Here is a 144,179-nt window from a genome sequence, read left to right as displayed (position 1 = left end):
AATCGTCCTTGAGGAAGCTGAGCACACAGGAGGATGAGATATCAGAAGTTATGCATTAGGCTACTATCTGTATTCAGGACTGCAAGGCAAATAGGCGGGGGGATGGTAAAGGACTCTAAACCACTTCCAAACACTGGGGCCTTTTTGAAAGTGGGATGGAGATATAAACAAAAACAGAGATGATCCTTAACAACAATCCAACTTGAGAGTCAGAGTCCAACATACAGAGTGCAGGGGAAGAGGTTAAATAAGCTTCCTTCCGTGAGAATTTCACACTATCGTTCTAAAGTGAGGTAGTGCTTTTTAGCCTCAAAGGCAGCAATTTCCTCGAATGGAACATTGCAAGCACCAGGATCTAAAGCAGGCTTTAGTAGCATTGGAAGCAGTCAGTCTATTATAAACTATCAGGACCAACACAATGTGATCCATATTACTTCAATCTTGACACAAATTCTATTCAGGCACAGGCTCCGCCTATAAGGTAGTGAGGACATTCTGATGCTGTGAACGTCTTTTCAATGCCTAAAAGGAATGATTGCGATTTTTGCTTACCGTATAAATTGGTAAAATGATGCCGTATGCCGGAAGACTTTTTTTTTTTTTCTTCAGTCTCGGCACTGCAGAGAAACTCTGTTGTGAAACACTGCCACTGGTGGTCATTCAGTATAATCTGCAGATGGAAAAGTCCACTGTTAGCACATTTACTATAAGAAATACAAAAATCTGGTTTATTTTAGGGTAAATAGATCAATACTGTGGAGTCTGTAGAATTGTGAAAATCAACAGCTCATTAGAAAATCAAATCTCAATTTGTGTTATTAACCTCCTATACTTCTCGGAATCCTATGCCTCATGTGCTAACACTCTCTAAACAACTGTAGCACATACATAAGGACATAGATAAATAGATATTTTTCCAGCCAAGTGGCAGTGTGCCCTTCTCACTGCATTTGTTTTACGATAGGGTACACCAGTAGCAATTAAGCCAGCTGATCAGTTGAGAGAGGAAGGGTTATGCTACAGTTAATGGGAATAATAAAAACTATGAATAGCATAATTACCATCTTCATTTTAGCCAATTCCTACCAGTTCAGCAATAGTGATGTTGTAACTTTTTATGCTTAAAACTTACCATCATACACAATTAGAAAGCTCAAAAAATGCCCTAATGTCTTTCATCTTACATCTTAGTTTTCAGTTTGGCATCCTGTCTACCCTGCTACTCATTTCATTACCAAGATAAATGTATACTACTGCTTGCTAGGTAACAGAGTGGCCCTCATGTCAGACAACATCTTGCATTAGCTTTATGATGTCAGGTCGCTGCTGGACCAATCGTCCTTGAGGAAGCTGAGCACACAGGAGGATGAGATATCAGAAGTTATGCATTAGGCTACTATCTGTATTCAGGACTGCAAGGCAAATAGGCGGGGGGATGGTAAAGGACTCTAAACCACTTCCAAACACTGGGGCCTTTTTGAAAGTGGGATGGAGATATAAACAAAAACAGAGATGATCCTTAACAACAATCCAACTTGAGAGTCAGAGTCCAACATACAGAGTGCAGGGGAAGAGGTTAAATAAGCTTCCTTCCGTGAGAATTTCACACTATCGTTCTAAAGTGAGGTAGTGCTTTTTAGCCTCAAAGGCAGCAATTTCCTCGAATGGAACATTGCAAGCACCAGGATCTAAAGCAGGCTTTAGTAGCATTGGAAGCAGTCAGTCTATTATAAACTATCAGGACCAACACAATGTGATCCATATTACTTCAATCTTGACACAAATTCTATTCAGGCACAGGCTCCGCCTATAAGGTAGTGAGGACATTCTGATGCTGTGAACGTCTTTTCAATGCCTAAAAGGAATGATTGCGATTTTTGCTTACCGTATAAATTGGTAAAATGATGCCGTATGCCGGAAGACTTTTTTTTTTTCTTCAGTCTCGGCACTGCAGAGAAACTCTGTTGTGAAACACTGCCACTGGTGGTCATTCAGTATAATCTGCAGATGGAAAAGTCCACTGTTAGCACATTTACTATAAGAAATACAAAAATCTGGTTTATTTTAGGGTAAATAGATCAATACTGTGGAGTCTGTAGAATTGTGAAAATCAACAGCTCATTAGAAAATCAAATCTCAATTTGTGTTATTAACCTCCTATACTTCTCGGAATCCTATGCCTCATGTGCTAACACTCTCTAAACAACTGTAGCACATACATTAGGACATAGATAAATAGATATTTTTCCAGCCAAGTGGCAGTGTGCCCTTCTCACTGCATTTGTTTTACGATAGGGTACACCAGTAGCAATTAAGCCAGCTGATCAGTTGAGAGAGGAAGGGTTATGCTACAGTTAATGGGAATAATAAAAACTATGAATAGCATAATTACCATCTTCATTTTAGCCAATTCCTACCAGTTCAGCAATAGTGATGTTGTAACTTTTTATGCTTAAAACTTACCATCATACACAATTAGAAAGCTCAAAAAATGCCCTAATGTCTTTCATCTTACATCTTAGTTTTCAGTTTGGCATCCTGTCTACCCTGCTACTCATTTCATTACCAAGATAAATGTATACTACTGCTTGCTAGGTAACAGAGTGGCCCTCATGTCAGACAACATCTTGCTTTAGCTTTATGATGTCAGCTTGCTAGGCAACAGAGTGGCCCCCATGTCAGACAACATCGTGCTTTAGCTTTATGATGTCAGCTTGCTAGGCAACAGAGTAGCCCTCATGTCAGACAACATCTTGCATTAGCTTTATGATGTCAGGTCGCTGCTGGACCAATCGTCCTTGAGGAAGCTGAGCACACAGGAGGATGAGATATCAGAAGTTATGCATTAGGCTACTATCTGTATTCAGGACTGCAAGGCAAATAGGCGGGGGGATGGTAAAGGAATCTAAACCACTTCAAAGCACTGGGGCCTTTTTGAAAGTGGGATGGAGATATAAACAAAAACAGAGATGATCCTTAACAACAATCCAACTTGAGAGTCAGAGTCCAACATACAGAGTGCAGGGGAAGAGGTTAAATAAGCTTCCTTCCGTGAGAATTTCACACTATCGTTCTAAAGTGAGGTAGTGCTTTTTAGCCTCAAAGGCAGCAATTTCCTCGAATGGAACATTGCAAGCACCAGGATCTAAAGCAGGCTTTAGTAGCATTGGAAGCAGTCAGTCTATTATAAACTATCAGGACCAACACAATGTGATCCATATTACTTCAATCTTGACACAAATTCTATTCAGGCACAGGCTCCGCCTATAAGGTAGTGAGGACATTCTGATGCTGTGAACGTCTTTTCAATGCCTAAAAGGAATGATTGCGATTTTTGCTTACCGTATAAATTGGTAAAATGATGCCGTATGCCGGAAGACTTTTTTTTTTTTTTCTTCAGTCTCGGCACTGCAGAGAAACTCTGTTGTGAAACACTGCCACTGGTGGTCATTCAGTATAATCTGCAGATGGAAAAGTCCACTGTTAGCACATTTACTATAAGAAATACAAAAATCGGGTTTATTTTAGGGTAAATAGATCAATACTGTGGAGTCTGTAGAATTGTGAAAATCAACAGCTCATTAGAAAATCAAATCTCAATTTGTGTTATTAACCTCCTATACTTCTCGGAATCCTATGCCTCATGTGCTAACACTCTCTAAACAACTGTAGCACATACATTAGGACATAGATAAATAGATATTTTTCCAGCCAAGTGGCAGTGTGCCCTTCTCACTGCATTTGTTTTACGATAGGGTACACCAGTAGCAATTAAGCCAGCTGATCAGTTGAGAGAGGAAGGGTTATGCTACAGTTAATGGGAATAATAAAAACTATGAATAGCATAATTACCATCTTCATTTTAGCCAATTCCTACCAGTTCAGCAATAGTGATGTTGTGACTTTTTATGCTTAAAACTTACCATCATACACAATTGGAAAGCTCAAAAAATGCCCTAATGTCTTTCATCTTACATCTTAGTTTTCAGTTTGGCATCCTGTCTACCCTGCTACTCATTTCATTACCAAGATAAATGTATACTACTGCTTGCTAGGTAACAGAGTGGCCCTCATGTCAGACAACATCTTGCTTTAGCTTTATGATGTCAGCTTGCTAGGCAACAGAGTGGCCCTCATGTCAGACAACATCTTGCATTAGCTTTATGATGTCAGGTCGCTGCTGGACCAATCGTCCTTGAGGAAGCTGAGCACACAGGAGGATGAGATATCAGAAGTTATGCATTAGGCTACTATCTGTATTCAGGACTGCAAGGCAAATAGGTGGGGGGGATGGTAAAGGACTCTAAACCACTTCAAAGCACTGGGGCCTTTTTGAAAGTGGGATGGAGATATAAACAAAAACAGAGATGATCCTTAACAACAATCCAACTTGAGAGTCAGAGTCCAACATACAGAGTGCAGGGGAAGAGGTTAAATAAGCTTCCTTCCGTGAGAATTTCACACTATCGTTCTAAAGTGAGGTAGTGCTTTTTAGCCTCAAAGGCAGCAATTTCCTCGAATGGAACATTGCAAGCACCAGGATCTAAAGCAGGCTTTAGTAGCATTGGAAGCAGTCAGTCTATTATAAACTATCAGGACCAACACAATGTGATCCATATTACTTCAATCTTGACACAAATTCTATTCAGGCACAGGCTCCGCCTATAAGGTAGTGAGGACATTCTGATGCTGTGAACGTCTTTTCAATGCCTAAAAGGAATGATTGCAATTTTTGCTTACCGTATAAATTGGTAAAATGATGCCGTATGCCGGAAGACTTTTTTTTTTTTCTTCAGTCTCGGCACTGCAGAGAAACTCTGTTGTGAAACACTGCCACTGGTGGTCATTCAGTATAATCTGCAGATGGAAAAGTCCACTGTTAGCACATTTACTATAAGAAATACAAAAATCTGGTTTATTTTAGGGTAAATAGATCAATACTGTGGAGTCTGTAGAATTGTGAAAATCAACAGCTCATTAGAAAATCAAATCTCAATTTGTGTTATTAACCTCCTATACTTCTCGGAATCCTATGCCTCATGTGCTAACACTCTCTAAACAACTGTAGCACATACATTAGGACATAGATAAATAGATATTTTTCCAGCCAAGTGGCAGTGTGCCCTTCTCACTGCATTTGTTTTACGATAGGGTACACCAGTAGCAATTAAGCCAGCTGATCAGTTGAGAGAGGAAGGGTTATGCTACAGTTAATGGGAATAATAAAAACTATGAATAGCATAATTACCATCTTCATTTTAGCCAATTCCTACCAGTTCAGCAATAGTGATGTTGTAACTTTTTATGCTTAAAACTTACCATCATACACAATTAGAAAGCTCAAAAAATGCCCTAATGTCTTTCATCTTACATCTTAGTTTTCAGTTTGGCATCCTGTATACCCTGCTACTCATTTCATTACCAAGATAAATGTATACTACTGCTTGCTAGGTAACAGAGTGGCCCTCATGTCAGACAACATCTTGCTTTAGCTTTATGATGTCAGCTTGCTAGGCAACAGAGTGGCCCTCATGTCAGACAACATCTTGCATTAGCTTTATGATGTCAGGTCGCTGCTGGACCAATCGTCCTTGAGGAAGCTGAGCACACAGGAGGATGAGATATCAGAAGTTATGCATTAGGCTACTATCTGTATTCAGGACTGCAAGGCAAATAGGCGGGGGGATGGTAAAGGACTCTAAACCACTTCCAAACACTGGGGCCTTTTTGAAAGTGGGATGGAGATATAAACAAAAACAGAGATGATCCTTAACAACAATCCAACTTTAGAGTCAGAGTCCAACATACAGAGTGCAGGGGAAGAGGTTAAATAAGCTTCCTTCCGTGAGAATTTCACACTATCGTTCTAAAGTGAGGTAGTGCTTTTTAGCCTCAAAGGCAGCAATTTCCTCGAATGGAACATTGCAAGCACCAGGATCTAAAGCAGGCTTTAGTAGCATTGGAAGCAGTCAGTCTATTATAAACTATCAGGACCAACACAATGTGATCCATATTACTTCAATCTTGACACAAATTCTATTCAGGCACAGGCTCCGCCTATAAGGTAGTGAGGACATTCTGATGCTGTGAACGTCTTTTCAATGCCTAAAAGGAATGATTGCGATTTTTGCTTACCGTATAAATTGGTAAAATGATGCCGTATGCCGGAAGACTTTTTTTTTTTTTTCTTCAGTCTCGGCACTGCAGAGAAACTCTGTTGTGAAACACTGCCACTGGTGGTCATTCAGTATAATCTGCAGATGGAAAAGTCCACTGTTAGCACATTTACTATAAGAAATACAAAAATCTGGTTTATTTTAGGGTAAATAGATCAATACTGTGGAGTCTGTAGAATTGTGAAAATCAACAGCTCATTAGAAAATCAAATCTCAATTTGTGTTATTAACCTCCTATACTTCTCGGAATCCTATGCCTCATGTGCTAACACTCTCTAAACAACTGTAGCACATACATTAGGACATAGATAAATAGATATTTTTCCAGCCAAGTGGCAGTGTGCCCTTCTCACTGCATTTGTTTTACGATAGGGTACACCAGTAGCAATTAAGCCAGCTGATCAGTTGAGAGAGGAAGGGTTATGCTACAGTTAATGGGAATAATAAAAACTATGAATAGCATAATTACCATCTTCATTTTAGCCAATTCCTACCAGTTCAGCAATAGTGATGTTGTAACTTTTTATGCTTAAAACTTACCATCATACACAATTAGAAAGCTCAAAAAATGCCCTAATGTCTTTCATCTTACATCTTAGTTTTCAGTTTGGCATCCTGTCTACCCTGCTACTCATTTCATTACCAAGATAAATGTATACTACTGCTTGCTAGGTAACAGAGTGGCCCTCATGTCAGACAACATCTTGCATTAGCTTTATGATGTCAGGTCGCTGCTGGACCAATCGTCCTTGAGGAAGCTGAGCACACAGGAGGATGAGATATCAGAAGTTATGCATTAGGCTACTATCTGTATTCAGGACTGCAAGGCAAATAGGCGGGGGGATGGTAAAGGACTCTAAACCACTTCCAAACACTGGGGCCTTTTTGAAAGTGGGATGGAGATATAAACAAAAACAGAGATGATCCTTAACAACAATCCAACTTTAGAGTCAGAGTCCAACATACAGAGTGCAGGGGAAGAGGTTAAATAAGCTTCCTTCCGTGAGAATTTCACACTATCGTTCTAAAGTGAGGTAGTGCTTTTTAGCCTCAAAGGCAGCAATTTCCTCGAATGGAACATTGCAAGCACCAGGATCTAAAGCAGGCTTTAGTAGCATTGGAAGCAGTCAGTCTATTATAAACTATCAGGACCAACACAATGTGATCCATATTACTTCAATCTTGACACAAATTCTATTCAGGCACAGGCTCCGCCTATAAGGTAGTGAGGACATTCTGATGCTGTGAACGTCTTTTCAATGCCTAAAAGGAATGATTGCGATTTTTGCTTACCGTATAAATTGGTAAAATGATGCCGTATGCCGGAAGACTTTTTTTTTTTTTTCTTCAGTCTCGGCACTGCAGAGAAACTCTGTTGTGAAACACTGCCACTGGTGGTCATTCAGTATAATCTGCAGATGGAAAAGTCCACTGTTAGCACATTTACTATAAGAAATACAAAAATCTGGTTTATTTTAGGGTAAATAGATCAATACTGTGGAGTCTGTAGAATTGTGAAAATCAACAGCTCATTAGAAAATCAAATCTCAATTTGTGTTATTAACCTCCTATACTTCTCGGAATCCTATGCCTCATGTGCTAACACTCTCTAAACAACTGTAGCACATACATTAGGACATAGATAAATAGATATTTTTCCAGCCAAGTGGCAGTGTGCCCTTCTCACTGCATTTGTTTTACGATAGGGTACACCAGTAGCAATTAAGCCAGCTGATCAGTTGAGAGAGGAAGGGTTATGCTACAGTTAATGGGAATAATAAAAACTATGAATAGCATAATTACCATCTTCATTTTAGCCAATTCCTACCAGTTCAGCAATAGTGATGTTGTAACTTTTTATGCTTAAAACTTACCATCATACACAATTAGAAAGCTCAAAAAATGCCCTAATGTCTTTCATCTTACATCTTAGTTTTCAGTTTGGCATCCTGTCTACCCTGCTACTCATTTCATTACCAAGATAAATGTATACTACTGCTTGCTAGGTAACAGAGTGGCCCTCATGTCAGACAACATCTTGCTTTAGCTTTATGATGTCAGCTTGCTAGGCAACAGAGTGGCCCCCATGTCAGACAACATCTTGCATTAGCTTTATGATGTCAGGTCGCTGCTGGACCAATCGTCCTTGAGGAAGCTGAGCACACAGGAGGATGAGATATCAGAAGTTATGCATTAGGCTACTATCTGTATTCAGGACTGCAAGGCAAATAGGCGGGGGGATGGTAAAGGACTCTAAACCACTTCCAAACACTGGGGCCTTTTTGAAAGTGGGATGGAGATATAAACAAAAACAGAGATGATCCTTAACAACAATCCAACTTGAGAGTCAGAGTCCAACATACAGAGTGCAGGGGAAGAGGTTAAATAAGCTTCCTTCCGTGAGAATTTCACACTATCGTTCTAAAGTGAGGTAGTGCTTTTTAGCCTCAAAGGCAGCAATTTCCTCGAATGGAACATTGCAAGCACCAGGATCTAAAGCAGGCTTTAGTAGCATTGGAAGCAGTCAGTCTATTATAAACTATCAGGACCAACACAATGTGATCCATATTACTTCAATCTTGACACAAATTCTATTCAGGCACAGGCTCCGCCTATAAGGTAGTGAGGACATTCTGATGCTGTGAACGTCTTTTCAATGCCTAAAAGGAATGATTGCAATTTTTGCTTACCGTATAAATTGGTAAAATGATGCCGTATGCCGGAAGACTTTTTTTTTTTTCTTCAGTCTCGGCACTGCAGAGAAACTCTGTTGTGAAACACTGCCACTGGTGGTCATTCAGTATAATCTGCAGATGGAAAAGTCCACTGTTAGCACATTTACTATAAGAAATACAAAAATCTGGTTTATTTTAGGGTAAATAGATCAATACTGTGGAGTCTGTAGAATTGTGAAAATCAACAGCTCATTAGAAAATCACATCTCAATTTGTGTTATTAACCTCCTATACTTCTCGGAATCCTATGCCTCATGTGCTAACACTCTCTAAACAACTGTAGCACATACATTAGGACATAGATAAATAGATATTTTTCCAGCCAAGTGGCAGTGTGCCCTTCTCACTGCATTTGTTTTACGATAGGGTACACCAGTAGCAATTAAGCCAGCTGATCAGTTGAGAGAGGAAGGGTTATGCTACAGTTAATGGGAATAATAAAAACTATGAATAGCATAATTACCATCTTCATTTTAGCCAATTCCTACCAGTTCAGCAATAGTGATGTTGTAACTTTTTATGCTTAAAACTTACCATCATACACAATTAGAAAGCTCAAAAAATGCCCTAATGTCTTTCATCTTACATCTTAGTTTTCAGTTTGGCATCCTGTCTACCCTGCTACTCATTTCATTACCAAGATAAATGTATACTACTGCTTGCTAGGTAACAGAGTGGCCCTCATGTCAGACAACATCTTGCATTAGCTTTATGATGTCAGGTCGCTGCTGGACCAATCGTCCTTGAGGAAGCTGAGCACACAGGAGGATGAGATATCAGAAGTTATGCATTAGGCTACTATCTGTATTCAGGACTGCAAGGCAAATAGGCGGGGGGATGGTAAAGGACTCTAAACCACTTCCAAACACTGGGGCCTTTTTGAAAGTGGGATGGAGATATAAACAAAAACAGAGATGATCCTTAACAACAATCCAACTTGAGAGTCAGAGTCCAACATACAGAGTGCAGGGGAAGAGGTTAAATAAGCTTCCTTCCGTGAGAATTTCACACTATCGTTCTAAAGTGAGGTAGTGCTTTTTACCCTCAAAGGCAGCAATTTCCTCGAATGGAACATTGCAAGCACCTGGATCTAAAGCAGGCTTTAGTAGCATTGGAAGCAGTCAGTCTTTTATAAACTATCAGGACCAACACAATGTGATCCATATTACTTCAATCTTGACACAAATTCTATTCAGGCACAGGCTCCGCCTATAAGGTAGTGAGGACATTCTGATGCTGTGAACGTCTTTTCAATGCCTAAAAGGAATGATTGCGATTTTTGCTTACCGTATAAATTTGTAAAATGATGCCGTATGCCGGAAGACTTTTTTTTTTTTTTTCTTCAGTCTCGGCACTGCAGAGAAACTCTGTTGTGAAACACTGCCACTGGTGGTCATTCAGTATAATCTGCAGATGGAAAAGTCCACTGTTAGCACATTTACTATAAGAAATACAAAAATCGGGTTTATTTTAGGGTAAATAGATCAATACTGTGGAGTCTGTAGAATTGTGAAAATCAACAGCTCATTAGAAAATCAAATCTCAATTTGTGTTATTAACCTCCTATACTTCTCGGAATCCTATGCCTCATGTGCTAACACTCTCTAAACAACTGTAGCACATACATTAGGACATAGATAAATAGATATTTTTCCAGCCAAGTGGCAGTGTGCCCTTCTCACTGCATTTGTTTTACGATAGGGTACACCAGTAGCAATTAAGCCAGCTGATCAGTTGAGAGAGGAAGGGTTATGCTACAGTTAATGGGAATAATAAAAACTATGAATAGCATAATTACCATCTTCATTTTAGCCAATTCCTACCAGTTCAGCAATAGTGATGTTGTGACTTTTTATGCTTAAAACTTACCATCATACACAATTGGAAAGCTCAAAAAATGCCCTAATGTCTTTCATCTTACATCTTAGTTTTCAGTTTGGCATCCTGTCTACCCTGCTACTCATTTCATTACCAAGATAAATGTATACTACTGCTTGCTAGGTAACAGAGTGGCCCTCATGTCAGACAACATCTTGCTTTAGCTTTATGATGTCAGCTTGCTAGGCAACAGAGTGGCCCTCATGTCAGACAACATCTTGCATTAGCTTTATGATGTCAGGTCGCTGCTGGACCAATCGTCCTTGAGGAAGCTGAGCACACAGGAGGATGAGATATCAGAAGTTATGCATTAGGCTACTATCTGTATTCAGGACTGCAAGGCAAATAGGTGGGGGGGATGGTAAAGGACTCTAAACCACTTCAAAGCACTGGGGCCTTTTTGAAAGTGGGATGGAGATATAAACAAAAACAGAGATGATCCTTAACAACAATCCAACTTGAGAGTCAGAGTCCAACATACAGAGTGCAGGGGAAGAGGTTAAATAAGCTTCCTTCCGTGAGAATTTCACACTATCGTTCTAAAGTGAGGTAGTGCTTTTTAGCCTCAAAGGCAGCAATTTCCTCGAATGGAACATTGCAAGCACCAGGATCTAAAGCAGGCTTTAGTAGCATTGGAAGCAGTCAGTCTATTATAAACTATCAGGACCAACACAATGTGATCCATATTACTTCAATCTTGACACAAATTCTATTCAGGCACAGGCTCCGCCTATAAGGTAGTGAGGACATTCTGATGCTGTGAACGTCTTTTCAATGCCTAAAAGGAATGATTGCAATTTTTGCTTACCGTATAAATTGGTAAAATGATGCCGTATGCCGGAAGACTTTTTTTTTTTTCTTCAGTCTCGGCACTGCAGAGAAACTCTGTTGTGAAACACTGCCACTGGTGGTCATTCAGTATAATCTGCAGATGGAAAAGTCCACTGTTAGCACATTTACTATAAGAAATACAAAAATCTGGTTTATTTTAGGGTAAATAGATCAATACTGTGGAGTCTGTAGAATTGTGAAAATCAACAGCTCATTAGAAAATCAAATCTCAATTTGTGTTATTAACCTCCTATACTTCTCGGAATCCTATGCCTCATGTGCTAACACTCTCTAAACAACTGTAGCACATACATTAGGACATAGATAAATAGATATTTTTCCAGCCAAGTGGCAGTGTGCCCTTCTCACTGCATTTGTTTTACGATAGGGTACACCAGTAGCAATTAAGCCAGCTGATCAGTTGAGAGAGGAAGGGTTATGCTACAGTTAATGGGAATAATAAAAACTATGAATAGCATAATTACCATCTTCATTTTAGCCAATTCCTACCAGTTCAGCAATAGTGATGTTGTAACTTTTTATGCTTAAAACTTACCATCATACACAATTAGAAAGCTCAAAAAATGCCCTAATGTCTTTCATCTTACATCTTAGTTTTCAGTTTGGCATCCTGTCTACCCTGCTACTCATTTCATTACCAAGATAAATGTATACTACTGCTTGCTAGGTAACAGAGTGGCCCTCATGTCAGACAACATCTTGCTTTAGCTTTATGATGTCAGCTTGCTAGGCAACAGAGTGGCCCTCATGTCAGACAACATCTTGCATTAGCTTTATGATGTCAGGTCGCTGCTGGACCAATCGTCCTTGAGGAAGCTGAGCACACAGGAGGATGAGATATCAGAAGTTATGCATTAGGCTACTATCTGTATTCAGGACTGCAAGGCAAATAGGTGGGGGGGATGGTAAAGGACTCTAAACCACTTCAAAGCACTGGGGCCTTTTTGAAAGTGGGATGGAGATATAAACAAAAACAGAGATGATCCTTAACAACAATCCAACTTGAGAGTCAGAGTCCAACATACAGAGTGCAGGGGAAGAGGTTAAATAAGCTTCCTTCCGTGAGAATTTCACACTATCGTTCTAAAGTGAGGTAGTGCTTTTTAGCCTCAAAGGCAGCAATTTCCTCGAATGGAACATTGCAAGCACCAGGATCTAAAGCAGGCTTTAGTAGCATTGGAAGCAGTCAGTCTATTATAAACTATCAGGACCAACACAATGTGATCCATATTACTTCAATCTTGACACAAATTCTATTCAGGCACAGGCTCCGCCTATAAGGTAGTGAGGACATTCTGATGCTGTGAACGTCTTTTCAATGCCTAAAAGGAATGATTGCGATTTTTGCTTACCGTATAAATTGGTAAAATGATGCCGTATGCCGGAAGACTTTTTTTTTTTTCTTCAGTCTCGGCACTGCAGAGAAACTCTGTTGTGAAACACTGCCACTGGTGGTCATTCAGTATAATCTGCAGATGGAAAAGTCCACTGTTAGCACATTTACTATAAGAAATACAAAAATCTGGTTTATTTTAGGGTAAATAGATCAATACTGTGGAGTCTGTAGAATTGTGAAAATCAACAGCTCATTAGAAAATCAAATCTCAATTTGTGTTATTAACCTCCTATACTTCTCGGAATCCTATGCCTCATGTGCTAACACTCTCTAAACAACTGTAGCACATACATTAGGACATAGATAAATAGATATTTTTCCAGCCAAGTGGCAGTGTGCCCTTCTCACTGCATTTGTTTTACGATAGGGTACACCAGTAGCAATTAAGCCAGCTGATCAGTTGAGAGAGGAAGGGTTATGCTACAGTTAATGGGAATAATAAAAACTATGAATAGCATAATTACCATCTTCATTTTAGCCAATTCCTACCAGTTCAGCAATAGTGATGTTGTAACTTTTTATGCTTAAAACTTACCATCATACACAATTAGAAAGCTCAAAAAATGCCCTAATGTCTTTCATCTTACATCTTAGTTTTCAGTTTGGCATCCTGTCTACCCTGCTACTCATTTCATTACCAAGATAAATGTATACTACTGCTTGCTAGGTAACAGAGTGGCCCTCATGTCAGACAACATCTTGCATTAGCTTTATGATGTCAGGTCGCTGCTGGACCAATCGTCCTTGAGGAAGCTGAGCACACAGGAGGATGAGATATCAGAAGTTATGCATTAGGCTACTATCTGTATTCAGGACTGCAAGGCAAATAGGCGGGGGGATGGTAAAGGACTCTAAACCACTTCCAAACACTGGGGCCTTTTTGAAAGTGGGATGGAGATATAAACAAAAACAGAGATGATCCTTAACAACAATCCAACTTGAGAGTCAGAGTCCAACATACAGAGTGCAGGGGAAGAGGTTAAATAAGCTTCCTTCCGTGAGAATTTCACACTATCGTTCTAAAGTGAGGTAGTGCTTTTTAGCCTCAAAGGCAGCAATTTCCTCGAATGGAACATTGCAAGCACCAGGATCTAAAGCAGGCTTTAGTAGCATTGGAAGCAGTCAGTCTATTATAAACTATCAGGACCAACACAATGTGATCCATATTACTTCAATCTTGACACAAATTCTATTCAGGCACAGGCTCCGCCTATAAGGTAGTGAGGACATTCTGATGCTGTGAACGTCTTTTCAATGCCTAAAAGGAATGATTGCGATTTTTGCTTACCGTATAAATTGGTAAAATGATGCCGTATGCCGGAAGACTTTTTTTTTTTCTTCAGTCTCGGCACTGCAGAGAAACTCTGTTGTGAAACACTGCCACTGGTGGTCATTCAGTATAATCTGCAGATGGAAAAGTCCACTGTTAGCACATTTACTATAAGAAATACAAAAATCTGGTTTATTTTAGGGTAAATAGATCAATACTGTGGAGTCTGTAGAATTGTGAAAATCAGCAGCTCATTAGAAAATCAAATCTCAATTTGTGTTATTAACCTCCTATACTTCTCGGAATCCTATGCCTCATGTGCTAACACTCTCTAAACAACTGTAGCACATACATTAGGACATAGATAAATAGATATTTTTCCAGCCAAGTGGCAGTGTGCCCTTCTCACTGCATTTGTTTTACGATAGGGTACACCAGTAGCAATTAAGCCAGCTGATCAGTTGAGAGAGGAAGGGTTATGCTACAGTTAATGGGAATAATAAAAACTATGAATAGCATAATTACCATCTTCATTTTAGCCAATTCCTACCAGTTCAGCAATAGTGATGTTGTAACTTTTTATGCTTAAAACTTACCATCATACACAATTAGAAAGCTCAAAAAATGCCCTAATGTCTTTCATCTTACATCTTAGTTTTCAGTTTGGCATCCTGTCTACCCTGCTACTCATTTCATTACCAAGATAAATGTATACTACTGCTTGCTAGGTAACAGAGTGGCCCTCATGTCAGACAACATCTTGCTTTAGCTTTATGATGTCAGCTTGCTAGGCAACAGAGTGGCCCCCATGTCAGACAACATCGTGCTTTAGCTTTATGATGTCAGCTTGCTAGGCAACAGAGTAGCCCTCATGTCAGACAACATCTTGCATTAGCTTTATGATGTCAGGTCGCTGCTGGACCAATCGTCCTTGAGGAAGCTGAGCACACAGGAGGATGAGATATCAGAAGTTATGCATTAGGCTACTATCTGTATTCAGGACTGCAAGGCAAATAGGCGGGGGGATGGTAAAGGACTCTAAACCACTTCCAAACACTGGGGCCTTTTTGAAAGTGGGATGGAGATATAAACAAAAACAGAGATGATCCTTAACAACAATCCAACTTGAGAGTCAGAGTCCAACATACAGAGTGCAGGGGAAGAGGTTAAATAAGCTTCCTTCCGTGAGAATTTCACACTATCGTTCTAAAGTGAGGTAGTGCTTTTTAGCCTCAAAGGCAGCAATTTCCTCGAATGGAACATTGCAAGCACCAGGATCTAAAGCAGGCTTTAGTAGCATTGGAAGCAGTCAGTCTATTATAAACTATCAGGACCAACACAATGTGATCCATATTACTTCAATCTTGACACAAATTCTATTCAGGCACAGGCTCCGCCTATAAGGTAGTGAGGACATTCTGATGCTGTGAACGTCTTTTCAATGCCTAAAAGGAATGATTGCGATTTTTGCTTACCGTATAAATTGGTAAAATGATGCCGTATGCCGGAAGACTTTTTTTTTTTCTTCAGTCTCGGCACTGCAGAGAAACTCTGTTGTGAAACACTGCCACTGGTGGTCATTCAGTATAATCTGCAGATGGAAAAGTCCACTGTTAGCACATTTACTATAAGAAATACAAAAATCTGGTTTATTTTAGGGTAAATAGATCAATACTGTGGAGTCTGTAGAATTGTGAAAATCAGCAGCTCATTAGAAAATCAAATCTCAATTTGTGTTATTAACCTCCTATACTTCTCGGAATCCTATGCCTCATGTGCTAACACTCTCTAAACAACTGTAGCACATACATTAGGACATAGATAAATAGATATTTTTCCAGCCAAGTGGCAGTGTGCCCTTCTCACTGCATTTGTTTTACGATAGGGTACACCAGTAGCAATTAAGCCAGCTGATCAGTTGAGAGAGGAAGGGTTATGCTACAGTTAATGGGAATAATAAAAACTATGAATAGCATAATTACCATCTTCATTTTAGCCAATTCCTACCAGTTCAGCAATAGTGATGTTGTAACTTTTTATGCTTAAAACTTACCATCATACACAATTAGAAAGCTCAAAAAATGCCCTAATGTCTTTCATCTTACATCTTAGTTTTCAGTTTGGCATCCTGTCTACCCTGCTACTCATTTCATTACCAAGATAAATGTATACTACTGCTTGCTAGGTAACAGAGTGGCCCTCATGTCAGACAACATCTTGCTTTAGCTTTATGATGTCAGCTTGCTAGGCAACAGAGTGGCCCCCATGTCAGACAACATCGTGCTTTAGCTTTATGATGTCAGCTTGCTAGGCAACAGAGTAGCCCTCATGTCAGACAACATCTTGCATTAGCTTTATGATGTCAGGTCGCTGCTGGACCAATCGTCCTTGAGGAAGCTGAGCACACAGGAGGATGAGATATCAGAAGTTATGCATTAGGCTACTATCTGTATTCAGGACTGCAAGGCAAATAGGCGGGGGGATGGTAAAGGACTCTAAACCACTTCAAAGCACTGGGGCCTTTTTGAAAGTGGGATGGAGATATAAACAAAAACAGAGATGATCCTTAACAACAATCCAACTTGAGAGTCAGAGTCCAACATACAGAGTGCAGGGGAAGAGGTTAAATAAGCTTCCTTCCGTGAGAATTTCACACTATCGTTCTAAAGTGAGGTAGTGCTTTTTAGCCTCAAAGGCAGCAATTTCCTCGAATGGAACATTGCAAGCACCAGGATCTAAAGCAGGCTTTAGTAGCATTGGAAGCAGTCAGTCTATTATAAACTATCAGGACCAACACAATGTGATCCATATTACTTCAATCTTGACACAAATTCTATTCAGGCACAGGCTCCGCCTATAAGGTAGTGAGGACATTCTGATGCTGTGAACGTCTTTTCAATGCCTAAAAGGAATGATTGCGATTTTTGCTTACCGTATAAATTGGTAAAATGATGCCGTATGCCGGAAGACTTTTTTTTTTTTCTTCAGTCTCGGCACTGCAGAGAAACTCTGTTGTGAAACACTGCCACTGGTGGTCATTCAGTATAATCTGCAGATGGAAAAGTCCACTGTTAGCACATTTACTATAAGAAATACAAAAATCTGGTTTATTTTAGGGTAAATAGATCAATACTGTGGAGTCTGTAGAATTGTGAAAATCAACAGCTCATTAGAAAATCAAATCTCAATTTGTGTTATTAACCTCCTATACTTCTCGGAATCCTATGCCTCATGTGCTAACACTCTCTAAACAACTGTAGCACATACATTAGGACATAGATAAATAGATATTTTTCCAGCCAAGTGGCAGTGTGCCCTTCTCACTGCATTTGTTTTACGATAGGGTACACCAGTAGCAATTAAGCCAGCTGATCAGTTGAGAGAGGAAGGGTTATGCTACAGTTAATGGGAATAATAAAAACTATGAATAGCATAATTACCATCTTCATTTTAGCCAATTCCTACCAGTTCAGCAATAGTGATGTTGTAACTTTTTATGCTTAAAACTTACCATCATACACAATTAGAAAGCTCAAAAAATGCCCTAATGTCTTTCATCTTACATCTTAGTTTTCAGTTTGGCATCCTGTCTACCCTGCTACTCATTTCATTACCAAGATAAATGTATACTACTGCTTGCTAGGTAACAGAGTGGCCCTCATGTCAGACAACATCTTGCTTTAGCTTTATGATGTCAGCTTGCTAGGCAACAGAGTGGCCCTCATGTCAGACAACATCTTGCATTAGCTTTATGATGTCAGGTCGCTGCTGGACCAATCGTCCTTGAGGAAGCTGAGCACACAGGAGGATGAGATATCAGAAGTTATGCATTAGGCTACTATCTGTATTCAGGACTGCAAGGCAAATAGGCGGGGGGATGGTAAAGGACTCTAAACCACTTCCAAACACTGGGGCCTTTTTGAAAGTGGGATGGAGATATAAACAAAAACAGAGATGATCCTTAACAACAATCCAACTTTAGAGTCAGAGTCCAACATACAGAGTGCAGGGGAAGAGGTTAAATAAGCTTCCTTCCGTGAGAATTTCACACTATCGTTCTAAAGTGAGGTAGTGCTTTTTAGCCTCAAAGGCAGCAATTTCCTCGAATGGAACATTGCAAGCACCAGGATCTAAAGCAGGCTTTAGTAGCATTGGAAGCAGTCAGTCTATTATAAACTATCAGGACCAACACAATGTGATCCATATTACTTCAATCTTGACACAAATTCTATTCAGGCACAGGCTCCGCCTATAAGGTAGTGAGGACATTCTGATGCTGTGAACGTCTTTTCAATGCCTAAAAGGAATGATTGCGATTTTTGCTTACCGTATAAATTGGTAAAATGATGCCGTATGCCGGAAGACTTTTTTTTTTTTTTCTTCAGTCTCGGCACTGCAGAGAAACTCTGTTGTGAAACACTGCCACTGGTGGTCATTCAGTATAATCTGCAGATGGAAAAGTCCACTGTTAGCACATTTACTATAAGAAATACAAAAATCTGGTTTATTTTAGGGTAAATAGATCAATACTGTGGAGTCTGTAGAATTGTGAAAATCAACAGCTCATTAGAAAATCAAATCTCAATTTGTGTTATTAACCTCCTATACTTCTCGGAATCCTATGCCTCATGTGCTAACACTCTCTAAACAACTGTAGCACATACATTAGGACATAGATAAATAGATATTTTTCCAGCCAAGTGGCAGTGTGCCCTTCTCACTGCATTTGTTTTACGATAGGGTACACCAGTAGCAATTAAGCCAGCTGATCAGTTGAGAGAGGAAGGGTTATGCTACAGTTAATGGGAATAATAAAAACTATGAATAGCATAATTACCATCTTCATTTTAGCCAATTCCTACCAGTTCAGCAATAGTGATGTTGTAACTTTTTATGCTTAAAACTTACCATCATACACAATTAGAAAGCTCAAAAAATGCCCTAATGTCTTTCATCTTACATCTTAGTTTTCAGTTTGGCATCCTGTCTACCCTGCTACTCATTTCATTACCAAGATAAATGTATACTACTGCTTGCTAGGTAACAGAGTGGCCCTCATGTCAGACAACATCTTGCTTTAGCTTTATGATGTCAGCTTGCTAGGCAACAGAGTGGCCCCCATGTCAGACAACATCTTGCATTAGCTTTATGATGTCAGGTCGCTGCTGGACCAATCGTCCTTGAGGAAGCTGAGCACACAGGAGGATGAGATATCAGAAGTTATGCATTAGGCTACTATCTGTATTCAGGACTGCAAGGCAAATAGGCGGGGGGATGGTAAAGGACTCTAAACCACTTCCAAACACTGGGGCCTTTTTGAAAGTGGGATGGAGATATAAACAAAAACAGAGATGATCCTTAACAACAATCCAACTTGAGAGTCAGAGTCCAACATACAGAGTGCAGGGGAAGAGGTTAAATAAGCTTCCTTCCGTGAGAATTTCACACTATCGTTCTAAAGTGAGGTAGTGCTTTTTAGCCTCAAAGGCAGCAATTTCCTCGAATGGAACATTGCAAGCACCAGGATCTAAAGCAGGCTTTAGTAGCATTGGAAGCAGTCAGTCTATTATAAACTATCAGGACCAACACAATGTGATCCATATTACTTCAATCTTGACACAAATTCTATTCAGGCACAGGCTCCGCCTATAAGGTAGTGAGGACATTCTGATGCTGTGAACGTCTTTTCAATGCCTAAAAGGAATGATTGCGATTTTTGCTTACCGTATAAATTGGTAAAATGATGCCGTATGCCGGAAGACTTTTTTTTTTTTTCTTCAGTCTCGGCACTGCAGAGAAACTCTGTTGTGAAACACTGCCACTGGTGGTCATTCAGTATAATCTGCAGATGGAAAAGTCCACTGTTAGCACATTTACTATAAGAAATACAAAAATCTGGTTTATTTTAGGGTAAATAGATCAATACTGTGGAGTCTGTAGAATTGTGAAAATCAACAGCTCATTAGAAAATCAAATCTCAATTTGTGTTATTAACCTCCTATACTTCTCGGAATCCTATGCCTCATGTGCTAACACTCTCTAAACAACTGTAGCACATACATAAGGACATAGATAAATAGATATTTTTCCAGCCAAGTGGCAGTGTGCCCTTCTCACTGCATTTGTTTTACGATAGGGTACACCAGTAGCAATTAAGCCAGCTGATCAGTTGAGAGAGGAAGGGTTATGCTACAGTTAATGGGAATAATAAAAACTATGAATAGCATAATTACCATCTTCATTTTAGCCAATTCCTACCAGTTCAGCAATAGTGATGTTGTAACTTTTTATGCTTAAAACTTACCATCATACACAATTAGAAAGCTCAAAAAATGCCCTAATGTCTTTCATCTTACATCTTAGTTTTCAGTTTGGCATCCTGTCTACCCTGCTACTCATTTCATTACCAAGATAAATGTATACTACTGCTTGCTAGGTAACAGAGTGGCCCTCATGTCAGACAACATCTTGCATTAGCTTTATGATGTCAGGTCGCTGCTGGACCAATCGTCCTTGAGGAAGCTGAGCACACAGGAGGATGAGATATCAGAAGTTATGCATTAGGCTACTATCTGTATTCAGGACTGCAAGGCAAATAGGCGGGGGGATGGTAAAGGACTCTAAACCACTTCCAAACACTGGGGCCTTTTTGAAAGTGGGATGGAGATATAAACAAAAACAGAGATGATCCTTAACAACAATCCAACTTGAGAGTCAGAGTCCAACATACAGAGTGCAGGGGAAGAGGTTAAATAAGCTTCCTTCCGTGAGAATTTCACACTATCGTTCTAAAGTGAGGTAGTGCTTTTTAGCCTCAAAGGCAGCAATTTCCTCGAATGGAACATTGCAAGCACCAGGATCTAAAGCAGGCTTTAGTAGCATTGGAAGCAGTCAGTCTATTATAAACTATCAGGACCAACACAATGTGATCCATATTACTTCAATCTTGACACAAATTCTATTCAGGCACAGGCTCCGCCTATAAGGTAGTGAGGACATTCTGATGCTGTGAACGTCTTTTCAATGCCTAAAAGGAATGATTGCGATTTTTGCTTACCGTATAAATTGGTAAAATGATGCCGTATGCCGGAAGACTTTTTTTTTTTCTTCAGTCTCGGCACTGCAGAGAAACTCTGTTGTGAAACACTGCCACTGGTGGTCATTCAGTATAATCTGCAGATGGAAAAGTCCACTGTTAGCACATTTACTATAAGAAATACAAAAATCTGGTTTATTTTAGGGTAAATAGATCAATACTGTGGAGTCTGTAGAATTGTGAAAATCAACAGCTCATTAGAAAATCAAATCTCAATTTGTGTTATTAACCTCCTATACTTCTCGGAATCCTATGCCTCATGTGCTAACACTCTCTAAACAACTGTAGCACATACATTAGGACATAGATAAATAGATATTTTTCCAGCCAAGTGGCAGTGTGCCCTTCTCACTGCATTTGTTTTACGATAGGGTACACCAGTAGCAATTAAGCCAGCTGATCAGTTGAGAGAGGAAGGGTTATGCTACAGTTAATGGGAATAATAAAAACTATGAATAGCATAATTACCATCTTCATTTTAGCCAATTCCTACCAGTTCAGCAATAGTGATGTTGTAACTTTTTATGCTTAAAACTTACCATCATACACAATTAGAAAGCTCAAAAAATGCCCTAATGTCTTTCATCTTACATCTTAGTTTTCAGTTTGGCATCCTGTCTACCCTGCTACTCATTTCATTACCAAGATAAATGTATACTACTGCTTGCTAGGTAACAGAGTGGCCCTCATGTCAGACAACATCTTGCTTTAGCTTTATGATGTCAGCTTGCTAGGCAACAGAGTGGCCCCCATGTCAGACAACATCGTGCTTTAGCTTTATGATGTCAGCTTGCTAGGCAACAGAGTAGCCCTCATGTCAGACAACATCTTGCATTAGCTTTATGATGTCAGGTCGCTGCTGGACCAATCGTCCTTGAGGAAGCTGAGCACACAGGAGGATGAGATATCAGAAGTTATGCATTAGGCTACTATCTGTATTCAGGACTGCAAGGCAAATAGGCGGGGGGATGGTAAAGGAATCTAAACCACTTCAAAGCACTGGGGCCTTTTTGAAAGTGGGATGGAGATATAAACAAAAACAGAGATGATCCTTAACAACAATCCAACTTGAGAGTCAGAGTCCAACATACAGAGTGCAGGGGAAGAGGTTAAATAAGCTTCCTTCCGTGAGAATTTCACACTATCGTTCTAAAGTGAGGTAGTGCTTTTTAGCCTCAAAGGCAGCAATTTCCTCGAATGGAACATTGCAAGCACCAGGATCTAAAGCAGGCTTTAGTAGCATTGGAAGCAGTCAGTCTATTATAAACTATCAGGACCAACACAATGTGATCCATATTACTTCAATCTTGACACAAATTCTATTCAGGCACAGGCTCCGCCTATAAGGTAGTGAGGACATTCTGATGCTGTGAACGTCTTTTCAATGCCTAAAAGGAATGATTGCGATTTTTGCTTACCGTATAAATTGGTAAAATGATGCCGTATGCCGGAAGACTTTTTTTTTTTTTTCTTCAGTCTCGGCACTGCAGAGAAACTCTGTTGTGAAACACTGCCACTGGTGGTCATTCAGTATAATCTGCAGATGGAAAAGTCCACTGTTAGCACATTTACTATAAGAAATACAAAAATCGGGTTTATTTTAGGGTAAATAGATCAATACTGTGGAGTCTGTAGAATTGTGAAAATCAACAGCTCATTAGAAAATCAAATCTCAATTTGTGTTATTAACCTCCTATACTTCTCGGAATCCTATGCCTCATGTGCTAACACTCTCTAAACAACTGTAGCACATACATTAGGACATAGATAAATAGATATTTTTCCAGCCAAGTGGCAGTGTGCCCTTCTCACTGCATTTGTTTTACGATAGGGTACACCAGTAGCAATTAAGCCAGCTGATCAGTTGAGAGAGGAAGGGTTATGCTACAGTTAATGGGAATAATAAAAACTATGAATAGCATAATTACCATCTTCATTTTAGCCAATTCCTACCAGTTCAGCAATAGTGATGTTGTGACTTTTTATGCTTAAAACTTACCATCATACACAATTGGAAAGCTCAAAAAATGCCCTAATGTCTTTCATCTTACATCTTAGTTTTCAGTTTGGCATCCTGTCTACCCTGCTACTCATTTCATTACCAAGATAAATGTATACTACTGCTTGCTAGGTAACAGAGTGGCCCTCATGTCAGACAACATCTTGCTTTAGCTTTATGATGTCAGCTTGCTAGGCAACAGAGTGGCCCTCATGTCAGACAACATCTTGCATTAGCTTTATGATGTCAGGTCGCTGCTGGACCAATCGTCCTTGAGGAAGCTGAGCACACAGGAGGATGAGATATCAGAAGTTATGCATTAGGCTACTATCTGTATTCAGGACTGCAAGGCAAATAGGTGGGGGGGATGGTAAAGGACTCTAAACCACTTCAAAGCACTGGGGCCTTTTTGAAAGTGGGATGGAGATATAAACAAAAACAGAGATGATCCTTAACAACAATCCAACTTGAGAGTCAGAGTCCAACATACAGAGTGCAGGGGAAGAGGTTAAATAAGCTTCCTTCCGTGAGAATTTCACACTATCGTTCTAAAGTGAGGTAGTGCTTTTTAGCCTCAAAGGCAGCAATTTCCTCGAATGGAACATTGCAAGCACCAGGATCTAAAGCAGGCTTTAGTAGCATTGGAAGCAGTCAGTCTATTATAAACTATCAGGACCAACACAATGTGATCCATATTACTTCAATCTTGACACAAATTCTATTCAGGCACAGGCTCCGCCTATAAGGTAGTGAGGACATTCTGATGCTGTGAACGTCTTTTCAATGCCTAAAAGGAATGATTGCAATTTTTGCTTACCGTATAAATTGGTAAAATGATGCCGTATGCCGGAAGACTTTTTTTTTTTTCTTCAGTCTCGGCACTGCAGAGAAACTCTGTTGTGAAACACTGCCACTGGTGGTCATTCAGTATAATCTGCAGATGGAAAAGTCCACTGTTAGCACATTTACTATAAGAAATACAAAAATCTGGTTTATTTTAGGGTAAATAGATCAATACTGTGGAGTCTGTAGAATTGTGAAAATCAACAGCTCATTAGAAAATCAAATCTCAATTTGTGTTATTAACCTCCTATACTTCTCGGAATCCTATGCCTCATGTGCTAACACTCTCTAAACAACTGTAGCACATACATTAGGACATAGATAAATAGATATTTTTCCAGCCAAGTGGCAGTGTGCCCTTCTCACTGCATTTGTTTTACGATAGGGTACACCAGTAGCAATTAAGCCAGCTGATCAGTTGAGAGAGGAAGGGTTATGCTACAGTTAATGGGAATAATAAAAACTATGAATAGCATAATTACCATCTTCATTTTAGCCAATTCCTACCAGTTCAGCAATAGTGATGTTGTAACTTTTTATGCTTAAAACTTACCATCATACACAATTAGAAAGCTCAAAAAATGCCCTAATGTCTTTCATCTTACATCTTAGTTTTCAGTTTGGCATCCTGTATACCCTGCTACTCATTTCATTACCAAGATAAATGTATACTACTGCTTGCTAGGTAACAGAGTGGCCCTCATGTCAGACAACATCTTGCTTTAGCTTTATGATGTCAGCTTGCTAGGCAACAGAGTGGCCCTCATGTCAGACAACATCTTGCATTAGCTTTATGATGTCAGGTCGCTGCTGGACCAATCGTCCTTGAGGAAGCTGAGCACACAGGAGGATGAGATATCAGAAGTTATGCATTAGGCTACTATCTGTATTCAGGACTGCAAGGCAAATAGGCGGGGGGATGGTAAAGGACTCTAAACCACTTCCAAACACTGGGGCCTTTTTGAAAGTGGGATGGAGATATAAACAAAAACAGAGATGATCCTTAACAACAATCCAACTTTAGAGTCAGAGTCCAACATACAGAGTGCAGGGGAAGAGGTTAAATAAGCTTCCTTCCGTGAGAATTTCACACTATCGTTCTAAAGTGAGGTAGTGCTTTTTAGCCTCAAAGGCAGCAATTTCCTCGAATGGAACATTGCAAGCACCAGGATCTAAAGCAGGCTTTAGTAGCATTGGAAGCAGTCAGTCTATTATAAACTATCAGGACCAACACAATGTGATCCATATTACTTCAATCTTGACACAAATTCTATTCAGGCACAGGCTCCGCCTATAAGGTAGTGAGGACATTCTGATGCTGTGAACGTCTTTTCAATGCCTAAAAGGAATGATTGCGATTTTTGCTTACCGTATAAATTGGTAAAATGATGCCGTATGCCGGAAGACTTTTTTTTTTTTTTCTTCAGTCTCGGCACTGCAGAGAAACTCTGTTGTGAAACACTGCCACTGGTGGTCATTCAGTATAATCTGCAGATGGAAAAGTCCACTGTTAGCACATTTACTATAAGAAATACAAAAATCTGGTTTATTTTAGGGTAAATAGATCAATACTGTGGAGTCTGTAGAATTGTGAAAATCAACAGCTCATTAGAAAATCAAATCTCAATTTGTGTTATTAACCTCCTATACTTCTCGGAATCCTATGCCTCATGTGCTAACACTCTCTAAACAACTGTAGCACATACATTAGGACATAGATAAATAGATATTTTTCCAGCCAAGTGGCAGTGTGCCCTTCTCACTGCATTTGTTTTACGATAGGGTACACCAGTAGCAATTAAGCCAGCTGATCAGTTGAGAGAGGAAGGGTTATGCTACAGTTAATGGGAATAATAAAAACTATGAATAGCATAATTACCATCTTCATTTTAGCCAATTCCTACCAGTTCAGCAATAGTGATGTTGTAACTTTTTATGCTTAAAACTTACCATCATACACAATTAGAAAGCTCAAAAAATGCCCTAATGTCTTTCATCTTACATCTTAGTTTTCAGTTTGGCATCCTGTCTACCCTGCTACTCATTTCATTACCAAGATAAATGTATACTACTGCTTGCTAGGTAACAGAGTGGCCCTCATGTCAGACAACATCTTGCATTAGCTTTATGATGTCAGGTCGCTGCTGGACCAATCGTCCTTGAGGAAGCTGAGCACACAGGAGGATGAGATATCAGAAGTTATGCATTAGGCTACTATCTGTATTCAGGACTGCAAGGCAAATAGGCGGGGGGATGGTAAAGGACTCTAAACCACTTCCAAACACTGGGGCCTTTTTGAAAGTGGGATGGAGATATAAACAAAAACAGAGATGATCCTTAACAACAATCCAACTTTAGAGTCAGAGTCCAACATACAGAGTGCAGGGGAAGAGGTTAAATAAGCTTCCTTCCGTGAGAATTTCACACTATCGTTCTAAAGTGAGGTAGTGCTTTTTAGCCTCAAAGGCAGCAATTTCCTCGAATGGAACATTGCAAGCACCAGGATCTAAAGCAGGCTTTAGTAGCATTGGAAGCAGTCAGTCTATTATAAACTATCAGGACCAACACAATGTGATCCATATTACTTCAATCTTGACACAAATTCTATTCAGGCACAGGCTCCGCCTATAAGGTAGTGAGGACATTCTGATGCTGTGAACGTCTTTTCAATGCCTAAAAGGAATGATTGCGATTTTTGCTTACCGTATAAATTGGTAAAATGATGCCGTATGCCGGAAGACTTTTTTTTTTTTTTCTTCAGTCTCGGCACTGCAGAGAAACTCTGTTGTGAAACACTGCCACTGGTGGTCATTCAGTATAATCTGCAGATGGAAAAGTCCACTGTTAGCACATTTACTATAAGAAATACAAAAATCTGGTTTATTTTAGGGTAAATAGATCAATACTGTGGAGTCTGTAGAATTGTGAAAATCAACAGCTCATTAGAAAATCAAATCTCAATTTGTGTTATTAACCTCCTATACTTCTCGGAATCCTATGCCTCATGTGCTAACACTCTCTAAACAACTGTAGCACATACATTAGGACATAGATAAATAGATATTTTTCCAGCCAAGTGGCAGTGTGCCCTTCTCACTGCATTTGTTTTACGATAGGGTACACCAGTAGCAATTAAGCCAGCTGATCAGTTGAGAGAGGAAGGGTTATGCTACAGTTAATGGGAATAATAAAAACTATGAATAGCATAATTACCATCTTCATTTTAGCCAATTCCTACCAGTTCAGCAATAGTGATGTTGTAACTTTTTATGCTTAAAACTTACCATCATACACAATTAGAAAGCTCAAAAAATGCCCTAATGTCTTTCATCTTACATCTTAGTTTTCAGTTTGGCATCCTGTCTACCCTGCTACTCATTTCATTACCAAGATAAATGTATACTACTGCTTGCTAGGTAACAGAGTGGCCCTCATGTCAGACAACATCTTGCTTTAGCTTTATGATGTCAGCTTGCTAGGCAACAGAGTGGCCCCCATGTCAGACAACATCTTGCATTAGCTTTATGATGTCAGGTCGCTGCTGGACCAATCGTCCTTGAGGAAGCTGAGCACACAGGAGGATGAGATATCAGAAGTTATGCATTAGGCTACTATCTGTATTCAGGACTGCAAGGCAAATAGGCGGGGGGATGGTAAAGGACTCTAAACCACTTCCAAACACTGGGGCCTTTTTGAAAGTGGGATGGAGATATAAACAAAAACAGAGATGATCCTTAACAACAATCCAACTTGAGAGTCAGAGTCCAACATACAGAGTGCAGGGGAAGAGGTTAAATAAGCTTCCTTCCGTGAGAATTTCACACTATCGTTCTAAAGTGAGGTAGTGCTTTTTAGCCTCAAAGGCAGCAATTTCCTCGAATGGAACATTGCAAGCACCAGGATCTAAAGCAGGCTTTAGTAGCATTGGAAGCAGTCAGTCTATTATAAACTATCAGGACCAACACAATGTGATCCATATTACTTCAATCTTGACACAAATTCTATTCAGGCACAGGCTCCGCCTATAAGGTAGTGAGGACATTCTGATGCTGTGAACGTCTTTTCAATGCCTAAAAGGAATGATTGCAATTTTTGCTTACCGTATAAATTGGTAAAATGATGCCGTATGCCGGAAGACTTTTTTTTTTTTCTTCAGTCTCGGCACTGCAGAGAAACTCTGTTGTGAAACACTGCCACTGGTGGTCATTCAGTATAATCTGCAGATGGAAAAGTCCACTGTTAGCACATTTACTATAAGAAATACAAAAATCTGGTTTATTTTAGGGTAAATAGATCAATACTGTGGAGTCTGTAGAATTGTGAAAATCAACAGCTCATTAGAAAATCACATCTCAATTTGTGTTATTAACCTCCTATACTTCTCGGAATCCTATGCCTCATGTGCTAACACTCTCTAAACAACTGTAGCACATACATTAGGACATAGATAAATAGATATTTTTCCAGCCAAGTGGCAGTGTGCCCTTCTCACTGCATTTGTTTTACGATAGGGTACACCAGTAGCAATTAAGCCAGCTGATCAGTTGAGAGAGGAAGGGTTATGCTACAGTTAATGGGAATAATAAAAACTATGAATAGCATAATTACCATCTTCATTTTAGCCAATTCCTACCAGTTCAGCAATAGTGATGTTGTAACTTTTTATGCTTAAAACTTACCATCATACACAATTAGAAAGCTCAAAAAATGCCCTAATGTCTTTCATCTTACATCTTAGTTTTCAGTTTGGCATCCTGTCTACCCTGCTACTCATTTCATTACCAAGATAAATGTATACTACTGCTTGCTAGGTAACAGAGTGGCCCTCATGTCAGACAACATCTTGCATTAGCTTTATGATGTCAGGTCGCTGCTGGACCAATCGTCCTTGAGGAAGCTGAGCACACAGGAGGATGAGATATCAGAAGTTATGCATTAGGCTACTATCTGTATTCAGGACTGCAAGGCAAATAGGCGGGGGGATGGTAAAGGACTCTAAACCACTTCCAAACACTGGGGCCTTTTTGAAAGTGGGATGGAGATATAAACAAAAACAGAGATGATCCTTAACAACAATCCAACTTGAGAGTCAGAGTCCAACATACAGAGTGCAGGGGAAGAGGTTAAATAAGCTTCCTTCCGTGAGAATTTCACACTATCGTTCTAAAGTGAGGTAGTGCTTTTTACCCTCAAAGGCAGCAATTTCCTCGAATGGAACATTGCAAGCACCTGGATCTAAAGCAGGCTTTAGTAGCATTGGAAGCAGTCAGTCTTTTATAAACTATCAGGACCAACACAATGTGATCCATATTACTTCAATCTTGACACAAATTCTATTCAGGCACAGGCTCCGCCTATAAGGTAGTGAGGACATTCTGATGCTGTGAACGTCTTTTCAATGCCTAAAAGGAATGATTGCGATTTTTGCTTACCGTATAAATTTGTAAAATGATGCCGTATGCCGGAAGACTTTTTTTTTTTTTTTCTTCAGTCTCGGCACTGCAGAGAAACTCTGTTGTGAAACACTGCCACTGGTGGTCATTCAGTATAATCTGCAGATGGAAAAGTCCACTGTTAGCACATTTACTATAAGAAATACAAAAATCGGGTTTATTTTAGGGTAAATAGATCAATACTGTGGAGTCTGTAGAATTGTGAAAATCAACAGCTCATTAGAAAATCAAATCTCAATTTGTGTTATTAACCTCCTATACTTCTCGGAATCCTATGCCTCATGTGCTAACACTCTCTAAACAACTGTAGCACATACATTAGGACATAGATAAATAGATATTTTTCCAGCCAAGTGGCAGTGTGCCCTTCTCACTGCATTTGTTTTACGATAGGGTACACCAGTAGCAATTAAGCCAGCTGATCAGTTGAGAGAGGAAGGGTTATGCTACAGTTAATGGGAATAATAAAAACTATGAATAGCATAATTACCATCTTCATTTTAGCCAATTCCTACCAGTTCAGCAATAGTGATGTTGTGACTTTTTATGCTTAAAACTTACCATCATACACAATTGGAAAGCTCAAAAAATGCCCTAATGTCTTTCATCTTACATCTTAGTTTTCAGTTTGGCATCCTGTCTACCCTGCTACTCATTTCATTACCAAGATAAATGTATACTACTGCTTGCTAGGTAACAGAGTGGCCCTCATGTCAGACAACATCTTGCTTTAGCTTTATGATGTCAGCTTGCTAGGCAACAGAGTGGCCCTCATGTCAGACAACATCTTGCATTAGCTTTATGATGTCAGGTCGCTGCTGGACCAATCGTCCTTGAGGAAGCTGAGCACACAGGAGGATGAGATATCAGAAGTTATGCATTAGGCTACTATCTGTATTCAGGACTGCAAGGCAAATAGGTGGGGGGGATGGTAAAGGACTCTAAACCACTTCAAAGCACTGGGGCCTTTTTGAAAGTGGGATGGAGATATAAACAAAAACAGAGATGATCCTTAACAACAATCCAACTTGAGAGTCAGAGTCCAACATACAGAGTGCAGGGGAAGAGGTTAAATAAGCTTCCTTCCGTGAGAATTTCACACTATCGTTCTAAAGTGAGGTAGTGCTTTTTAGCCTCAAAGGCAGCAATTTCCTCGAATGGAACATTGCAAGCACCAGGATCTAAAGCAGGCTTTAGTAGCATTGGAAGCAGTCAGTCTATTATAAACTATCAGGACCAACACAATGTGATCCATATTACTTCAATCTTGACACAAATTCTATTCAGGCACAGGCTCCGCCTATAAGGTAGTGAGGACATTCTGATGCTGTGAACGTCTTTTCAATGCCTAAAAGGAATGATTGCAATTTTTGCTTACCGTATAAATTGGTAAAATGATGCCGTATGCCGGAAGACTTTTTTTTTTTTCTTCAGTCTCGGCACTGCAGAGAAACTCTGTTGTGAAACACTGCCACTGGTGGTCATTCAGTATAATCTGCAGATGGAAAAGTCCACTGTTAGCACATTTACTATAAGAAATACAAAAATCTGGTTTATTTTAGGGTAAATAGATCAATACTGTGGAGTCTGTAGAATTGTGAAAATCAACAGCTCATTAGAAAATCAAATCTCAATTTGTGTTATTAACCTCCTATACTTCTCGGAATCCTATGCCTCATGTGCTAACACTCTCTAAACAACTGTAGCACATACATTAGGACATAGATAAATAGATATTTTTCCAGCCAAGTGGCAGTGTGCCCTTCTCACTGCATTTGTTTTACGATAGGGTACACCAGTAGCAATTAAGCCAGCTGATCAGTTGAGAGAGGAAGGGTTATGCTACAGTTAATGGGAATAATAAAAACTATGAATAGCATAATTACCATCTTCATTTTAGCCAATTCCTACCAGTTCAGCAATAGTGATGTTGTAACTTTTTATGCTTAAAACTTACCATCATACACAATTAGAAAGCTCAAAAAATGCCCTAATGTCTTTCATCTTACATCTTAGTTTTCAGTTTGGCATCCTGTATACCCTGCTACTCATTTCATTACCAAGATAAATGTATACTACTGCTTGCTAGGTAACAGAGTGGCCCTCATGTCAGACAACATCTTGCTTTAGCTTTATGATGTCAGCTTGCTAGGCAACAGAGTGGCCCTCATGTCAGACAACATCTTGCATTAGCTTTATGATGTCAGGTCGCTGCTGGACCAATCGTCCTTGAGGAAGCTGAGCACACAGGAGGATGAGATATCAGAAGTTATGCATTAGGCTACTATCTGTATTCAGGACTGCAAGGCAAATAGGCGGGGGGATGGTAAAGGACTCTAAACCACTTCCAAACACTGGGGCCTTTTTGAAAGTGGGATGGAGATATAAACAAAAACAGAGATGATCCTTAACAACAATCCAACTTTAGAGTCAGAGTCCAACATACAGAGTGCAGGGGAAGAGGTTAAATAAGCTTCCTTCCGTGAGAATTTCACACTATCGTTCTAAAGTGAGGTAGTGCTTTTTAGCCTCAAAGGCAGCAATTTCCTCGAATGGAACATTGCAAGCACCAGGATCTAAAGCAGGCTTTAGTAGCATTGGAAGCAGTCAGTCTATTATAAACTATCAGGACCAACACAATGTGATCCATATTACTTCAATCTTGACACAAATTCTATTCAGGCACAGGCTCCGCCTATAAGGTAGTGAGGACATTCTGATGCTGTGAACGTCTTTTCAATGCCTAAAAGGAATGATTGCGATTTTTGCTTACCGTATAAATTGGTAAAATGATGCCGTATGCCGGAAGACTTTTTTTTTTTTTTCTTCAGTCTCGGCACTGCAGAGAAACTCTGTTGTGAAACACTGCCACTGGTGGTCATTCAGTATAATCTGCAGATGGAAAAGTCCACTGTTAGCACATTTACTATAAGAAATACAAAAATCTGGTTTATTTTAGGGTAAATAGATCAATACTGTGGAGTCTGTAGAATTGTGAAAATCAACAGCTCATTAGAAAATCAAATCTCAATTTGTGTTATTAACCTCCTATACTTCTCGGAATCCTATGCCTCATGTGCTAACACTCTCTAAACAACTGTAGCACATACATTAGGACATAGATAAATAGATATTTTTCCAGCCAAGTGGCAGTGTGCCCTTCTCACTGCATTTGTTTTACGATAGGGTACACCAGTAGCAATTAAGCCAGCTGATCAGTTGAGAGAGGAAGGGTTATGCTACAGTTAATGGGAATAATAAAAACTATGAATAGCATAATTACCATCTTCATTTTAGCCAATTCCTACCAGTTCAGCAATAGTGATGTTGTAACTTTTTATGCTTAAAACTTACCATCATACACAATTAGAAAGCTCAAAAAATGCCCTAATGTCTTTCATCTTACATCTTAGTTTTCAGTTTGGCATCCTGTCTACCCTGCTACTCATTTCATTACCAAGATAAATGTATACTACTGCTTGCTAGGTAACAGAGTGGCCCTCATGTCAGACAACATCTTGCTTTAGCTTTATGATGTCAGCTTGCTAGGCAACAGAGTGGCCCCCATGTCAGACAACATCTTGCATTAGCTTTATGATGTCAGGTCGCTGCTGGACCAATCGTCCTTGAGGAAGCTGAGCACACAGGAGGATGAGATATCAGAAGTTATGCATTAGGCTACTATCTGTATTCAGGACTGCAAGGCAAATAGGCGGGGGGATGGTAAAGGACTCTAAACCACTTCCAAACACTGGGGCCTTTTTGAAAGTGGGATGGAGATATAAACAAAAACAGAGATGATCCTTAACAACAATCCAACTTGAGAGTCAGAGTCCAACATACAGAGTGCAGGGGAAGAGGTTAAATAAGCTTCCTTCCGTGAGAATTTCACACTATCGTTCTAAAGTGAGGTAGTGCTTTTTAGCCTCAAAGGCAGCAATTTCCTCGAATGGAACATTGCAAGCACCAGGATCTAAAGCAGGCTTTAGTAGCATTGGAAGCAGTCAGTCTATTATAAACTATCAGGACCAACACAATGTGATCCATATTACTTCAATCTTGACACAAATTCTATTCAGGCACAGGCTCCGCCTATAAGGTAGTGAGGACATTCTGATGCTGTGAACGTCTTTTCAATGCCTAAAAGGAATGATTGCAATTTTTGCTTACCGTATAAATTGGTAAAATGATGCCGTATGCCGGAAGACTTTTTTTTTTTTCTTCAGTCTCGGCACTGCAGAGAAACTCTGTTGTGAAACACTGCCACTGGTGGTCATTCAGTATAATCTGCAGATGGAAAAGTCCACTGTTAGCACATTTACTATAAGAAATACAAAAATCGGGTTTATTTTAGGGTAAATAGATCAATACTGTGGAGTCTGTAGAATTGTGAAAATCAACAGCTCATTAGAAAATCAAATCTCAATTTGTGTTATTAACCTCCTATACTTCTCGGAATCCTATGCCTCATGTGCTAACACTCTCTAAACAACTGTAGCACATACATTAGGACATAGATAAATAGATATTTTTCCAGCCAAGTGGCAGTGTGCCCTTCTCACTGCATTTGTTTTACGATAGGGTACACCAGTAGCAATTAAGCCAGCTGATCAGTTGAGAGAGGAAGGGTTATGCTACAGTTAATGGGAATAATAAAAACTATGAATAGCATAATTACCATCTTCATTTTAGCCAATTCCTACCAGTTCAGCAATAGTGATGTTGTGACTTTTTATGCTTAAAACTTACCATCATACACAATTGGAAAGCTCAAAAAATGCCCTAATGTCTTTCATCTTACATCTTAGTTTTCAGTTTGGCATCCTGTCTACCCTGCTACTCATTTCATTACCAAGATAAATGTATACTACTGCTTGCTAGGTAACAGAGTGGCCCTCATGTCAGACAACATCTTGCTTTAGCTTTATGATGTCAGCTTGCTAGGCAACAGAGTGGCCCTCATGTCAGACAACATCTTGCATTAGCTTTATGATGTCAGGTCGCTGCTGGACCAATCGTCCTTGAGGAAGCTGAGCACACAGGAGGATGAGATATCAGAAGTTATGCATTAGGCTACTATCTGTATTCAGGACTGCAAGGCAAATAGGTGGGGGGGATGGTAAAGGACTCTAAACCACTTCAAAGCACTGGGGCCTTTTTGAAAGTGGGATGGAGATATAAACAAAAACAGAGATGATCCTTAACAACAATCCAACTTGAGAGTCAGAGTCCAACATACAGAGTGCAGGGGAAGAGGTTAAATAAGCTTCCTTCCGTGAGAATTTCACACTATCGTTCTAAAGTGAGGTAGTGCTTTTTAGCCTCAAAGGCAGCAATTTCCTCGAATGGAACATTGCAAGCACCAGGATCTAAAGCAGGCTTTAGTAGCATTGGAAGCAGTCAGTCTATTATAAACTATCAGGACCAACACAATGTGATCCATATTACTTCAATCTTGACACAAATTCTATTCAGGCACAGGCTCCGCCTATAAGGTAGTGAGGACATTCTGATGCTGTGAACGTCTTTTCAATGCCTAAAAGGAATGATTGCAATTTTTGCTTACCGTATAAATTGGTAAAATGATGCCGTATGCCGGAAGACTTTTTTTTTTTTCTTCAGTCTCGGCACTGCAGAGAAACTCTGTTGTGAAACACTGCCACTGGTGGTCATTCAGTATAATCTGCAGATGGAAAAGTCCACTGTTAGCACATTTACTATAAGAAATACAAAAATCTGGTTTATTTTAGGGTAAATAGATCAATACTGTGGAGTCTGTAGAATTGTGAAAATCAACAGCTCATTAGAAAATCAAATCTCAATTTGTGTTATTAACCTCCTATACTTCTCGGAATCCTATGCCTCATGTGCTAACACTCTCTAAACAACTGTAGCACATACATTAGGACATAGATAAATAGATATTTTTCCAGCCAAGTGGCAGTGTGCCCTTCTCACTGCATTTGTTTTACGATAGGGTACACCAGTAGCAATTAAGCCAGCTGATCAGTTGAGAGAGGAAGGGTTATGCTACAGTTAATGGGAATAATAAAAACTATGAATAGCATAATTACCATCTTCATTTTAGCCAATTCCTACCAGTTCAGCAATAGTGATGTTGTAACTTTTTATGCTTAAAACTTACCATCATACACAATTAGAAAGCTCAAAAAATGCCCTAATGTCTTTCATCTTACATCTTAGTTTTCAGTTTGGCATCCTGTATACCCTGCTACTCATTTCATTACCAAGATAAATGTATACTACTGCTTGCTAGGTAACAGAGTGGCCCTCATGTCAGACAACATCTTGCTTTAGCTTTATGATGTCAGCTTGCTAGGCAACAGAGTGGCCCTCATGTCAGACAACATCTTGCATTAGCTTTATGATGTCAGGTCGCTGCTGGACCAATCGTCCTTGAGGAAGCTGAGCACACAGGAGGATGAGATATCAGAAGTTATGCATTAGGCTACTATCTGTATTCAGGACTGCAAGGCAAATAGGCGGGGGGATGGTAAAGGACTCTAAACCACTTCCAAACACTGGGGCCTTTTTGAAAGTGGGATGGAGATATAAACAAAAACAGAGATGATCCTTAACAACAATCCAACTTTAGAGTCAGAGTCCAACATACAGAGTGCAGGGGAAGAGGTTAAATAAGCTTCCTTCCGTGAGAATTTCACACTATCGTTCTAAAGTGAGGTAGTGCTTTTTAGCCTCAAAGGCAGCAATTTCCTCGAATGGAACATTGCAAGCACCAGGATCTAAAGCAGGCTTTAGTAGCATTGGAAGCAGTCAGTCTATTATAAACTATCAGGACCAACACAATGTGATCCATATTACTTCAATCTTGACACAAATTCTATTCAGGCACAGGCTCCGCCTATAAGGTAGTGAGGACATTCTGATGCTGTGAACGTCTTTTCAATGCCTAAAAGGAATGATTGCGATTTTTGCTTACCGTATAAATTGGTAAAATGATGCCGTATGCCGGAAGACTTTTTTTTTTTTTTCTTCAGTCTCGGCACTGCAGAGAAACTCTGTTGTGAAACACTGCCACTGGTGGTCATTCAGTATAATCTGCAGATGGAAAAGTCCACTGTTAGCACATTTACTATAAGAAATACAAAAATCTGGTTTATTTTAGGGTAAATAGATCAATACTGTGGAGTCTGTAGAATTGTGAAAATCAACAGCTCATTAGAAAATCAAATCTCAATTTGTGTTATTAACCTCCTATACTTCTCGGAATCCTATGCCTCATGTGCTAACACTCTCTAAACAACTGTAGCACATACATTAGGACATAGATAAATAGATATTTTTCCAGCCAAGTGGCAGTGTGCCCTTCTCACTGCATTTGTTTTACGATAGGGTACACCAGTAGCAATTAAGCCAGCTGATCAGTTGAGAGAGGAAGGGTTATGCTACAGTTAATGGGAATAATAAAAACTATGAATAGCATAATTACCATCTTCATTTTAGCCAATTCCTACCAGTTCAGCAATAGTGATGTTGTAACTTTTTATGCTTAAAACTTACCATCATACACAATTAGAAAGCTCAAAAAATGCCCTAATGTCTTTCATCTTACATCTTAGTTTTCAGTTTGGCATCCTGTCTACCCTGCTACTCATTTCATTACCAAGATAAATGTATACTACTGCTTGCTAGGTAACAGAGTGGCCCTCATGTCAGACAACATCTTGCTTTAGCTTTATGATGTCAGCTTGCTAGGCAACAGAGTGGCCCCCATGTCAGACAACATCTTGCATTAGCTTTATGATGTCAGGTCGCTGCTGGACCAATCGTCCTTGAGGAAGCTGAGCACACAGGAGGATGAGATATCAGAAGTTATGCATTAGGCTACTATCTGTATTCAGGACTGCAAGGCAAATAGGCGGGGGGATGGTAAAGGACTCTAAACCACTTCCAAACACTGGGGCCTTTTTGAAAGTGGGATGGAGATATAAACAAAAACAGAGATGATCCTTAACAACAATCCAACTTGAGAGTCAGAGTCCAACATACAGAGTGCAGGGGAAGAGGTTAAATAAGCTTCCTTCCGTGAGAATTTCACACTATCGTTCTAAAGTGAGGTAGTGCTTTTTAGCCTCAAAGGCAGCAATTTCCTCGAATGGAACATTGCAAGCACCAGGATCTAAAGCAGGCTTTAGTAGCATTGGAAGCAGTCAGTCTATTATAAACTATCAGGACCAACACAATGTGATCCATATTACTTCAATCTTGACACAAATTCTATTCAGGCACAGGCTCCGCCTATAAGGTAGTGAGGACATTCTGATGCTGTGAACGTCTTTTCAATGCCTAAAAGGAATGATTGCAATTTTTGCTTACCGTATAAATTGGTAAAATGATGCCGTATGCCGGAAGACTTTTTTTTTTTTCTTCAGTCTCGGCACTGCAGAGAAACTCTGTTGTGAAACACTGCCACTGGTGGTCATTCAGTATAATCTGCAGATGGAAAAGTCCACTGTTAGCACATTTACTATAAGAAATACAAAAATCTGGTTTATTTTAGGGTAAATAGATCAATACTGTGGAGTCTGTAGAATTGTGAAAATCAACAGCTCATTAGAAAATCAAATCTCAATTTGTGTTATTAACCTCCTATACTTCTCGGAATCCTATGCCTCATGTGCTAACACTCTCTAAACAACTGTAGCACATACATTAGGACATAGATAAATAGATATTTTTCCAGCCAAGTGGCAGTGTGCCCTTCTCACTGCATTTGTTTTACGATAGGGTACACCAGTAGCAATTAAGCCAGCTGATCAGTTGAGAGAGGAAGGGTTATGCTACAGTTAATGGGAATAATAAAAACTATGAATAGCATAATTACCATCTTCATTTTAGCCAATTCCTACCAGTTCAGCAATAGTGATGTTGTAACTTTTTATGCTTAAAACTTACCATCATACACAATTAGAAAGCTCAAAAAATGCCCTAATGTCTTTCATCTTACATCTTAGTTTTCAGTTTGGCATCCTGTCTACCCTGCTACTCATTTCATTACCAAGATAAATGTATACTACTGCTTGCTAGGTAACAGAGTGGCCCTCATGTCAGACAACATCTTGCATTAGCTTTATGATGTCAGGTCGCTGCTGGACCAATCGTCCTTGAGGAAGCTGAGCACACAGGAGGATGAGATATCAGAAGTTATGCATTAGGCTACTATCTGTATTCAGGACTGCAAGGCAAATAGGCGGGGGGATGGTAAAGGACTCTAAACCACTTCCAAACACTGGGGCCTTTTTGAAAGTGGGATGGAGATATAAACAAAAACAGAGATGATCCTTAACAACAATCCAACTTTAGAGTCAGAGTCCAACATACAGAGTGCAGGGGAAGAGGTTAAATAAGCTTCCTTCCGTGAGAATTTCACACTATCGTTCTAAAGTGAGGTAGTGCTTTTTAGCCTCAAAGGCAGCAATTTCCTCGAATGGAACATTGCAAGCACCAGGATCTAAAGCAGGCTTTAGTAGCATTGGAAGCAGTCAGTCTATTATAAACTATCAGGACCAACACAATGTGATCCATATTACTTCAATCTTGACACAAATTCTATTCAGGCACAGGCTCCGCCTATAAGGTAGTGAGGACATTCTGATGCTGTGAACGTCTTTTCAATGCCTAAAAGGAATGATTGCGATTTTTGCTTACCGTATAAATTGGTAAAATGATGCCGTATGCCGGAAGACTTTTTTTTTTTTTTCTTCAGTCTCGGCACTGCAGAGAAACTCTGTTGTGAAACACTGCCACTGGTGGTCATTCAGTATAATCTGCAGATGGAAAAGTCCACTGTTAGCACATTTACTATAAGAAATACAAAAATCTGGTTTATTTTAGGGTAAATAGATCAATACTGTGGAGTCTGTAGAATTGTGAAAATCAACAGCTCATTAGAAAATCAAATCTCAATTTGTGTTATTAACCTCCTATACTTCTCGGAATCCTATGCCTCATGTGCTAACACTCTCTAAACAACTGTAGCACATACATTAGGACATAGATAAATAGATATTTTTCCAGCCAAGTGGCAGTGTGCCCTTCTCACTGCATTTGTTTTACGATAGGGTACACCAGTAGCAATTAAGCCAGCTGATCAGTTGAGAGAGGAAGGGTTATGCTACAGTTAATGGGAATAATAAAAACTATGAATAGCATAATTACCATCTTCATTTTAGCCAATTCCTACCAGTTCAGCAATAGTGATGTTGTAACTTTTTATGCTTAAAACTTACCATCATACACAATTAGAAAGCTCAAAAAATGCCCTAATGTCTTTCATCTTACATCTTAGTTTTCAGTTTGGCATCCTGTCTACCCTGCTACTCATTTCATTACCAAGATAAATGTATACTACTGCTTGCTAGGTAACAGAGTGGCCCTCATGTCAGACAACATCTTGCTTTAGCTTTATGATGTCAGCTTGCTAGGCAACAGAGTGGCCCCCATGTCAGACAACATCTTGCATTAGCTTTATGATGTCAGGTCGCTGCTGGACCAATCGTCCTTGAGGAAGCTGAGCACACAGGAGGATGAGATATCAGAAGTTATGCATTAGGCTACTATCTGTATTCAGGACTGCAAGGCAAATAGGCGGGGGGATGGTAAAGGACTCTAAACCACTTCCAAACACTGGGGCCTTTTTGAAAGTGGGATGGAGATATAAACAAAAACAGAGATGATCCTTAACAACAATCCAACTTGAGAGTCAGAGTCCAACATACAGAGTGCAGGGGAAGAGGTTAAATAAGCTTCCTTCCGTGAGAATTTCACACTATCGTTCTAAAGTGAGGTAGTGCTTTTTAGCCTCAAAGGCAGCAATTTCCTCGAATGGAACATTGCAAGCACCAGGATCTAAAGCAGGCTTTAGTAGCATTGGAAGCAGTCAGTCTATTATAAACTATCAGGACCAACACAATGTGATCCATATTACTTCAATCTTGACACAAATTCTATTCAGGCACAGGCTCCGCCTATAAGGTAGTGAGGACATTCTGATGCTGTGAACGTCTTTTCAATGCCTAAAAGGAATGATTGCAATTTTTGCTTACCGTATAAATTGGTAAAATGATGCCGTATGCCGGAAGACTTTTTTTTTTTTCTTCAGTCTCGGCACTGCAGAGAAACTCTGTTGTGAAACACTGCCACTGGTGGTCATTCAGTATAATCTGCAGATGGAAAAGTCCACTGTTAGCACATTTACTATAAGAAATACAAAAATCTGGTTTATTTTAGGGTAAATAGATCAATACTGTGGAGTCTGTAGAATTGTGAAAATCAACAGCTCATTAGAAAATCACATCTCAATTTGTGTTATTAACCTCCTATACTTCTCGGAATCCTATGCCTCATGTGCTAACACTCTCTAAACAACTGTAGCACATACATTAGGACATAGATAAATAGATATTTTTCCAGCCAAGTGGCAGTGTGCCCTTCTCACTGCATTTGTTTTACGATAGGGTACACCAGTAGCAATTAAGCCAGCTGATCAGTTGAGAGAGGAAGGGTTATGCTACAGTTAATGGGAATAATAAAAACTATGAATAGCATAATTACCATCTTCATTTTAGCCAATTCCTACCAGTTCAGCAATAGTGATGTTGTAACTTTTTATGCTTAAAACTTACCATCATACACAATTAGAAAGCTCAAAAAATGCCCTAATGTCTTTCATCTTACATCTTAGTTTTCAGTTTGGCATCCTGTCTACCCTGCTACTCATTTCATTACCAAGATAAATGTATACTACTGCTTGCTAGGTAACAGAGTGGCCCTCATGTCAGACAACATCTTGCATTAGCTTTATGATGTCAGGTCGCTGCTGGACCAATCGTCCTTGAGGAAGCTGAGCACACAGGAGGATGAGATATCAGAAGTTATGCATTAGGCTACTATCTGTATTCAGGACTGCAAGGCAAATAGGCGGGGGGATGGTAAAGGACTCTAAACCACTTCCAAACACTGGGGCCTTTTTGAAAGTGGGATGGAGATATAAACAAAAACAGAGATGATCCTTAACAACAATCCAACTTGAGAGTCAGAGTCCAACATACAGAGTGCAGGGGAAGAGGTTAAATAAGCTTCCTTCCGTGAGAATTTCACACTATCGTTCTAAAGTGAGGTAGTGCTTTTTAGCCTCAAAGGCAGCAATTTCCTCGAATGGAACATTGCAAGCACCAGGATCTAAAGCAGGCTTTAGTAGCATTGGAAGCAGTCAGTCTATTATAAACTATCAGGACCAACACAATGTGATCCATATTACTTCAATCTTGACACAAATTCTATTCAGGCACAGGCTCCGCCTATAAGGTAGTGAGGACATTCTGATGCTGTGAACGTCTTTTCAATGCCTAAAAGGAATGATTGCGATTTTTGCTTACCGTATAAATTGGTAAAATGATGCCGTATGCCGGAAGACTTTTTTTTTTTTTTCTTCAGTCTCGGCACTGCAGAGAAACTCTGTTGTGAAACACTGCCACTGGTGGTCATTCAGTATAATCTGCAGATGGAAAAGTCCACTGTTAGCACATTTACTATAAGAAATACAAAAATCTGGTTTATTTTAGGGTAAATAGATCAATACTGTGGAGTCTGTAGAATTGTGAAAATCAACAGCTCATTAGAAAATCAAATCTCAATTTGTGTTATTAACCTCCTATACTTCTCGGAATCCTATGCCTCATGTGCTAACACTCTCTAAACAACTGTAGCACATACATAAGGACATAGATAAATAGATATTTTTCCAGCCAAGTGGCAGTGTGCCCTTCTCACTGCATTTGTTTTACGATAGGGTACACCAGTAGCAATTAAGCCAGCTGATCAGTTGAGAGAGGAAGGGTTATGCTACAGTTAATGGGAATAATAAAAACTATGAATAGCATAATTACCATCTTCATTTTAGCCAATTCCTACCAGTTCAGCAATAGTGATGTTGTAACTTTTTATGCTTAAAACTTACCATCATACACAATTAGAAAGCTCAAAAAATGCCCTAATGTCTTTCATCTTACATCTTAGTTTTCAGTTTGGCATCCTGTCTACCCTGCTACTCATTTCATTACCAAGATAAATGTATACTACTGCTTGCTAGGTAACAGAGTGGCCCTCATGTCAGACAACATCTTGCATTAGCTTTATGATGTCAGGTCGCTGCTGGACCAATCGTCCTTGAGGAAGCTGAGCACACAGGAGGATGAGATATCAGAAGTTATGCATTAGGCTACTATCTGTATTCAGGACTGCAAGGCAAATAGGCGGGGGGATGGTAAAGGACTCTAAACCACTTCCAAACACTGGGGCCTTTTTGAAAGTGGGATGGAGATATAAACAAAAACAGAGATGATCCTTAACAACAATCCAACTTGAGAGTCAGAGTCCAACATACAGAGTGCAGGGGAAGAGGTTAAATAAGCTTCCTTCCGTGAGAATTTCACACTATCGTTCTAAAGTGAGGTAGTGCTTTTTAGCCTCAAAGGCAGCAATTTCCTCGAATGGAACATTGCAAGCACCAGGATCTAAAGCAGGCTTTAGTAGCATTGGAAGCAGTCAGTCTATTATAAACTATCAGGACCAACACAATGTGATCCATATTACTTCAATCTTGACACAAATTCTATTCAGGCACAGGCTCCGCCTATAAGGTAGTGAGGACATTCTGATGCTGTGAACGTCTTTTCAATGCCTAAAAGGAATGATTGCGATTTTTGCTTACCGTATAAATTGGTAAAATGATGCCGTATGCCGGAAGACTTTTTTTTTTTCTTCAGTCTCGGCACTGCAGAGAAACTCTGTTGTGAAACACTGCCACTGGTGGTCATTCAGTATAATCTGCAGATGGAAAAGTCCACTGTTAGCACATTTACTATAAGAAATACAAAAATCTGGTTTATTTTAGGGTAAATAGATCAATACTGTGGAGTCTGTAGAATTGTGAAAATCAACAGCTCATTAGAAAATCAAATCTCAATTTGTGTTATTAACCTCCTATACTTCTCGGAATCCTATGCCTCATGTGCTAACACTCTCTAAACAACTGTAGCACATACATTAGGACATAGATAAATAGATATTTTTCCAGCCAAGTGGCAGTGTGCCCTTCTCACTGCATTTGTTTTACGATAGGGTACACCAGTAGCAATTAAGCCAGCTGATCAGTTGAGAGAGGAAGGGTTATGCTACAGTTAATGGGAATAATAAAAACTATGAATAGTATAATTACCATCTTCATTTTAGCCAATTCCTACCAGTTCAGCAATAGTGATGTTGTAACTTTTTATGCTTAAAACTTACCATCATACACAATTAGAAAGCTCAAAAAATGCCCTAATGTCTTTCATCTTACATCTTAGTTTTCAGTTTGGCATCCTGTCTACCCTGCTACTCATTTCATTACCAAGATAAATGTATACTACTGCTTGCTAGGTAACAGAGTGGCCCTCATGTCAGACAACATCTTGCATTAGCTTTATGATGTCAGGTCGCTGCTGGACCAATCGTCCTTGAGGAAGCTGAGCACACAGGAGGATGAGATATCAGAAGTTATGCATTAGGCTACTATCTGTATTCAGGACTGCAAGGCAAATAGGCGGGGGGATGGTAAAGGACTCTAAACCACTTCCAAACACTGGGGCCTTTTTGAAAGTGGGATGGAGATATAAACAAAAACAGAGATGATCCTTAACAACAATCCAACTTGAGAGTCAGAGTCCAACATACAGAGTGCAGGGGAAGAGGTTAAATAAGCTTCCTTCCGTGAGAATTTCACACTATCGTTCTAAAGTGAGGTAGTGCTTTTTAGCCTCAAAGGCAGCAATTTCCTCGAATGGAACATTGCAAGCACCAGGATCTAAAGCAGGCTTTAGTAGCATTGGAAGCAGTCAGTCTATTATAAACTATCAGGACCAACACAATGTGATCCATATTACTTCAATCTTGACACAAATTCTATTCAGGCACAGGCTCCGCCTATAAGGTAGTGAGGACATTCTGATGCTGTGAACGTCTTTTCAATGCCTAAAAGGAATGATTGCGATTTTTGCTTACCGTATAAATTGGTAAAATGATGCCGTATGCCGGAAGACTTTTTTTTTTTTTCTTCAGTCTCGGCACTGCAGAGAAACTCTGTTGTGAAACACTGCCACTGGTGGTCATTCAGTATAATCTGCAGATGGAAAAGTCCACTGTTAGCACATTTACTATAAGAAATACAAAAATCTGGTTTATTTTAGGGTAAATAGATCAATACTGTGGAGTCTGTAGAATTGTGAAAATCAACAGCTCATTAGAAAATCAAATCTCAATTTGTGTTATTAACCTCCTATACTTCTCGGAATCCTATGCCTCATATGCTAACACTCTCTAAACAACTGTAGCACATACATTAGGACATAGATAAATAGATATTTTTCCAGCCAAGTGGCAGTGTGCCCTTCTCACTGCATTTGTTTTACGATAGAGTACACCAGTAGCAATTAAGCCAGCTGATCAGTTGAGAGAGGAAGGGTTATGCTACAGTTAATGGGAATAATAAAAACTATGAATAGCATAATTACCATCTTCATTTTAGCCAATTCCTACCAGTTCAGCAATAGTGATGTTGTAACTTTTTATGCTTAAAACTTACCATCATACACAATTAGAAAGCTCAAAAAATGCCCTAATGTCTTTCATCTTACATCTTAGTTTTCAGTTTGGCATCCTGTCTACCCTGCTACTCATTTCATTACCAAGATAAATGTATACTACTGCTTGCTAGGTAACAGAGTGGCCCTCATGTCAGACAACATCTTGCTTTAGCTTTATGATGTCAGCTTGCTAGGCAACAGAGTGGCCCTCATGTCAGACAACATCTTGCATTAGCTTTATGATGTCAGGTCGCTGCTGGACCAATCGTCCTTGAGGAAGCTGAGCACACAGGAGGATGAGATATCAGAAGTTATGCATTAGGCTACTATCTGTATTCAGGACTGCAAGGCAAATAGGCGGGGGGATGGTAAAGGACTCTAAACCACTTCCAAACACTGGGGCCTTTTTGAAAGTGGGATGGAGATATAAACAAAAACAGAGATGATCCTTAACAACAATCCAACTTGAGAGTCAGAGTCCAACATACAGAGTGCAGGGGAAGAGGTTAAATAAGCTTCCTTCCGTGAGAATTTCACACTATCGTTCTAAAGTGAGGTAGTGCTTTTTAGCCTCAAAGGCAGCAATTTCCTCGAATGGAACATTGCAAGCACCAGGATCTAAAGCAGGCTTTAGTAGCATTGGAAGCAGTCAGTCTATTATAAACTATCAGGACCAACACAATGTGATCCATATTACTTCAATCTTGACACAAATTCTATTCAGGCACAGGCTCCGCCTATAAGGTAGTGAGGACATTCTGATGCTGTGAACGTCTTTTCAATGCCTAAAAGGAATGATTGCGATTTTTGCTTACCGTATAAATTGGTAAAATGATGCCGTATGCCGGAAGACATTTTTTTTTTTTTCTTCAGTCTCGGCACTGCAGAGAAACTCTGTTGTGAAACACTGCCACTGGTGGTCATTCAGTATAATCTGCAGATGGAAAAGTCCACTGTTAGCACATTTACTATAAGAAATACAAAAATCTGGTTTATTTTAGGGTAAATAGATCAATACTGTGGAGTCTGTAGAATTGTGAAAATCAACAGCTCATTAGAAAATCAAATCTCAATTTGTGTTATTAACCTCCTATACTTCTCGGAATCCTATGCCTCATGTGCTAACACTCTCTAAACAACTGTAGCACATACATAAGGACATAGATAAATAGATATTTTTCCAGCCAAGTGGCAGTGTGCCCTTCTCACTGCATTTGTTTTACGATAGGGTACACCAGTAGCAATTAAGCCAGCTGATCAGTTGAGAGAGGAAGGGTTATGCTACAGTTAATGGGAATAATAAAAACTATGAATAGCATAATTACCATCTTCATTTTAGCCAATTCCTACCAGTTCAGCAATAGTGATGTTGTAACTTTTTATGCTTAAAACTTACCATCATACACAATTAGAAAGCTCAAAAAATGCCCTAATGTCTTTCATCTTACATCTTAGTTTTCAGTTTGGCATCCTGTCTACCCTGCTACTCATTTCATTACCAAGATAAATGTATACTACTGCTTGCTAGGTAACAGAGTGGCCCTCATGTCAGACAACATCTTGCATTAGCTTTATGATGTCAGGTCGCTGCTGGACCAATCGTCCTTGAGGAAGCTGAGCACACAGGAGGATGAGATATCAGAAGTTATGCATTAGGCTACTATCTGTATTCAGGACTGCAAGGCAAATAGGCGGGGGGATGGTAAAGGACTCTAAACCACTTCCAAACACTGGGGCCTTTTTGAAAGTGGGATGGAGATATAAACAAAAACAGAGATGATCCTTAACAACAATCCAACTTGAGAGTCAGAGTCCAACATACAGAGTGCAGGGGAAGAGGTTAAATAAGCTTCCTTCCGTGAGAATTTCACACTATCGTTCTAAAGTGAGGTAGTGCTTTTTAGCCTCAAAGGCAGCAATTTCCTCGAATGGAACATTGCAAGCACCAGGATCTAAAGCAGGCTTTAGTAGCATTGGAAGCAGTCAGTCTATTATAAACTATCAGGACCAACACAATGTGATCCATATTACTTCAATCTTGACACAAATTCTATTCAGGCACAGGCTCCGCCTATAAGGTAGTGAGGACATTCTGATGCTGTGAACGTCTTTTCAATGCCTAAAAGGAATGATTGCGATTTTTGCTTACCGTATAAATTGGTAAAATGATGCCGTATGCCGGAAGACTTTTTTTTTTTCTTCAGTCTCGGCACTGCAGAGAAACTCTGTTGTGAAACACTGCCACTGGTGGTCATTCAGTATAATCTGCAGATGGAAAAGTCCACTGTTAGCACATTTACTATAAGAAATACAAAAATCTGGTTTATTTTAGGGTAAATAGATCAATACTGTGGAGTCTGTAGAATTGTGAAAATCAACAGCTCATTAGAAAATCAAATCTCAATTTGTGTTATTAACCTCCTATACTTCTCGGAATCCTATGCCTCATGTGCTAACACTCTCTAAACAACTGTAGCACATACATTAGGACATAGATAAATAGATATTTTTCCAGCCAAGTGGCAGTGTGCCCTTCTCACTGCATTTGTTTTACGATAGGGTACACCAGTAGCAATTAAGCCAGCTGATCAGTTGAGAGAGGAAGGGTTATGCTACAGTTAATGGGAATAATAAAAACTATGAATAGCATAATTACCATCTTCATTTTAGCCAATTCCTACCAGTTCAGCAATAGTGATGTTGTAACTTTTTATGCTTAAAACTTACCATCATACACAATTAGAAAGCTCAAAAAATGCCCTAATGTCTTTCATCTTACATCTTAGTTTTCAGTTTGGCATCCTGTCTACCCTGCTACTCATTTCATTACCAAGATAAATGTATACTACTGCTTGCTAGGTAACAGAGTGGCCCTCATGTCAGACAACATCTTGCATTAGCTTTATGATGTCAGGTCGCTGCTGGACCAATCGTCCTTGAGGAAGCTGAGCACACAGGAGGATGAGATATCAGAAGTTATGCATTAGGCTACTATCTGTATTCAGGACTGCAAGGCAAATAGGCGGGGGGATGGTAAAGGACTCTAAACCACTTCCAAACACTGGGGCCTTTTTGAAAGTGGGATGGAGATATAAACAAAAACAGAGATGATCCTTAACAACAATCCAACTTGAGAGTCAGAGTCCAACATACAGAGTGCAGGGGAAGAGGTTAAATAAGCTTCCTTCCGTGAGAATTTCACACTATCGTTCTAAAGTGAGGTAGTGCTTTTTAGCCTCAAAGGCAGCAATTTCCTCGAATGGAACATTGCAAGCACCAGGATCTAAAGCAGGCTTTAGTAGCATTGGAAGCAGTCAGTCTATTATAAACTATCAGGACCAACACAATGTGATCCATATTACTTCAATCTTGACACAAATTCTATTCAGGCACAGGCTCCGCCTATAAGGTAGTGAGGACATTCTGATGCTGTGAACGTCTTTTCAATGCCTAAAAGGAATGATTGCGATTTTTGCTTACCGTATAAATTGGTAAAATGATGCCGTATGCCGGAAGACTTTTTTTTTTTTTCTTCAGTCTCGGCACTGCAGAGAAACTCTGTTGTGAAACACTGCCACTGGTGGTCATTCAGTATAATCTGCAGATGGAAAAGTCCACTGTTAGCACATTTACTATAAGAAATACAAAAATCTGGTTTATTTTAGGGTAAATAGATCAATACTGTGGAGTCTGTAGAATTGTGAAAATCAACAGCTCATTAGAAAATCAAATCTCAATTTGTGTTATTAACCTCCTATACTTCTCGGAATCCTATGCCTCATGTGCTAACACTCTCTAAACAACTGTAGCACATACATTAGGACATAGATAAATAGATATTTTTCCAGCCAAGTGGCAGTGTGCCCTTCTCACTGCATTTGTTTTACGATAGGGTACACCAGTAGCAATTAAGCCAGCTGATCAGTTGAGAGAGGAAGGGTTATGCTACAGTTAATGGGAATAATAAAAACTATGAATAGCATAATTACCATCTTCATTTTAGCCAATTCCTACCAGTTCAGCAATAGTGATGTTGTAACTTTTTATGCTTAAAACTTACCATCATACACAATTAGAAAGCTCAAAAAATGCCCTAATGTCTTTCATCTTACATCTTAGTTTTCAGTTTGGCATCCTGTCTACCCTGCTACTCATTTCATTACCAAGATAAATGTATACTACTGCTTGCTAGGTAACAGAGTGGCCCTCATGTCAGACAACATCTTGCTTTAGCTTTATGATGTCAGCTTGCTAGGCAACAGAGTGGCCCTCATGTCAGACAACATCTTGCATTAGCTTTATGATGTCAGGTCGCTGCTGGACCAATCGTCCTTGAGGAAGCTGAGCACACAGGAGGATGAGATATCAGAAGTTATGCATTAGGCTACTATCTGTATTCAGGACTGCAAGGCAAATAGGCGGGGGGATGGTAAAGGACTCTAAACCACTTCCAAACACTGGGGCCTTTTTGAAAGTGGGATGGAGATATAAACAAAAACAGAGATGATCCTTAACAACAATCCAACTTGAGAGTCAGAGTCCAACATACAGAGTGCAGGGGAAGAGGTTAAATAAGCTTCCTTCCGTGAGAATTTCACACTATCGTTCTAAAGTGAGGTAGTGCTTTTTAGCCTCAAAGGCAGCAATTTCCTCGAATGGAACATTGCAAGCACCAGGATCTAAAGCAGGCTTTAGTAGCATTGGAAGCAGTCAGTCTATTATAAACTATCAGGACCAACACAATGTGATCCATATTACTTCAATCTTGACACAAATTCTATTCAGGCACAGGCTCCGCCTATAAGGTAGTGAGGACATTCTGATGCTGTGAATGTCTTTTCAATGCCTAAAAGGAATGATTGCGATTTTTGCTTACCGTATAAATTGGTAAAATGATGCCGTATGCCGGAAGACTTTTTTTTTTTTCTTCAGTCTCGGCACTGCAGAGAAACTCTGTTGTGAAACACTGCCACTGGTGGTCATTCAGTATAATCTGCAGATGGAAAAGTCCACTGTTAGCACATTTACTATAAGAAATACAAAAATCTGGTTTATTTTAGGGTAAATAGATCAATACTGTGGAGTCTGTAGAATTGTGAAAATCAACAGCTCATTAGAAAATCAAATCTCAATTTGTGTTATTAACCTCCTATACTTCTCGGAATCCTATGCCTCATGTGCTAACACTCTCTAAACAACTGTAGCACATACATTAGGACATAGATAAATAGATATTTTTCCAGCCAAGTGGCAGTGTGCCCTTCTCACTGCATTTGTTTTACGATAGGGTACACCAGTAGCAATTAAGCCAGCTGATCAGTTGAGAGAGGAAGGGTTATGCTACAGTTAATGGGAATAATAAAAACTATGAATAGCATAATTACCATCTTCATTTTAGCCAATTCCTACCAGTTCAGCAATAGTGATGTTGTGACTTTTTATGCTTAAAACTTACCATCATACACAATTGGAAAGCTCAAAAAATGCCCTAATGTCTTTCATCTTACATCTTAGTTTTCAGTTTGGCATCCTGTCTACCCTGCTACTCATTTCATTACCAAGATAAATGTATACTACTGCTTGCTAGGTAACAGAGTGGCCCTCATGTCAGACAACATCTTGCTTTAGCTTTATGATGTCAGCTTGCTAGGCAACAGAGTGGCCCTCATGTCAGACAACATCTTGCATTAGCTTTATGATGTCAGGTCGCTGCTGGACCAATCGTCCTTGAGGAAGCTGAGCACACAGGAGGATGAGATATCAGAAGTTATGCATTAGGCTACTATCTGTATTCAGGACTGCAAGGCAAATAGGTGGGGGGGATGGTAAAGGACTCTAAACCACTTCAAAGCACTGGGGCCTTTTTGAAAGTGGGATGGAGATATAAACAAAAACAGAGATGATCCTTAACAACAATCCAACTTGAGAGTCAGAGTCCAACATACAGAGTGCAGGGGAAGAGGTTAAATAAGCTTCCTTCCGTGAGAATTTCACACTATCGTTCTAAAGTGAGGTAGTGCTTTTTAGCCTCAAAGGCAGCAATTTCCTCGAATGGAACATTGCAAGCACCAGGATCTAAAGCAGGCTTTAGTAGCATTGGAAGCAGTCAGTCTATTATAAACTATCAGGACCAACACAATGTGATCCATATTACTTCAATCTTGACACAAATTCTATTCAGGCACAGGCTCCGCCTATAAGGTAGTGAGGACATTCTGATGCTGTGAACGTCTTTTCAATGCCTAAAAGGAATGATTGCAATTTTTGCTTACCGTATAAATTGGTAAAATGATGCCGTATGCCGGAAGACTTTTTTTTTTTTCTTCAGTCTCGGCACTGCAGAGAAACTCTGTTGTGAAACACTGCCACTGGTGGTCATTCAGTATAATCTGCAGATGGAAAAGTCCACTGTTAGCACATTTACTATAAGAAATACAAAAATCTGGTTTATTTTAGGGTAAATAGATCAATACTGTGGAGTCTGTAGAATTGTGAAAATCAACAGCTCATTAGAAAATCAAATCTCAATTTGTGTTATTAACCTCCTATACTTCTCAGAATCCTATGCCTCATGTGCTAACACTCTCTAAACAACTGTAGCACATACATTAGGACATAGATAAATAGATATTTTTCCAGCCAAGTGGCAGTGTGCCCTTCTCACTGCATTTGTTTTACGATAGGGTACACCAGTAGCAATTAAGCCAGCTGATCAGTTGAGAGAGGAAGGGTTATGCTACAGTTAATGGGAATAATAAAAACTATGAATAGCATAATTACCATCTTCATTTTAGCCAATTCCTACCAGTTCAGCAATAGTGATGTTGTGACTTTTTATGCTTAAAACTTACCATCATACACAATTGGAAAGCTCAAAAAATGCCCTAATGTCTTTCATCTTACATCTTAGTTTTCAGTTTGGCATCCTGTCTACCCTGCTACTCATTTCATTACCAAGATAAATGTATACTACTGCTTGCTAGGTAACAGAGTGGCCCTCATGTCAGACAACATCTTGCTTTAGCTTTATGATGTCAGCTTGCTAGGCAACAGAGTGGCCCTCATGTCAGACAACATCTTGCATTAGCTTTATGATGTCAGGTCGCTGCTGGACCAATCGTCCTTGAGGAAGCTGAGCACACAGGAGGATGAGATATCAGAAGTTATGCATTAGGCTACTATCTGTATTCAGGACTGCAAGGCAAATAGGCGGGGGGATGGTAAAGGACTCTAAACCACTTCCAAACACTGGGGCCTTTTTGAAAGTGGGATGGAGATATAAACAAAAACAGAGATGATCCTTAACAACAATCCAACTTGAGAGTCAGAGTCCAACATACAGAGTGCAGGGGAAGAGGTTAAATAAGCTTCCTTCCGTGAGAATTTCACACTATCGTTCTAAAGTGAGGTAGTGCTTTTTAGCCTCAAAGGCAGCAATTTCCTCGAATGGAACATTGCAAGCACCAGGATCTAAAGCAGGCTTTAGTAGCATTGGAAGCAGTCAGTCTATTATAAACTATCAGGACCAACACAATGTGATCCATATTACTTCAATCTTGACACAAATTCTATTCAGGCACAGGCTCCGCCTATAAGGTAGTGAGGACATTCTGATGCTGTGAACGTCTTTTCAATGCCTAAAAGGAATGATTGCGATTTTTGCTTACCGTATAAATTGGTAAAATGATGCCGTATGCCGGAAGACTTTTTTTTTTTTTCTTCAGTCTCGGCACTGCAGAGAAACTCTGTTGTGAAACACTGCCACTGGTGGTCATTCAGTATAATCTGCAGATGGAAAAGTCCACTGTTAGCACATTTACTATAAGAAATACAAAAATCTGGTTTATTTTAGGGTAAATAGATCAATACTGTGGAGTCTGTAGAATTGTGAAAATCAACAGCTCATTAGAAAATCAAATCTCAATTTGTGTTATTAACCTCCTATACTTCTCGGAATCCTATGCCTCATGTGCTAACACTCTCTAAACAACTGTAGCACATACATTAGGACATAGATAAATAGATATTTTTCCAGCCAAGTGGCAGTGTGCCCTTCTCACTGCATTTGTTTTACGATAGGGTACACCAGTAGCAATTAAGCCAGCTGATCAGTTGAGAGAGGAAGGGTTATGCTACAGTTAATGGGAATAATAAAAACTATGAATAGCATAATTACCATCTTCATTTTAGCCAATTCCTACCAGTTCAGCAATAGTGATGTTGTAACTTTTTATGCTTAAAACTTACCATCATACACAATTAGAAAGCTCAAAAAATGCCCTAATGTCTTTCATCTTACATCTTAGTTTTCAGTTTGGCATCCTGTCTACCCTGCTACTCATTTCATTACCAAGATAAATGTATACTACTGCTTGCTAGGTAACAGAGTGGCCCTCATGTCAGACAACATCTTGCTTTAGCTTTATGATGTCAGCTTGCTAGGCAACAGAGTGGCCCTCATGTCAGACAACATCTTGCATTAGCTTTATGATGTCAGGTCGCTGCTGGACCAATCGTCCTTGAGGAAGCTGAGCACACAGGAGGATGAGATATCAGAAGTTATGCATTAGGCTACTATCTGTATTCAGGACTGCAAGGCAAATAGGCGGGGGGATGGTAAAGGACTCTAAACCACTTCCAAACACTGGGGCCTTTTTGAAAGTGGGATGGAGATATAAACAAAAACAGAGATGATCCTTAACAACAATCCAACTTGAGAGTCAGAGTCCAACATACAGAGTGCAGGGGAAGAGGTTAAATAAGCTTCCTTCCGTGAGAATTTCACACTATCGTTCTAAAGTGAGGTAGTGCTTTTTAGCCTCAAAGGCAGCAATTTCCTCGAATGGAACATTGCAAGCACCAGGATCTAAAGCAGGCTTTAGTAGCATTGGAAGCAGTCAGTCTATTATAAACTATCAGGACCAACACAATGTGATCCATATTACTTCAATCTTGACACAAATTCTATTCAGGCACAGGCTCCGCCTATAAGGTAGTGAGGACATTCTGATGCTGTGAACGTCTTTTCAATGCCTAAAAGGAATGATTGCGATTTTTGCTTACCGTATAAATTGGTAAAATGATGCCGTATGCCGGAAGACTTTTTTTTTTTTTTTCTTCAGTCTCGGCACTGCAGAGAAACTCTGTTGTGAAACACTGCCACTGGTGGTCATTCAGTATAATCTGCAGATGGAAAAGTCCACTGTTAGCACATTTACTATAAGAAATACAAAAATCTGGTTTATTTTAGGGTAAATAGATCAATACTGTGGAGTCTGTAGAATTGTGAAAATCAACAGCTCATTAGAAAATCAAATCTCAATTTGTGTTATTAACCTCCTATACTTCTCGGAATCCTATGCCTCATGTGCTAACACTCTCTAAACAACTGTAGCACATACATTAGGACATAGATAAATAGATATTTTTCCAGCCAAGTGGCAGTGTGCCCTTCTCACTGCATTTGTTTTACGATAGGGTACACCAGTAGCAATTAAGCCAGCTGATCAGTTGAGAGAGGAAGGGTTATGCTACAGTTAATGGGAATAATAAAAACTATGAATAGCATAATTACCATCTTCATTTTAGCCAATTCCTACCAGTTCAGCAATAGTGATGTTGTAACTTTTTATGCTTAAAACTTACCATCATACACAATTAGAAAGCTCAAAAAATGCCCTAATGTCTTTCATCTTACATCTTAGTTTTCAGTTTGGCATCCTGTCTACCCTGCTACTCATTTCATTACCAAGATAAATGTATACTACTGCTTGCTAGGTAACAGAGTGGCCCTCATGTCAGACAACATCTTGCTTTAGCTTTATGATGTCAGCTTGCTAGGCAACAGAGTGGCCCTCATGTCAGACAACATCTTGCATTAGCTTTATGATGTCAGGTCGCTGCTGGACCAATCGTCCTTGAGGAAGCTGAGCACACAGGAGGATGAGATATCAGAAGTTATGCATTAGGCTACTATCTGTATTCAGGACTGCAAGGCAAATAGGCGGGGGGATGGTAAAGGACTCTAAACCACTTCCAAACACTGGGGCCTTTTTGAAAGTGGGATGGAGATATAAACAAAAACAGAGATGATCCTTAACAACAATCCAACTTGAGAGTCAGAGTCCAACATACAGAGTGCAGGGGAAGAGGTTAAATAAGCTTCCTTCCGTGAGAATTTCACACTATCGTTCTAAAGTGAGGTAGTGCTTTTTAGCCTCAAAGGCAGCAATTTCCTCGAATGGAACATTGCAAGCACCAGGATCTAAAGCAGGCTTTAGTAGCATTGGAAGCAGTCAGTCTATTATAAACTATCAGGACCAACACAATGTGATCCATATTACTTCAATCTTGACACAAATTCTATTCAGGCACAGGCTCCGCCTATAAGGTAGTGAGGACATTCTGATGCTGTGAATGTCTTTTCAATGCCTAAAAGGAATGATTGCGATTTTTGCTTACCGTATAAATTGGTAAAATGATGCCGTATGCCGGAAGACTTTTTTTTTTTTCTTCAGTCTCGGCACTGCAGAGAAACTCTGTTGTGAAACACTGCCACTGGTGGTCATTCAGTATAATCTGCAGATGGAAAAGTCCACTGTTAGCACATTTACTATAAGAAATACAAAAATCTGGTTTATTTTAGGGTAAATAGATCAATACTGTGGAGTCTGTAGAATTGTGAAAATCAACAGCTCATTAGAAAATCAAATCTCAATTTGTGTTATTAACCTCCTATACTTCTCGGAATCCTATGCCTCATGTGCTAACACTCTCTAAACAACTGTAGCACATACATTAGGACATAGATAAATAGATATTTTTCCAGCCAAGTGGCAGTGTGCCCTTCTCACTGCATTTGTTTTACGATAGGGTACACCAGTAGCAATTAAGCCAGCTGATCAGTTGAGAGAGGAAGGGTTATGCTACAGTTAATGGGAATAATAAAAACTATGAATAGCATAATTACCATCTTCATTTTAGCCAATTCCTACCAGTTCAGCAATAGTGATGTTGTGACTTTTTATGCTTAAAACTTACCATCATACACAATTGGAAAGCTCAAAAAATGCCCTAATGTCTTTCATCTTACATCTTAGTTTTCAGTTTGGCATCCTGTCTACCCTGCTACTCATTTCATTACCAAGATAAATGTATACTACTGCTTGCTAGGTAACAGAGTGGCCCTCATGTCAGACAACATCTTGCTTTAGCTTTATGATGTCAGCTTGCTAGGCAACAGAGTGGCCCTCATGTCAGACAACATCTTGCATTAGCTTTATGATGTCAGGTCGCTGCTGGACCAATCGTCCTTGAGGAAGCTGAGCACACAGGAGGATGAGATATCAGAAGTTATGCATTAGGCTACTATCTGTATTCAGGACTGCAAGGCAAATAGGTGGGGGGGATGGTAAAGGACTCTAAACCACTTCAAAGCACTGGGGCCTTTTTGAAAGTGGGATGGAGATATAAACAAAAACAGAGATGATCCTTAACAACAATCCAACTTGAGAGTCAGAGTCCAACATACAGAGTGCAGGGGAAGAGGTTAAATAAGCTTCCTTCCGTGAGAATTTCACACTATCGTTCTAAAGTGAGGTAGTGCTTTTTAGCCTCAAAGGCAGCAATTTCCTCGAATGGAACATTGCAAGCACCAGGATCTAAAGCAGGCTTTAGTAGCATTGGAAGCAGTCAGTCTATTATAAACTATCAGGACCAACACAATGTGATCCATATTACTTCAATCTTGACACAAATTCTATTCAGGCACAGGCTCCGCCTATAAGGTAGTGAGGACATTCTGATGCTGTGAACGTCTTTTCAATGCCTAAAAGGAATGATTGCAATTTTTGCTTACCGTATAAATTGGTAAAATGATGCCGTATGCCGGAAGACTTTTTTTTTTTTCTTCAGTCTCGGCACTGCAGAGAAACTCTGTTGTGAAACACTGCCACTGGTGGTCATTCAGTATAATCTGCAGATGGAAAAGTCCACTGTTAGCACATTTACTATAAGAAATACAAAAATCTGGTTTATTTTAGGCTAAATAGATCAATACTGTGGAGTCTGTAGAATTGTGAAAATCAACAGCTCATTAGAAAATCAAATCTCAATTTGTGTTATTAACCTCCTATACTTCTCGGAATCCTATGCCTCATGTGCTAACACTCTCTAAACAACTGTAGCACATACATTAGGACATAGATAAATAGATATTTTTCCAGCCAAGTGGCAGTGTGCCCTTCTCACTGCATTTGTTTTACGATAGGGTACACCAGTAGCAATTAAGCCAGCTGATCAGTTGAGAGAGGAAGGGTTATGCTACAGTTAATGGGAATAATAAAAACTATGAATAGCATAATTACCATCTTCATTTTAGCCAATTCCTACCAGTTCAGCAATAGTGATGTTGTAACTTTTTATGCTTAAAACTTACCATCATACACAATTAGAAAGCTCAAAAAATGCCCTAATGTCTTTCATCTTACATCTTAGTTTTCAGTTTGGCATCCTGTATACCCTGCTACTCATTTCATTACCAAGATAAATGTATACTACTGCTTGCTAGGTAACAGAGTGGCCCTCATGTCAGACAACATCTTGCTTTAGCTTTATGATGTCAGCTTGCTAGGCAACAGAGTGGCCCTCATGTCAGACAACATCTTGCATTAGCTTTATGATGTCAGGTCGCTGCTGGACCAATCGTCCTTGAGGAAGCTGAGCACACAGGAGGATGAGATATCAGAAGTTATGCATTAGGCTACTATCTGTATTCAGGACTGCAAGGCAAATAGGCGGGGGGATGGTAAAGGACTCTAAACCACTTCCAAACACTGGGGCCTTTTTGAAAGTGGGATGGAGATATAAACAAAAACAGAGATGATCCTTAACAACAATCCAACTTTAGAGTCAGAGTCCAACATACAGAGTGCAGGGGAAGAGGTTAAATAAGCTTCCTTCCGTGAGAATTTCACACTATCGTTCTAAAGTGAGGTAGTGCTTTTTAGCCTCAAAGGCAGCAATTTCCTCGAATGGAACATTGCAAGCACCAGGATCTAAAGCAGGCTTTAGTAGCATTGGAAGCAGTCAGTCTATTATAAACTATCAGGACCAACACAATGTGATCCATATTACTTCAATCTTGACACAAATTCTATTCAGGCACAGGCTCCGCCTATAAGGTAGTGAGGACATTCTGATGCTGTGAACGTCTTTTCAATGCCTAAAAGGAATGATTGCGATTTTTGCTTACCGTATAAATTGGTAAAATGATGCCGTATGCCGGAAGACTTTTTTTTTTTCTTCAGTCTCGGCACTGCAGAGAAACTCTGTTGTGAAACACTGCCACTGGTGGTCATTCAGTATAATCTGCAGATGGAAAAGTCCACTGTTAGCACATTTACTATAAGAAATACAAAAATCTGGTTTATTTTAGGGTAAATAGATCAATACTGTGGAGTCTGTAGAATTGTGAAAATCAACAGCTCATTAGAAAATCAAATCTCAATTTGTGTTATTAACCTCCTATACTTCTCGGAATCCTATGCCTCATGTGCTAACACTCTCTAAACAACTGTAGCACATACATTAGGACATAGATAAATAGATATTTTTCCAGCCAAGTGGCAGTGTGCCCTTCTCACTGCATTTGTTTTACGATAGGGTACACCAGTAGCAATTAAGCCAGCTGATCAGTTGAGAGAGGAAGGGTTATGCTACAGTTAATGGGAATAATAAAAACTATGAATAGCATAATTACCATCTTCATTTTAGCCAATTCCTACCAGTTCAGCAATAGTGATGTTGTAACTTTTTATGCTTAAAACTTACCATCATACACAATTAGAAAGCTCAAAAAATGCCCTAATGTCTTTCATCTTACATCTTAGTTTTCAGTTTGGCATCCTGTCTACCCTGCTACTCATTTCATTACCAAGATAAATGTATACTACTGCTTGCTAGGTAACAGAGTGGCCCTCATGTCAGACAACATCTTGCTTTAGCTTTATGATGTCAGCTTGCTAGGCAACAGAGTGGCCCCCATGTCAGACAACATCTTGCATTAGCTTTATGATGTCAGGTCGCTGCTGGACCAATCGTCCTTGAGGAAGCTGAGCACACAGGAGGATGAGATATCAGAAGTTATGCATTAGGCTACTATCTGTATTCAGGACTGCAAGGCAAATAGGCGGGGGGATGGTAAAGGACTCTAAACCACTTCCAAACACTGGGGCCTTTTTGAAAGTGGGATGGAGATATAAACAAAAACAGAGATGATCCTTAACAACAATCCAACTTGAGAGTCAGAGTCCAACATACAGAGTGCAGGGGAAGAGGTTAAATAAGCTTCCTTCCGTGAGAATTTCACACTATCGTTCTAAAGTGAGGTAGTGCTTTTTAGCCTCAAAGGCAGCAATTTCCTCGAATGGAACATTGCAAGCACCAGGATCTAAAGCAGGCTTTAGTAGCATTGGAAGCAGTCAGTCTATTATAAACTATCAGGACCAACACAATGTGATCCATATTACTTCAATCTTGACACAAATTCTATTCAGGCACAGGCTCCGCCTATAAGGTAGTGAGGACATTCTGATGCTGTGAACGTCTTTTCAATGCCTAAAAGGAATGATTGCGATTTTTGCTTACCGTATAAATTGGTAAAATGATGCCGTATGCCGGAAGACTTTTTTTTTTTTTCTTCAGTCTCGGCACTGCAGAGAAACTCTGTTGTGAAACACTGCCACTGGTGGTCATTCAGTATAATCTGCAGATGGAAAAGTCCACTGTTAGCACATTTACTATAAGAAATACAAAAATCTGGTTTATTTTAGGGTAAATAGATCAATACTGTGGAGTCTGTAGAATTGTGAAAATCAACAGCTCATTAGAAAATCAAATCTCAATTTGTGTTATTAACCTCCTATACTTCTCGGAATCCTATGCCTCATGTGCTAACACTCTCTAAACAACTGTAGCACATACATTAGGACATAGATAAATAGATATTTTTCCAGCCAAGTGGCAGTGTGCCCTTCTCACTGCATTTGTTTTACGATAGGGTACACCAGTAGCAATTAAGCCAGCTGATCAGTTGAGAGAGGAAGGGTTATGCTACAGTTAATGGGAATAATAAAAACTATGAATAGCATAATTACCATCTTCATTTTAGCCAATTCCTACCAGTTCAGCAATAGTGATGTTGTAACTTTTTATGCTTAAAACTTACCATCATACACAATTAGAAAGCTCAAAAAATGCCCTAATGTCTTTCATCTTACATCTTAGTTTTCAGTTTGGCATCCTGTCTACCCTGCTACTCATTTCATTACCAAGATAAATGTATACTACTGCTTGCTAGGTAACAGAGTGGCCCTCATGTCAGACAACATCTTGCTTTAGCTTTATGATGTCAGCTTGCTAGGCAACAGAGTGGCCCTCATGTCAGACAACATCTTGCATTAGCTTTATGATGTCAGGTCGCTGCTGGACCAATCGTCCTTGAGGAAGCTGAGCACACAGGAGGATGAGATATCAGAAGTTATGCATTAGGCTACTATCTGTATTCAGGACTGCAAGGCAAATAGGCGGGGGGATGGTAAAGGACTCTAAACCACTTCCAAACACTGGGGCCTTTTTGAAAGTGGGATGGAGATATAAACAAAAACAGAGATGATCCTTAACAACAATCCAACTTGAGAGTCAGAGTCCAACATACAGAGTGCAGGGGAAGAGGTTAAATAAGCTTCCTTCCGTGAGAATTTCACACTATCGTTCTAAAGTGAGGTAGTGCTTTTTAGCCTCAAAGGCAGCAATTTCCTCGAATGGAACATTGCAAGCACCAGGATCTAAAGCAGGCTTTAGTAGCATTGGAAGCAGTCAGTCTATTATAAACTATCAGGACCAACACAATGTGATCCATATTACTTCAATCTTGACACAAATTCTATTCAGGCACAGGCTCCGCCTATAAGGTAGTGAGGACATTCTGATGCTGTGAACGTCTTTTCAATGCCTAAAAGGAATGATTGCGATTTTTGCTTACCGTATAAATTGGTAAAATGATGCCGTATGCCGGAAGACTTTTTTTTTTTTTTTCTTCAGTCTCGGCACTGCAGAGAAACTCTGTTGTGAAACACTGCCACTGGTGGTCATTCAGTATAATCTGCAGATGGAAAAGTCCACTGTTAGCACATTTACTATAAGAAATACAAAAATCTGGTTTATTTTAGGGTAAATAGATCAATACTGTGGAGTCTGTAGAATTGTGAAAATCAACAGCTCATTAGAAAATCAAATCTCAATTTGTGTTATTAACCTCCTATACTTCTCGGAATCCTATGCCTCATGTGCTAACACTCTCTAAACAACTGTAGCACATACATTAGGACATAGATAAATAGATATTTTTCCAGCCAAGTGGCAGTGTGCCCTTCTCACTGCATTTGTTTTACGATAGGGTACACCAGTAGCAATTAAGCCAGCTGATCAGTTGAGAGAGGAAGGGTTATGCTACAGTTAATGGGAATAATAAAAACTATGAATAGCATAATTACCATCTTCATTTTAGCCAATTCCTACCAGTTCAGCAATAGTGATGTTGTAACTTTTTATGCTTAAAACTTACCATCATACACAATTAGAAAGCTCAAAAAATGCCCTAATGTCTTTCATCTTACATCTTAGTTTTCAGTTTGGCATCCTGTCTACCCTGCTACTCATTTCATTACCAAGATAAATGTATACTACTGCTTGCTAGGTAACAGAGTGGCCCTCATGTCAGACAACATCTTGCTTTAGCTTTATGATGTCAGCTTGCTAGGCAACAGAGTGGCCCTCATGTCAGACAACATCTTGCATTAGCTTTATGATGTCAGGTCGCTGCTGGACCAATCGTCCTTGAGGAAGCTGAGCACACAGGAGGATGAGATATCAGAAGTTATGCATTAGGCTACTATCTGTATTCAGGACTGCAAGGCAAATAGGCGGGGGGATGGTAAAGGACTCTAAACCACTTCCAAACACTGGGGCCTTTTTGAAAGTGGGATGGAGATATAAACAAAAACAGAGATGATCCTTAACAACAATCCAACTTGAGAGTCAGAGTCCAACATACAGAGTGCAGGGGAAGAGGTTAAATAAGCTTCCTTCCGTGAGAATTTCACACTATCGTTCTAAAGTGAGGTAGTGCTTTTTAGCCTCAAAGGCAGCAATTTCCTCGAATGGAACATTGCAAGCACCAGGATCTAAAGCAGGCTTTAGTAGCATTGGAAGCAGTCAGTCTATTATAAACTATCAGGACCAACACAATGTGATCCATATTACTTCAATCTTGACACAAATTCTATTCAGGCACAGGCTCCGCCTATAAGGTAGTGAGGACATTCTGATGCTGTGAATGTCTTTTCAATGCCTAAAAGGAATGATTGCGATTTTTGCTTACCGTATAAATTGGTAAAATGATGCCGTATGCCGGAAGACTTTTTTTTTTTTCTTCAGTCTCGGCACTGCAGAGAAACTCTGTTGTGAAACACTGCCACTGGTGGTCATTCAGTATAATCTGCAGATGGAAAAGTCCACTGTTAGCACATTTACTATAAGAAATACAAAAATCTGGTTTATTTTAGGGTAAATAGATCAATACTGTGGAGTCTGTAGAATTGTGAAAATCAACAGCTCATTAGAAAATCAAATCTCAATTTGTGTTATTAACCTCCTATACTTCTCGGAATCCTATGCCTCATGTGCTAACACTCTCTAAACAACTGTAGCACATACATTAGGACATAGATAAATAGATATTTTTCCAGCCAAGTGGCAGTGTGCCCTTCTCACTGCATTTGTTTTACGATAGGGTACACCAGTAGCAATTAAGCCAGCTGATCAGTTGAGAGAGGAAGGGTTATGCTACAGTTAATGGGAATAATAAAAACTATGAATAGCATAATTACCATCTTCATTTTAGCCAATTCCTACCAGTTCAGCAATAGTGATGTTGTAACTTTTTATGCTTAAAACTTACCATCATACACAATTAGAAAGCTCAAAAAATGCCCTAATGTCTTTCATCTTACATCTTAGTTTTCAGTTTGGCATCCTGTCTACCCTGCTACTCATTTCATTACCAAGATAAATGTATACTACTGCTTGCTAGGTAACAGAGTGGCCCTCATGTCAGACAACATCTTGCTTTAGCTTTATGATGTCAGCTTGCTAGGCAACAGAGTGGCCCTCATGTCAGACAACATCTTGCATTAGCTTTATGATGTCAGGTCGCTGCTGGACCAATCGTCCTTGAGGAAGCTGAGCACACAGGAGGATGAGATATCAGAAGTTATGCATTAGGCTACTATCTGTATTCAGGACTGCAAGGCAAATAGGCGGGGGGATGGTAAAGGACTCTAAACCACTTCCAAACACTGGGGCCTTTTTGAAAGTGGGATGGAGATATAAACAAAAACAGAGATGATCCTTAACAACAATCCAACTTGAGAGTCAGAGTCCAACATACAGAGTGCAGGGGAAGAGGTTAAATAAGCTTCCTTCCGTGAGAATTTCACACTATCGTTCTAAAGTGAGGTAGTGCTTTTTAGCCTCAAAGGCAGCAATTTCCTCGAATGGAACATTGCAAGCACCAGGATCTAAAGCAGGCTTTAGTAGCATTGGAAGCAGTCAGTCTATTATAAACTATCAGGACCAACACAATGTGATCCATATTACTTCAATCTTGACACAAATTCTATTCAGGCACAGGCTCCGCCTATAAGGTAGTGAGGACATTCTGATGCTGTGAACGTCTTTTCAATGCCTAAAAGGAATGATTGCGATTTTTGCTTACCGTATAAATTGGTAAAATGATGCCGTATGCCGGAAGACTTTTTTTTTTTTTTTCTTCAGTCTCGGCACTGCAGAGAAACTCTGTTGTGAAACACTGCCACTGGTGGTCATTCAGTATAATCTGCAGATGGAAAAGTCCACTGTTAGCACATTTACTATAAGAAATACAAAAATCTGGTTTATTTTAGGGTAAATAGATCAATACTGTGGAGTCTGTAGAATTGTGAAAATCAACAGCTCATTAGAAAATCAAATCTCAATTTGTGTTATTAACCTCCTATACTTCTCGGAATCCTATGCCTCATGTGCTAACACTCTCTAAACAACTGTAGCACATACATTAGGACATAGATAAATAGATATTTTTCCAGCCAAGTGGCAGTGTGCCCTTCTCACTGCATTTGTTTTACGATAGGGTACACCAGTAGCAATTAAGCCAGCTGATCAGTTGAGAGAGGAAGGGTTATGCTACAGTTAATGGGAATAATAAAAACTATGAATAGCATAATTACCATCTTCATTTTAGCCAATTCCTACCAGTTCAGCAATAGTGATGTTGTAACTTTTTATGCTTAAAACTTACCATCATACACAATTAGAAAGCTCAAAAAATGCCCTAATGTCTTTCATCTTACATCTTAGTTTTCAGTTTGGCATCCTGTCTACCCTGCTACTCATTTCATTACCAAGATAAATGTATACTACTGCTTGCTAGGTAACAGAGTGGCCCTCATGTCAGACAACATCTTGCTTTAGCTTTATGATGTCAGCTTGCTAGGCAACAGAGTGGCCCTCATGTCAGACAACATCTTGCATTAGCTTTATGATGTCAGGTCGCTGCTGGACCAATCGTCCTTGAGGAAGCTGAGCACACAGGAGGATGAGATATCAGAAGTTATGCATTAGGCTACTATCTGTATTCAGGACTGCAAGGCAAATAGGCGGGGGGATGGTAAAGGACTCTAAACCACTTCCAAACACTGGGGCCTTTTTGAAAGTGGGATGGAGATATAAACAAAAACAGAGATGATCCTTAACAACAATCCAACTTGAGAGTCAGAGTCCAACATACAGAGTGCAGGGGAAGAGGTTAAATAAGCTTCCTTCCGTGAGAATTTCACACTATCGTTCTAAAGTGAGGTAGTGCTTTTTAGCCTCAAAGGCAGCAATTTCCTCGAATGGAACATTGCAAGCACCAGGATCTAAAGCAGGCTTTAGTAGCATTGGAAGCAGTCAGTCTATTATAAACTATCAGGACCAACACAATGTGATCCATATTACTTCAATCTTGACACAAATTCTATTCAGGCACAGGCTCCGCCTATAAGGTAGTGAGGACATTCTGATGCTGTGAACGTCTTTTCAATGCCTAAAAGGAATGATTGCGATTTTTGCTTACCGTATAAATTGGTAAAATGATGCCGTATGCCGGAAGACTTTTTTTTTTTTTTTCTTCAGTCTCGGCACTGCAGAGAAACTCTGTTGTGAAACACTGCCACTGGTGGTCATTCAGTATAATCTGCAGATGGAAAAGTCCACTGTTAGCACATTTACTATAAGAAATACAAAAATCTGGTTTATTTTAGGGTAAATAGATCAATACTGTGGAGTCTGTAGAATTGTGAAAATCAACAGCTCATTAGAAAATCAAATCTCAATTTGTGTTATTAACCTCCTATACTTCTCGGAATCCTATGCCTCATGTGCTAACACTCTCTAAACAACTGTAGCACATACATTAGGACATAGATAAATAGATATTTTTCCAGCCAAGTGGCAGTGTGCCCTTCTCACTGCATTTGTTTTACGATAGGGTACACCAGTAGCAATTAAGCCAGCTGATCAGTTGAGAGAGGAAGGGTTATGCTACAGTTAATGGGAATAATAAAAACTATGAATAGCATAATTACCATCTTCATTTTAGCCAATTCCTACCAGTTCAGCAATAGTGATGTTGTAACTTTTTATGCTTAAAACTTACCATCATACACAATTAGAAAGCTCAAAAAATGCCCTAATGTCTTTCATCTTACATCTTAGTTTTCAGTTTGGCATCCTGTCTACCCTGCTACTCATTTCATTACCAAGATAAATGTATACTACTGCTTGCTAGGTAACAGAGTGGCCCTCATGTCAGACAACATCTTGCTTTAGCTTTATGATGTCAGCTTGCTAGGCAACAGAGTGGCCCTCATGTCAGACAACATCTTGCATTAGCTTTATGATGTCAGGTCGCTGCTGGACCAATCGTCCTTGAGGAAGCTGAGCACACAGGAGGATGAGATATCAGAAGTTATGCATTAGGCTACTATCTGTATTCAGGACTGCAAGGCAAATAGGCGGGGGGATGGTAAAGGACTCTAAACCACTTCCAAACACTGGGGCCTTTTTGAAAGTGGGATGGAGATATAAACAAAAACAGAGATGATCCTTAACAACAATCCAACTTGAGAGTCAGAGTCCAACATACAGAGTGCAGGGGAAGAGGTTAAATAAGCTTCCTTCCGTGAGAATTTCACACTATCGTTCTAAAGTGAGGTAGTGCTTTTTAGCCTCAAAGGCAGCAATTTCCTCGAATGGAACATTGCAAGCACCAGGATCTAAAGCAGGCTTTAGTAGCATTGGAAGCAGTCAGTCTATTATAAACTATCAGGACCAACACAATGTGATCCATATTACTTCAATCTTGACACAAATTCTATTCAGGCACAGGCTCCGCCTATAAGGTAGTGAGGACATTCTGATGCTGTGAACGTCTTTTCAATGCCTAAAAGGAATGATTGTGATTTTTGCTTACCGTATAAATTTGTAAAATGATGCCATATGCCGGAAGACTTTTTTTTTTTTTTCTTCAGTCTCGGCACTGCAGAGAAACTCTGTTGTGAAACACTGCCACTGGTGGTCATTCAGTATAATCTGCAGATGGAAAAGTCCACTGTTAGCACATTTACTATAAGAAATACAAAAATCTGGTTTATTTTAGGGTAAATAGATCAATACTGTGGAGTCTGTAGAATTGTGAAAATCAACAGCTCATTAGAAAATCAAATCTCAATTTGTGTTATTAACCTCCTATACTTCTCGGAATCCTATGCCTCATGTGCTAACACTCTCTAAACAACTGTAGCACATACATTAGGACATAGATAAATAGATATTTTTCCAGCCAAGTGGCAGTGTGCCCTTCTCACTGCATTTGTTTTACGATAGGGTACACCAGTAGCAATTAAGCCAGCTGATCAGTTGAGAGAGGAAGGGTTATGCTACAGTTAATGGGAATAATAAAAACTATGAATAGCATAATTACCATCTTCATTTTAGCCAATTCCTACCAGTTCAGCAATAGTGATGTTGTAACTTTTTATGCTTAAAACTTACCATCATACACAATTAGAAAGCTCAAAAAATGCCCTAATGTCTTTCATCTTACATCTTAGTTTTCAGTTTGGCATCCTGTCTACCCTGCTACTCATTTCATTACCAAGATAAATGTATACTACTGCTTGCTAGGTAACAGAGTGGCCCTCATGTCAGACAACATCTTGCTTTAGCTTTATGATGTCAGCTTGCTAGGCAACAGAGTGGCCCCCATGTCAGACAACATCTTGCATTAGCTTTATGATGTCAGGTCGCTGCTGGACCAATCGTCCTTGAGGAAGCTGAGCACACAGGAGGATGAGATATCAGAAGTTATGCATTAGGCTACTATCTGTATTCAGGACTGCAAGGCAAATAGGCGGGGGGATGGTAAAGGACTCTAAACCACTTCCAAACACTGGGGCCTTTTTGAAAGTGGGATGGAGATATAAACAAAAACAGAGATGATCCTTAACAACAATCCAACTTGAGAGTCAGAGTCCAACATACAGAGTGCAGGGGAAGAGGTTAAATAAGCTTCCTTCCGTGAGAATTTCACACTATCGTTCTAAAGTGAGGTAGTGCTTTTTAGCCTCAAAGGCAGCAATTTCCTCGAATGGAACATTGCAAGCACCAGGATCTAAAGCAGGCTTTAGTAGCATTGGAAGCAGTCAGTCTATTATAAACTATCAGGACCAACACAATGTGATCCATATTACTTCAATCTTGACACAAATTCTATTCAGGCACAGGCTCCGCCTATAAGGTAGTGAGGACATTCTGATGCTGTGAACGTCTTTTCAATGCCTAAAAGGAATGATTGCAATTTTTGCTTACCGTATAAATTGGTAAAATGATGCCGTATGCCGGAAGACTTTTTTTTTTTTCTTCAGTCTCGGCACTGCAGAGAAACTCTGTTGTGAAACACTGCCACTGGTGGTCATTCAGTATAATCTGCAGATGGAAAAGTCCACTGTTAGCACATTTACTATAAGAAATACAAAAATCTGGTTTATTTTAGGGTAAATAGATCAATACTGTGGAGTCTGTAGAATTGTGAAAATCAACAGCTCATTAGAAAATCAAATCTCAATTTGTGTTATTAACCTCCTATACTTCTCAGAATCCTATGCCTCATGTGCTAACACTCTCTAAACAACTGTAGCACATACATTAGGACATAGATAAATAGATATTTTTCCAGCCAAGTGGCAGTGTGCCCTTCTCACTGCATTTGTTTTACGATAGGGTACACCAGTAGCAATTAAGCCAGCTGATCAGTTGAGAGAGGAAGGGTTATGCTACAGTTAATGGGAATAATAAAAACTATGAATAGCATAATTACCATCTTCATTTTAGCCAATTCCTACCAGTTCAGCAATAGTGATGTTGTGACTTTTTATGCTTAAAACTTACCATCATACACAATTGGAAAGCTCAAAAAATGCCCTAATGTCTTTCATCTTACATCTTAGTTTTCAGTTTGGCATCCTGTCTACCCTGCTACTCATTTCATTACCAAGATAAATGTATACTACTGCTTGCTAGGTAACAGAGTGGCCCTCATGTCAGACAACATCTTGCTTTAGCTTTATGATGTCAGCTTGCTAGGCAACAGAGTGGCCCTCATGTCAGACAACATCTTGCATTAGCTTTATGATGTCAGGTCGCTGCTGGACCAATCGTCCTTGAGGAAGCTGAGCACACAGGAGGATGAGATATCAGAAGTTATGCATTAGGCTACTATCTGTATTCAGGACTGCAAGGCAAATAGGCGGGGGGATGGTAAAGGACTCTAAACCACTTCCAAACACTGGGGCCTTTTTGAAAGTGGGATGGAGATATAAACAAAAACAGAGATGATCCTTAACAACAATCCAACTTGAGAGTCAGAGTCCAACATACAGAGTGCAGGGGAAGAGGTTAAATAAGCTTCCTTCCGTGAGAATTTCACACTATCGTTCTAAAGTGAGGTAGTGCTTTTTAGCCTCAAAGGCAGCAATTTCCTCGAATGGAACATTGCAAGCACCAGGATCTAAAGCAGGCTTTAGTAGCATTGGAAGCAGTCAGTCTATTATAAACTATCAGGACCAACACAATGTGATCCATATTACTTCAATCTTGACACAAATTCTATTCAGGCACAGGCTCCGCCTATAAGGTAGTGAGGACATTCTGATGCTGTGAACGTCTTTTCAATGCCTAAAAGGAATGATTGCGATTTTTGCTTACCGTATAAATTGGTAAAATGATGCCGTATGCCGGAAGACTTTTTTTTTTTTTCTTCAGTCTCGGCACTGCAGAGAAACTCTGTTGTGAAACACTGCCACTGGTGGTCATTCAGTATAATCTGCAGATGGAAAAGTCCACTGTTAGCACATTTACTATAAGAAATACAAAAATCTGGTTTATTTTAGGGTAAATAGATCAATACTGTGGAGTCTGTAGAATTGTGAAAATCAACAGCTCATTAGAAAATCAAATCTCAATTTGTGTTATTAACCTCCTATACTTCTCGGAATCCTATGCCTCATGTGCTAACACTCTCTAAACAACTGTAGCACATACATTAGGACATAGATAAATAGATATTTTTCCAGCCAAGTGGCAGTGTGCCCTTCTCACTGCATTTGTTTTACGATAGGGTACACCAGTAGCAATTAAGCCAGCTGATCAGTTGAGAGAGGAAGGGTTATGCTACAGTTAATGGGAATAATAAAAACTATGAATAGCATAATTACCATCTTCATTTTAGCCAATTCCTACCAGTTCAGCAATAGTGATGTTGTAACTTTTTATGCTTAAAACTTACCATCATACACAATTAGAAAGCTCAAAAAATGCCCTAATGTCTTTCATCTTACATCTTAGTTTTCAGTTTGGCATCCTGTCTACCCTGCTACTCATTTCATTACCAAGATAAATGTATACTACTGCTTGCTAGGTAACAGAGTGGCCCTCATGTCAGACAACATCTTGCTTTAGCTTTATGATGTCAGCTTGCTAGGCAACAGAGTGGCCCTCATGTCAGACAACATCTTGCATTAGCTTTATGATGTCAGGTCGCTGCTGGACCAATCGTCCTTGAGGAAGCTGAGCACACAGGAGGATGAGATATCAGAAGTTATGCATTAGGCTACTATCTGTATTCAGGACTGCAAGGCAAATAGGCGGGGGGATGGTAAAGGACTCTAAACCACTTCCAAACACTGGGGCCTTTTTGAAAGTGGGATGGAGATATAAACAAAAACAGAGATGATCCTTAACAACAATCCAACTTGAGAGTCAGAGTCCAACATACAGAGTGCAGGGGAAGAGGTTAAATAAGCTTCCTTCCGTGAGAATTTCACACTATCGTTCTAAAGTGAGGTAGTGCTTTTTAGCCTCAAAGGCAGCAATTTCCTCGAATGGAACATTGCAAGCACCAGGATCTAAAGCAGGCTTTAGTAGCATTGGAAGCAGTCAGTCTATTATAAACTATCAGGACCAACACAATGTGATCCATATTACTTCAATCTTGACACAAATTCTATTCAGGCACAGGCTCCGCCTATAAGGTAGTGAGGACATTCTGATGCTGTGAACGTCTTTTCAATGCCTAAAAGGAATGATTGCGATTTTTGCTTACCGTATAAATTGGTAAAATGATGCCGTATGCCGGAAGACTTTTTTTTTTTTTTTCTTCAGTCTCGGCACTGCAGAGAAACTCTGTTGTGAAACACTGCCACTGGTGGTCATTCAGTATAATCTGCAGATGGAAAAGTCCACTGTTAGCACATTTACTATAAGAAATACAAAAATCTGGTTTATTTTAGGGTAAATAGATCAATACTGTGGAGTCTGTAGAATTGTGAAAATCAACAGCTCATTAGAAAATCAAATCTCAATTTGTGTTATTAACCTCCTATACTTCTCGGAATCCTATGCCTCATGTGCTAACACTCTCTAAACAACTGTAGCACATACATTAGGACATAGATAAATAGATATTTTTCCAGCCAAGTGGCAGTGTGCCCTTCTCACTGCATTTGTTTTACGATAGGGTACACCAGTAGCAATTAAGCCAGCTGATCAGTTGAGAGAGGAAGGGTTATGCTACAGTTAATGGGAATAATAAAAACTATGAATAGCATAATTACCATCTTCATTTTAGCCAATTCCTACCAGTTCAGCAATAGTGATGTTGTAACTTTTTATGCTTAAAACTTACCATCATACACAATTAGAAAGCTCAAAAAATGCCCTAATGTCTTTCATCTTACATCTTAGTTTTCAGTTTGGCATCCTGTCTACCCTGCTACTCATTTCATTACCAAGATAAATGTATACTACTGCTTGCTAGGTAACAGAGTGGCCCTCATGTCAGACAACATCTTGCTTTAGCTTTATGATGTCAGCTTGCTAGGCAACAGAGTGGCCCTCATGTCAGACAACATCTTGCATTAGCTTTATGATGTCAGGTCGCTGCTGGACCAATCGTCCTTGAGGAAGCTGAGCACACAGGAGGATGAGATATCAGAAGTTATGCATTAGGCTACTATCTGTATTCAGGACTGCAAGGCAAATAGGCGGGGGGATGGTAAAGGACTCTAAACCACTTCCAAACACTGGGGCCTTTTTGAAAGTGGGATGGAGATATAAACAAAAACAGAGATGATCCTTAACAACAATCCAACTTGAGAGTCAGAGTCCAACATACAGAGTGCAGGGGAAGAGGTTAAATAAGCTTCCTTCCGTGAGAATTTCACACTATCGTTCTAAAGTGAGGTAGTGCTTTTTAGCCTCAAAGGCAGCAATTTCCTCGAATGGAACATTGCAAGCACCAGGATCTAAAGCAGGCTTTAGTAGCATTGGAAGCAGTCAGTCTATTATAAACTATCAGGACCAACACAATGTGATCCATATTACTTCAATCTTGACACAAATTCTATTCAGGCACAGGCTCCGCCTATAAGGTAGTGAGGACATTCTGATGCTGTGAATGTCTTTTCAATGCCTAAAAGGAATGATTGCGATTTTTGCTTACCGTATAAATTGGTAAAATGATGCCGTATGCCGGAAGACTTTTTTTTTTTTCTTCAGTCTCGGCACTGCAGAGAAACTCTGTTGTGAAACACTGCCACTGGTGGTCATTCAGTATAATCTGCAGATGGAAAAGTCCACTGTTAGCACATTTACTATAAGAAATACAAAAATCTGGTTTATTTTAGGGTAAATAGATCAATACTGTGGAGTCTGTAGAATTGTGAAAATCAACAGCTCATTAGAAAATCAAATCTCAATTTGTGTTATTAACCTCCTATACTTCTCGGAATCCTATGCCTCATGTGCTAACACTCTCTAAACAACTGTAGCACATACATTAGGACATAGATAAATAGATATTTTTCCAGCCAAGTGGCAGTGTGCCCTTCTCACTGCATTTGTTTTACGATAGGGTACACCAGTAGCAATTAAGCCAGCTGATCAGTTGAGAGAGGAAGGGTTATGCTACAGTTAATGGGAATAATAAAAACTATGAATAGCATAATTACCATCTTCATTTTAGCCAATTCCTACCAGTTCAGCAATAGTGATGTTGTAACTTTTTATGCTTAAAACTTACCATCATACACAATTAGAAAGCTCAAAAAATGCCCTAATGTCTTTCATCTTACATCTTAGTTTTCAGTTTGGCATCCTGTCTACCCTGCTACTCATTTCATTACCAAGATAAATGTATACTACTGCTTGCTAGGTAACAGAGTGGCCCTCATGTCAGACAACATCTTGCTTTAGCTTTATGATGTCAGCTTGCTAGGCAACAGAGTGGCCCTCATGTCAGACAACATCTTGCATTAGCTTTATGATGTCAGGTCGCTGCTGGACCAATCGTCCTTGAGGAAGCTGAGCACACAGGAGGATGAGATATCAGAAGTTATGCATTAGGCTACTATCTGTATTCAGGACTGCAAGGCAAATAGGCGGGGGGATGGTAAAGGACTCTAAACCACTTCCAAACACTGGGGCCTTTTTGAAAGTGGGATGGAGATATAAACAAAAACAGAGATGATCCTTAACAACAATCCAACTTGAGAGTCAGAGTCCAACATACAGAGTGCAGGGGAAGAGGTTAAATAAGCTTCCTTCCGTGAGAATTTCACACTATCGTTCTAAAGTGAGGTAGTGCTTTTTAGCCTCAAAGGCAGCAATTTCCTCGAATGGAACATTGCAAGCACCAGGATCTAAAGCAGGCTTTAGTAGCATTGGAAGCAGTCAGTCTATTATAAACTATCAGGACCAACACAATGTGATCCATATTACTTCAATCTTGACACAAATTCTATTCAGGCACAGGCTCCGCCTATAAGGTAGTGAGGACATTCTGATGCTGTGAACGTCTTTTCAATGCCTAAAAGGAATGATTGCGATTTTTGCTTACCGTATAAATTGGTAAAATGATGCCGTATGCCGGAAGACTTTTTTTTTTTTTTTCTTCAGTCTCGGCACTGCAGAGAAACTCTGTTGTGAAACACTGCCACTGGTGGTCATTCAGTATAATCTGCAGATGGAAAAGTCCACTGTTAGCACATTTACTATAAGAAATACAAAAATCTGGTTTATTTTAGGGTAAATAGATCAATACTGTGGAGTCTGTAGAATTGTGAAAATCAACAGCTCATTAGAAAATCAAATCTCAATTTGTGTTATTAACCTCCTATACTTCTCGGAATCCTATGCCTCATGTGCTAACACTCTCTAAACAACTGTAGCACATACATTAGGACATAGATAAATAGATATTTTTCCAGCCAAGTGGCAGTGTGCCCTTCTCACTGCATTTGTTTTACGATAGGGTACACCAGTAGCAATTAAGCCAGCTGATCAGTTGAGAGAGGAAGGGTTATGCTACAGTTAATGGGAATAATAAAAACTATGAATAGCATAATTACCATCTTCATTTTAGCCAATTCCTACCAGTTCAGCAATAGTGATGTTGTAACTTTTTATGCTTAAAACTTACCATCATACACAATTAGAAAGCTCAAAAAATGCCCTAATGTCTTTCATCTTACATCTTAGTTTTCAGTTTGGCATCCTGTCTACCCTGCTACTCATTTCATTACCAAGATAAATGTATACTACTGCTTGCTAGGTAACAGAGTGGCCCTCATGTCAGACAACATCTTGCTTTAGCTTTATGATGTCAGCTTGCTAGGCAACAGAGTGGCCCCCATGTCAGACAACATCTTGCATTAGCTTTATGATGTCAGGTCGCTGCTGGACCAATCGTCCTTGAGGAAGCTGAGCACACAGGAGGATGAGATATCAGAAGTTATGCATTAGGCTACTATCTGTATTCAGGACTGCAAGGCAAATAGGCGGGGGGATGGTAAAGGACTCTAAACCACTTCCAAACACTGGGGCCTTTTTGAAAGTGGGATGGAGATATAAACAAAAACAGAGATGATCCTTAACAACAATCCAACTTGAGAGTCAGAGTCCAACATACAGAGTGCAGGGGAAGAGGTTAAATAAGCTTCCTTCCGTGAGAATTTCACACTATCGTTCTAAAGTGAGGTAGTGCTTTTTAGCCTCAAAGGCAGCAATTTCCTCGAATGGAACATTGCAAGCACCAGGATCTAAAGCAGGCTTTAGTAGCATTGGAAGCAGTCAGTCTATTATAAACTATCAGGACCAACACAATGTGATCCATATTACTTCAATCTTGACACAAATTCTATTCAGGCACAGGCTCCGCCTATAAGGTAGTGAGGACATTCTGATGCTGTGAACGTCTTTTCAATGCCTAAAAGGAATGATTGCAATTTTTGCTTACCGTATAAATTGGTAAAATGATGCCGTATGCCGGAAGACTTTTTTTTTTTTCTTCAGTCTCGGCACTGCAGAGAAACTCTGTTGTGAAACACTGCCACTGGTGGTCATTCAGTATAATCTGCAGATGGAAAAGTCCACTGTTAGCACATTTACTATAAGAAATACAAAAATCTGGTTTATTTTAGGGTAAATAGATCAATACTGTGGAGTCTGTAGAATTGTGAAAATCAACAGCTCATTAGAAAATCAAATCTCAATTTGTGTTATTAACCTCCTATACTTCTCAGAATCCTATGCCTCATGTGCTAACACTCTCTAAACAACTGTAGCACATACATTAGGACATAGATAAATAGATATTTTTCCAGCCAAGTGGCAGTGTGCCCTTCTCACTGCATTTGTTTTACGATAGGGTACACCAGTAGCAATTAAGCCAGCTGATCAGTTGAGAGAGGAAGGGTTATGCTACAGTTAATGGGAATAATAAAAACTATGAATAGCATAATTACCATCTTCATTTTAGCCAATTCCTACCAGTTCAGCAATAGTGATGTTGTGACTTTTTATGCTTAAAACTTACCATCATACACAATTGGAAAGCTCAAAAAATGCCCTAATGTCTTTCATCTTACATCTTAGTTTTCAGTTTGGCATCCTGTCTACCCTGCTACTCATTTCATTACCAAGATAAATGTATACTACTGCTTGCTAGGTAACAGAGTGGCCCTCATGTCAGACAACATCTTGCTTTAGCTTTATGATGTCAGCTTGCTAGGCAACAGAGTGGCCCTCATGTCAGACAACATCTTGCATTAGCTTTATGATGTCAGGTCGCTGCTGGACCAATCGTCCTTGAGGAAGCTGAGCACACAGGAGGATGAGATATCAGAAGTTATGCATTAGGCTACTATCTGTATTCAGGACTGCAATTCAAATAGGCGGGGGGATGGTAAAGGACTCTAAACCACTTCCAAACACTGGGGCCTTTTTGAAAGTGGGATGGAGATATAAACAAAAACAGAGATGATCCTTAACAACAATCCAACTTGAGAGTCAGAGTCCAACATACAGAGTGCAGGGGAAGAGGTTAAATAAGCTTCCTTCCGTGAGAATTTCACACTATCGTTCTAAAGTGAGGTAGTGCTTTTTAGCCTCAAAGGCAGCAATTTCCTCGAATGGAACATTGCAAGCACCAGGATCTAAAGCAGGCTTTAGTAGCATTGGAAGCAGTCAGTCTATTATAAACTATCAGGACCAACACAATGTGATCCATATTACTTCAATCTTGACACAAATTCTATTCAGGCACAGGCTCCGCCTATAAGGTAGTGAGGACATTCTGATGCTGTGAACGTCTTTTCAATGCCTAAAAGGAATGATTGCGATTTTTGCTTACCGTATAAATTGGTAAAATGATGCCGTATGCCGGAAGACTTTTTTTTTTTTTCTTCAGTCTCGGCACTGCAGAGAAACTCTGTTGTGAAACACTGCCACTGGTGGTCATTCAGTATAATCTGCAGATGGAAAAGTCCACTGTTAGCACATTTACTATAAGAAATACAAAAATCTGGTTTATTTTAGGGTAAATAGATCAATACTGTGGAGTCTGTAGAATTGTGAAAATCAACAGCTCATTAGAAAATCAAATCTCAATTTGTGTTATTAACCTCCTATACTTCTCGGAATCCTATGCCTCATGTGCTAACACTCTCTAAACAACTGTAGCACATACATTAGGACATAGATAAATAGATATTTTTCCAGCCAAGTGGCAGTGTGCCCTTCTCACTGCATTTGTTTTACGATAGGGTACACCAGTAGCAATTAAGCCAGCTGATCAGTTGAGAGAGGAAGGGTTATGCTACAGTTAATGGGAATAATAAAAACTATGAATAGCATAATTACCATCTTCATTTTAGCCAATTCCTACCAGTTCAGCAATAGTGATGTTGTAACTTTTTATGCTTAAAACTTACCATCATACACAATTAGAAAGCTCAAAAAATGCCCTAATGTCTTTCATCTTACATCTTAGTTTTCAGTTTGGCATCCTGTCTACCCTGCTACTCATTTCATTACCAAGATAAATGTATACTACTGCTTGCTAGGTAACAGAGTGGCCCTCATGTCAGACAACATCTTGCTTTAGCTTTATGATGTCAGCTTGCTAGGCAACAGAGTGGCCCTCATGTCAGACAACATCTTGCATTAGCTTTATGATGTCAGGTCGCTGCTGGACCAATCGTCCTTGAGGAAGCTGAGCACACAGGAGGATGAGATATCAGAAGTTATGCATTAGGCTACTATCTGTATTCAGGACTGCAAGGCAAATAGGCGGGGGGATGGTAAAGGACTCTAAACCACTTCCAAACACTGGGGCCTTTTTGAAAGTGGGATGGAGATATAAACAAAAACAGAGATGATCCTTAACAACAATCCAACTTGAGAGTCAGAGTCCAACATACAGAGTGCAGGGGAAGAGGTTAAATAAGCTTCCTTCCGTGAGAATTTCACACTATCGTTCTAAAGTGAGGTAGTGCTTTTTAGCCTCAAAGGCAGCAATTTCCTCGAATGGAACATTGCAAGCACCAGGATCTAAAGCAGGCTTTAGTAGCATTGGAAGCAGTCAGTCTATTATAAACTATCAGGACCAACACAATGTGATCCATATTACTTCAATCTTGACACAAATTCTATTCAGGCACAGGCTCCGCCTATAAGGTAGTGAGGACATTCTGATGCTGTGAACGTCTTTTCAATGCCTAAAAGGAATGATTGCGATTTTTGCTTACCGTATAAATTGGTAAAATGATGCCGTATGCCGGAAGACTTTTTTTTTTTTTTTCTTCAGTCTCGGCACTGCAGAGAAACTCTGTTGTGAAACACTGCCACTGGTGGTCATTCAGTATAATCTGCAGATGGAAAAGTCCACTGTTAGCACATTTACTATAAGAAATACAAAAATCTGGTTTATTTTAGGGTAAATAGATCAATACTGTGGAGTCTGTAGAATTGTGAAAATCAACAGCTCATTAGAAAATCAAATCTCAATTTGTGTTATTAACCTCCTATACTTCTCGGAATCCTATGCCTCATGTGCTAACACTCTCTAAACAACTGTAGCACATACATTAGGACATAGATAAATAGATATTTTTCCAGCCAAGTGGCAGTGTGCCCTTCTCACTGCATTTGTTTTACGATAGGGTACACCAGTAGCAATTAAGCCAGCTGATCAGTTGAGAGAGGAAGGGTTATGCTACAGTTAATGGGAATAATAAAAACTATGAATAGCATAATTACCATCTTCATTTTAGCCAATTCCTACCAGTTCAGCAATAGTGATGTTGTAACTTTTTATGCTTAAAACTTACCATCATACACAATTAGAAAGCTCAAAAAATGCCCTAATGTCTTTCATCTTACATCTTAGTTTTCAGTTTGGCATCCTGTCTACCCTGCTACTCATTTCATTACCAAGATAAATGTATACTACTGCTTGCTAGGTAACAGAGTGGCCCTCATGTCAGACAACATCTTGCTTTAGCTTTATGATGTCAGCTTGCTAGGCAACAGAGTGGCCCTCATGTCAGACAACATCTTGCATTAGCTTTATGATGTCAGGTCGCTGCTGGACCAATCGTCCTTGAGGAAGCTGAGCACACAGGAGGATGAGATATCAGAAGTTATGCATTAGGCTACTATCTGTATTCAGGACTGCAAGGCAAATAGGCGGGGGGATGGTAAAGGACTCTAAACCACTTCCAAACACTGGGGCCTTTTTGAAAGTGGGATGGAGATATAAACAAAAACAGAGATGATCCTTAACAACAATCCAACTTGAGAGTCAGAGTCCAACATACAGAGTGCAGGGGAAGAGGTTAAATAAGCTTCCTTCCGTGAGAATTTCACACTATCGTTCTAAAGTGAGGTAGTGCTTTTTAGCCTCAAAGGCAGCAATTTCCTCGAATGGAACATTGCAAGCACCAGGATCTAAAGCAGGCTTTAGTAGCATTGGAAGCAGTCAGTCTATTATAAACTATCAGGACCAACACAATGTGATCCATATTACTTCAATCTTGACACAAATTCTATTCAGGCACAGGCTCCGCCTATAAGGTAGTGAGGACATTCTGATGCTGTGAATGTCTTTTCAATGCCTAAAAGGAATGATTGCGATTTTTGCTTACCGTATAAATTGGTAAAATGATGCCGTATGCCGGAAGACTTTTTTTTTTTTCTTCAGTCTCGGCACTGCAGAGAAACTCTGTTGTGAAACACTGCCACTGGTGGTCATTCAGTATAATCTGCAGATGGAAAAGTCCACTGTTAGCACATTTACTATAAGAAATACAAAAATCTGGTTTATTTTAGGGTAAATAGATCAATACTGTGGAGTCTGTAGAATTGTGAAAATCAACAGCTCATTAGAAAATCAAATCTCAATTTGTGTTATTAACCTCCTATACTTCTCGGAATCCTATGCCTCATGTGCTAACACTCTCTAAACAACTGTAGCACATACATTAGGACATAGATAAATAGATATTTTTCCAGCCAAGTGGCAGTGTGCCCTTCTCACTGCATTTGTTTTACGATAGGGTACACCAGTAGCAATTAAGCCAGCTGATCAGTTGAGAGAGGAAGGGTTATGCTACAGTTAATGGGAATAATAAAAACTATGAATAGCATAATTACCATCTTCATTTTAGCCAATTCCTACCAGTTCAGCAATAGTGATGTTGTAACTTTTTATGCTTAAAACTTACCATCATACACAATTAGAAAGCTCAAAAAATGCCCTAATGTCTTTCATCTTACATCTTAGTTTTCAGTTTGGCATCCTGTCTACCCTGCTACTCATTTCATTACCAAGATAAATGTATACTACTGCTTGCTAGGTAACAGAGTGGCCCTCATGTCAGACAACATCTTGCTTTAGCTTTATGATGTCAGCTTGCTAGGCAACAGAGTGGCCCTCATGTCAGACAACATCTTGCATTAGCTTTATGATGTCAGGTCGCTGCTGGACCAATCGTCCTTGAGGAAGCTGAGCACACAGGAGGATGAGATATCAGAAGTTATGCATTAGGCTACTATCTGTATTCAGGACTGCAAGGCAAATAGGCGGGGGGATGGTAAAGGACTCTAAACCACTTCCAAACACTGGGGCCTTTTTGAAAGTGGGATGGAGATATAAACAAAAACAGAGATGATCCTTAACAACAATCCAACTTGAGAGTCAGAGTCCAACATACAGAGTGCAGGGGAAGAGGTTAAATAAGCTTCCTTCCGTGAGAATTTCACACTATCGTTCTAAAGTGAGGTAGTGCTTTTTAGCCTCAAAGGCAGCAATTTCCTCGAATGGAACATTGCAAGCACCAGGATCTAAAGCAGGCTTTAGTAGCATTGGAAGCAGTCAGTCTATTATAAACTATCAGGACCAACACAATGTGATCCATATTACTTCAATCTTGACACAAATTCTATTCAGGCACAGGCTCCGCCTATAAGGTAGTGAGGACATTCTGATGCTGTGAACGTCTTTTCAATGCCTAAAAGGAATGATTGCGATTTTTGCTTACCGTATAAATTGGTAAAATGATGCCGTATGCCGGAAGACTTTTTTTTTTTTTTTCTTCAGTCTCGGCACTGCAGAGAAACTCTGTTGTGAAACACTGCCACTGGTGGTCATTCAGTATAATCTGCAGATGGAAAAGTCCACTGTTAGCACATTTACTATAAGAAATACAAAAATCTGGTTTATTTTAGGGTAAATAGATCAATACTGTGGAGTCTGTAGAATTGTGAAAATCAACAGCTCATTAGAAAATCAAATCTCAATTTGTGTTATTAACCTCCTATACTTCTCGGAATCCTATGCCTCATGTGCTAACACTCTCTAAACAACTGTAGCACATACATTAGGACATAGATAAATAGATATTTTTCCAGCCAAGTGGCAGTGTGCCCTTCTCACTGCATTTGTTTTACGATAGGGTACACCAGTAGCAATTAAGCCAGCTGATCAGTTGAGAGAGGAAGGGTTATGCTACAGTTAATGGGAATAATAAAAACTATGAATAGCATAATTACCATCTTCATTTTAGCCAATTCCTACCAGTTCAGCAATAGTGATGTTGTAACTTTTTATGCTTAAAACTTACCATCATACACAATTAGAAAGCTCAAAAAATGCCCTAATGTCTTTCATCTTACATCTTAGTTTTCAGTTTGGCATCCTGTCTACCCTGCTACTCATTTCATTACCAAGATAAATGTATACTACTGCTTGCTAGGTAACAGAGTGGCCCTCATGTCAGACAACATCTTGCTTTAGCTTTATGATGTCAGCTTGCTAGGCAACAGAGTGGCCCTCATGTCAGACAACATCTTGCATTAGCTTTATGATGTCAGGTCGCTGCTGGACCAATCGTCCTTGAGGAAGCTGAGCACACAGGAGGATGAGATATCAGAAGTTATGCATTAGGCTACTATCTGTATTCAGGACTGCAAGGCAAATAGGCGGGGGGATGGTAAAGGACTCTAAACCACTTCCAAACACTGGGGCCTTTTTGAAAGTGGGATGGAGATATAAACAAAAACAGAGATGATCCTTAACAACAATCCAACTTGAGAGTCAGAGTCCAACATACAGAGTGCAGGGGAAGAGGTTAAATAAGCTTCCTTCCGTGAGAATTTCACACTATCGTTCTAAAGTGAGGTAGTGCTTTTTAGCCTCAAAGGCAGCAATTTCCTCGAATGGAACATTGCAAGCACCAGGATCTAAAGCAGGCTTTAGTAGCATTGGAAGCAGTCAGTCTATTATAAACTATCAGGACCAACACAATGTGATCCATATTACTTCAATCTTGACACAAATTCTATTCAGGCACAGGCTCCGCCTATAAGGTAGTGAGGACATTCTGATGCTGTGAATGTCTTTTCAATGCCTAAAAGGAATGATTGCGATTTTTGCTTACCGTATAAATTGGTAAAATGATGCCGTATGCCGGAAGACTTTTTTTTTTTTCTTCAGTCTCGGCACTGCAGAGAAACTCTGTTGTGAAACACTGCCACTGGTGGTCATTCAGTATAATCTGCAGATGGAAAAGTCCACTGTTAGCACATTTACTATAAGAAATACAAAAATCTGGTTTATTTTAGGGTAAATAGATCAATACTGTGGAGTCTGTAGAATTGTGAAAATCAACAGCTCATTAGAAAATCAAATCTCAATTTGTGTTATTAACCTCCTATACTTCTCGGAATCCTATGCCTCATGTGCTAACACTCTCTAAACAACTGTAGCACATACATTAGGACATAGATAAATAGATATTTTTCCAGCCAAGTGGCAGTGTGCCCTTCTCACTGCATTTGTTTTACGATAGGGTACACCAGTAGCAATTAAGCCAGCTGATCAGTTGAGAGAGGAAGGGTTATGCTACAGTTAATGGGAATAATAAAAACTATGAATAGCATAATTACCATCTTCATTTTAGCCAATTCCTACCAGTTCAGCAATAGTGATGTTGTGACTTTTTATGCTTAAAACTTACCATCATACACAATTGGAAAGCTCAAAAAATGCCCTAATGTCTTTCATCTTACATCTTAGTTTTCAGTTTGGCATCCTGTCTACCCTGCTACTCATTTCATTACCAAGATAAATGTATACTACTGCTTGCTAGGTAACAGAGTGGCCCTCATGTCAGACAACATCTTGCTTTAGCTTTATGATGTCAGCTTGCTAGGCAACAGAGTGGCCCTCATGTCAGACAACATCTTGCATTAGCTTTATGATGTCAGGTCGCTGCTGGACCAATCGTCCTTGAGGAAGCTGAGCACACAGGAGGATGAGATATCAGAAGTTATGCATTAGGCTACTATCTGTATTCAGGACTGCAAGGCAAATAGGTGGGGGGGATGGTAAAGGACTCTAAACCACTTCAAAGCACTGGGGCCTTTTTGAAAGTGGGATGGAGATATAAACAAAAACAGAGATGATCCTTAACAACAATCCAACTTGAGAGTCAGAGTCCAACATACAGAGTGCAGGGGAAGAGGTTAAATAAGCTTCCTTCCGTGAGAATTTCACACTATCGTTCTAAAGTGAGGTAGTGCTTTTTAGCCTCAAAGGCAGCAATTTCCTCGAATGGAACATTGCAAGCACCAGGATCTAAAGCAGGCTTTAGTAGCATTGGAAGCAGTCAGTCTATTATAAACTATCAGGACCAACACAATGTTATCCATATTACTTCAATCTTGACACAAATTCTATTCAGGCACAGGCTCCGCCTATAAGGTAGTGAGGACATTCTGATGCTGTGAACGTCTTTTCAATGCCTAAAAGGAATGATTGCAATTTTTGCTTACCGTATAAATTGGTAAAATGATGCCGTATGCCGGAAGACTTTTTTTTTTTTCTTCAGTCTCGGCACTGCAGAGAAACTCTGTTGTGAAACACTGCCACTGGTGGTCATTCAGTATAATCTGCAGATGGAAAAGTCCACTGTTAGCACATTTACTATAAGAAATACAAAAATCTGGTTTATTTTAGGGTAAATAATTCAATACTGTGGAGTCTGTAGAATTGTGAAAATCAACAGCTCATTAGAAAATCAAATCTCAATTTGTGTTATTAACCTCCTATACTTCTCGGAATCCTATGCCTCATGTGCTAACACGCTCTAAACAACTGTAGCACATACATTAGGACATAGATAAATAGATATTTTTCCAGCCAAGTGGCAGTGTGCCCTTCTCACTGCATTTGTTTTACGATAGGGTACACCAGTAGCAATTAAGCCAGCTGATCAGTTGAGAGAGGAAGGGTTATGCTACAGTTAATGGGAATAATAAAAACTATGAATAGCATAATTACCATCTTCATTTTAGCCAATTCCTACCAGTTCAGCAATAGTGATGTTGTAACTTTTTATGCTTAAAACTTACCATCATACACAATTAGAAAGCTCAAAAAATGCCCTAATGTCTTTCATCTTACATCTTAGTTTTCAGTTTGGCATCCTGTCTACCCTGCTACTCATTTCATTACCAAGATAAATGTATACTACTGCTTGCTAGGTAACAGAGTGGCCCTCATGTCAGACAACATCTTGCTTTAGCTTTATGATGTCAGCTTGCTAGGCAACAGAGTGGCCCCCATGTCAGACAACATCTTGCATTAGCTTTATGATGTCAGGTCGCTGCTGGACCAATCGTCCTTGAGGAAGCTGAGCACACAGGAGGATGAGATATCAGAAGTTATGCATTAGGCTACTATCTGTATTCAGGACTGCAAGGCAAATAGGCGGGGGGATGGTAAAGGACTCTAAACCACTTCCAAACACTGGGGCCTTTTTGAAAGTGGGATGGAGATATAAACAAAAACAGAGATGATCCTTAACAACAATCCAACTTGAGAGTCAGAGTCCAACATACAGAGTGCAGGGGAAGAGGTTAAATAAGCTTCCTTCCGTGAGAATTTCACACTATCGTTCTAAAGTGAGGTAGTGCTTTTTAGCCTCAAAGGCAGCAATTTCCTCGAATGGAACATTGCAAGCACCAGGATCTAAAGCAGGCTTTAGTAGCATTGGAAGCAGTCAGTCTATTATAAACTATCAGGACCAACACAATGTGATCCATATTACTTCAATCTTGACACAAATTCTATTCAGGCACAGGCTCCGCCTATAAGGTAGTGAGGACATTCTGATGCTGTGAACGTCTTTTCAATGCCTAAAAGGAATGATTGCAATTTTTGCTTACCGTATAAATTGGTAAAATGATGCCGTATGCCGGAAGACTTTTTTTTTTTTCTTCAGTCTCGGCACTGCAGAGAAACTCTGTTGTGAAACACTGCCACTGGTGGTCATTCAGTATAATCTGCAGATGGAAAAGTCCACTGTTAGCACATTTACTATAAGAAATACAAAAATCTGGTTTATTTTAGGGTAAATAGATCAATACTGTGGAGTCTGTAGAATTGTGAAAATCAACAGCTCATTAGAAAATCAAATCTCAATTTGTGTTATTAACCTCCTATACTTCTCGGAATCCTATGCCTCATGTGCTAACACTCTCTAAACAACTGTAGCACATACATTAGGACATAGATAAATAGATATTTTTCCAGCCAAGTGGCAGTGTGCCCTTCTCACTGCATTTGTTTTACGATAGGGTACACCAGTAGCAATTAAGCCAGCTGATCAGTTGAGAGAGGAAGGGTTATGCTACAGTTAATGGGAATAATAAAAACTATGAATAGCATAATTACCATCTTCATTTTAGCCAATTCCTACCAGTTCAGCAATAGTGATGTTGTAACTTTTTATGCTTAAAACTTACCATCATACACAATTAGAAAGCTCAAAAAATGCCCTAATGTCTTTCATCTTACATCTTAGTTTTCAGTTTGGCATCCTGTCTACCCTGCTACTCATTTCATTACCAAGATAAATGTATACTACTGCTTGCTAGGTAACAGAGTGGCCCTCATGTCAGACAACATCTTGCATTAGCTTTATGATGTCAGGTCGCTGCTGGACCAATCGTCCTTGAGGAAGCTGAGCACACAGGAGGATGAGATATCAGAAGTTATGCATTAGGCTACTATCTGTATTCAGGACTGCAAGGCAAATAGGCGGGGGGATGGTAAAGGACTCTAAACCACTTCCAAACACTGGGGCCTTTTTGAAAGTGGGATGGAGATATAAACAAAAACAGAGATGATCCTTAACAACAATCCAACTTTAGAGTCAGAGTCCAACATACAGAGTGCAGGGGAAGAGGTTAAATAAGCTTCCTTCCGTGAGAATTTCACACTATCGTTCTAAAGTGAGGTAGTGCTTTTTAGCCTCAAAGGCAGCAATTTCCTCGAATGGAACATTGCAAGCACCAGGATCTAAAGCAGGCTTTAGTAGCATTGGAAGCAGTCAGTCTATTATAAACTATCAGGACCAACACAATGTGATCCATATTACTTCAATCTTGACACAAATTCTATTCAGGCACAGGCTCCGCCTATAAGGTAGTGAGGACATTCTGATGCTGTGAACGTCTTTTCAATGCCTAAAAGGAATGATTGCGATTTTTGCTTACCGTATAAATTGGTAAAATGATGCCGTATGCCGGAAGACTTTTTTTTTTTTTTCTTCAGTCTCGGCACTGCAGAGAAACTCTGTTGTGAAACACTGCCACTGGTGGTCATTCAGTATAATCTGCAGATGGAAAAGTCCACTGTTAGCACATTTACTATAAGAAATACAAAAATCTGGTTTATTTTAGGGTAAATAGATCAATACTGTGGAGTCTGTAGAATTGTGAAAATCAACAGCTCATTAGAAAATCAAATCTCAATTTGTGTTATTAACCTCCTATACTTCTCGGAATCCTATGCCTCATGTGCTAACACTCTCTAAACAACTGTAGCACATACATTAGGACATAGATAAATAGATATTTTTCCAGCCAAGTGGCAGTGTGCCCTTCTCACTGCATTTGTTTTACGATAGGGTACACCAGTAGCAATTAAGCCAGCTGATCAGTTGAGAGAGGAAGGGTTATGCTACAGTTAATGGGAATAATAAAAACTATGAATAGCATAATTACCATCTTCATTTTAGCCAATTCCTACCAGTTCAGCAATAGTGATGTTGTAACTTTTTATGCTTAAAACTTACCATCATACACAATTAGAAAGCTCAAAAAATGCCCTGATGTCTTTCATCTTACATCTTAGTTTTCAGTTTGGCATCCTGTCTACCCTGCTACTCATTTCATTACCAAGATAAATGTATACTACTGCTTGCTAGGTAACAGAGTGGCCCTCATGTCAGACAACATCTTGCTTTAGCTTTATGATGTCAGCTTGCTAGGCAACAGAGTGGCCCCCATGTCAGACAACATCTTGCATTAGCTTTATGATGTCAGGTCGCTGCTGGACCAATCGTCCTTGAGGAAGCTGAGCACACAGGAGGATGAGATATCAGAAGTTATGCATTAGGCTACTATCTGTATTCAGGACTGCAAGGCAAATAGGCGGGGGGATGGTAAAGGACTCTAAACCACTTCCAAACACTGGGGCCTTTTTGAAAGTGGGATGGAGATATAAACAAAAACAGAGATGATCCTTAACAACAATCCAACTTGAGAGTCAGAGTCCAACATACAGAGTGCAGGGGAAGAGGTTAAATAAGCTTCCTTCCGTGAGAATTTCACACTATCGTTCTAAAGTGAGGTAGTGCTTTTTAGCCTCAAAGGCAGCAATTTCCTCGAATGGAACATTGCAAGCACCAGGATCTAAAGCAGGCTTTAGTAGCATTGGAAGCAGTCAGTCTATTATAAACTATCAGGACCAACACAATGTGATCCATATTACTTCAATCTTGACACAAATTCTATTCAGGCACAGGCTCCGCCTATAAGGTAGTGAGGACATTCTGATGCTGTGAACGTCTTTTCAATGCCTAAAAGGAATGATTGCAATTTTTGCTTACCGTATAAATTGGTAAAATGATGCCGTATGCCGGAAGACTTTTTTTTTTTTCTTCAGTCTCGGCACTGCAGAGAAACTCTGTTGTGAAACACTGCCACTGGTGGTCATTCAGTATAATCTGCAGATGGAAAAGTCCACTGTTAGCACATTTACTATAAGAAATACAAAAATCTGGTTTATTTTAGGGTAAATAGATCAATACTGTGGAGTCTGTAGAATTGTGAAAATCAACAGCTCATTAGAAAATCACATCTCAATTTGTGTTATTAACCTCCTATACTTCTCGGAATCCTATGCCTCATGTGCTAACACTCTCTAAACAACTGTAGCACATACATTAGGACATAGATAAATAGATATTTTTCCAGCCAAGTGGCAGTGTGCCCTTCTCACTGCATTTGTTTTACGATAGGGTACACCAGTAGCAATTAAGCCAGCTGATCAGTTGAGAGAGGAAGGGTTATGCTACAGTTAATGGGAATAATAAAAACTATGAATAGCATAATTACCATCTTCATTTTAGCCAATTCCTACCAGTTCAGCAATAGTGATGTTGTAACTTTTTATGCTTAAAACTTACCATCATACACAATTAGAAAGCTCAAAAAATGCCCTAATGTCTTTCATCTTACATCTTAGTTTTCAGTTTGGCATCCTGTCTACCCTGCTACTCATTTCATTACCAAGATAAATGTATACTACTGCTTGCTAGGTAACAGAGTGGCCCTCATGTCAGACAACATCTTGCATTAGCTTTATGATGTCAGGTCGCTGCTGGACCAATCGTCCTTGAGGAAGCTGAGCACACAGGAGGATGAGATATCAGAAGTTATGCATTAGGCTACTATCTGTATTCAGGACTGCAAGGCAAATAGGCGGGGGGATGGTAAAGGACTCTAAACCACTTCCAAACACTGGGGCCTTTTTGAAAGTGGGATGGAGATATAAACAAAAACAGAGATGATCCTTAACAACAATCCAACTTGAGAGTCAGAGTCCAACATACAGAGTGCAGGGGAAGAGGTTAAATAAGCTTCCTTCCGTGAGAATTTCACACTATCGTTCTAAAGTGAGGTAGTGCTTTTTAGCCTCAAAGGCAGCAATTTCCTCGAATGGAACATTGCAAGCACCAGGATCTAAAGCAGGCTTTAGTAGCATTGGAAGCAGTCAGTCTATTATAAACTATCAGGACCAACACAATGTGATCCATATTACTTCAATCTTGACACAAATTCTATTCAGGCACAGGCTCCGCCTATAAGGTAGTGAGGACATTCTGATGCTGTGAACGTCTTTTCAATGCCTAAAAGGAATGATTGCGATTTTTGCTTACCGTATAAATTGGTAAAATGATGCCGTATGCCGGAAGACTTTTTTTTTTTTTCTTCAGTCTCGGCACTGCAGAGAAACTCTGTTGTGAAACACTGCCACTGGTGGTCATTCAGTATAATCTGCAGATGGAAAAGTCCACTGTTAGCACATTTACTATAAGAAATACAAAAATCTGGTTTATTTTAGGGTAAATAGATCAATACTGTGGAGTCTGTAGAATTGTGAAAATCAACAGCTCATTAGAAAATCAAATCTCAATTTGTGTTATTAACCTCCTATACTTCTCGGAATCCTATGCCTCATGTGCTAACACTCTCTAAACAACTGTAGCACATACATAAGGACATAGATAAATAGATATTTTTCCAGCCAAGTGGCAGTGTGCCCTTCTCACTGCATTTGTTTTACGATAGGGTACACCAGTAGCAATTAAGCCAGCTGATCAGTTGAGAGAGGAAGGGTTATGCTACAGTTAATGGGAATAATAAAAACTATGAATAGCATAATTACCATCTTCATTTTAGCCAATTCCTACCAGTTCAGCAATAGTGATGTTGTAACTTTTTATGCTTAAAACTTACCATCATACACAATTAGAAAGCTCAAAAAATGCCCTGATGTCTTTCATCTTACATCTTAGTTTTCAGTTTGGCATCCTGTCTACCCTGCTACTCATTTCATTACCAAGATAAATGTGTACTACTGCTTGCTAGGTAACAGAGTGGCCCTCATGTCAGACAACATCTTGCATTAGCTTTATGATGTCAGGTCGCTGCTGGACCAATCGTCCTTGAGGAAGCTGAGCACACAGGAGGATGAGATATCAGAAGTTATGCATTAGGCTACTATCTGTATTCAGGACTGCAAGGCAAATAGGCGGGGGGATGGTAAAGGACTCTAAACCACTTCCAAACACTGGGGCCTTTTTGAAAGTGGGATGGAGATATAAACAAAAACAGAGATGATCCTTAACAACAATCCAACTTGAGAGTCAGAGTCCAACATACAGAGTGCAGGGGAAGAGGTTAAATAAGCTTCCTTCCGTGAGAATTTCACACTATCGTTCTAAAGTGAGGTAGTGCTTTTTAGCCTCAAAGGCAGCAATTTCCTCGAATGGAACATTGCAAGCACCAGGATCTAAAGCAGGCTTTAGTAGCATTGGAAGCAGTCAGTCTATTATAAACTATCAGGACCAACACAATGTGATCCATATTACTTCAATCTTGACACAAATTCTATTCAGGCACAGGCTCCGCCTATAAGGTAGTGAGGACATTCTGATGCTGTGAACGTCTTTTCAATGCCTAAAAGGAATGATTGCGATTTTTGCTTACCGTATAAATTGGTAAAATGATGCCGTATGCCGGAAGACTTTTTTTTTTTCTTCAGTCTCGGCACTGCAGAGAAACTCTGTTGTGAAACACTGCCACTGGTGGTCATTCAGTATAATCTGCAGATGGAAAAGTCCACTGTTAGCACATTTACTATAAGAAATACAAAAATCTGGTTTATTTTAGGGTAAATAGATCAATACTGTGGAGTCTGTAGAATTGTGAAAATCAACAGCTCATTAGAAAATCAAATCTCAATTTGTGTTATTAACCTCCTATACTTCTCGGAATCCTATGCCTCATGTGCTAACACTCTCTAAACAACTGTAGCACATACATTAGGACATAGATAAATAGATATTTTTCCAGCCAAGTGGCAGTGTGCCCTTCTCACTGCATTTGTTTTACGATAGGGTACACCAGTAGCAATTAAGCCAGCTGATCAGTTGAGAGAGGAAGGGTTATGCTACAGTTAATGGGAATAATAAAAACTATGAATAGCATAATTACCATCTTCATTTTAGCCAATTCCTACCAGTTCAGCAATAGTGATGTTGTAACTTTTTATGCTTAAAACTTACCATCATACACAATTAGAAAGCTCAAAAAATGCCCTAATGTCTTTCATCTTACATCTTAGTTTTCAGTTTGGCATCCTGTCTACCCTGCTACTCATTTCATTACCAAGATAAATGTATACTACTGCTTGCTAGGTAACAGAGTGGCCCTCATGTCAGACAACATCTTGCATTAGCTTTATGATGTCAGGTCGCTGCTGGACCAATCGTCCTTGAGGAAGCTGAGCACACAGGAGGATGAGATATCAGAAGTTATGCATTAGGCTACTATCTGTATTCAGGACTGCAAGGCAAATAGGCGGGGGGATGGTAAAGGACTCTAAACCACTTCCAAACACTGGGGCCTTTTTGAAAGTGGGATGGAGATATAAACAAAAACAGAGATGATCCTTAACAACAATCCAACTTGAGAGTCAGAGTCCAACATACAGAGTGCAGGGGAAGAGGTTAAATAAGCTTCCTTCCGTGAGAATTTCACACTATCGTTCTAAAGTGAGGTAGTGCTTTTTAGCCTCAAAGGCAGCAATTTCCTCGAATGGAACATTGCAAGCACCAGGATCTAAAGCAGGCTTTAGTAGCATTGGAAGCAGTCAGTCTATTATAAACTATCAGGACCAACACAATGTGATCCATATTACTTCAATCTTGACACAAATTCTATTCAGGCACAGGCTCCGCCTATAAGGTAGTGAGGACATTCTGATGCTGTGAACGTCTTTTCAATGCCTAAAAGGAATGATTGCGATTTTTGCTTACCGTATAAATTGGTAAAATGATGCCGTATGCCGGAAGACATTTTTTTTTTTTTCTTCAGTCTCGGCACTGCAGAGAAACTCTGTTGTGAAACACTGCCACTGGTGGTCATTCAGTATAATCTGCAGATGGAAAAGTCCACTGTTAGCACATTTACTATAAGAAATACAAAAATCTGGTTTATTTTAGGGTAAATAGATCAATACTGTGGAGTCTGTAGAATTGTGAAAATCAACAGCTCATTAGAAAATCAAATCTCAATTTGTGTTATTAACCTCCTATACTTCTCAGAATCCTATGCCTCATGTGCTAACACTCTCTAAACAACTGTAGCACATACATTAGGACATAGATAAATAGATATTTTTCCAGCCAAGTGGCAGTGTGCCCTTCTCACTGCATTTGTTTTACGATAGGGTACACCAGTAGCAATTAAGCCAGCTGATCAGTTGAGAGAGGAAGGGTTATGCTACAGTTAATGGGAATAATAAAAACTATGAATAGCATAATTACCATCTTCATTTTAGCCAATTCCTACCAGTTCAGCAATAGTGATGTTGTGACTTTTTATGCTTAAAACTTACCATCATACACAATTGGAAAGCTCAAAAAATGCCCTAATGTCTTTCATCTTACATCTTAGTTTTCAGTTTGGCATCCTGTCTACCCTGCTACTCATTTCATTACCAAGATAAATGTATACTACTGCTTGCTAGGTAACAGAGTGGCCCTCATGTCAGACAACATCTTGCTTTAGCTTTATGATGTCAGCTTGCTAGGCAACAGAGTGGCCCTCATGTCAGACAACATCTTGCATTAGCTTTATGATGTCAGGTCGCTGCTGGACCAATCGTCCTTGAGGAAGCTGAGCACACAGGAGGATGAGATATCAGAAGTTATGCATTAGGCTACTATCTGTATTCAGGACTGCAAGGCAAATAGGCGGGGGGATGGTAAAGGACTCTAAACCACTTCCAAACACTGGGGCCTTTTTGAAAGTGGGATGGAGATATAAACAAAAACAGAGATGATCCTTAACAACAATCCAACTTGAGAGTCAGAGTCCAACATACAGAGTGCAGGGGAAGAGGTTAAATAAGCTTCCTTCCGTGAGAATTTCACACTATCGTTCTAAAGTGAGGTAGTGCTTTTTAGCCTCAAAGGCAGCAATTTCCTCGAATGGAACATTGCAAGCACCAGGATCTAAAGCAGGCTTTAGTAGCATTGGAAGCAGTCAGTCTATTATAAACTATCAGGACCAACACAATGTGATCCATATTACTTCAATCTTGACACAAATTCTATTCAGGCACAGGCTCCGCCTATAAGGTAGTGAGGACATTCTGATGCTGTGAACGTCTTTTCAATGCCTAAAAGGAATGATTGCGATTTTTGCTTACCGTATAAATTGGTAAAATGATGCCGTATGCCGGAAGACTTTTTTTTTTTTTCTTCAGTCTCGGCACTGCAGAGAAACTCTGTTGTGAAACACTGCCACTGGTGGTCATTCAGTATAATCTGCAGATGGAAAAGTCCACTGTTAGCACATTTACTATAAGAAATACAAAAATCTGGTTTATTTTAGGGTAAATAGATCAATACTGTGGAGTCTGTAGAATTGTGAAAATCAACAGCTCATTAGAAAATCAAATCTCAATTTGTGTTATTAACCTCCTATACTTCTCGGAATCCTATGCCTCATGTGCTAACACTCTCTAAACAACTGTAGCACATACATTAGGACATAGATAAATAGATATTTTTCCAGCCAAGTGGCAGTGTGCCCTTCTCACTGCATTTGTTTTACGATAGGGTACACCAGTAGCAATTAAGCCAGCTGATCAGTTGAGAGAGGAAGGGTTATGCTACAGTTAATGGGAATAATAAAAACTATGAATAGCATAATTACCATCTTCATTTTAGCCAATTCCTACCAGTTCAGCAATAGTGATGTTGTAACTTTTTATGCTTAAAACTTACCATCATACACAATTAGAAAGCTCAAAAAATGCCCTAATGTCTTTCATCTTACATCTTAGTTTTCAGTTTGGCATCCTGTCTACCCTGCTACTCATTTCATTACCAAGATAAATGTATACTACTGCTTGCTAGGTAACAGAGTGGCCCTCATGTCAGACAACATCTTGCTTTAGCTTTATGATGTCAGCTTGCTAGGCAACAGAGTGGCCCTCATGTCAGACAACATCTTGCATTAGCTTTATGATGTCAGGTCGCTGCTGGACCAATCGTCCTTGAGGAAGCTGAGCACACAGGAGGATGAGATATCAGAAGTTATGCATTAGGCTACTATCTGTATTCAGGACTGCAAGGCAAATAGGCGGGGGGATGGTAAAGGACTCTAAACCACTTCCAAACACTGGGGCCTTTTTGAAAGTGGGATGGAGATATAAACAAAAACAGAGATGATCCTTAACAACAATCCAACTTGAGAGTCAGAGTCCAACATACAGAGTGCAGGGGAAGAGGTTAAATAAGCTTCCTTCCGTGAGAATTTCACACTATCGTTCTAAAGTGAGGTAGTGCTTTTTAGCCTCAAAGGCAGCAATTTCCTCGAATGGAACATTGCAAGCACCAGGATCTAAAGCAGGCTTTAGTAGCATTGGAAGCAGTCAGTCTATTATAAACTATCAGGACCAACACAATGTGATCCATATTACTTCAATCTTGACACAAATTCTATTCAGGCACAGGCTCCGCCTATAAGGTAGTGAGGACATTCTGATGCTGTGAACGTCTTTTCAATGCCTAAAAGGAATGATTGCGATTTTTGCTTACCGTATAAATTGGTAAAATGATGCCGTATGCCGGAAGACTTTTTTTTTTTTTTTCTTCAGTCTCGGCACTGCAGAGAAACTCTGTTGTGAAACACTGCCACTGGTGGTCATTCAGTATAATCTGCAGATGGAAAAGTCCACTGTTAGCACATTTACTATAAGAAATACAAAAATCTGGTTTATTTTAGGGTAAATAGATCAATACTGTGGAGTCTGTAGAATTGTGAAAATCAACAGCTCATTAGAAAATCAAATCTCAATTTGTGTTATTAACCTCCTATACTTCTCGGAATCCTATGCCTCATGTGCTAACACTCTCTAAACAACTGTAGCACATACATTAGGACATAGATAAATAGATATTTTTCCAGCCAAGTGGCAGTGTGCCCTTCTCACTGCATTTGTTTTACGATAGGGTACACCAGTAGCAATTAAGCCAGCTGATCAGTTGAGAGAGGAAGGGTTATGCTACAGTTAATGGGAATAATAAAAACTATGAATAGCATAATTACCATCTTCATTTTAGCCAATTCCTACCAGTTCAGCAATAGTGATGTTGTAACTTTTTATGCTTAAAACTTACCATCATACACAATTAGAAAGCTCAAAAAATGCCCTAATGTCTTTCATCTTACATCTTAGTTTTCAGTTTGGCATCCTGTCTACCCTGCTACTCATTTCATTACCAAGATAAATGTATACTACTGCTTGCTAGGTAACAGAGTGGCCCTCATGTCAGACAACATCTTGCTTTAGCTTTATGATGTCAGCTTGCTAGGCAACAGAGTGGCCCTCATGTCAGACAACATCTTGCATTAGCTTTATGATGTCAGGTCGCTGCTGGACCAATCGTCCTTGAGGAAGCTGAGCACACAGGAGGATGAGATATCAGAAGTTATGCATTAGGCTACTATCTGTATTCAGGACTGCAAGGCAAATAGGCGGGGGGATGGTAAAGGACTCTAAACCACTTCCAAACACTGGGGCCTTTTTGAAAGTGGGATGGAGATATAAACAAAAACAGAGATGATCCTTAACAACAATCCAACTTGAGAGTCAGAGTCCAACATACAGAGTGCAGGGGAAGAGGTTAAATAAGCTTCCTTCCGTGAGAATTTCACACTATCGTTCTAAAGTGAGGTAGTGCTTTTTAGCCTCAAAGGCAGCAATTTCCTCGAATGGAACATTGCAAGCACCAGGATCTAAAGCAGGCTTTAGTAGCATTGGAAGCAGTCAGTCTATTATAAACTATCAGGACCAACACAATGTGATCCATATTACTTCAATCTTGACACAAATTCTATTCAGGCACAGGCTCCGCCTATAAGGTAGTGAGGACATTCTGATGCTGTGAATGTCTTTTCAATGCCTAAAAGGAATGATTGCGATTTTTGCTTACCGTATAAATTGGTAAAATGATGCCGTATGCCGGAAGACTTTTTTTTTTTTCTTCAGTCTCGGCACTGCAGAGAAACTCTGTTGTGAAACACTGCCACTGGTGGTCATTCAGTATAATCTGCAGATGGAAAAGTCCACTGTTAGCACATTTACTATAAGAAATACAAAAATCTGGTTTATTTTAGGGTAAATAGATCAATACTGTGGAGTCTGTAGAATTGTGAAAATCAACAGCTCATTAGAAAATCAAATCTCAATTTGTGTTATTAACCTCCTATACTTCTCGGAATCCTATGCCTCATGTGCTAACACTCTCTAAACAACTGTAGCACATACATTAGGACATAGATAAATAGATATTTTTCCAGCCAAGTGGCAGTGTGCCCTTCTCACTGCATTTGTTTTACGATAGGGTACACCAGTAGCAATTAAGCCAGCTGATCAGTTGAGAGAGGAAGGGTTATGCTACAGTTAATGGGAATAATAAAAACTATGAATAGCATAATTACCATCTTCATTTTAGCCAATTCCTACCAGTTCAGCAATAGTGATGTTGTGACTTTTTATGCTTAAAACTTACCATCATACACAATTGGAAAGCTCAAAAAATGCCCTAATGTCTTTCATCTTACATCTTAGTTTTCAGTTTGGCATCCTGTCTACCCTGCTACTCATTTCATTACCAAGATAAATGTATACTACTGCTTGCTAGGTAACAGAGTGGCCCTCATGTCAGACAACATCTTGCTTTAGCTTTATGATGTCAGCTTGCTAGGCAACAGAGTGGCCCTCATGTCAGACAACATCTTGCATTAGCTTTATGATGTCAGGTCGCTGCTGGACCAATCGTCCTTGAGGAAGCTGAGCACACAGGAGGATGAGATATCAGAAGTTATGCATTAGGCTACTATCTGTATTCAGGACTGCAAGGCAAATAGGCGGGGGGATGGCGGGGGGATGGTAAAGGACTCTAAACCACTTCAAAACACTGGGGCCTTTTTGAAAGTGGGATGGAGATATAAACAAAAACAGAGATGATCCTTAACAACAATCCAACTTGAGAGTCAGAGTCCAACATACAGAGTGCAGGGGAAGAGGTTAAATAAGCTTCCTTCCGTGAGAATTTCACACTATCGTTCTAAAGTGAGGTAGTGCTTTTTAGCCTCAAAGGCAGCAATTTCCTCGAATGGAACATTGCAAGCACCAGGATCTAAAGCAGGCTTTAGTAGCATTGGAAGCAGTCAGTCTATTATAAACTATCAGGACCAACACAATGTGATCCATATTACTTCAATCTTGACACAAATTCTATTCAGGCACAGGCTCCGCCTATAAGGTAGTGAGGACATTCTGATGCTGTGAACGTCTTTTCAATGCCTAAAAGGAATGATTGCGATTTTTGCTTACCGTATAAATTGGTAAAATGATGCCGTATGCCGGAAGACTTTTTTTTTTTTTCTTCAGTCTCGGCACTGCAGAGAAACTCTGTTGTGAAACACTGCCACTGGTGGTCATTCAGTATAATCTGCAGATGGAAAAGTCCACTGTTAGCACATTTACTATAAGAAATACAAAAATCTGGTTTATTTTAGGGTAAATAGATCAATACTGTGGAGTCTGTAGAATTGTGAAAATCAACAGCTCATTAGAAAATCAAATCTCAATTTGTGTTATTAACCTCCTATACTTCTCGGAATCCTATGCCTCATGTGCTAACACTCTCTAAACAACTGTAGCACATACATTAGGACATAGATAAATAGATATTTTTCCAGCCAAGTGGCAGTGTGCCCTTCTCACTGCATTTGTTTTACGATAGGGTACACCAGTAGCAATTAAGCCAGCTGATCAGTTGAGAGAGGAAGGGTTATGCTACAGTTAATGGGAATAATAAAAACTATGAATAGCATAATTACCATCTTCATTTTAGCCAATTCCTACCAGTTCAGCAATAGTGATGTTGTAACTTTTTATGCTTAAAACTTACCATCATACACAATTAGAAAGCTCAAAAAATGCCCTAATGTCTTTCATCTTACATCTTAGTTTTCAGTTTGGCATCCTGTCTACCCTGCTACTCATTTCATTACCAAGATAAATGTATACTACTGCTTGCTAGGTAACAGAGTGGCCCTCATGTCAGACAACATCTTGCTTTAGCTTTATGATGTCAGCTTGCTAGGCAACAGAGTGGCCCTCATGTCAGACAACATCTTGCATTAGCTTTATGATGTCAGGTCGCTGCTGGACCAATCGTCCTTGAGGAAGCTGAGCACACAGGAGGATGAGATATCAGAAGTTATGCATTAGGCTACTATCTGTATTCAGGACTGCAAGGCAAATAGGCGGGGGGATGGTAAAGGACTCTAAACCACTTCCAAACACTGGGGCCTTTTTGAAAGTGGGATGGAGATATAAACAAAAACAGAGATGATCCTTAACAACAATCCAACTTGAGAGTCAGAGTCCAACATACAGAGTGCAGGGGAAGAGGTTAAATAAGCTTCCTTCCGTGAGAATTTCACACTATCGTTCTAAAGTGAGGTAGTGCTTTTTAGCCTCAAAGGCAGCAATTTCCTCGAATGGAACATTGCAAGCACCAGGATCTAAAGCAGGCTTTAGTAGCATTGGAAGCAGTCAGTCTATTATAAACTATCAGGACCAACACAATGTGATCCATATTACTTCAATCTTGACACAAATTCTATTCAGGCACAGGCTCCGCCTATAAGGTAGTGAGGACATTCTGATGCTGTGAATGTCTTTTCAATGCCTAAAAGGAATGATTGCGATTTTTGCTTACCGTATAAATTGGTAAAATGATGCCGTATGCCGGAAGACTTTCTTTTTTTTTCTTCAGTCTCGGCACTGCAGAGAAACTCTGTTGTGAAACACTGCCACTGGTGGTCATTCAGTATAATCTGCAGATGGAAAAGTCCACTGTTAGCACATTTACTATAAGAAATACAAAAATCTGGTTTATTTTAGGGTAAATAGATCAATACTGTGGAGTCTGTAGAATTGTGAAAATCAACAGCTCATTAGAAAATCAAATCTCAATTTGTGTTATTAACCTCCTATACTTCTCGGAATCCTATGCCTCATGTGCTAACACTCTCTAAACAACTGTAGCACATACATTAGGACATAGATAAATAGATATTTTTCCAGCCAAGTGGCAGTGTGCCCTTCTCACTGCATTTGTTTTACGATAGGGTACACCAGTAGCAATTAAGCCAGCTGATCAGTTGAGAGAGGAAGGGTTATGCTACAGTTAATGGGAATAATAAAAACTATGAATAGCATAATTACCATCTTCATTTTAGCCAATTCCTACCAGTTCAGCAATAGTGATGTTGTGACTTTTTATGCTTAAAACTTACCATCATACACAATTGGAAAGCTCAAAAAATGCCCTAATGTCTTTCATCTTACATCTTAGTTTTCAGTTTGGCATCCTGTCTACCCTGCTACTCATTTCATTACCAAGATAAATGTATACTACTGCTTGCTAGGTAACAGAGTGGCCCTCATGTCAGACAACATCTTGCTTTAGCTTTATGATGTCAGCTTGCTAGGCAACAGAGTGGCCCTCATGTCAGACAACATCTTGCATTAGCTTTATGATGTCAGGTCGCTGCTGGACCAATCGTCCTTGAGGAAGCTGAGCACACAGGAGGATGAGATATCAGAAGTTATGCATTAGGCTACTATCTGTATTCAGGACTGCAAGGCAAATAGGCGGGGGGATGGTAAAGGACTCTAAACCACTTCCAAACACTGGGGCCTTTTTGAAAGTGGGATGGAGATATAAACAAAAACAGAGATGATCCTTAACAACAATCCAACTTGAGAGTCAGAGTCCAACATACAGAGTGCAGGGGAAGAGGTTAAATAAGCTTCCTTCCGTGAGAATTTCACACTATCGTTCTAAAGTGAGGTAGTGCTTTTTAGCCTCAAAGGCAGCAATTTCCTCGAATGGAACATTGCAAGCACCAGGATCTAAAGCAGGCTTTAGTAGCATTGGAAGCAGTCAGTCTATTATAAACTATCAGGACCAACACAATGTGATCCATATTACTTCAATCTTGACACAAATTCTATTCAGGCACAGGCTCCGCCTATAAGGTAGTGAGGACATTCTGATGCTGTGAACGTCTTTTCAATGCCTAAAAGGAATGATTGCGATTTTTGCTTACCGTATAAATTGGTAAAATGATGCCGTATGCCGGAAGACTTTTTTTTTTTTTTTCTTCAGTCTCGGCACTGCAGAGAAACTCTGTTGTGAAACACTGCCACTGGTGGTCATTCAGTATAATCTGCAGATGGAAAAGTCCACTGTTAGCACATTTACTATAAGAAATACAAAAATCTGGTTTATTTTAGGGTAAATAGATCAATACTGTGGAGTCTGTAGAATTGTGAAAATCAACAGCTCATTAGAAAATCAAATCTCAATTTCTGTTATTAACCTCCTATACTTCTCGGAATCCTATGCCTCATGTGCTAACACTCTCTAAACAACTGTAGCACATACATTAGGACATAGATAAATAGATATTTTTCCAGCCAAGTGGCAGTGTGCCCTTCTCACTGCATTTGTTTTACGATAGGGTACACCAGTAGCAATTAAGCCAGCTGATCAGTTGAGAGAGGAAGGGTTATGCTACAGTTAATGGGAATAATAAAAACTATGAATAGCATAATTACCATCTTCATTTTAGCCAATTCCTACCAGTTCAGCAATAGTGATGTTGTAACTTTTTATGCTTAAAACTTACCATCATACACAATTAGAAAGCTCAAAAAATGCCCTAATGTCTTTCATCTTACATCTTAGTTTTCAGTTTGGCATCCTGTCTACCCTGCTACTCATTTCATTACCAAGATAAATGTATACTACTGCTTGCTAGGTAACAGAGTGGCCCTCATGTCAGACAACATCTTGCTTTAGCTTTATGATGTCAGCTTGCTAGGCAACAGAGTGGCCCTCATGTCAGACAACATCTTGCATTAGCTTTATGATGTCAGGTCGCTGCTGGACCAATCGTCCTTGAGGAAGCTGAGCACACAGGAGGATGAGATATCAGAAGTTATGCATTAGGCTACTATCTGTATTCAGGACTGCAAGGCAAATAGGCGGGGGGATGGTAAAGGACTCTAAACCACTTCCAAACACTGGGGCCTTTTTGAAAGTGGGATGGAGATATAAACAAAAACAGCGATGATCCTTAACAACAATCCAACTTGAGAGTCAGAGTCCAACATACAGAGTGCAGGGGAAGAGGTTAAATAAGCTTCCTTCCGTGAGAATTTCACACTATCGTTCTAAAGTGAGGTAGTGCTTTTTAGCCTCAAAGGCAGCAATTTCCTCGAATGGAACATTGCAAGCACCAGGATCTAAAGCAGGCTTTAGTAGCATTGGAAGCAGTCAGTCTATTATAAACTATCAGGACCAACACAATGTGATCCATATTACTTCAATCTTGACACAAATTCTATTCAGGCACAGGCTCCGCCTATAAGGTAGTGAGGACATTCTGATGCTGTGAACGTCTTTTCAATGCCTAAAAGGAATGATTGCGATTTTTGCTTACCGTATAAATTGGTAAAATGATGCCGTATGCCGGAAGACTTTTTTTTTTTTTTTCTTCAGTCTCGGCACTGCAGAGAAACTCTGTTGTGAAACACTGCCACTGGTGGTCATTCAGTATAATCTGCAGATGGAAAAGTCCACTGTTAGCACATTTACTATAAGAAATACAAAAATCTGGTTTATTTTAGGGTAAATAGATCAATACTGTGGAGTCTGTAGAATTGTGAAAATCAACAGCTCATTAGAAAATCAAATCTCAATTTGTGTTATTAACCTCCTATACTTCTCGGAATCCTATGCCTCATGTGCTAACACTCTCTAAACAACTGTAGCACATACATTAGGACATAGATAAATAGATATTTTTCCAGCCAAGTGGCAGTGTGCCCTTCTCACTGCATTTGTTTTACGATAGGGTACACCAGTAGCAATTAAGCCAGCTGATCAGTTGAGAGAGGAAGGGTTATGCTACAGTTAATGGGAATAATAAAAACTATGAATAGCATAATTACCATCTTCATTTTAGCCAATTCCTACCAGTTCAGCAATAGTGATGTTGTAACTTTTTATGCTTAAAACTTACCATCATACACAATTAGAAAGCTCAAAAAATGCCCTAATGTCTTTCATCTTACATCTTAGTTTTCAGTTTGGCATCCTGTCTACCCTGCTACTCATTTCATTACCAAGATAAATGTATACTACTGCTTGCTAGGTAACAGAGTGGCCCTCATGTCAGACAACATCTTGCTTTAGCTTTATGATGTCAGCTTGCTAGGCAACAGAGTGGCCCTCATGTCAGACAACATCTTGCATTAGCTTTATGATGTCAGGTCGCTGCTGGACCAATCGTCCTTGAGGAAGCTGAGCACACAGGAGGATGAGATATCAGAAGTTATGCATTAGGCTACTATCTGTATTCAGGACTGCAAGGCAAATAGGCGGGGGGATGGTAAAGGACTCTAAACCACTTCCAAACACTGGGGCCTTTTTGAAAGTGGGATGGAGATATAAACAAAAACAGAGATGATCCTTAACAACAATCCAACTTGAGAGTCAGAGTCCAACATACAGAGTGCAGGGGAAGAGGTTAAATAAGCTTCCTTCCGTGAGAATTTCACACTATCGTTCTAAAGTGAGGTAGTGCTTTTTAGCCTCAAAGGCAGCAATTTCCTCGAATGGAACATTGCAAGCACCAGGATCTAAAGCAGGCTTTAGTAGCATTGGAAGCAGTCAGTCTATTATAAACTATCAGGACCAACACAATGTGATCCATATTACTTCAATCTTGACACAAATTCTATTCAGGCACAGGCTCCGCCTATAAGGTAGTGAGGACATTCTGATGCTGTGAACGTCTTTTCAATGCCTAAAAGGAATGATTGCGATTTTTGCTTACCGTATAAATTGGTAAAATGATGCCGTATGCCGGAAGACTTTTTTTTTTTTTTTCTTCAGTCTCGGCACTGCAGAGAAACTCTGTTGTGAAACACTGCCACTGGTGGTCATTCAGTATAATCTGCAGATGGAAAAGTCCACTGTTAGCACATTTACTATAAGAAATACAAAAATCTGGTTTATTTTAGGGTAAATAGATCAATACTGTGGAGTCTGTAGAATTGTGAAAATCAACAGCTCATTAGAAAATCAAATCTCAATTTCTGTTATTAACCTCCTATACTTCTCGGAATCCTATGCCTCATGTGCTAACACTCTCTAAACAACTGTAGCACATACATTAGGACATAGATAAATAGATATTTTTCCAGCCAAGTGGCAGTGTGCCCTTCTCACTGCATTTGTTTTACGATAGGGTACACCAGTAGCAATTAAGCCAGCTGATCAGTTGAGAGAGGAAGGGTTATGCTACAGTTAATGGGAATAATAAAAACTATGAATAGCATAATTACCATCTTCATTTTAGCCAATTCCTACCAGTTCAGCAATAGTGATGTTGTAACTTTTTATGCTTAAAACTTACCATCATACACAATTAGAAAGCTCAAAAAATGCCCTAATGTCTTTCATCTTACATCTTAGTTTTCAGTTTGGCATCCTGTCTACCCTGCTACTCATTTCATTACCAAGATAAATGTATACTACTGCTTGCTAGGTAACAGAGTGGCCCTCATGTCAGACAACATCTTGCTTTAGCTTTATGATGTCAGCTTGCTAGGCAACAGAGTGGCCCTCATGTCAGACAACATCTTGCATTAGCTTTATGATGTCAGGTCGCTGCTGGACCAATCGTCCTTGAGGAAGCTGAGCACACAGGAGGATGAGATATCAGAAGTTATGCATTAGGCTACTATCTGTATTCAGGACTGCAAGGCAAATAGGCGGGGGGATGGTAAAGGACTCTAAACCACTTCAAAGCACTGGGGCCTTTTTGAAAGTGGGATGGAGATATAAACAAAAACAGAGATGATCCTTAACAACAATCCAACTTGAGAGTCAGAGTCCAACATACAGAGTGCAGGGGAAGAGGTTAAATAAGCTTCCTTCCGTGAGAATTTCACACTATCGTTCTAAAGTGAGGTAGTGCTTTTTAGCCTCAAAGGCAGCAATTTCCTCGAATGGAACATTGCAAGCACCAGGATCTAAAGCAGGCTTTAGTAGCATTGGAAGCAGTCAGTCTATTATAAACTATCAGGACCAACACAATGTGATCCATATTACTTCAATCTTGACACAAATTCTATTCAGGCACAGGCTCCGCCTATAAGGTAGTGAGGACATTCTGATGCTGTGAACGTCTTTTCAATGCCTAAAAGGAATGATTGCGATTTTTGCTTACCGTATAAATTGGTAAAATGATGCCGTATGCCGGAAGACTTTTTTTTTTTTTTTCTTCAGTCTCGGCACTGCAGAGAAACTCTGTTGTGAAACACTGCCACTGGTGGTCATTCAGTATAATCTGCAGATGGAAAAGTCCACTGTTAGCACATTTACTATAAGAAATACAAAAATCTGGTTTATTTTAGGGTAAATAGATCAATACTGTGGAGTCTGTAGAATTGTGAAAATCAACAGCTCATTAGAAAATCAAATCTCAATTTGTGTTATTAACCTCCTATACTTCTCGGAATCCTATGCCTCATGTGCTAACACTCTCTAAACAACTGTAGCACATACATTAGGACATAGATAAATAGATATTTTTCCAGCCAAGTGGCAGTGTGCCCTTCTCACTGCATTTGTTTTACGATAGGGTACACCAGTAGCAATTAAGCCAGCTGATCAGTTGAGAGAGGAAGGGTTATGCTACAGTTAATGGGAATAATAAAAACTATGAATAGCATAATTACCATCTTCATTTTAGCCAATTCCTACCAGTTCAGCAATAGTGATGTTGTAACTTTTTATGCTTAAAACTTACCATCATACACAATTAGAAAGCTCAAAAAATGCCCTAATGTCTTTCATCTTACATCTTAGTTTTCAGTTTGGCATCCTGTCTACCCTGCTACTCATTTCATTACCAAGATAAATGTATACTACTGCTTGCTAGGTAACAGAGTGGCCCTCATGTCAGACAACATCTTGCTTTAGCTTTATGATGTCAGCTTGCTAGGCAACAGAGTGGCCCTCATGTCAGACAACATCTTGCATTAGCTTTATGATGTCAGGTCGCTGCTGGACCAATCGTCCTTGAGGAAGCTGAGCACACAGGAGGATGAGATATCAGAAGTTATGCATTAGGCTACTATCTGTATTCAGGACTGCAAGGCAAATAGGCGGGGGGATGGTAAAGGACTCTAAACCACTTCCAAACACTGGGGCCTTTTTGAAAGTGGGATGGAGATATAAACAAAAACAGAGATGATCCTTAACAACAATCCAACTTGAGAGTCAGAGTCCAACATACAGAGTGCAGGGGAAGAGGTTAAATAAGCTTCCTTCCGTGAGAATTTCACACTATCGTTCTAAAGTGAGGTAGTGCTTTTTAGCCTCAAAGGCAGCAATTTCCTCGAATGGAACATTGCAAGCACCAGGATCTAAAGCAGGCTTTAGTAGCATTGGAAGCAGTCAGTCTATTATAAACTATCAGGACCAACACAATGTGATCCATATTACTTCAATCTTGACACAAATTCTATTCAGGCACAGGCTCCGCCTATAAGGTAGTGAGGACATTCTGATGCTGTGAACGTCTTTTCAATGCCTAAAAGGAATGATTGCGATTTTTGCTTACCGTATAAATTGGTAAAATGATGCCGTATGCCGGAAGACTTTTTTTTTTTTTTTCTTCAGTCTCGGCACTGCAGAGAAACTCTGTTGTGAAACACTGCCACTGGTGGTCATTCAGTATAATCTGCAGATGGAAAAGTCCACTGTTAGCACATTTACTATAAGAAATACAAAAATCTGGTTTATTTTAGGGTAAATAGATCAATACTGTGGAGTCTGTAGAATTGTGAAAATCAACAGCTCATTAGAAAATCAAATCTCAATTTCTGTTATTAACCTCCTATACTTCTCGGAATCCTATGCCTCATGTGCTAACACTCTCTAAACAACTGTAGCACATACATTAGGACATAGATAAATAGATATTTTTCCAGCCAAGTGGCAGTGTGCCCTTCTCACTGCATTTGTTTTACGATAGGGTACACCAGTAGCAATTAAGCCAGCTGATCAGTTGAGAGAGGAAGGGTTATGCTACAGTTAATGGGAATAATAAAAACTATGAATAGCATAATTACCATCTTCATTTTAGCCAATTCCTACCAGTTCAGCAATAGTGATGTTGTAACTTTTTATGCTTAAAACTTACCATCATACACAATTAGAAAGCTCAAAAAATGCCCTAATGTCTTTCATCTTACATCTTAGTTTTCAGTTTGGCATCCTGTCTACCCTGCTACTCATTTCATTACCAAGATAAATGTATACTACTGCTTGCTAGGTAACAGAGTGGCCCTCATGTCAGACAACATCTTGCTTTAGCTTTATGATGTCAGCTTGCTAGGCAACAGAGTGGCCCTCATGTCAGACAACATCTTGCATTAGCTTTATGATGTCAGGTCGCTGCTGGACCAATCGTCCTTGAGGAAGCTGAGCACACAGGAGGATGAGATATCAGAAGTTATGCATTAGGCTACTATCTGTATTCAGGACTGCAAGGCAAATAGGCGGGGGGATGGTAAAGGACTCTAAACCACTTCAAAGCACTGGGGCCTTTTTGAAAGTGGGATGGAGATATAAACAAAAACAGAGATGATCCTTAACAACAATCCAACTTGAGAGTCAGAGTCCAACATACAGAGTGCAGGGGAAGAGGTTAAATAAGCTTCCTTCCGTGAGAATTTCACACTATCGTTCTAAAGTGAGGTAGTGCTTTTTAGCCTCAAAGGCAGCAATTTCCTCGAATGGAACATTGCAAGCACCAGGATCTAAAGCAGGCTTTAGTAGCATTGGAAGCAGTCAGTCTATTATAAACTATCAGGACCAACACAATGTGATCCATATTACTTCAATCTTGACACAAATTCTATTCAGGCACAGGCTCCGCCTATAAGGTAGTGAGGACATTCTGATGCTGTGAACGTCTTTTCAATGCCTAAAAGGAATGATTGCGATTTTTGCTTACCGTATAAATTGGTAAAATGATGCCGTATGCCGGAAGACTTTTTTTTTTTTCTTCAGTCTCGGCACTGCAGAGAAACTCTGTTGTGAAACACTGCCACTGGTGGTCATTCAGTATAATCTGCAGATGGAAAAGTCCACTGTTAGCACATTTACTATAAGAAATACAAAAATCTGGTTTATTTTAGGGTAAATAGATCAATACTGTGGAGTCTGTAGAATTGTGAAAATCAACAGCTCATTAGAAAATCAAATCTCAATTTGTGTTATTAACCTCCTATACTTCTCGGAATCCTATGCCTCATGTGCTAACACTCTCTAAACAACTGTAGCACATACATTAGGACATAGATAAATAGATATTTTTCCAGCCAAGTGGCAGTGTGCCCTTCTCACTGCATTTGTTTTACGATAGGGTACACCAGTAGCAATTAAGCCAGCTGATCAGTTGAGAGAGGAAGGGTTATGCTACAGTTAATGGGAATAATAAAAACTATGAATAGCATAATTACCATCTTCATTTTAGCCAATTCCTACCAGTTCAGCAATAGTGATGTTGTAACTTTTTATGCTTAAAACTTACCATCATACACAATTAGAAAGCTCAAAAAATGCCCTAATGTCTTTCATCTTACATCTTAGTTTTCAGTTTGGCATCCTGTCTACCCTGCTACTCATTTCATTACCAAGATAAATGTATACTACTGCTTGCTAGGTAACAGAGTGGCCCTCATGTCAGACAACATCTTGCTTTAGCTTTATGATGTCAGCTTGCTAGGCAACAGAGTGGCCCTCATGTCAGACAACATCTTGCATTAGCTTTATGATGTCAGGTCGCTGCTGGACCAATCGTCCTTGAGGAAGCTGAGCACACAGGAGGATGAGATATCAGAAGTTATGCATTAGGCTACTATCTGTATTCAGGACTGCAAGGCAAATAGGCGGGGGGATGGTAAAGGACTCTAAACCACTTCCAAACACTGGGGCCTTTTTGAAAGTGGGATGGAGATATAAACAAAAACAGCGATGATCCTTAACAACAATCCAACTTGAGAGTCAGAGTCCAACATACAGAGTGCAGGGGAAGAGGTTAAATAAGCTTCCTTCCGTGAGAATTTCACACTATCGTTCTAAAGTGAGGTAGTGCTTTTTAGCCTCAAAGGCAGCAATTTCCTCGAATGGAACATTGCAAGCACCAGGATCTAAAGCAGGCTTTAGTAGCATTGGAAGCAGTCAGTCTATTATAAACTATCAGGACCAACACAATGTGATCCATATTACTTCAATCTTGACACAAATTCTATTCAGGCACAGGCTCCGCCTATAAGGTAGTGAGGACATTCTGATGCTGTGAACGTCTTTTCAATGCCTAAAAGGAATGATTGCGATTTTTGCTTACCGTATAAATTGGTAAAATGATGCCGTATGCCGGAAGACTTTTTTTTTTTTTTTCTTCAGTCTCGGCACTGCAGAGAAACTCTGTTGTGAAACACTGCCACTGGTGGTCATTCAGTATAATCTGCAGATGGAAAAGTCCACTGTTAGCACATTTACTATAAGAAATACAAAAATCTGGTTTATTTTAGGGTAAATAGATCAATACTGTGGAGTCTGTAGAATTGTGAAAATCAACAGCTCATTAGAAAATCAAATCTCAATTTGTGTTATTAACCTCCTATACTTCTCGGAATCCTATGCCTCATGTGCTAACACTCTCTAAACAACTGTAGCACATACATTAGGACATAGATAAATAGATATTTTTCCAGCCAAGTGGCAGTGTGCCCTTCTCACTGCATTTGTTTTACGATAGGGTACACCAGTAGCAATTAAGCCAGCTGATCAGTTGAGAGAGGAAGGGTTATGCTACAGTTAATGGGAATAATAAAAACTATGAATAGCATAATTACCATCTTCATTTTAGCCAATTCCTACCAGTTCAGCAATAGTGATGTTGTAACTTTTTATGCTTAAAACTTACCATCATACACAATTAGAAAGCTCAAAAAATGCCCTAATGTCTTTCATCTTACATCTTAGTTTTCAGTTTGGCATCCTGTCTACCCTGCTACTCATTTCATTACCAAGATAAATGTATACTACTGCTTGCTAGGTAACAGAGTGGCCCTCATGTCAGACAACATCTTGCTTTAGCTTTATGATGTCAGCTTGCTAGGCAACAGAGTGGCCCTCATGTCAGACAACATCTTGCATTAGCTTTATGATGTCAGGTCGCTGCTGGACCAATCGTCCTTGAGGAAGCTGAGCACACAGGAGGATGAGATATCAGAAGTTATGCATTAGGCTACTATCTGTATTCAGGACTGCAAGGCAAATAGGCGGGGGGATGGTAAAGGACTCTAAACCACTTCCAAACACTGGGGCCTTTTTGAAAGTGGGATGGAGATATAAACAAAAACAGAGATGATCCTTAACAACAATCCAACTTGAGAGTCAGAGTCCAACATACAGAGTGCAGGGGAAGAGGTTAAATAAGCTTCCTTCCGTGAGAATTTCACACTATCGTTCTAAAGTGAGGTAGTGCTTTTTAGCCTCAAAGGCAGCAATTTCCTCGAATGGAACATTGCAAGCACCAGGATCTAAAGCAGGCTTTAGTAGCATTGGAAGCAGTCAGTCTATTATAAACTATCAGGACCAACACAATGTGATCCATATTACTTCAATCTTGACACAAATTCTATTCAGGCACAGGCTCCGCCTATAAGGTAGTGAGGACATTCTGATGCTGTGAACGTCTTTTCAATGCCTAAAAGGAATGATTGCGATTTTTGCTTACCGTATAAATTGGTAAAATGATGCCGTATGCCGGAAGACTTTTTTTTTTTTTTTCTTCAGTCTCGGCACTGCAGAGAAACTCTGTTGTGAAACACTGCCACTGGTGGTCATTCAGTATAATCTGCAGATGGAAAAGTCCACTGTTAGCACATTTACTATAAGAAATACAAAAATCTGGTTTATTTTAGGGTAAATAGATCAATACTGTGGAGTCTGTAGAATTGTGAAAATCAACAGCTCATTAGAAAATCAAATCTCAATTTCTGTTATTAACCTCCTATACTTCTCGGAATCCTATGCCTCATGTGCTAACACTCTCTAAACAACTGTAGCACATACATTAGGACATAGATAAATAGATATTTTTCCAGCCAAGTGGCAGTGTGCCCTTCTCACTGCATTTGTTTTACGATAGGGTACACCAGTAGCAATTAAGCCAGCTGATCAGTTGAGAGAGGAAGGGTTATGCTACAGTTAATGGGAATAATAAAAACTATGAATAGCATAATTACCATCTTCATTTTAGCCAATTCCTACCAGTTCAGCAATAGTGATGTTGTAACTTTTTATGCTTAAAACTTACCATCATACACAATTAGAAAGCTCAAAAAATGCCCTAATGTCTTTCATCTTACATCTTAGTTTTCAGTTTGGCATCCTGTCTACCCTGCTACTCATTTCATTACCAAGATAAATGTATACTACTGCTTGCTAGGTAACAGAGTGGCCCTCATGTCAGACAACATCTTGCTTTAGCTTTATGATGTCAGCTTGCTAGGCAACAGAGTGGCCCTCATGTCAGACAACATCTTGCATTAGCTTTATGATGTCAGGTCGCTGCTGGACCAATCGTCCTTGAGGAAGCTGAGCACACAGGAGGATGAGATATCAGAAGTTATGCATTAGGCTACTATCTGTATTCAGGACTGCAAGGCAAATAGGCGGGGGGATGGTAAAGGACTCTAAACCACTTCCAAACACTGGGGCCTTTTTGAAAGTGGGATGGAGATATAAACAAAAACAGCGATGATCCTTAACAACAATCCAACTTGAGAGTCAGAGTCCAACATACAGAGTGCAGGGGAAGAGGTTAAATAAGCTTCCTTCCGTGAGAATTTCACACTATCGTTCTAAAGTGAGGTAGTGCTTTTTAGCCTCAAAGGCAGCAATTTCCTCGAATGGAACATTGCAAGCACCAGGATCTAAAGCAGGCTTTAGTAGCATTGGAAGCAGTCAGTCTATTATAAACTATCAGGACCAACACAATGTGATCCATATTACTTCAATCTTGACACAAATTCTATTCAGGCACAGGCTCCGCCTATAAGGTAGTGAGGACATTCTGATGCTGTGAACGTCTTTTCAATGCCTAAAAGGAATGATTGCGATTTTTGCTTACCGTATAAATTGGTAAAATGATGCCGTATGCCGGAAGACTTTTTTTTTTTTTTCTTCAGTCTCGGCACTGCAGAGAAACTCTGTTGTGAAACACTGCCACTGGTGGTCATTCAGTATAATCTGCAGATGGAAAAGTCCACTGTTAGCACATTTACTATAAGAAATACAAAAATCTGGTTTATTTTAGGGTAAATAGATCAATACTGTGGAGTCTGTAGAATTGTGAAAATCAACAGCTCATTAGAAAATCAAATCTCAATTTGTGTTATTAACCTCCTATACTTCTCGGAATCCTATGCCTCATGTGCTAACACTCTCTAAACAACTGTAGCACATACATTAGGACATAGATAAATAGATATTTTTCCAGCCAAGTGGCAGTGTGCCCTTCTCACTGCATTTGTTTTACGATAGGGTACACCAGTAGCAATTAAGCCAGCTGATCAGTTGAGAGAGGAAGGGTTATGCTACAGTTAATGGGAATAATAAAAACTATGAATAGCATAATTACCATCTTCATTTTAGCCAATTCCTACCAGTTCAGCAATAGTGATGTTGTAACTTTTTATGCTTAAAACTTACCATCATACACAATTAGAAAGCTCAAAAAATGCCCTAATGTCTTTCATCTTACATCTTAGTTTTCAGTTTGGCATCCTGTCTACCCTGCTACTCATTTCATTACCAAGATAAATGTATACTACTGCTTGCTAGGTAACAGAGTGGCCCTCATGTCAGACAACATCTTGCTTTAGCTTTATGATGTCAGCTTGCTAGGCAACAGAGTGGCCCTCATGTCAGACAACATCTTGCATTAGCTTTATGATGTCAGGTCGCTGCTGGACCAATCGTCCTTGAGGAAGCTGAGCACACAGGAGGATGAGATATCAGAAGTTATGCATTAGGCTACTATCTGTATTCAGGACTGCAAGGCAAATAGGCGGGGGGATGGTAAAGGACTCTAAACCACTTCCAAACACTGGGGCCTTTTTGAAAGTGGGATGGAGATATAAACAAAAACAGAGATGATCCTTAACAACAATCCAACTTGAGAGTCAGAGTCCAACATACAGAGTGCAGGGGAAGAGGTTAAATAAGCTTCCTTCCGTGAGAATTTCACACTATCGTTCTAAAGTGAGGTAGTGCTTTTTAGCCTCAAAGGCAGCAATTTCCTCGAATGGAACATTGCAAGCACCAGGATCTAAAGCAGGCTTTAGTAGCATTGGAAGCAGTCAGTCTATTATAAACTATCAGGACCAACACAATGTGATCCATATTACTTCAATCTTGACACAAATTCTATTCAGGCACAGGCTCCGCCTATAAGGTAGTGAGGACATTCTGATGCTGTGAACGTCTTTTCAATGCCTAAAAGGAATGATTGCGATTTTTGCTTACCGTATAAATTGGTAAAATGATGCCGTATGCCGGAAGACTTTTTTTTTTTTTTTCTTCAGTCTCGGCACTGCAGAGAAACTCTGTTGTGAAACACTGCCACTGGTGGTCATTCAGTATAATCTGCAGATGGAAAAGTCCACTGTTAGCACATTTACTATAAGAAATACAAAAATCTGGTTTATTTTAGGGTAAATAGATCAATACTGTGGAGTCTGTAGAATTGTGAAAATCAACAGCTCATTAGAAAATCAAATCTCAATTTGTGTTATTAACCTCCTATACTTCTCGGAATCCTATGCCTCATGTGCTAACACTCTCTAAACAACTGTAGCACATACATTAGGACATAGATAAATAGATATTTTTCCAGCCAAGTGGCAGTGTGCCCTTCTCACTGCATTTGTTTTACGATAGGGTACACCAGTAGCAATTAAGCCAGCTGATCAGTTGAGAGAGGAAGGGTTATGCTACAGTTAATGGGAATAATAAAAACTATGAATAGCATAATTACCATCTTCATTTTAGCCAATTCCTACCAGTTCAGCAATAGTGATGTTGTAACTTTTTATGCTTAAAACTTACCATCATACACAATTAGAAAGCTCAAAAAATGCCCTAATGTCTTTCATCTTACATCTTAGTTTTCAGTTTGGCATCCTGTCTACCCTGCTACTCATTTCATTACCAAGATAAATGTATACTACTGCTTGCTAGGTAACAGAGTGGCCCTCATGTCAGACAACATCTTGCTTTAGCTTTATGATGTCAGCTTGCTAGGCAACAGAGTGGCCCTCATGTCAGACAACATCTTGCATTAGCTTTATGATGTCAGGTCGCTGCTGGACCAATCGTCCTTGAGGAAGCTGAGCACACAGGAGGATGAGATATCAGAAGTTATGCATTAGGCTACTATCTGTATTCAGGACTGCAAGGCAAATAGGCGGGGGGATGGTAAAGGACTCTAAACCACTTCAAAGCACTGGGGCCTTTTTGAAAGTGGGATGGAGATATAAACAAAAACAGAGATGATCCTTAACAACAATCCAACTTGAGAGTCAGAGTCCAACATACAGAGTGCAGGGGAAGAGGTTAAATAAGCTTCCTTCCGTGAGAATTTCACACTATCGTTCTAAAGTGAGGTAGTGCTTTTTAGCCTCAAAGGCAGCAATTTCCTCGAATGGAACATTGCAAGCACCAGGATCTAAAGCAGGCTTTAGTAGCATTGGAAGCAGTCAGTCTATTATAAACTATCAGGACCAACACAATGTGATCCATATTACTTCAATCTTGACACAAATTCTATTCAGGCACAGGCTCCGCCTATAAGGTAGTGAGGACATTCTGATGCTGTGAACGTCTTTTCAATGCCTAAAAGGAATGATTGCGATTTTTGCTTACCGTATAAATTGGTAAAATGATGCCGTATGCCGGAAGACTTTTTTTTTTTTCTTCAGTCTCGGCACTGCAGAGAAACTCTGTTGTGAAACACTGCCACTGGTGGTCATTCAGTATAATCTGCAGATGGAAAAGTCCACTGTTAGCACATTTACTATAAGAAATACAAAAATCTGGTTTATTTTAGGGTAAATAGATCAATACTGTGGAGTCTGTAGAATTGTGAAAATCAACAGCTCATTAGAAAATCAAATCTCAATTTGTGTTATTAACCTCCTATACTTCTCGGAATCCTATGCCTCATGTGCTAACACTCTCTAAACAACTGTAGCACATACATTAGGACATAGATAAATAGATATTTTTCCAGCCAAGTGGCAGTGTGCCCTTCTCACTGCATTTGTTTTACGATAGGGTACACCAGTAGCAATTAAGCCAGCTGATCAGTTGAGAGAGGAAGGGTTATGCTACAGTTAATGGGAATAATAAAAACTATGAATAGCATAATTACCATCTTCATTTTAGCCAATTCCTACCAGTTCAGCAATAGTGATGTTGTAACTTTTTATGCTTAAAACTTACCATCATACACAATTAGAAAGCTCAAAAAATGCCCTAATGTCTTTCATCTTACATCTTAGTTTTCAGTTTGGCATCCTGTCTACCCTGCTACTCATTTCATTACCAAGATAAATGTATACTACTGCTTGCTAGGTAACAGAGTGGCCCTCATGTCAGACAACATCTTGCTTTAGCTTTATGATGTCAGCTTGCTAGGCAACAGAGTGGCCCTCATGTCAGACAACATCTTGCATTAGCTTTATGATGTCAGGTCGCTGCTGGACCAATCGTCCTTGAGGAAGCTGAGCACACAGGAGGATGAGATATCAGAAGTTATGCATTAGGCTACTATCTGTATTCAGGACTGCAAGGCAAATAGGCGGGGGGATGGTAAAGGACTCTAAACCACTTCCAAACACTGGGGCCTTTTTGAAAGTGGGATGGAGATATAAACAAAAACAGCGATGATCCTTAACAACAATCCAACTTGAGAGTCAGAGTCCAACATACAGAGTGCAGGGGAAGAGGTTAAATAAGCTTCCTTCCGTGAGAATTTCACACTATCGTTCTAAAGTGAGGTAGTGCTTTTTAGCCTCAAAGGCAGCAATTTCCTCGAATGGAACATTGCAAGCACCAGGATCTAAAGCAGGCTTTAGTAGCATTGGAAGCAGTCAGTCTATTATAAACTATCAGGACCAACACAATGTGATCCATATTACTTCAATCTTGACACAAATTCTATTCAGGCACAGGCTCCGCCTATAAGGTAGTGAGGACATTCTGATGCTGTGAACGTCTTTTCAATGCCTAAAAGGAATGATTGCGATTTTTGCTTACCGTATAAATTGGTAAAATGATGCCGTATGCCGGAAGACTTTTTTTTTTTTTTTCTTCAGTCTCGGCACTGCAGAGAAACTCTGTTGTGAAACACTGCCACTGGTGGTCATTCAGTATAATCTGCAGATGGAAAAGTCCACTGTTAGCACATTTACTATAAGAAATACAAAAATCTGGTTTATTTTAGGGTAAATAGATCAATACTGTGGAGTCTGTAGAATTGTGAAAATCAACAGCTCATTAGAAAATCAAATCTCAATTTGTGTTATTAACCTCCTATACTTCTCGGAATCCTATGCCTCATGTGCTAACACTCTCTAAACAACTGTAGCACATACATTAGGACATAGATAAATAGATATTTTTCCAGCCAAGTGGCAGTGTGCCCTTCTCACTGCATTTGTTTTACGATAGGGTACACCAGTAGCAATTAAGCCAGCTGATCAGTTGAGAGAGGAAGGGTTATGCTACAGTTAATGGGAATAATAAAAACTATGAATAGCATAATTACCATCTTCATTTTAGCCAATTCCTACCAGTTCAGCAATAGTGATGTTGTAACTTTTTATGCTTAAAACTTACCATCATACACAATTAGAAAGCTCAAAAAATGCCCTAATGTCTTTCATCTTACATCTTAGTTTTCAGTTTGGCATCCTGTCTACCCTGCTACTCATTTCATTACCAAGATAAATGTATACTACTGCTTGCTAGGTAACAGAGTGGCCCTCATGTCAGACAACATCTTGCTTTAGCTTTATGATGTCAGCTTGCTAGGCAACAGAGTGGCCCTCATGTCAGACAACATCTTGCATTAGCTTTATGATGTCAGGTCGCTGCTGGACCAATCGTCCTTGAGGAAGCTGAGCACACAGGAGGATGAGATATCAGAAGTTATGCATTAGGCTACTATCTGTATTCAGGACTGCAAGGCAAATAGGCGGGGGGATGGTAAAGGACTCTAAACCACTTCCAAACACTGGGGCCTTTTTGAAAGTGGGATGGAGATATAAACAAAAACAGAGATGATCCTTAACAACAATCCAACTTGAGAGTCAGAGTCCAACATACAGAGTGCAGGGGAAGAGGTTAAATAAGCTTCCTTCCGTGAGAATTTCACACTATCGTTCTAAAGTGAGGTAGTGCTTTTTAGCCTCAAAGGCAGCAATTTCCTCGAATGGAACATTGCAAGCACCAGGATCTAAAGCAGGCTTTAGTAGCATTGGAAGCAGTCAGTCTATTATAAACTATCAGGACCAACACAATGTGATCCATATTACTTCAATCTTGACACAAATTCTATTCAGGCACAGGCTCCGCCTATAAGGTAGTGAGGACATTCTGATGCTGTGAACGTCTTTTCAATGCCTAAAAGGAATGATTGCGATTTTTGCTTACCGTATAAATTGGTAAAATGATGCCGTATGCCGGAAGACTTTTTTTTTTTTTTTCTTCAGTCTCGGCACTGCAGAGAAACTCTGTTGTGAAACACTGCCACTGGTGGTCATTCAGTATAATCTGCAGATGGAAAAGTCCACTGTTAGCACATTTACTATAAGAAATACAAAAATCTGGTTTATTTTAGGGTAAATAGATCAATACTGTGGAGTCTGTAGAATTGTGAAAATCAACAGCTCATTAGAAAATCAAATCTCAATTTCTGTTATTAACCTCCTATACTTCTCGGAATCCTATGCCTCATGTGCTAACACTCTCTAAACAACTGTAGCACATACATTAGGACATAGATAAATAGATATTTTTCCAGCCAAGTGGCAGTGTGCCCTTCTCACTGCATTTGTTTTACGATAGGGTACACCAGTAGCAATTAAGCCAGCTGATCAGTTGAGAGAGGAAGGGTTATGCTACAGTTAATGGGAATAATAAAAACTATGAATAGCATAATTACCATCTTCATTTTAGCCAATTCCTACCAGTTCAGCAATAGTGATGTTGTAACTTTTTATGCTTAAAACTTACCATCATACACAATTAGAAAGCTCAAAAAATGCCCTAATGTCTTTCATCTTACATCTTAGTTTTCAGTTTGGCATCCTGTCTACCCTGCTACTCATTTCATTACCAAGATAAATGTATACTACTGCTTGCTAGGTAACAGAGTGGCCCTCATGTCAGACAACATCTTGCTTTAGCTTTATGATGTCAGCTTGCTAGGCAACAGAGTGGCCCTCATGTCAGACAACATCTTGCATTAGCTTTATGATGTCAGGTCGCTGCTGGACCAATCGTCCTTGAGGAAGCTGAGCACACAGGAGGATGAGATATCAGAAGTTATGCATTAGGCTACTATCTGTATTCAGGACTGCAAGGCAAATAGGCGGGGGGATGGTAAAGGACTCTAAACCACTTCAAAGCACTGGGGCCTTTTTGAAAGTGGGATGGAGATATAAACAAAAACAGAGATGATCCTTAACAACAATCCAACTTGAGAGTCAGAGTCCAACATACAGAGTGCAGGGGAAGAGGTTAAATAAGCTTCCTTCCGTGAGAATTTCACACTATCGTTCTAAAGTGAGGTAGTGCTTTTTAGCCTCAAAGGCAGCAATTTCCTCGAATGGAACATTGCAAGCACCAGGATCTAAAGCAGGCTTTAGTAGCATTGGAAGCAGTCAGTCTATTATAAACTATCAGGACCAACACAATGTGATCCATATTACTTCAATCTTGACACAAATTCTATTCAGGCACAGGCTCCGCCTATAAGGTAGTGAGGACATTCTGATGCTGTGAACGTCTTTTCAATGCCTAAAAGGAATGATTGCGATTTTTGCTTACCGTATAAATTGGTAAAATGATGCCGTATGCCGGAAGACTTTTTTTTTTTTCTTCAGTCTCGGCACTGCAGAGAAACTCTGTTGTGAAACACTGCCACTGGTGGTCATTCAGTATAATCTGCAGATGGAAAAGTCCACTGTTAGCACATTTACTATAAGAAATACAAAAATCTGGTTTATTTTAGGGTAAATAGATCAATACTGTGGAGTCTGTAGAATTGTGAAAATCAACAGCTCATTAGAAAATCAAATCTCAATTTGTGTTATTAACCTCCTATACTTCTCGGAATCCTATGCCTCATGTGCTAACACTCTCTAAACAACTGTAGCACATACATTAGGACATAGATAAATAGATATTTTTCCAGCCAAGTGGCAGTGTGCCCTTCTCACTGCATTTGTTTTACGATAGGGTACACCAGTAGCAATTAAGCCAGCTGATCAGTTGAGAGAGGAAGGGTTATGCTACAGTTAATGGGAATAATAAAAACTATGAATAGCATAATTACCATCTTCATTTTAGCCAATTCCTACCAGTTCAGCAATAGTGATGTTGTAACTTTTTATGCTTAAAACTTACCATCATACACAATTAGAAAGCTCAAAAAATGCCCTAATGTCTTTCATCTTACATCTTAGTTTTCAGTTTGGCATCCTGTCTACCCTGCTACTCATTTCATTACCAAGATAAATGTATACTACTGCTTGCTAGGTAACAGAGTGGCCCTCATGTCAGACAACATCTTGCTTTAGCTTTATGATGTCAGCTTGCTAGGCAACAGAGTGGCCCTCATGTCAGACAACATCTTGCATTAGCTTTATGATGTCAGGTCGCTGCTGGACCAATCGTCCTTGAGGAAGCTGAGCACACAGGAGGATGAGATATCAGAAGTTATGCATTAGGCTACTATCTGTATTCAGGACTGCAAGGCAAATAGGCGGGGGGATGGTAAAGGACTCTAAACCACTTCCAAACACTGGGGCCTTTTTGAAAGTGGGATGGAGATATAAACAAAAACAGCGATGATCCTTAACAACAATCCAACTTGAGAGTCAGAGTCCAACATACAGAGTGCAGGGGAAGAGGTTAAATAAGCTTCCTTCCGTGAGAATTTCACACTATCGTTCTAAAGTGAGGTAGTGCTTTTTAGCCTCAAAGGCAGCAATTTCCTCGAATGGAACATTGCAAGCACCAGGATCTAAAGCAGGCTTTAGTAGCATTGGAAGCAGTCAGTCTATTATAAACTATCAGGACCAACACAATGTGATCCATATTACTTCAATCTTGACACAAATTCTATTCAGGCACAGGCTCCGCCTATAAGGTAGTGAGGACATTCTGATGCTGTGAACGTCTTTTCAATGCCTAAAAGGAATGATTGCGATTTTTGCTTACCGTATAAATTGGTAAAATGATGCCGTATGCCGGAAGACTTTTTTTTTTTTTTTCTTCAGTCTCGGCACTGCAGAGAAACTCTGTTGTGAAACACTGCCACTGGTGGTCATTCAGTATAATCTGCAGATGGAAAAGTCCACTGTTAGCACATTTACTATAAGAAATACAAAAATCTGGTTTATTTTAGGGTAAATAGATCAATACTGTGGAGTCTGTAGAATTGTGAAAATCAACAGCTCATTAGAAAATCAAATCTCAATTTGTGTTATTAACCTCCTATACTTCTCGGAATCCTATGCCTCATGTGCTAACACTCTCTAAACAACTGTAGCACATACATTAGGACATAGATAAATAGATATTTTTCCAGCCAAGTGGCAGTGTGCCCTTCTCACTGCATTTGTTTTACGATAGGGTACACCAGTAGCAATTAAGCCAGCTGATCAGTTGAGAGAGGAAGGGTTATGCTACAGTTAATGGGAATAATAAAAACTATGAATAGCATAATTACCATCTTCATTTTAGCCAATTCCTACCAGTTCAGCAATAGTGATGTTGTAACTTTTTATGCTTAAAACTTACCATCATACACAATTAGAAAGCTCAAAAAATGCCCTAATGTCTTTCATCTTACATCTTAGTTTTCAGTTTGGCATCCTGTCTACCCTGCTACTCATTTCATTACCAAGATAAATGTATACTACTGCTTGCTAGGTAACAGAGTGGCCCTCATGTCAGACAACATCTTGCTTTAGCTTTATGATGTCAGCTTGCTAGGCAACAGAGTGGCCCTCATGTCAGACAACATCTTGCATTAGCTTTATGATGTCAGGTCGCTGCTGGACCAATCGTCCTTGAGGAAGCTGAGCACACAGGAGGATGAGATATCAGAAGTTATGCATTAGGCTACTATCTGTATTCAGGACTGCAAGGCAAATAGGCGGGGGGATGGTAAAGGACTCTAAACCACTTCCAAACACTGGGGCCTTTTTGAAAGTGGGATGGAGATATAAACAAAAACAGAGATGATCCTTAACAACAATCCAACTTGAGAGTCAGAGTCCAACATACAGAGTGCAGGGGAAGAGGTTAAATAAGCTTCCTTCCGTGAGAATTTCACACTATCGTTCTAAAGTGAGGTAGTGCTTTTTAGCCTCAAAGGCAGCAATTTCCTCGAATGGAACATTGCAAGCACCAGGATCTAAAGCAGGCTTTAGTAGCATTGGAAGCAGTCAGTCTATTATAAACTATCAGGACCAACACAATGTGATCCATATTACTTCAATCTTGACACAAATTCTATTCAGGCACAGGCTCCGCCTATAAGGTAGTGAGGACATTCTGATGCTGTGAACGTCTTTTCAATGCCTAAAAGGAATGATTGCGATTTTTGCTTACCGTATAAATTGGTAAAATGATGCCGTATGCCGGAAGACTTTTTTTTTTTTTTTCTTCAGTCTCGGCACTGCAGAGAAACTCTGTTGTGAAACACTGCCACTGGTGGTCATTCAGTATAATCTGCAGATGGAAAAGTCCACTGTTAGCACATTTACTATAAGAAATACAAAAATCTGGTTTATTTTAGGGTAAATAGATCAATACTGTGGAGTCTGTAGAATTGTGAAAATCAACAGCTCATTAGAAAATCAAATCTCAATTTCTGTTATTAACCTCCTATACTTCTCGGAATCCTATGCCTCATGTGCTAACACTCTCTAAACAACTGTAGCACATACATTAGGACATAGATAAATAGATATTTTTCCAGCCAAGTGGCAGTGTGCCCTTCTCACTGCATTTGTTTTACGATAGGGTACACCAGTAGCAATTAAGCCAGCTGATCAGTTGAGAGAGGAAGGGTTATGCTACAGTTAATGGGAATAATAAAAACTATGAATAGCATAATTACCATCTTCATTTTAGCCAATTCCTACCAGTTCAGCAATAGTGATGTTGTAACTTTTTATGCTTAAAACTTACCATCATACACAATTAGAAAGCTCAAAAAATGCCCTAATGTCTTTCATCTTACATCTTAGTTTTCAGTTTGGCATCCTGTCTACCCTGCTACTCATTTCATTACCAAGATAAATGTATACTACTGCTTGCTAGGTAACAGAGTGGCCCTCATGTCAGACAACATCTTGCTTTAGCTTTATGATGTCAGCTTGCTAGGCAACAGAGTGGCCCTCATGTCAGACAACATCTTGCATTAGCTTTATGATGTCAGGTCGCTGCTGGACCAATCGTCCTTGAGGAAGCTGAGCACACAGGAGGATGAGATATCAGAAGTTATGCATTAGGCTACTATCTGTATTCAGGACTGCAAGGCAAATAGGCGGGGGGATGGTAAAGGACTCTAAACCACTTCCAAACACTGGGGCCTTTTTGAAAGTGGGATGGAGATATAAACAAAAACAGCGATGATCCTTAACAACAATCCAACTTGAGAGTCAGAGTCCAACATACAGAGTGCAGGGGAAGAGGTTAAATAAGCTTCCTTCCGTGAGAATTTCACACTATCGTTCTAAAGTGAGGTAGTGCTTTTTAGCCTCAAAGGCAGCAATTTCCTCGAATGGAACATTGCAAGCACCAGGATCTAAAGCAGGCTTTAGTAGCATTGGAAGCAGTCAGTCTATTATAAACTATCAGGACCAACACAATGTGATCCATATTACTTCAATCTTGACACAAATTCTATTCAGGCACAGGCTCCGCCTATAAGGTAGTGAGGACATTCTGATGCTGTGAACGTCTTTTCAATGCCTAAAAGGAATGATTGCGATTTTTGCTTACCGTATAAATTGGTAAAACGATGCCGTATGCCGGAAGACTTTTTTTTTTTTTTTCTTCAGTCTCGGCACTGCAGAGAAACTCTGTTGTGAAACACTGCCACTGGTGGTCATTCAGTATAATCTGCAGATGGAAAAGTCCACTGTTAGCACATTTACTATAAGAAATACAAAAATCTGGTTTATTTTAGGGTAAATAGATCAATACTGTGGAGTCTGTAGAATTGTGAAAATCAACAGCTCATTAGAAAATCAAATCTCAATTTGTGTTATTAACCTCCTATACTTCTCGGAATCCTATGCCTCATGTGCTAACACTCTCTAAACAACTGTAGCACATACATTAGGACATAGATAAATAGATATTTTTCCAGCCAAGTGGCAGTGTGCCCTTCTCACTGCATTTGTTTTACGATAGGGTACACCAGTAGCAATTAAGCCAGCTGATCAGTTGAGAGAGGAAGGGTTATGCTACAGTTAATGGGAATAATAAAAACTATGAATAGCATAATTACCATCTTCATTTTAGCCAATTCCTACCAGTTCAGCAATAGTGATGTTGTAACTTTTTATGCTTAAAACTTACCATCATACACAATTAGAAAGCTCAAAAAATGCCCTAATGTCTTTCATCTTACATCTTAGTTTTCAGTTTGGCATCCTGTCTACCCTGCTACTCATTTCATTACCAAGATAAATGTATACTACTGCTTGCTAGGTAACAGAGTGGCCCTCATGTCAGACAACATCTTGCTTTAGCTTTATGATGTCAGCTTGCTAGGCAACAGAGTGGCCCTCATGTCAGACAACATCTTGCATTAGCTTTATGATGTCAGGTCGCTGCTGGACCAATCGTCCTTGAGGAAGCTGAGCACACAGGAGGATGAGATATCAGAAGTTATGCATTAGGCTACTATCTGTATTCAGGACTGCAAGGCAAATAGGCGGGGGGATGGTAAAGGACTCTAAACCACTTCCAAACACTGGGGCCTTTTTGAAAGTGGGATGGAGATATAAACAAAAACAGAGATGATCCTTAACAACAATCCAACTTGAGAGTCAGAGTCCAACATACAGAGTGCAGGGGAAGAGGTTAAATAAGCTTCCTTCCGTGAGAATTTCACACTATCGTTCTAAAGTGAGGTAGTGCTTTTTAGCCTCAAAGGCAGCAATTTCCTCGAATGGAACATTGCAAGCACCAGGATCTAAAGCAGGCTTTAGTAGCATTGGAAGCAGTCAGTCTATTATAAACTATCAGGACCAACACAATGTGATCCATATTACTTCAATCTTGACACAAATTCTATTCAGGCACAGGCTCCGCCTATAAGGTAGTGAGGACATTCTGATGCTGTGAACGTCTTTTCAATGCCTAAAAGGAATGATTGCGATTTTTGCTTACCGTATAAATTGGTAAAATGATGCCGTATGCCGGAAGACTTTTTTTTTTTTTTCTTCAGTCTCGGCACTGCAGAGAAACTCTGTTGTGAAACACTGCCACTGGTGGTCATTCAGTATAATCTGCAGATGGAAAAGTCCACTGTTAGCACATTTACTATAAGAAATACAAAAATCTGGTTTATTTTAGGGTAAATAGATCAATACTGTGGAGTCTGTAGAATTGTGAAAATCAACAGCTCATTAGAAAATCAAATCTCAATTTGTGTTATTAACCTCCTATACTTCTCAGAATCCTATGCCTCATGTGCTAACACTCTCTAAACAACTGTAGCACATACATTAGGACATAGATAAATAGATATTTTTCCAGCCAAGTGGCAGTGTGCCCTTCTCACTGCATTTGTTTTACGATAGGGTACACCAGTAGCAATTAAGCCAGCTGATCAGTTGAGAGAGGAAGGGTTATGCTACAGTTAATGGGAATAATAAAAACTATGAATAGCATAATTACCATCTTCATTTTAGCCAATTCCTACCAGTTCAGCAATAGTGATGTTGTAACTTTTTATGCTTAAAACTTACCATCATACACAATTAGAAAGCTCAAAAAATGCCCTAATGTCTTTCATCTTACATCTTAGTTTTCAGTTTGGCATCCTGTCTACCCTGCTACTCATTTCATTACCAAGATAAATGTATACTACTGCTTGCTAGGTAACAGAGTGGCCCTCATGTCAGACAACATCTTGCTTTAGCTTTATGATGTCAGCTTGCTAGGCAACAGAGTGGCCCCCATGTCAGACAACATCTTGCATTAGCTTTATGATGTCAGGTCGCTGCTGGACCAATCGTCCTTGAGGAAGCTGAGCACACAGGAGGATGAGATACAGAAGTTATGCATTAGGCTACTATCTGTATTCAGGACTGCAAGGCAAATAGGCGGGGGGATGGTAAAGGACTCTAAACCACTTCCAAACACTGGGGCCTTTTTGAAAGTGGGATGGAGATATAAACAAAAACAGAGATGATCCTTAACAACAATCCAACTTGAGAGTCAGAGTCCAACATACAGAGTGCAGGGGAAGAGGTTAAATAAGCTTCCTTCCGTGAGAATTTCACACTATCGTTCTAAAGTGAGGAAGTGCTTTTTAGCCTCAAAGGCAGCAATTTCCTCGAATGGAACATTGCAAGCACCAGGATCTAAAGCAGGCTTTAGTAGCATTGGAAGCAGTCAGTCTATTATAAACTATCAGGACCAACACAATGTGATCCATATTACTTCAATCTTGACACAAATTCTATTCAGGCACAGGCTCCGCCTATAAGGTAGTGAGGACATTCTGATGCTGTGAACGTCTTTTCAATGCCTAAAAGGAATGATTGCGATTTTTGCTTACCGTATAAATTGGTAAAATGATGCCGTATGCCGGAAGACTTTTTTTTTTTTTCTTCAGTCTCGGCACTGCAGAGAAACTCTGTTGTGAAACACTGCCACTGGTGGTCATTCAGTATTATCTGCAGATGGAAAAGTCCACTGTTAGCACATTTACTATAAGAAATACAAAAATCTGGTTTATTTTAGGGTAAATAGATCAATACTGTGGAGTCTGTAGAATTGTGAAAATCAACAGCTCATTAGAAAATCAAATCTCAATTTGTGTTATTAACCTCCTATACTTCTCGGAATCCTATGCCTCATGTGCTAACACTCTCTAAACAACTGTAGCACATACATAAGGACATAGATAAATAGATATTTTTCCAGCCAAGTGGCAGTGTGCCCTTCTCACTGCATTTGTTTTACAATAGGGTACACCAGTAGCAATTAAGCAAGCTGATCAGTTGAGAGAGGAAGGGTTATGCTACAGTTAATGGGAATAATAAAAACTATGAATAGCATAATTACCATCTTCATTTTAGCCAATTCCTACCAGTTCAGCAATAGTGATGTTGTAACTTTTTATGCTTAAAACTTACCATCATACACAATTAGAAAGCTCAAAAAATGCCCTAATGTCTTTCATCTTACATCTTAGTTTTCAGTTTGGCATCCTGTCTACCCTGCTACTCATTTCATTACCAAGATAAATGTATTCTACTGCTTGCTAGGTAACAGAGTGGCCCTCATGTCAGACAACATCTTGCTTTAGCTTTATGATGTCAGCTTGCTAGGCAACAGAGTGGCCCTCATGTCAGACAACATCTTGCATTAGCTTTATGATGTCAGGTCGCTGCTGGACCAATCGTCCTTGAGGAAGCTGAGCACACAGGAGGATGAGATATCAGAAGTTATGCATTAGGCTACTATCTGTATTCAGGACTGCAAGGCAAATAGGCGGGGGGATGGTAAAGGACTCTAAACCACTTCCAAACACTGGGGCCTTTTTGAAAGTGGGATGGAGATATAAACAAAAACAGAGATGATCCTTAACAACAATCCAACTTGAGAGTCAGAGTCCAACATACAGAGTGCAGGGGAAGAGGTTAAATAAGCTTCCTTCCGTGAGAATTTCACACTATCGTTCTAAAGTGAGGTAGTGCTTTTTAGCCTCAAAGGCAGCAATTTCCTCGAATGGAACATTGCAAGCACCAGGATCTAAAGCAGGCTTTAGTAGCATTGGAAGCAGTCAGTCTATTATAAACTATCAGGACCAACACAATGTGATCCATATTACTTCAATCTTGACACAAATTCTATTCAGGCACAGGCTCCGCCTATAAGGTAGTGAGGACATTCTGATGCTGTGAACGTCTTTTCAATGCCTAAAAGGAATGATTGCGATTTTTGCTTACCGTATAAATTGGTAAAATGATGCCGTATGCCGGAAGACTTTTTTTTTTTTTTCTTCAGTCTCGGCACTGCAGAGAAACTCTGTTGTGAAACACTGCCACTGGTGGTCATTCAGTATAATCTGCAGATGGAAAAGTCCACTGTTAGCACATTTACTATAAGAAATACAAAAATCTGGTTTATTTTAGGGTAAATAGATCAATACTGTGGAGTCTGTGGAATTGTGAAAATCAACAGCTCATTAGAAAATCAAATCTCAATTTGTGTTATTAACCTCCTATACTTCTCGGAATCCTATGCCTCATGTGCTAACACTCTCTAAACAACTGTAGCACATACATTAGGACATAGATAAATAGATATTTTTCCAGCCAAGTGGCAGTGTGCCCTTCTCACTGCATTTGTTTTACGATAGGGTACACCAGTAGCAATTAAGCCAGCTGATCAGTTGAGAGAGGAAGGGTTATGCTACAGTTAATGGGAATAATAAAAACTATGAATAGCATAATTACCATCTTCATTTTAGCCAATTCCTACCAGTTCAGCAATAGTGATGTTGTAACTTTTTATGCTTAAAACTTACCATCATACACAATTAGAAAGCTCAAAAAATGCCCTAATGTCTTTCATCTTACATCTTAGTTTTCAGTTTGGCATCCTGTCTACCCTGCTACTCATTTCATTACCAAGATAAATGTATACTACTGCTTGCTAGGTAACAGAGTGGCCCTCATGTCAGACAACATCTTGCTTTAGCTTTATGATGTCAGCTTGCTAGGCAACAGAGTGGCCCTCATGTCAGACAACATCTTGCATTAGCTTTATGATGTCAGGTCGCTGCTGGACCAATCGTCCTTGAGGAAGCTGAGCACACAGGAGGATGAGATATCAGAAGTTATGCATTAGGCTACTATCTGTATTCAGGACTGCAAGGCAAATAGGCGGGGGGATGGTAAAGGACTCTAAACCACTTCCAAACACTGGGGCCTTTTTGAAAGTGGGATGGAGATATAAACAAAAACAGAGATGATCCTTAACAACAATCCAACTTGAGAGTCAGAGTCCAACATACAGAGTGCAGGGGAAGAGGTTAAATAAGCTTCCTTCCGTGAGAATTTCACACTATCGTTCTAAAGTGAGGTAGTGCTTTTTAGCCTCAAAGGCAGCAATTTCCTCGAATGGAACATTGCAAGCACCAGGATCTAAAGCAGGCTTTAGTAGCATTGGAAGCAGTCAGTCTATTATAAACTATCAGGACCAACACAATGTGATCCATATTACTTCAATCTTGACACAAATTCTATTCAGGCACAGGCTCCGCCTATAAGGTAGTGAGGACATTCTGATGCTGTGAACGTCTTTTCAATGCCTAAAAGGAATGATTGCGATTTTTGCTTACCGTATAAATTGGTAAAATGATGCCGTATGCCGGAAGACTTTTTTTTTTTTTTCTTCAGTCTCGGCACTGCAGAGAAACTCTGTTGTGAAACACTGCCACTGGTGGTCATTCAGTATAATCTGCAGATGGAAAAGTCCACTGTTAGCACATTTACTATAAGAAATACAAAAATCTGGTTTATTTTAGGGTAAATAGATCAATACTGTGGAGTCTGTAGAATTGTGAAAATCAACAGCTCATTAGAAAATCAAATCTCAATTTGTGTTATTAACCTCCTATACTTCTCGGAATCCTATGCCTCATGTGCTAACACTCTCTAAACAACTGTAGCACATACATTAGGACATAGATAAATAGATATTTTTCCAGCCAAGTGGCAGTGTGCCCTTCTCACTGCATTTGTTTTACGATAGGGTACACCAGTAGCAATTAAGCCAGCTGATCAGTTGAGAGAGGAAGGGTTATGCTACAGTTAATGGGAATAATAAAAACTATGAATAGCATAATTACCATCTTCATTTTAGCCAATTCCTACCAGTTCAGCAATAGTGATGTTGTGACTTTTTATGCTTAAAACTTACCATCATACACAATTGGAAAGCTCAAAAAATGCCCTAATGTCTTTCATCTTACATCTTAGTTTTCAGTTTGGCATCCTGTCTACCCTGCTACTCATTTCATTACCAAGATAAATGTATACTACTGCTTGCTAGGTAACAGAGTGGCCCTCATGTCAGACAACATCTTGCTTTAGCTTTATGATGTCAGCTTGCTAGGCAACAGAGTGGCCCTCATGTCAGACAACATCTTGCATTAGCTTTATGATGTCAGGTCGCTGCTGGACCAATCGTCCTTGAGGAAGCTGAGCACACAGGAGGATGAGATATCAGAAGTTATGCATTAGGCTACTATCTGTATTCAGGACTGCAAGGCAAATAGGCGGGGGGATGGTAAAGGACTCTAAACCACTTCCAAACACTGGGGCCTTTTTGAAAGTGGGATGGAGATATAAACAAAAACAGAGATGATCCTTAACAACAATCCAACTTGAGAGTCAGAGTCCAACATACAGAGTGCAGGGGAAGAGGTTAAATAAGCTTCCTTCCGTGAGAATTTCACACTATCGTTCTAAAGTGAGGTAGTGCTTTTTAGCCTCAAAGGCAGCAATTTCCTCGAATGGAACATTGCAAGCACCAGGATCTAAAGCAGGCTTTAGTAGCATTGGAAGCAGTCAGTCTATTATAAACTATCAGGACCAACACAATGTGATCCATATTACTTCAATCTTGACACAAATTCTATTCAGGCACAGGCTCCGCCTATAAGGTAGTGAGGACATTCTGATGCTGTGAACGTCTTTTCAATGCCTAAAAGGAATGATTGCGATTTTTGCCTACCGTATAAATTGGTAAAATGATGCCGTATGCCGGAAGACTTTTTTTTTTTTTTTCTTCAGTCTCGGCACTGCAGAGAAACTCTGTTGTGAAACACTGCCACTGGTGGTCATTCAGTATAATCTGCAGATGGAAAAGTCCACTGTTAGCACATTTACTATAAGAAATACAAAAATCTGGTTTATTTTAGGGTAAATAGATCAATACTGTGGAGTCTGTAGAATTGTGAAAATCAACAGCTCATTAGAAAATCAAATCTCAATTTGTGTTATTAACCTCCTATACTTCTCGGAATCCTATGCCTCATGTGCTAACACTCTCTAAACAACTGTAGCACATACATTAGGACATAGATAAATAGATATTTTTCCAGCCAAGTGGCAGTGTGCCCTTCTCACTGCATTTGTTTTACGATAGGGTACACCAGTAGCAATTAAGCCAGCTGATCAGTTGAGAGAGGAAGGGTTATGCTACAGTTAATGGGAATAATAAAAACTATGAATAGCATAATTACCATCTTCATTTTAGCCAATTCCTACCAGTTCAGCAATAGTGATGTTGTAACTTTTTATGCTTAAAACTTACCATCATACACAATTAGAAAGCTCAAAAAATGCCCTAATGTCTTTCATCTTACATCTTAGTTTTCAGTTTGGCATCCTGTCTACCCTGCTACTCATTTCATTACCAAGATAAATGTATACTACTGCTTGCTAGGTAACAGAGTGGCCCTCATGTCAGACAACATCTTGCTTTAGCTTTATGATGTCAGCTTGCTAGGCAACAGAGTGGCCCTCATGTCAGACAACATCTTGCATTAGCTTTATGATGTCAGGTCGCTGCTGGACCAATCGTCCTTGAGGAAGCTGAGCACACAGGAGGATGAGATATCAGAAGTTATGCATTAGGCTACTATCTGTATTCAGGACTGCAAGGCAAATAGGCGGGGGGATGGTAAAGGACTCTAAACCACTTCCAAACACTGGGGCCTTTTTGAAAGTGGGATGGAGATATAAACAAAAACAGAGATGATCCTTAACAACAATCCAACTTGAGAGTCAGAGTCCAACATACAGAGTGCAGGGGAAGAGGTTAAATAAGCTTCCTTCCGTGAGAATTTCACACTATCGTTCTAAAGTGAGGTAGTGCTTTTTAGCCTCAAAGGCAGCAATTTCCTCGAATGGAACATTGCAAGCACCAGGATCTAAAGCAGGCTTTAGTAGCATTGGAAGCAGTCAGTCTATTATAAACTATCAGGACCAACACAATGTGATCCATATTACTTCAATCTTGACACAAATTCTATTCAGGCACAGGCTCCGCCTATAAGGTAGTGAGGACATTCTGATGCTGTGAACGTCTTTTCAATGCCTAAAAGGAATGATTGCGATTTTTGCTTACCGTATAAATTGGTAAAATGATGCCGTATGCCGGAAGACTTTTTTTTTTTTTTCTTCAGTCTCGGCACTGCAGAGAAACTCTGTTGTGAAACACTGCCACTGGTCGTCATTCAGTATAATCTGCAGATGGAAAAGTCCACTGTTAGCACATTTACTATAAGAAATACAAAAATCTGGTTTATTTTAGGGTAAATAGATCAATACTGTGGAGTCTGTGGAATTGTGAAAATCAACAGCTCATTAGAAAATCAAATCTCAATTTGTGTTATTAACCTCCTATACTTCTCGGAATCCTATGCCTCATGTGCTAACACTCTCTAAACAACTGTAGCACATACATTAGGACATAGATAAATAGATATTTTTCCAGCCAAGTGGCAGTGTGCCCTTCTCACTGCATTTGTTTTACGATAGGGTACACCAGTAGCAATTAAGCCAGCTGATCAGTTGAGAGAGGAAGGGTTATGCTACAGTTAATGGGAATAATAAAAACTATGAATAGCATAATTACCATCTTCATTTTAGCCAATTCCTACCAGTTCAGCAATAGTGATGTTGTAACTTTTTATGCTTAAAACTTACCATCATACACAATTAGAAAGCTCAAAAAATGCCCTAATGTCTTTCATCTTACATCTTAGTTTTCAGTTTGGCATCCTGTCTACCCTGCTACTCATTTCATTACCAAGATAAATGTATACTACTGCTTGCTAGGTAACAGAGTGGCCCTCATGTCAGACAACATCTTGCTTTAGCTTTATGATGTCAGCTTGCTAGGCAACAGAGTGGCCCTCATGTCAGACAACATCTTGCATTAGCTTTATGATGTCAGGTCGCTGCTGGACCAATCGTCCTTGAGGAAGCTGAGCACACAGGAGGATGAGATATCAGAAGTTATGCATTAGGCTACTATCTGTATTCAGGACTGCAAGGCAAATAGGTGGGGGGGATGGTAAAGGACTCTAAACCACTTCAAAGCACTGGGGCCTTTTTGAAAGTGGGATGGAGATATAAACAAAAACAGAGATGATCCTTAACAACAATCCAACTTGAGAGTCAGAGTCCAACATACAGAGTGCAGGGGAAGAGGTTAAATAAGCTTCCTTCCGTGAGAATTTCACACTATCGTTCTAAAGTGAGGTAGTGCTTTTTAGCCTCAAAGGCAGCAATTTCCTCGAATGGAACATTGCAAGCACCAGGATCTAAAGCAGGCTTTAGTAGCATTGGAAGCAGTCAGTCTATTATAAACTATCAGGACCAACACAATGTGATCCATATTACTTCAATCTTGACACAAATTCTATTCAGGCACAGGCTCCGCCTATAAGGTAGTGAGGACATTCTGATGCTGTGAACGTCTTTTCAATGCCTAAAAGGAATGATTGCGATTTTTGCTTACCGTATAAATTTGTAAAATGATGCCGTATGCCGGAAGACTTTTTTTTTTTTTTTCTTCAGTCTCGGCACTGCAGAGAAACTCTGTTGTGAAACACTGCCACTGGTGGTCATTCAGTATAATCTGCAGATGGAAAAGTCCACTGTTAGCACATTTACTATAAGAAATACAAAAATCTGGTTTATTTTAGGGTAAATAGATCAATACTGTGGAGTCTGTAGAATTGTGAAAATCAACAGCTCATTAGAAAATCAAATCTCAATTTGTGTTATTAACCTCCTATACTTCTCGGAATCCTATGCCTCATGTGCTAACACTCTCTAAACAACTGTAGCACATACATTAGGACATAGATAAATAGATATTTTTCCAGCCAAGTGGCAGTGTGCCCTTCTCACTGCATTTGTTTTACGATAGGGTACACCAGTAGCAATTAAGCCAGCTGATCAGTTGAGAGAGGAAGGGTTATGCTACAGTTAATGGGAATAATAAAAACTATGAATAGCATAATTACCATCTTCATTTTAGCCAATTCCTACCAGTTCAGCAATAGTGATGTTGTAACTTTTTATGCTTAAAACTTACCATCATACACAATTAGAAAGCTCAAAAAATGCCCTAATGTCTTTCATCTTACATCTTAGTTTTCAGTTTGGCATCCTGTCTACCCTGCTACTCATTTCATTACCAAGATAAATGTATACTACTGCTTGCTAGGTAACAGAGTGGCCCTCATGTCAGACAACATCTTGCTTTAGCTTTATGATGTCAGCTTGCTAGGCAACAGAGTGGCCCTCATGTCAGACAACATCTTGCATTAGCTTTATGATGTCAGGTCGCTGCTGGACCAATCGTCCTTGAGGAAGCTGAGCACACAGGAGGATGAGATATCAGAAGTTATGCATTAGGCTACTATCTGTATTCAGGACTGCAAGGCAAATAGGCGGGGGGATGGTAAAGGACTCTAAACCACTTCCAAACACTGGGGCCTTTTTGAAAGTGGGATGGAGATATAAACAAAAACAGAGATGATCCTTAACAACAATCCAACTTGAGAGTCAGAGTCCAACATACAGAGTGCAGGGGAAGAGGTTAAATAAGCTTCCTTCCGTGAGAATTTCACACTATCGTTCTAAAGTGAGGTAGTGCTTTTTAGCCTCAAAGGCAGCAATTTCCTCGAATGGAACATTGCAAGCACCAGGATCTAAAGCAGGCTTTAGTAGCATTGGAAGCAGTCAGTCTATTATAAACTATCAGGACCAACACAATGTGATCCATATTACTTCAATCTTGACACAAATTCTATTCAGGCACAGGCTCCGCCTATAAGGTAGTGAGGACATTCTGATGCTGTGAACGTCTTTTCAATGCCTAAAAGGAATGATTGCGATTTTTGCTTACCGTATAAATTGGTAAAATGATGCCGTATGCCGGAAGACTTTTTTTTTTTTTTCTTCAGTCTCGGCACTGCAGAGAAACTCTGTTGTGAAACACTGCCACTGGTGGTCATTCAGTATAATCTGCAGATGGAAAAGTCCACTGTTAGCACATTTACTATAAGAAATACAAAAATCTGGTTTATTTTAGGGTAAATAGATCAATACTGTGGAGTCTGTAGAATTGTGAAAATCAACAGCTCATTAGAAAATCAAATCTCAATTTGTGTTATTAACCTCCTATACTTCTCGGAATCCTATGCCTCATGTGCTAACACTCTCTAAACAACTGTAGCACATACATTAGGACATAGATAAATAGATATTTTTCCAGCCAAGTGGCAGTGTGCCCTTCTCACTGCATTTGTTTTACGATAGGGTACACCAGTAGCAATTAAGCCAGCTGATCAGTTGAGAGAGGAAGGGTTATGCTACAGTTAATGGGAATAATAAAAACTATGAATAGCATAATTACCATCTTCATTTTAGCCAATTCCTACCAGTTCAGCAATAGTGATGTTGTGACTTTTTATGCTTAAAACTTACCATCATACACAATTGGAAAGCTCAAAAAATGCCCTAATGTCTTTCATCTTACATCTTAGTTTTCAGTTTGGCATCCTGTCTACCCTGCTACTCATTTCATTACCAAGATAAATGTATACTACTGCTTGCTAGGTAACAGAGTGGCCCTCATGTCAGACAACATCTTGCTTTAGCTTTATGATGTCAGCTTGCTAGGCAACAGAGTGGCCCTCATGTCAGACAACATCTTGCATTAGCTTTATGATGTCAGGTCGCTGCTGGACCAATCGTCCTTGAGGAAGCTGAGCACACAGGAGGATGAGATATCAGAAGTTATGCATTAGGCTACTATCTGTATTCAGGACTGCAAGGCAAATAGGCGGGGGGATGGTAAAGGACTCTAAACCACTTCCAAACACTGGGGCCTTTTTGAAAGTGGGATGGAGATATAAACAAAAACAGAGATGATCCTTAACAACAATCCAACTTGAGAGTCAGAGTCCAACATACAGAGTGCAGGGGAAGAGGTTAAATAAGCTTCCTTCCGTGAGAATTTCACACTATCGTTCTAAAGTGAGGTAGTGCTTTTTAGCCTCAAAGGCAGCAATTTCCTCGAATGGAACATTGCAAGCACCAGGATCTAAAGCAGGCTTTAGTAGCATTGGAAGCAGTCAGTCTATTATAAACTATCAGGACCAACACAATGTGATCCATATTACTTCAATCTTGACACAAATTCTATTCAGGCACAGGCTCCGCCTATAAGGTAGTGAGGACATTCTGATGCTGTGAACGTCTTTTCAATGCCTAAAAGGAATGATTGCGATTTTTGCTTACCGTATAAATTGGTAAAATGATGCCGTATGCCGGAAGACTTTTTTTTTTTTTTTCTTCAGTCTCGGCACTGCAGAGAAACTCTGTTGTGAAACACTGCCACTGGTGGTCATTCAGTATAATCTGCAGATGGAAAAGTCCACTGTTAGCACATTTACTATAAGAAATACAAAAATCTGGTTTATTTTAGGGTAAATAGATCAATACTGTGGAGTCTGTAGAATTGTGAAAATCAACAGCTCATTAGAAAATCAAATCTCAATTTGTGTTATTAACCTCCTATACTTCTCGGAATCCTATGCCTCATGTGCTAACACTCTCTAAACAACTGTAGCACATACATTAGGACATAGATAAATAGATATTTTTCCAGCCAAGTGGCAGTGTGCCCTTCTCACTGCATTTGTTTTACGATAGGGTACACCAGTAGCAATTAAGCCAGCTGATCAGTTGAGAGAGGAAGGGTTATGCTACAGTTAATGGGAATAATAAAAACTATGAATAGCATAATTACCATCTTCATTTTAGCCAATTCCTACCAGTTCAGCAATAGTGATGTTGTAACTTTTTATGCTTAAAACTTACCATCATACACAATTAGAAAGCTCAAAAAATGCCCTAATGTCTTTCATCTTACATCTTAGTTTTCAGTTTGGCATCCTGTCTACCCTGCTACTCATTTCATTACCAAGATAAATGTATACTACTGCTTGCTAGGTAACAGAGTGGCCCTCATGTCAGACAACATCTTGCTTTAGCTTTATGATGTCAGCTTGCTAGGCAACAGAGTGGCCCTCATGTCAGACAACATCTTGCATTAGCTTTATGATGTCAGGTCGCTGCTGGACCAATCGTCCTTGAGGAAGCTGAGCACACAGGAGGATGAGATATCAGAAGTTATGCATTAGGCTACTATCTGTATTCAGGACTGCAAGGCAAATAGGCGGGGGGATGGTAAAGGACTCTAAACCACTTCCAAACACTGGGGCCTTTTTGAAAGTGGGATGGAGATATAAACAAAAACAGAGATGATCCTTAACAACAATCCAACTTGAGAGTCAGAGTCCAACATACAGAGTGCAGGGGAAGAGGTTAAATAAGCTTCCTTCCGTGAGAATTTCACACTATCGTTCTAAAGTGAGGTAGTGCTTTTTAGCCTCAAAGGCAGCAATTTCCTCGAATGGAACATTGCAAGCACCAGGATCTAAAGCAGGCTTTAGTAGCATTGGAAGCAGTCAGTCTATTATAAACTATCAGGACCAACACAATGTGATCCATATTACTTCAATCTTGACACAAATTCTATTCAGGCACAGGCTCCGCCTATAAGGTAGTGAGGACATTCTGATGCTGTGAACGTCTTTTCAATGCCTAAAAGGAATGATTGCGATTTTTGCTTACCGTATAAATTGGTAAAATGATGCCGTATGCCGGAAGACTTTTTTTTTTTTTTCTTCAGTCTCGGCACTGCAGAGAAACTCTGTTGTGAAACACTGCCACTGGTGGTCATTCAGTATAATCTGCAGATGGAAAAGTCCACTGTTAGCACATTTACTATAAGAAATACAAAAATCTGGTTTATTTTAGGGTAAATAGATCAATACTGTGGAGTCTGTAGAATTGTGAAAATCAACAGCTCATTAGAAAATCAAATCTCAATTTGTGTTATTAACCTCCTATACTTCTCAGAATCCTATGCCTCATGTGCTAACACTCTCTAAACAACTGTAGCACATACATTAGGACATAGATAAATAGATATTTTTCCAGCCAAGTGGCAGTGTGCCCTTCTCACTGCATTTGTTTTACGATAGGGTACACCAGTAGCAATTAAGCCAGCTGATCAGTTGAGAGAGGAAGGGTTATGCTACAGTTAATGGGAATAATAAAAACTATGAATAGCATAATTACCATCTTCATTTTAGCCAATTCCTACCAGTTCAGCAATAGTGATGTTGTAACTTTTTATGCTTAAAACTTACCATCATACACAATTAGAAAGCTCAAAAAATGCCCTAATGTCTTTCATCTTACATCTTAGTTTTCAGTTTGGCATCCTGTCTACCCTGCTACTCATTTCATTACCAAGATAAATGTATACTACTGCTTGCTAGGTAACAGAGTGGCCCTCATGTCAGACAACATCTTGCTTTAGCTTTATGATGTCAGCTTGCTAGGCAACAGAGTGGCCCCCATGTCAGACAACATCTTGCATTAGCTTTATGATGTCAGGTCGCTGCTGGACCAATCGTCCTTGAGGAAGCTGAGCACACAGGAGGATGAGATACAGAAGTTATGCATTAGGCTACTATCTGTATTCAGGACTGCAAGGCAAATAGGCGGGGGGATGGTAAAGGACTCTAAACCACTTCCAAACACTGGGGCCTTTTTGAAAGTGGGATGGAGATATAAACAAAAACAGAGATGATCCTTAACAACAATCCAACTTGAGAGTCAGAGTCCAACATACAGAGTGCAGGGGAAGAGGTTAAATAAGCTTCCTTCCGTGAGAATTTCACACTATCGTTCTAAAGTGAGGAAGTGCTTTTTAGCCTCAAAGGCAGCAATTTCCTCGAATGGAACATTGCAAGCACCAGGATCTAAAGCAGGCTTTAGTAGCATTGGAAGCAGTCAGTCTATTATAAACTATCAGGACCAACACAATGTGATCCATATTACTTCAATCTTGACACAAATTCTATTCAGGCACAGGCTCCGCCTATAAGGTAGTGAGGACATTCTGATGCTGTGAACGTCTTTTCAATGCCTAAAAGGAATGATTGCGATTTTTGCTTACCGTATAAATTGGTAAAATGATGCCGTATGCCGGAAGACTTTTTTTTTTTTTCTTCAGTCTCGGCACTGCAGAGAAACTCTGTTGTGAAACACTGCCACTGGTGGTCATTCAGTATTATCTGCAGATGGAAAAGTCCACTGTTAGCACATTTACTATAAGAAATACAAAAATCTGGTTTATTTTAGGGTAAATAGATCAATACTGTGGAGTCTGTAGAATTGTGAAAATCAACAGCTCATTAGAAAATCAAATCTCAATTTGTGTTATTAACCTCCTATACTTCTCGGAATCCTATGCCTCATGTGCTAACACTCTCTAAACAACTGTAGCACATACATAAGGACATAGATAAATAGATATTTTTCCAGCCAAGTGGCAGTGTGCCCTTCTCACTGCATTTGTTTTACAATAGGGTACACCAGTAGCAATTAAGCCAGCTGATCAGTTGAGAGAGGAAGGGTTATGCTACAGTTAATGGGAATAATAAAAACTATGAATAGCATAATTACCATCTTCATTTTAGCCAATTCCTACCAGTTCAGCAATAGTGATGTTGTAACTTTTTATGCTTAAAACTTACCATCATACACAATTAGAAAGCTCAAAAAATGCCCTAATGTCTTTCATCTTACATCTTAGTTTTCAGTTTGGCATCCTGTCTACCCTGCTACTCATTTCATTACCAAGATAAATGTATTCTACTGCTTGCTAGGTAACAGAGTGGCCCTCATGTCAGACAACATCTTGCTTTAGCTTTATGATGTCAGCTTGCTAGGCAACAGAGTGGCCCTCATGTCAGACAACATCTTGCATTAGCTTTATGATGTCAGGTCGCTGCTGGACCAATCGTCCTTGAGGAAGCTGAGCACACAGGAGGATGAGATATCAGAAGTTATGCATTAGGCTACTATCTGTATTCAGGACTGCAAGGCAAATAGGCGGGGGGATGGTAAAGGACTCTAAACCACTTCCAAACACTGGGGCCTTTTTGAAAGTGGGATGGAGATATAAACAAAAACAGAGATGATCCTTAACAACAATCCAACTTGAGAGTCAGAGTCCAACATACAGAGTGCAGGGGAAGAGGTTAAATAAGCTTCCTTCCGTGAGAATTTCACACTATCGTTCTAAAGTGAGGTAGTGCTTTTTAGCCTCAAAGGCAGCAATTTCCTCGAATGGAACATTGCAAGCACCAGGATCTAAAGCAGGCTTTAGTAGCATTGGAAGCAGTCAGTCTATTATAAACTATCAGGACCAACACAATGTGATCCATATTACTTCAATCTTGACACAAATTCTATTCAGGCACAGGCTCCGCCTATAAGGTAGTGAGGACATTCTGATGCTGTGAACGTCTTTTCAATGCCTAAAAGGAATGATTGCGATTTTTGCTTACCGTATAAATTGGTAAAATGATGCCGTATGCCGGAAGACTTTTTTTTTTTTTTCTTCAGTCTCGGCACTGCAGAGAAACTCTGTTGTGAAACACTGCCACTGGTGGTCATTCAGTATAATCTGCAGATGGAAAAGTCCACTGTTAGCACATTTACTATAAGAAATACAAAAATCTGGTTTATTTTAGGGTAAATAGATCAATACTGTGGAGTCTGTGGAATTGTGAAAATCAACAGCTCATTAGAAAATCAAATCTCAATTTGTGTTATTAACCTCCTATACTTCTCGGAATCCTATGCCTCATGTGCTAACACTCTCTAAACAACTGTAGCACATACATTAGGACATAGATAAATAGATATTTTTCCAGCCAAGTGGCAGTGTGCCCTTCTCACTGCATTTGTTTTACGATAGGGTACACCAGTAGCAATTAAGCCAGCTGATCAGTTGAGAGAGGAAGGGTTATGCTACAGTTAATGGGAATAATAAAAACTATGAATAGCATAATTACCATCTTCATTTTAGCCAATTCCTACCAGTTCAGCAATAGTGATGTTGTAACTTTTTATGCTTAAAACTTACCATCATACACAATTAGAAAGCTCAAAAAATGCCCTAATGTCTTTCATCTTACATCTTAGTTTTCAGTTTGGCATCCTGTCTACCCTGCTACTCATTTCATTACCAAGATAAATGTATACTACTGCTTGCTAGGTAACAGAGTGGCCCTCATGTCAGACAACATCTTGCTTTAGCTTTATGATGTCAGCTTGCTAGGCAACAGAGTGGCCCTCATGTCAGACAACATCTTGCATTAGCTTTATGATGTCAGGTCGCTGCTGGACCAATCGTCCTTGAGGAAGCTGAGCACACAGGAGGATGAGATATCAGAAGTTATGCATTAGGCTACTATCTGTATTCAGGACTGCAAGGCAAATAGGCGGGGGGATGGTAAAGGACTCTAAACCACTTCCAAACACTGGGGCCTTTTTGAAAGTGGGATGGAGATATAAACAAAAACAGAGATGATCCTTAACAACAATCCAACTTGAGAGTCAGAGTCCAACATACAGAGTGCAGGGGAAGAGGTTAAATAAGCTTCCTTCCGTGAGAATTTCACACTATCGTTCTAAAGTGAGGTAGTGCTTTTTAGCCTCAAAGGCAGCAATTTCCTCGAATGGAACATTGCAAGCACCAGGATCTAAAGCAGGCTTTAGTAGCATTGGAAGCAGTCAGTCTATTATAAACTATCAGGACCAACACAATGTGATCCATATTACTTCAATCTTGACACAAATTCTATTCAGGCACAGGCTCCGCCTATAAGGTAGTGAGGACATTCTGATGCTGTGAACGTCTTTTCAATGCCTAAAAGGAATGATTGCGATTTTTGCTTACCGTATAAATTGGTAAAATGATGCCGTATGCCGGAAGACTTTTTTTTTTTTTTCTTCAGTCTCGGCACTGCAGAGAAACTCTGTTGTGAAACACTGCCACTGGTGGTCATTCAGTATAATCTGCAGATGGAAAAGTCCACTGTTAGCACATTTACTATAAGAAATACAAAAATCTGGTTTATTTTAGGGTAAATAGATCAATACTGTGGAGTCTGTAGAATTGTGAAAATCAACAGCTCATTAGAAAATCAAATCTCAATTTGTGTTATTAACCTCCTATACTTCTCGGAATCCTATGCCTCATGTGCTAACACTCTCTAAACAACTGTAGCACATACATTAGGACATAGATAAATAGATATTTTTCCAGCCAAGTGGCAGTGTGCCCTTCTCACTGCATTTGTTTTACGATAGGGTACACCAGTAGCAATTAAGCCAGCTGATCAGTTGAGAGAGGAAGGGTTATGCTACAGTTAATGGGAATAATAAAAACTATGAATAGCATAATTACCATCTTCATTTTAGCCAATTCCTACCAGTTCAGCAATAGTGATGTTGTGACTTTTTATGCTTAAAACTTACCATCATACACAATTGGAAAGCTCAAAAAATGCCCTAATGTCTTTCATCTTACATCTTAGTTTTCAGTTTGGCATCCTGTCTACCCTGCTACTCATTTCATTACCAAGATAAATGTATACTACTGCTTGCTAGGTAACAGAGTGGCCCTCATGTCAGACAACATCTTGCTTTAGCTTTATGATGTCAGCTTGCTAGGCAACAGAGTGGCCCTCATGTCAGACAACATCTTGCATTAGCTTTATGATGTCAGGTCGCTGCTGGACCAATCGTCCTTGAGGAAGCTGAGCACACAGGAGGATGAGATATCAGAAGTTATGCATTAGGCTACTATCTGTATTCAGGACTGCAAGGCAAATAGGCGGGGGGATGGTAAAGGACTCTAAACCACTTCCAAACACTGGGGCCTTTTTGAAAGTGGGATGGAGATATAAACAAAAACAGAGATGATCCTTAACAACAATCCAACTTGAGAGTCAGAGTCCAACATACAGAGTGCAGGGGAAGAGGTTAAATAAGCTTCCTTCCGTGAGAATTTCACACTATCGTTCTAAAGTGAGGTAGTGCTTTTTAGCCTCAAAGGCAGCAATTTCCTCGAATGGAACATTGCAAGCACCAGGATCTAAAGCAGGCTTTAGTAGCATTGGAAGCAGTCAGTCTATTATAAACTATCAGGACCAACACAATGTGATCCATATTACTTCAATCTTGACACAAATTCTATTCAGGCACAGGCTCCGCCTATAAGGTAGTGAGGACATTCTGATGCTGTGAACGTCTTTTCAATGCCTAAAAGGAATGATTGCGATTTTTGCCTACCGTATAAATTGGTAAAATGATGCCGTATGCCGGAAGACTTTTTTTTTTTTTTTCTTCAGTCTCGGCACTGCAGAGAAACTCTGTTGTGAAACACTGCCACTGGTGGTCATTCAGTATAATCTGCAGATGGAAAAGTCCACTGTTAGCACATTTACTATAAGAAATACAAAAATCTGGTTTATTTTAGGGTAAATAGATCAATACTGTGGAGTCTGTAGAATTGTGAAAATCAACAGCTCATTAGAAAATCAAATCTCAATTTGTGTTATTAACCTCCTATACTTCTCGGAATCCTATGCCTCATGTGCTAACACTCTCTAAACAACTGTAGCACATACATTAGGACATAGATAAATAGATATTTTTCCAGCCAAGTGGCAGTGTGCCCTTCTCACTGCATTTGTTTTACGATAGGGTACACCAGTAGCAATTAAGCCAGCTGATCAGTTGAGAGAGGAAGGGTTATGCTACAGTTAATGGGAATAATAAAAACTATGAATAGCATAATTACCATCTTCATTTTAGCCAATTCCTACCAGTTCAGCAATAGTGATGTTGTAACTTTTTATGCTTAAAACTTACCATCATACACAATTAGAAAGCTCAAAAAATGCCCTAATGTCTTTCATCTTACATCTTAGTTTTCAGTTTGGCATCCTGTCTACCCTGCTACTCATTTCATTACCAAGATAAATGTATACTACTGCTTGCTAGGTAACAGAGTGGCCCTCATGTCAGACAACATCTTGCTTTAGCTTTATGATGTCAGCTTGCTAGGCAACAGAGTGGCCCTCATGTCAGACAACATCTTGCATTAGCTTTATGATGTCAGGTCGCTGCTGGACCAATCGTCCTTGAGGAAGCTGAGCACACAGGAGGATGAGATATCAGAAGTTATGCATTAGGCTACTATCTGTATTCAGGACTGCAAGGCAAATAGGCGGGGGGATGGTAAAGGACTCTAAACCACTTCCAAACACTGGGGCCTTTTTGAAAGTGGGATGGAGATATAAACAAAAACAGAGATGATCCTTAACAACAATCCAACTTGAGAGTCAGAGTCCAACATACAGAGTGCAGGGGAAGAGGTTAAATAAGCTTCCTTCCGTGAGAATTTCACACTATCGTTCTAAAGTGAGGTAGTGCTTTTTAGCCTCAAAGGCAGCAATTTCCTCGAATGGAACATTGCAAGCACCAGGATCTAAAGCAGGCTTTAGTAGCATTGGAAGCAGTCAGTCTATTATAAACTATCAGGACCAACACAATGTGATCCATATTACTTCAATCTTGACACAAATTCTATTCAGGCACAGGCTCCGCCTATAAGGTAGTGAGGACATTCTGATGCTGTGAACGTCTTTTCAATGCCTAAAAGGAATGATTGCGATTTTTGCTTACCGTATAAATTGGTAAAATGATGCCGTATGCCGGAAGACTTTTTTTTTTTTTTCTTCAGTCTCGGCACTGCAGAGAAACTCTGTTGTGAAACACTGCCACTGGTCGTCATTCAGTATAATCTGCAGATGGAAAAGTCCACTGTTAGCACATTTACTATAAGAAATACAAAAATCTGGTTTATTTTAGGGTAAATAGATCAATACTGTGGAGTCTGTGGAATTGTGAAAATCAACAGCTCATTAGAAAATCAAATCTCAATTTGTGTTATTAACCTCCTATACTTCTCGGAATCCTATGCCTCATGTGCTAACACTCTCTAAACAACTGTAGCACATACATTAGGACATAGATAAATAGATATTTTTCCAGCCAAGTGGCAGTGTGCCCTTCTCACTGCATTTGTTTTACGATAGGGTACACCAGTAGCAATTAAGCCAGCTGATCAGTTGAGAGAGGAAGGGTTATGCTACAGTTAATGGGAATAATAAAAACTATGAATAGCATAATTACCATCTTCATTTTAGCCAATTCCTACCAGTTCAGCAATAGTGATGTTGTAACTTTTTATGCTTAAAACTTACCATCATACACAATTAGAAAGCTC

The sequence above is a fragment of the Triturus cristatus genome, chromosome 12 (assembly GCF_964204655.1).
Source record: "Triturus cristatus chromosome 12, aTriCri1.1, whole genome shotgun sequence".
Taxonomy (NCBI): Eukaryota; Metazoa; Chordata; class Amphibia; order Caudata; family Salamandridae; genus Triturus; species Triturus cristatus.
Note: the sequence above shows the minus strand (reverse complement) of the source record.